Source organism: Prunus dulcis, chromosome 4, assembly GCF_902201215.1.
Source record: "Prunus dulcis chromosome 4, ALMONDv2, whole genome shotgun sequence".
Taxonomy (NCBI): domain Eukaryota; kingdom Viridiplantae; phylum Streptophyta; class Magnoliopsida; order Rosales; family Rosaceae; genus Prunus; species Prunus dulcis.
The window spans coordinates 23,151,115-23,270,343 of NC_047653.1; the positions used below are offsets into that span (position 1 = coordinate 23,151,115).

Here is a 119,229-nt window from a genome sequence, read left to right on the forward strand (position 1 = left end):
GCATATGCAATCCTCATCCTCCCAAAACAAAGAGGATTATTCAAGCATGTCAACCTCTTCAGGCGCCAACAATACAATCGAAGATGACAAATTGGAGTCGCAGGTTCTATTTCCACATTCTACTCGCCGTCCCCTTCCTTTTTCAACATCATTTGGGAGTGAGGGGGACTCCGATGATCCATTAGAGGCAATACATGCAGTCAGTGCCAAGCTGGATTATAATTCCAGACTGATCAATTCATGGCACGAGAAATGTGTTGAAGACGAGGCAATTTTGGCTGATCTTAACATTAGAGTGAACAAAGCGTTCTCCCAAAAGAACAAGTACTTGAAGCTGAGTCATAAAAGGAAGCTGAAAGCTGAGGAGTTGGATACAGTAATGAATGATGAAATGAAAGGTTGTTTGATGAACCATATGCGATGCGAAGAGCACCATAGTGAACTGGAGTTGGCATTCAACGAAGGATTCGACAAATTCCGAGCATTTGCGGCAACAACTCATACAAGTTATGATTGGAACTATGTGTCCCCTGATGCTGTGAGAGAGATACTAGACGATGGGGGTGACATGAATGAGCATAAGCACGTCAAAGCTGCTCGGAAGAAGCCGACCGATCCGAGTAAGTGATTGCAGCTACCGCTGTTCAGTTGGTTGAGGGTGACCGTGGTATTGCACATATACTCCCTTAATGTCATTATCTAATTTAAAATAACACAAATATCAGTTTCATTTGCTTCATATATAATTATTGGGACTATGTATTGCAAGTCATCATGTGTTATAATGTGTAACATTATATTTTGAAAATACGGACATATTATTCAATAAGCAGTCAATATCACAGCAAGCAGGGAATCAGTAAATGCTCCTTATCATGTCCATTTACATTAAAGAGCTGGCGTAGTAATGTGTTCAAAAAAAAACTGACACGTGAGTCATAAGTAACATAACATGTGCTATACATTGTTTAGTGAATGGTTTATGGTATATATATATATATATAATAAAATTCCAAATATTGCTGAAGATTTATTTGGTCTATATCACTAGGGATATGAGTGGCCATAAGCATGTGAGACCTGCTAAGAAGAAGCTGACGAGTACGACCGAGTGATTGTGGCTACCGTTGTTCAGTTGGTTGGGGAGATCGTGGTATTGCTAAGAGGGAGCACATAATATGTTTTGCAATCAAATGTTCTTTTCTGTGTGGAATTATGAGTATTTATGTAAGTTAGTGTACCCTTTAATATTTGTCATTCAGTATCGAAATGTAATTGGCTGCAATGTTATGTTTTTTTTGTACACGCTGCTTTCTATTTGCTCTGTTCCAACAAAGTGCTTCAAGTATCCTTCAGTTACAAAAGTGTACAAAATCGTGCCCTTATTAACCAGTTGGAAAAAGTGGCTACTGCTGGAAATGATTACTGGTAATGGAAACAACAGAGTAACTGCTGGAAATGCTGCATTAGCCTGAGGATTTGAAAAATGAATCTCTGTTAAAGCATAATTCACCCTAAACTGGCCATTTTACATGGTAAAAGTCATTGCTTCTTCACATAACTCAAAATTTCATACTTTATCAAATGTCTTTGAAAATTTATAAATAGGGAGAAGATGTAAAATTAACATGTCTCCAAATTTCATGGACGAATGAAACCAAGCAAATTTTCATTTCAATTACCAGTGGACATAGTAAGAGCTCATCGGAGGACATGAACAAAAACACAATAATATTCAAAAACTGAATCTTTAAACATCAATAACATGTCATTAATCTTCATAACAACCACATTTCGTCTAATACAAATATAAATCATTCAGTTGGTCCGTGCATCCTGTCAAAATCGTCGAATAATGGGTCACTACGATGTATTGGAGTTGATTCGTCGTTGTTCGACGGTGATGTCCTGCATAAACATCAAACACAAGCACATAAAAATTTTACCTATTCAAATTTTAGATGCTATTACAAATAGTGTTAGCATCTTACGGTGTGTTCAAGGCTGGGCATTGTCTTCTATCATGACCAATGTGTCCACACTCCCGACAGTGTCTAATCCCTCGCTTCATTGCCTTTTCCTTTGCTCCCGTTACTCCTTTCGACCTTCCTTTGCACCTCACTCTCTTATGGTCTTTCATATATTGTGTTTGAGAGCTGGACCCTCCAACTTCGTTATTACTTGGTCCATCCTTCAGCAACTTCAACTTCACCTGCAAACTTTTTTGAGTCTCTGACAGTACCTCACATCCTTCTTCACTCATTACTGCATCACAACATATCAATGCATTCCACTTACACAAAACATTGCCCAAATTGACACAAAATACGCATAGCCTAACTTCCAATTACACAAAACGCAAGCAAAATTTCATAAGTTACGTCATCTCTTGTGAAATAATCTGTTCAAAATAACATTAGAACCAATATGTTCAACTAAGAACACAAATGTAATTCAAACCACCAATTACAGAACTTCACCCAATATCCTCTCCAAATGCTTACTCCTAATGTCATTAAGCCTAAGTTTAGGTTCTTTTACCTACATTTCATAATTTTCCACCCCGACCAACAACAATGAACTAAGTATATTGAATATTCATAAGGAAATGACACATTATTGATTCCAAAAATGACGCATTATTGATGCCACAAATGACGAATTTCCCACCCTCACAAAAAAATCAACCAAACCCAATAAAATCAATTCAGCAAGTGAACTTACCTCTCAAAATCAATCGGGACCTCTTAAGTCAGTCAGCTGGAAAGAATGTGGTGGACATTAGAGAAGACTCTTTGGTATTTGAGACTCCATCTCTACCAAAATCGAGGACCAACTGCTGCTGCGGCTTCTAGCTACAAAAAGAGATATGCTACTTTGCTTTCATCTGGAATCTTGTCAGCTGAATGAAAAAGAGAAGGGGTTTTCACTTGAGCCATAGAATCAAAACAGGGCAACAGCTAGGTAAGAGACATTCTTCGTAATACCCAGGTTACCATAGATCGCAGGCCTCCCAACGAGCTAATGACAATCGAGTGACTATACGGTTTGGGAGATTTGGATCCTTCTAATTGTGGGTTTGCTTTACATTCAAAAAGAGAAGATTGTGTTCTTCAATTTTTCAGAGAGAGGGAAAGAGGGGAAGAACTGAAGTTGGGTTTCTAACGGGTTAGATTTCAACCCGATTCTACATGCACCCTCTTTTAAAAACTCACCGTTGGATGAAATCCAACGGCTCTTACATACCCCTCACAAACACCCTTTATAACTTCCCACTCACTATAGAAGCTCCCGCCAATTAAAGCCAACTACATAACTGTGAAACTCTTGTAGAGTTTGTTTCCAAATATACCAGGCTTTGCAACTCCCATATTTATCTGTAGTACTTGAGATTAACACAAATATCTCATATTAGCCCTTCGAACGATCAAACAAAATTTCGAAACAGGTCTGCTGGTGCAAAGCAAGCTGGGAGAGAAAACAAACCGTGAGTCTTGTTCCTTTTTTTTTAAATACTCGTTTTACCCTTTAGCTGGCATCTTCTACTTTCCTCCATGTTGGCCTACATCCCTTGTTTTGTACATATGCACATTCAAACAAAGTGGCGTACAGCCACTTTCTTCTTCCCTTTTTTGTTTTGTTTGTTGACTTTTCTTCCTTCTTCAACTTTTTTTAAATATTTTTTTCCTTGCCTGTTCACAAACCAACACCCATTCTTCTGTTTTGCTTGTTTGCAAACACAATTCCAAAGTAAATTCATAAGTCTGCAACGTGGCCTCCCCCCCTCCCTTCAAGCCTTCTTTCTTTCTTTTCTCTGCTGCCCATTTTTTGTTTTGTTGGCATACAAACACAGGATGAATACTTCAAGCAAAACATGGCCTGTGTGTGGCCTCTCCTCTAAACTTCCTCATTTCCAAATGGGTCTGTAGCTAATGGGTCTATTTAACTTGGGATTTCATGGCTATGCTCCTTCCTTTGTTTTGACAGTTTTACACAAACACCAAACTAGGAAGAGTGGGCTGTGCAACGGGACCTGCCCCTTCATACTTTTTTTTTTTTTTTTTTTTTTTTGGGTTATGTCTATATGGAAATAGTTGATGTTCTTTCCTTTTTTTTATTTGCATCTGCTACAGGAATAAACCGCAGCACCTTTGCTTCAATTCTTTTTTCCTTTGCTGCACTTGGTGGTAGAGAATTAACTTCTCGTTTTTCATTTGCAGCTTATTCAGGCAGAGTGAAGGAGAAATAACAAGACGAAAGTAAAGACCCATTTTGTTTGCTCATTGTCATGGATCTTTGAACCCATTTTTCTAGATTTCTTTCATCCGCAGAGATTCTGGGTTTCTCATACATATGGATTTTTTTACATCCAAATAATTTTGGGGTTACTCACCCATGGATATTTGCATCCAAGTAATTTGGGGGTTCCTCAACCATGGATTTGCATCCAAATAATTTTAGGGTTTCTCATCCATGGATTTGCATCCAAGTAATTTCGGGGTTTTTCACCCATGGATTTGTGGCATGCTATGCCTAACATAGAAAAGAAAATAGAGATGGCAATATACCTGCAGCAATTTTTTTCTCTTCTTTGCATTGCTCTAATTTCTCCGGCAACCTTTTTTAATCTGTCGCCAGCTTCCTCTTTTTCTTTTTTTTCTTTTTTCTGTTGTAGCCTTTTTATAGGCCAACTGGATAAGACTTCCTTCAAAAGTGTTCTTTGTTCAAGGGAGTGTTATCCAGTTGGCCTATATAAAGTGCTAATCAGATTCAACCTCTCTTTTAGGCCTATTATCTTTTATATCCACCAATTTGAAACATAACAGATATCCCAAAAATTTTGGCAACCTATGTTGGCTTGCATTTATCATTTAATTTTTATTTGAACAATAATGCAATTTTTTTTTGCCGATTTGTTTTATCTCAACAAGATGTTTTAAACTAAAATTGATGATTTTATTTTGGTACTCATTGGTGAAAGTTTTAATACATGTTTTCAGATTTATGAGACAATGATTAAAATTTTTCTAAGTTTTAAGGATTTTATACAATTCACAACTATTTTCTTAAGTAATGAGTATGTTTTTACATGTGAAAGATTGAAGCATGTTTTAATCAAACCATTAATATTGATATTAAGGTTTCACCTGGCCAACGTTATTTTGATAACTTTCTCGTTTTTCTACTTATCTGTAATGAGCTATTATATATATGTATTTGTATATGCACATATGTGATGGGTGGAAGATTATTCTAAAATCAATATCTTTTGCTTAAGTTTCAGCGAATTGATTAGAGTTTGAAGCTTTTGGTTTTAGGAAAGTGTGAAGAAATATTTAATTCATGTGCTTACATATGGGTTGAACTCTGTTTTCTTATATAAAGAGCTACGTGTGGCTTGATCCCTTAATAAGGGTACGTAGGCAACCTAGGCTAACCTTGGTGCAGCCGCAAGTTTATGATTATTTGTTATGTTCAGTTTTGTAAAGTTGATTTTGCTGAATGCTTGGGACTATTTGAGTTTGCTGTGCAGGTAAATTTTTTGGGTTTTGAGCCTTTTTCAAGGAAGACTCTGCCAGTTTTCAAGTAAAAGTCAAACCCTAAAGCAGTTTTTGGTTTAGGGCAAGAAGGGTATTTTGGTCATTCGTGCCTGACACTTGCCAGGTGTTGGACACGAATGGGGTTCGACATGGATTCCAAAGTGGAATTTGGGTCGAGTCCTGTCTTGTCTCCTTTTTCCTTCAACTATTACAGGAGCTGCCTTGAATTGGTTCTACTGGCTGAACCTCGGCATTGTCAATTCCTTCAACTTTCTGAAGTAAATTTTCTTTCATCATTTCATGATCCAGACTGATCGCTTATACTTGACGGACCCCTTTCGGAGTACATCACTAGCTTTAGTCATGAGTATTCTTGTTTCCCATATACAGATGATCGTGCAGCCTTTGGCGCCTTTAAAAGTGGCCTTCGTGAATCCAACTTCAGTTGCTTGGTTCACAACAACCCATGGAACACCTATGCCAACTCATGAAGCAAGGTGCCACCCATGCCAAGGCTGAATACTTCAACTCCAAATGTAGCTCTGTTGGCCATCCAAAGACTACCTTCGGCAAACAGCGGCAAGCTACGGCCCGTAAGGATCCTTTATACCCTCCTCCTCCTATGACCATTCACCCAAAATCCAGCCATTACAATTCTACCAATGATACCCACAAAGGTCAACATTTCAAAAGGAAGGATGGCTACTAGTAATCATTCAGCAATGGTAAACAATGCAAGAGCTTCCACAACTATCGTTTTGGTGGTAAACCTTAGAAGACAAATGATCGCAGCCCTCTCCTCTTTAAGCCTAAGCCACGGTTTGAGGTCTTCACCACGCTGAATACCACCTATAAGTAGGTGTTGATTAATGAAGCACCCATCATCCCTAAACCTCCTGCCCAAAGGCCCACCAACAAGCCTATGCTGAACACTGGTGTCTTTTACTGATTCCATCCGTTCAACGGCCATGATACCAAATCTTGTATTGCCTTGTGCAATAACATTGAATCCTTCATTCACGAAGGCAAGTTAGATAAGTATGTACACAATGCTCCAAATCCACTAAACCCTCACCAACGCCAGATCAATATGATCTCTACCATCAGCAGTGGTCCTACTTTGGCTGGCACATCCAATAACTCACTAAAGCACTACGTTCGGTCTTCTTATGCATATTAGGTTTTCAGTGCTGAACAAGGATGCACGCCAAAGATGACCAAGGCTGGTTGGGAGCCTATTACCTTCAACGAAAAGGAGGAGCAGGGTGTCATTTTTCTCCATTATGACCTGCTGATCATTTGCGCAGATGTCTCCAACTTTGATGTTGGCCATACCCTTGTTGACACTGGTAGGTTAGATCCCTGACAACCTGCTCAACCAAAGCATCACACCTCTGGTGAGTTTTTCTTGAGATGTTGTCCAACCCATCAGGAGCATCCACCTACCGATCGTCTTCAGTTCAGCACCCCAAATGGCTATGCTCACCACCTCATTTCTAATCGTTGACTGCCATATGGCATACAATGTTATCCTGGGACGCCTAGCCCTATACCAAATGAGTATATTTATTTCTACGCATATGCTCATGCTGAAGTTTCCTACCCTCCATGGCACGAGCACTATGCGAGTTGACCAACTTGGTGCCCAAAGTTGTTACGCTTCAGCAATCAAATCCACCTACCGACCCCCGCGACGTGAAGCTTTCGGTAGCTACGGCTCTACCTCTTCCTCCTGCCATTATCGAACGACCTGAGGATCCTCAGGAGGAATCCATTACACCTCATGCATTGCCTGTGGAAGACCATGAACTTGTGTGCCTACATGACGAATTCCTTGATCAGCAGGTGTACCTCCCTTCTCCTTGACCTCCGAAAGGACCTCATTGCCTTCCTCCGTAATAGTGGTGGTAGTTTGAGATGGGTCTGATTCATTATAGACTTCCATCCATATCTCATCTACATTGTCAAATAATAATGGTGGTAGATGGAGACAAATCTCATTTATTATGATTTTTCACCCTATCTCAACTATAAGATTACATCTTACATCAACTGTTGAATCAAATGCTCCAATCTTAATTTCATCAATAGATTTCTTATCTCTTGTACCATCGTTTTCTCTATAAATGTTAAAGGCATCAAAGCACCAACACTCATCTTATTTTCAGAACACACTCCTTCCCAATGCCTTCATTCTCAAAATTCTTTTCTTAACACCTACATGACAAATTCCGAACACGCAGTATGATAGCAACGACTCAATGACAATACAGTTGCACATATAATGGTTTTGGTTTTGTACAAACGACACCCGAGGCACAAAACAGCGAAGAAAGAAAAAGAAGTCTGCTCTGTTTCAAGGGCTCTAACAAAGTCCACATATTTGGAGCCCTCTGTGTCTAGGCTTCCTCATTTAGAGCCCAAAAATCATTCCATTGGGGAGGCTCTAACAAAATTAGTGTGTACTTCAAGGTAGACTTGTTTTCCACAACTCTTGCCTCATGTCTCAAGAAATAACGATGAGTCGATCAGATTGTTCACACAGACGCACTTGTGGAGCATATAAGCTAAAATAAATTGAATAAAATTAAAATATTCAAATCTCTTTACAACCCTCCCATATATAAAAACAGTCAGCTTAAAAACACAAACCTGAGGTCCGAAGACAAGATTATATATGAAAACATGAGATGAGATAAAATATGGCAGAAGCTCCATCTGCCACATCCTCCAACTTTCCACGACACCAACACTACCAAATTAGAAACCATCACTATATCAGCTACTAATAAAGAACGGAAAAAACCTAAACATACAAGAGATGCCCCTCTAGTACAGCAGTCAATCACTGAAATCCATGCTTCCACTGCGAGAGCTACTGGCATTGCGACTATGTAATGACAGACCCCTCACGTGGCCAGCCAAACCAGAACCGTCCATCTTGGTTTCCTGAAAGTACTTTTCCCTCTCAATGTGTTTTGCAGGTGGGGGTGGAATTGCAACAGGTGGAAGATGCCCATTTGATTCCTGCAGTGGCTCCAAACAAAGTGGTCGTATAAGTGGACGGTTAAGCCTTTCTCCTGGCTGGGATGATCCAAGCAAGCCCAAATGAGGGCGCTCAGCTGATTGCTCTTCGTCCTCAGGTCTCACACATGCTTTTCCTTTCCGTAGCCTGTCAAATTTCCAGTCAGACAAACTGATTTCAGATCAAGAAATCCTTGTACATTCAAAGACATCCCCATACAGAAGTCAATAAGATCGCCTTACAAAGCAAAGCTTGCAGTGATCATAGAATTAAAAGCATGTACACGAGGAATATCAAATGCGGATAATGGAGAAGATGTATACTTAAATTTCCATGAAAAGCTTAGGCCCGTATAGTGAACATACCTTCGGAAAAGCTGTTCAGCCTCCTCTTCCTCCTCTGCCTGATCTTGGTTAAGATGGTTCACAGTTGACGTAGGCTTACAAGAAAGAAGGGCATCATGTCTTGCAAGAACCTTCTGGAGCTGCTCATTTAATTCAATAGCTCGAGAAACTGCCTTCTCATCCCTGGGAAAATCAAACACAATGTTTAACTGGAGATGCAAACGTTATAAATGCATGCATGTTTGTCTGAAAGTATGTACAGCGTCCCCTAAACAAAATTCTCAATTTTAAAAGAATAACTACGGATCCCATCAGAACAACAAAAAATATTTAAGCTCACATTCCAACATTCCATCCTTCAAAGCTGGAAACAAAGCTATTTGGAAATTGTTATTCAATCCCGACAATCTTTTCTAGTCTTACAATTTCAATTGATAATGCCACATAAATAAGAACTTCAATTCAGATCTTCCTTTGAACTAAAACCAACCAAACTGTCAATGAGCATACTACACTACAGTCTACAGTCCAAACGTTCCCACTTCTAAGGCTTTGGAACCATCTAGATTCCAAGTTCTTGTACTCCAATGTACAACTACGAGTTTCAACAAGAAATTTGTGTCCAATTACTATCACCTAATTGTGTTGGAAAACTTGATTAAATAACCCTTCAGCTTCATATCACACACTAAAAAACCATCAAAAGGAGGTGAGACTTCTCTTGACATTTTATATTTCACTAAAAAAATTAATACCAATGCTTACATCCTAGAAGAAAATCCCACTAGAGATTCTCCATGAGGAAACTACAGCAACTCAGAAGCCAAGAAAAAAATTTCCCTATGTGGGTCCCACCAACATGCTTTTGTTGTCGCTGATTTTAATATCTGTGATATCTTGCTTTGATTGAGAGATCAACTAATAAGATATCATTGTAAATTTCATCGCATTAACAACAAAATTTAGTTTTGAGACTACAGTGGATTATACAATATGCAGCCAATATAAAAGAACAATTTATTGTACTTACAGAACAATTGAAGCCTTACCGAGAAGTCATCACTAGATGCATAACTTTTTGCTTTTGGAATGAACATTGTTCCACAAGATCAAGTGTGAACTCATCTTTTGCTGCCTAAATACACATATATCAAAGAGTCTAACATTACAGAAGATAATTTAAAAATTATTTCACTTTTAAACATCAACTTGGGAACCAACCACACACGCAATGTAATTATATCATCTCATCATCTGAAAGATCGGGTACCAATTTGAAATTGACTCCAAAGTTTGGGGGCTTTTATGTAGTTAACCATAATTAAAAATAATCCTCATGGGTATAGATTTTGGTTATAGATGGAAAAGGAAGAAGCTAATGTAGCATCTGGTTAAGTTGTACAACCTCACTGGGCATCAACAAGAAAGAATTACAGACTCAACTCTGGAATAACACTATTAGCCAAAAATGTTAACACACCTAGGGATATTCACAACACAAACAACCCATGCACCAACTCGACTCTTATGAGTAATTATGTAGACTTCTGTTTGTCAATGTCAATCCCATAAAGAAAGAAACAAACCTCATAAAAGATCTAAAATCTAAACCACTGTGGAGAATTACCATTAAAAGAAAAATGAAGAGGAAAAGAAAAATATGAAAATGAAATGGTTTTTGTATAGTAGGGCAATCACAGATACAATGCAACATTTTGATTTTTTCTGAAATTCAAACAAATCACCATCATACCTCAGGACGCTGACCATCAACAGCATCAAGCACTTCTCTCAAGACCTCCAATGCATTACTTGCCTTCTGAATAATACTAAATAGGTACAAAATAATAAATGGTCTTCTCGGACAGAGTAAGAAAACAAGAAAAATAATGATAACAATGGCAATAACATTAGTGCAATCCAACTGCACATGCAAAAAAAAAATTAAATTAAATAACTAAATAGAGCACAGGACATATGACATTGTCAACATGCTTAACCCCCTCATTCAAACAATTTATAAAGGCATCGAACAAAATAGACTTAGCAGAAACAACAATGGATACGAAAGGAACACATTATATACTAATTAGAGGAAAAATGTAATTGCCTAATTAATAATTACGAGAAGTATTAAGGCCTAAAAAATTGTTATGGGAAGGTGCGCAGGCCTAATGAATAGTATGGGCAGGGTGAGACAACAAGCTTTTCGTGTATAAAAAAAATAAAAGTATTTAAGGAAATCAAGTTCACATCAACAAGAATATAGATTCATAAGCCACACCCTGGCATATTATGTCACCAATTCAAAATAAAACAGTAAATCAGAGAAAACAACACAAAATTATGGTCCAGTATGTATTCAACTATTCCATACATAGCAAAAAACAAAACAATCATGCTTGGTACTCAAGTATTAAAGTGAGACACCACCTCCCAACTAATTAAGCAATTGGATTATTGAGACGTGGTGCTCAAGACAGGTCCAAATTTCGTGGGAAAGTATGAAGACCAACAACCACGTCATGAATCAGAAAGAGAAGGTAGAAATGATAAGACTGATGAGTCTGATTATTGAAATACAAGAATCAGTACTCTTGCTTTTGCTATAGTGGTTTGCAAGAAGTCATAATAAAACAACTCTGATGCCGAAGGGATTGGATCCATCAACGAAGCACCAAAATATTTGTTATGAGTGCACCAAAGTGAGTAATTCGCATCGGTTAATCTCATGATCACTAGGTTGGTGATGTCAAATATGGACCCAACATTGTAGATGGTGGCTGTAGAAGATTGAGAACTCATGGAATCTGAGCAGTTGGAAGAGGACAACATGGCTCAGTGATTACAGAAATAAGCTCATGGGGGAACTATATCAACATGGAGAAGAGAAAAAAGCAATGACATTGCCACTCTGTTAATGCCATACTGCAGTCCTGTTAGAGTTTTAAAATAATAAATATTGAGCTTGGAGTGCAGGATGACAAACTGGGAATGTGAATACCAGCTGCCATAAATAAAGAGGTAAACTAGAAAGGGAGAAATTTAAATCGAGTCATTAGACCCTTCGAGGATTCAATAATGTTGAGTGGTTGTATTCATTCTCAGTATCTCAGCTAAGTTATACATGCAAGTTACAGGAAAGAGCATCTCCAGCAGACTCTCTATCCTCTCATCCCTAGCTACTTTGGCTAAAAAGAAGGAAAATCCTCCTTCCAGCAGACTCCCTACTTGGCTCTCTATTTTGGAGACCCAACTTTTGGCTCTCTACATCTACCAAGGAGGAGAGAGAAACAGGAGGAGAGAGAGAGAGAGAGAGACATTTGGGAGGTTGGTCGGGTTGGGTTTCTACTTTTCTTTTTAATATATTTGATTTGCATGAGAAAGAGGGAGAAAGAGAAAGAGAAAATAATAATAAAATATTTCAGATTAGCCAAAATAAAGAACACTGCTGGAGGAAACACCTTTAAAGTGGTTTGCTACAATAGCTTTCTAGCTATTTTAGGCCCATGTAATGCGTACCCAAATCTAAAGGCCTAACTAAAAGAAAAGTCTAAAGGCCTAATTAAAGAAACAAACTAAAATACCTTCGGTAAATTAAAAAAATAAGGCTACCTAATAATCTCAAACCTTACTGAAAGAGGACTTGAGTTGGGCGTTCAGGTGACCAAAATGAAATTGAAAGAGAGAATAATCCTTAAACAAAAAGCAAAGCATTGGATTTAATAAATTAGAAACAAGCTGTCTTCCCTGGAAAACTAGGACTTCTCGGTATCTACAATTATTTAATTAACTCTTGCAGTCTTGAATGCTTACATTTTATGCGTGTGTGAGAGAGAAACAAAGAAAGAGGTAGAAAGAGGAGAGGAGAGAGAACTGAAGGGGTTAGGGGTTAGAGAATAATACAGCATTTGTAATCAAACCAACATGTTACATTATCATAACAAAGACAGTTTTCCCCTAACAATGAAAACAATGTATGAAACAAGAGACTAAAAACCTAGCATGATGAATTATCATATGTTTTCTTCTACCCCCCAACTGATGACCTATGCACAGTCCAAAAGTCATTAGGATGCCAAAGTATATTCAAAATAAATTCAAAAGGTACCTAGATTCAGGAACAATATGTGGCTCCGCTTGTGGAGCAAACCCTTCAGGTATAGATGATGCTAATTCCCTGTTAGGCAAATTACTCTTAGTTGATTGTGGTGAGGGATTCGGAGGCACCAGATGAGGCCTTTGAGGGAACTCTAGTCCAGCACTCTGAAAATATATAAACTTTGAAGTCAGAAAAACTCTATTGTGAAAGTATTAAGAATTTTAGAACACAAGATATAGTCATTTCCTTAATATCTTTTATCAAGAAAGCACATCAGGTTAAGACCACAGTGACACATAGCAAGACACATCCAAGTTTTGAGAGCAATCATCTTCACTATAAACAAGGTCAAAATACATTAACCGAAAGAATAAATGAGGAAATAATCACTTTTCCCATATGCAACATGTCTCATTACTTTTAACTTCAAACATCCCTGTCTAAACGCGCACACAAACACGTGCACACACTCTTGGGTTCGAACATTAATGTTATCCCCAGTCCCCAGAGGGCCATTCTTGTAATATTTCGATTATATAAACACAAAGTTATACCTTCTCGTCCATCAAACATCAAAACTGCTGTCACCTAACATCATGAATGCATAACAAATGAAGAAGCTTGTGGCTATTGAAAGTGGTAAATCATATAGCATATAATCAAAAAGTATAATCCAGTTATCTAACTGATTGAGATTATTTCTGTCCATCGCATATCCGGTAACCCAACCATTGTTTCTAGAATTAAATGCTAACCACTGCAAGACATGAATGCTCAATACAATGTTTAAAACTTTATACACAGAGTATTCGAAGAAGTTCCTATGACTTCCGTTTCCAAAACAAACAGTGTACTTAGATGAATAAGTACTTGCTTATGGTCTCACATGCGACATGAAGATGAGTTCATTTAGGTTCACAACTCCTGGAAATTCAATAGATACAACATGGACTACCTGAAGTTACAGTTTCATACGAGCATGCATTGTTCACTTCTGCTTCTGCTTCAGCATGTTGCTGAGCAGCACACAACAATTCAAAACCAGTGTTTTTAAACATTTAGTGTGGCCCATCAACATTACTTACCAACATAAGGGAACATGCATACTCCAAACCCACAAACAAATTAATCTTTCCTACCTACAACACAATGAGTGTCTCTTCATCAAATAGCAGAGCGTCAACTAACTTCAGCAGTTTGCCAGATTGATTGTACCCATATTGAAACAAATTGCCTTTTATTTTTTTTGTAATTTAATATTTCCAAGCATCAAATTGACATAACTTCCCCCATAGCAACTGCTAGGAATCACTAACATATGACTAATGATTATATTAATGATCATAAAACTTTCTAAAAATTTCAGAAATAAAAAAGAAACATTGTCAGGAGCAATAATACAAAATACATGTACTCACACGCAAGACCCTAAACCTTAAACTGCTTTTATTGATGGATTCTAGTTTAATTATACATACAGTCTAGATATTAAGGACAGTCAAAGAATCCCAAAATTTGAAACCAACCAAGGCCATTATCACCGACACCACCGAAACATGACCAAAAGGCATCACCATCACACCTCATTTCTACCCACCACTGCTCCCAGAACCATTCTGCTTATTCATCTGCATCAAACCATCAACCCTTGCTTTTTTTTAAATGGCCTAACTGCCACTGCCACTGCCACTACCACTGTAGAGCTGCGCAGATATCGGGTCTCTCCCAGAAACATTGATACAAATTTTAAAATTCATGCCCCAAATTCCATATACCAACAAGATTATTTATAAACATATGGTATAACAATAATGTGTCTCCATTTTAAACAAAGTGAGAAATTCTTAAGATCCTATTATGCATCTCTTCCGGCTCCTCAAACAATAATTGCAACTAAAACATTCAAATGATACAATTGATTGTGAAGAAGAAGTAAAAAAAGATCTTTATTGTCTAGAGATCTCCAAGTTCGCATCATATACGTAGTAAAAGTTATTCATTTTCCAGCTACAGCATGCCAAGAATCTGAACCAGCCACCACATGATACGATTTAAGAATTTGTCTGTTCTCATAAAATGGGAGCCCAAGTATTATATGACTTGTTTGTACCTACCACCAAATCATAATAAGCAGTATAATACTGGGGGAATTTTCCAGAAGCACCACCAAGGGATGTCTGAGTGGCATCTAGAAGTAGAAATATGCGTTCTCGCACTGGCAAGTCTGACTGCAACCACCAGAAAAATGCAAACCCGATGAATTAGTTATAAAATCAGCCAATTTTCAGCTATTGCTTACATGAGAACAAGTTAGCACCTTTTTCTTGACTATCTTGACTAGGCTAGGAAGAAGCCCAGTATCAATCACCTGCTTATGAATATGTTCTCCTATATTGTTCATCAACATCTCCAACAACTACAAAATCAAAGGATAATGGATGGTGTTATATCAAACGACATCACAACAGATCATTACAGGTATAAACCCAGGTCAGAAAGCACTTGATGTGCACTAGTCAGGGAAAAGAAAAGGGTTCGCAAGGTACAAGAAACACAACCATACACTGAGGTAATACCATGATGACTTTGCATCTTTTTCTGTTTTTCCCTCTGATAGATTTCCTCTATTCTTTGTCCTTTTTTAGCCGGACAACATAAACCAAATATCATCACAAAATCATGCAATTGCTCACCATAACTGCATAAAGTTGAGAATTTGCATGTTTACTCCCCAGTCGTTTTTTGATAGCTTTAATGACATCTCTAGCTTGCCTACATCGACCAAAGTTTCACACGTAAGCAAGTTGATAATAGGAAAAAAAAAAAAAACATTACGATAAAAGTAATTTCAGCTCAGGCAATGAGAGAGCAACCTTTCAATACTCAGATTTCAATTTTCAAATAGATAAGCTCAGGCAATGAGAGCAATTTATTAAACTTGGATATGGCTAGCAAGTAAACCACTGAGAATGGCATTTTCCAGAAACAAAACTGAACTCATATCAACATTGAAATTAAAAGTAGTCAGGTGTTCAGGAACTTCCAACACAAGGTCATAAGTCTCCTTCATCTATGATTTGGAAAGCGAGAACTGCTTATCTAACTCTTATAGTTCTTGAGGTATTAGCTGCAAATACCTAAAGAAAATTTGGTTCTATTTTTTCTCAAACTTGATCATCTCATGGTCCCAAATACAATGATGAAATATAGACAAGGACGAGCTATCATGTGCAATCCAGTTTACTAGTGCAATAACCGACATCATATTAAACATGCAACGCCTATAAAATATAGATAATTGAAAATGCAATATTCTGGTTCACATTATACTGAACCAGAAAGAGTTCAACAAATTCCCTCCTCGGACATGTGTACAAAAATATTCTTCTGAACAAATGAATAGAAAAATCCAATTATACCAGAAAGAGAGAGAGAGAGAGAGAGAGAGAGATTTGGAAGTGATTTAGCAATTATACCTATGATCACGAGCAACTAACTCACAGATTTGAATATTCTTCATCCAATCCATTTCAGAAAGTTTCTCACTTGTTGCAGAATTGACAAGCTCGGCAGCCATCTTTTGGGTAGTTCTATACTTTAAAAATTGAGCAGAAAGTAAGAATATGAACTAATATTTCAACCCAATGGTATAAGCTTCAGCACCCATCTTATGGGTACTTCAAAAATTTAGCAGAAAGTAAGAAAACGAAATACAGATGTATTAAATCATTGCTACAATTACACCCAAAAATATAGAGTCATACACAATTAACCTGAAACAGATAATTGGAACGTCAGCAGCAACTAGGCAATTGATAAAACTTCATATGCTACTCTGCAAGCAAACAAACAAACAAAAAAACAATAAATCTGATTGAAGAAATGGAGGGGCAACAGATACAAGAACTTAAAAATGACAGTAAATAAACAAACAAAGCAGCAGTATAGTGTACCAGTGAAGACGAAGAGGAAGAGGGAGACCAACAAGAGGAAGGTGGAGACGAGCTGGTAAACCCTAAACAGCTTCAGCATTTCTCAAAACACCAAAAAGCCAGAGAGATCAAATGGAGTTTTAGTACTGATTTGGTAGTAATTATATATAGTTTGTGCTCTATTTAGACTCCCTATTATTTACAACAAATATTTATTTAATATTACAAAGCTCAATAGAAAAGTGTAATTTATAAAATTACAATTAAAAAAAATGTTAGCAAATGTGAGAGTATATCAGAGGGAAAAGAAAAGATTAGCCAGAGAGGCTTGGGGAATCTTGTCCAGTGTTGTTTACTTTACTTGTTAAGCTTAAAAAAAGATTTAATAATTTAATAAATTAATAATAGAATAGAATATAATGGAAGTTGTCGAAAGAGGGGCACCGTCGTGGCTCCTCGGGCTGTCTAAAGCTAAAATCGTCTTTTTACTCAAAAAGCAGAAAATTGGGTTTCTCTAACCTCACCGCACTTTCACTCGTGGGTGCTTCACTGGCCAACCAACTTATCTATTTTACATCTTTCATGTAAATATGTTAATTTCGAGACATGGAAGGATATATTAAATAAGTTTATTTGAGTTGAGAGATATCTTTTAGAGCAACTCCACCGCTCTACACAAACCGGGCAAAAGGCTGCCTTTGCAAGCCCAACAACCTCCAGCGCGTAAGATTGAGCTCGGGCAATTAGTGGGTCCCACCAACCTGGGCAGGCCCAAGGGTAATTTTTGCCTGGGCTTCATCCCGAGGGGGGTGACGTCAGCTCTGACGTCACGTGACGTCAGTGCACGGTAATTCAAATTTTTTTTACTGTGCTTTTAGAAAATCAAGCGTGGATTTATAAAGAGTTGGGCTACTTTTTTATTGTCAATTAATTTTGAGTAGAACCTCAACTTCCTTCAGTGTCCTTATATGGATTATTATTGTTTATTTTTAAGGCTTAATTGCTACAGTGCCCCTTGAAATATTAGTCAAATCCCGTATTGCCCTCTCAAAGTTGACTCAATTTACCCCATTGACCAATGTTTGGTGTGTCACTTTCTCCTTTATTGTAAACTTCATCTCAAACTCTGCTAAAACTAATGATGTGGTAGGGTTACATTGGTAATTTCATCCTAGCTTGACAAATAAATAAATAAATAATTCTTAATTTTAAAAAATTAATTAAAAGATTAAAACAAAATTTAAAACAAAAATATATTAGAAAAAGTATTAGTGATAAGAATCTTTACTAATAAGGATTTGATAAATAGAGTATTTATGTTTGGGTTTTGGTGAATGGGTTTTAAATTTGGTTTTGGATAAACTCAATCAAGAGGCCCAGATTCGTTGCCCTGTTCAAAGTAGTAAGAAAAATTACCTTTTAGCCCCCATATGTTTAAAGTACGCAAGATTTGAGATTTACTTTCACATTCTCTCACTCGTTTTACATGTAGAAGCTCTGGTTCTGGAGCTGCAATTTGAGCTCTGTTGTTCAGCTTGTTCAATTTCTCCCGTTTTTCTTCTTTTTTATGTTCGATTTTCATCCTCTTTTGTGGTTTTTGAACTGATTTTTATGTTTTCTTCGTGCTGTTGCAATTTCATCAAGAATCAAGCTTGATTTTGTGGTGCGATATCTACTGTGCTTTGGTCTAGTGCGATCGTGTTCAATTTTTTTGGTTTTTTTTTTTTTTTTTCATTCTCTTGAGATTGTGTTTGTTATGGTGCTATTTCATCTTCTCACATGAAGCTCTATTTTTCGTCTAGTATGTATTTTCTTGATCATATTCTTATTTCAATTTTGTAGTTATGTTTTGGTTTGAGAAGTTGATTTTTGAAGTCTTTGATGTAGATTTTGTTTTCATGCCTTTTGTGATGAGATTTGAGTTTGGAGGTGCGGTTTTGTAGGGGATTTTTTCATAATTTGTTGTTGAGGTATGAGTACTTGGAATCTATTATTCGTTTATAATTTTGGTAGTATTTGTTAACTTAACTACTGCATACATAAAGAACACAAACACTTGCATACCTGGATTGCCCATAGGTACAGATGAGGATGATAAAGCCGAGATTTCGTCTGAATCAGAACGGAAGCCTTCCACTCAAAACCAACAAAACAAGGGCTTAAAGAATAATTAAAAATCAATTAAGATAAACAGCAAACTACTCCCACTAATCAAGCATATCAAGGATAGGTGACAATCCCATGCTCTTGGCATGTCCATGAAAAACTGTAGCTGGCAATGCCTTGTAAAAAGGGTTTACTATCATAGAATAGGTGTCTGTGTGTTCAACTACAATGTCTCCTGACTTAACCTTCTCTCTGACCATATAATACTTGAAGTCCAAAAGCCTATTGCCTGAAGATCTCTTGTTGATCTTAGTAAAGAAACCATTGAAGTATTGTCATTCCATATCAAAATAGGCCTTTCAATTGAATCAACCACTCTTAGACTCCTAATTAAATTTATTAGCCAAATAGCTTGTGAAGCTGGTTCATAACAAGCAATGTATTATGTTTGCATCGTACAAGTAGCAATAATAGATTGTTTGACACTTTTCCAAGAAACAGCCCCCTCCTCCAAATAGGAATACAAAACTTGAAGTGGATCTCTTTGTGTGCACACAGCCTCCTAAATCAGCATTAGCATATCTAATTAATTCCATATTTTGACTCCTTTTGTAAACTAATTTGTAATCATTTGTTCTTTGTAAGTAACTCAATACCTTCTTTCCAGCCACCCAATGTGCTTGTCCAGGGTTCAACTAGAATCCCCCCAAAACACTTATAGGAAAAGCAAAGTCTGGCTTTGTGCAGACTTGTGCATACATGAGGCTGCCCACCAAGGATGCATAAGGCTTGTCTCGCATGTCTTGCCTCTCAGTATCATTTTGAGGAGCTTGACTTTCACTCAGTTTGTCTCTCTTTGTCATAGATACACTTCCTCCTGCACAATTTGCCATCTTAAACCTCTTGAGTACTTTCTCTATGTACCCTTTCTGTGACAGTCCTAACAGACCTCTCTCCCCATCCCTTATGATCTCAATGCCTAAAACCTAAGTTCTTTCTCCCTGATTTGTCATATGAAAAGATTGTGTCAGAAATGTCATGGTGTCATGTAAAAGAGTACGGCTACTGCTTTCAATAAGAATATCATCAACATATAAAACTAAAAACATGAAATGTCTCCCACTGGTTTTAATATAAATGCACTTATCTACTAGTGTTTTAGTGAATCCATAAGATCTTACAACCTCATCAAACTTGAGATACCACTGCCTAGATGCTTGCTTTAAACCATAAATCAATTTCTTGAGTTTGCAGACAAGATTTTCTCTCTCTTCTTGAATGAATCCCTCCGGTTGCTTCATGTAAATCTCTTCAGAGAGTTCTCCATTCAAGAATGCGGTCTTGACATCCATTTGATGAAGTGATAGATCAAAGTGTACCATGATTGCCATAATAACTCGAAATGAATCTTTAGTCGATATTGGAGAAAAAGTTTCACTAAAATGTATCCCTCCTTGTTGTGTGAAGCCTTTTACAACTATCCTGGCTTTGTGCCTCTCTATACAACCTCTTGAGTCTCTCTTTGTTTTGTAAACCCATTTACAACCAATAGGTCTACATCATTGAGGCAAATTTACCAATCCCATACTCCATTCTTTCTCATAGAATCCAATTCTGCTTTCATTGCAGCAAGCCATTATTCATTTTTATCACTGTTCATTTCTTGTTCAAAGGTGCTAAGGTCTTCTTTTTGACTCATGTCATGCTCGGACTCTTGTAAATATATGACATAGTCATTTGAAATTGCAGGTCTTCTAGGTCTTTACGACCTTAGTTCTACATTTTCTTGTTCTTGCTGTGGGTCTTAAGTCTATTCTGGATTCTCAAGTTCAATTTGCATTGGTGCTGCAGTGCTAAGTGCCTCTGGCATTATTTGTTGTGGTTGAGTTTCTTGTGCCGTGCTATTCAAAAGATCAACTGGCAAGGTGAATTGATTCATAGCCTCTTCTCTTCTACATGTGTTTTCTATTAATTCTTCAAAATCAAATTCTCTTTCTTCTGTAATATCTTCATCATTCTCTAGAAAAATTGCTCTCTCAGTTTCAACAAACCTTGTGGTATGACCTAGACTATAAAATCAATACCCTTTGGTTCTATCTGGATAACCTACAAAATAACAACTATTTGTCTTGGAATCCAACTTCTTTTCCATAGGATTGTAAAGTTTCGTTTTTGATTTTTCGTTGTAGATTATGTTTGATTTGGTTCGACTTGCTGTTTGGATTTCTTTTGGTTGTTGCTTTCTATGTGCTGCATTGAAATTTCTATTTTGAGTTTCTGGTTTGATTGGTATTTCTTACTTGTTGTTGGCATATAGTTCTTAGTTTTTAGTTGTTTATTGGATTGGTTTAGGTCTTTTCTTATTTGTTGCAGTCATGTGGTTTTTGGTTTTTTGTTGTTTTGGGATGTTGCTTACTAGGTGCTGCATTGCAGTTTCTAATTTTATTTTATGATTTTATTGGTTTTGCTTATTTCTTACTAACTATTGGCATGAAACTTTGGGTTTTTAGTTGCTGATTTGATTGGTTTAGGTCTCTACTTGCTAGCTGTTATTATGTAGTTGGTTTTTAGTTGTGTTAGGATGTTTCTTACTAGGTGGTGTAGTTGGTAAAGTTGTGTTTCCTCCGATTACAAAGAGACCAGTTGGAAGACTGTCAACGAAGAGGATCAAGTCTTTTGTGAAAGGTATAAGGCCATTGAAATGCAATCAGTACGATGTTGCATGCCACAACAAGAAGACTTGCAAGGCAGTGATATGAACATCCCTTTTTAGTTTATGATTGCTTATGTAGAGATAGTTCTATAAATTTTTAGACATGTGTTGCATTGCCATTTTGTACACACTACATTGCAGTTTCCATTTAATTAGAGTTGTTGTTTATGTAATTGTAGATATTAGCATCTTGTTCTAACAAATTTGTTTTGAGATCATAACTTAACCAATATGTAGTGAGTGCTCTTCGATTTTCAGAGAGTGAATTTTCAAATAGTGAATCCATGAGGTTTGAGTTTGTGAAGTATTTTTTCTTGAAGTATGGGATGAAGGAGTTGGATGTTTGTGGGAAGATGGAGCAGTTGGGAATGTCGTCGTGGGCATGAATTTTGGTCATTGTTGTGGTGTTAGGGAGCTTTGGCATTGTTGTCATCTAATGTGGGATTTTTGGTTGCGTTGCTATCATTTTGGACGTGGGAATGTTAAATGTGGACAACTGTTATTGAGTTTAAATGAAAATGGTGATTTTATTATTGGCACCCCACAGTGGCGAATTCAAGATTGGAAAGCCAATTGGGCGGAACTTACATACTAAACTCGATGGTACGAGTGAATTTCATTAATAATCAGAAAAAGATACACCTAGTCAGGAGGGCGTAATAAGCCTTACCCTCAAATACATCTATACATAAATACAAGCGTAACAACAAAAACAAAAATCACAGGTAAATGTAATACAAAACATCACTAGTTAAATCTAAAATTTTACCCTGCGAGACTTAGAAGTCTTAAATTCCTCAATTATCGATGCATTAGTGATACTATTAGCAAACTCTCTTTCAATGTGGAGGGTCATGCAATCAGCAAGAAACTCATCAGCCATGGTGCTTCGAAGCCGATTCTTAATAATTCTCCTACATGAAAAAGCTAGTTCCGTTGTTGCTGTAGAAACGGGAAGAGTCAACACCAACCGAATCAACCTGTTGATCAAACAATAGTTCTCTACCAAACTTGTTTCCACTAATTGTTGACATAAATGAGGAAGAGTGTTAGTTTCCATAAAATAAGGAAGGTGATGTACATCATTTTGAAAATACCTTAACTCTATTTCCAAATCTTTCAACTCATTTGGAAGGAAATCAGCAGGATAAAATTTCTCAGCAAGTTTACATATATGCTCAATATTAAATGACTTGAATGAATTACGAGGATCCAATGCTGAGCTAAGAATAAGAAGTTCAACTGTTTGCTATGGAAATCTATCATTTAACTCCCTTAACATGCAATCTATAACATCATTGAATACATCAACGCGATAGTAATGCTCAAATGTAATAAAATCTTTTTGTTGACAAGAGCGATGTGTGCCCGTCATATAACAAGCACCCATATCAGGAACATCAACACCATGTAGTTCACAAAATGATACCAAACTACAGAATAAATCATCCCAGCCATGTACCCTCATATCTTGAAGCTGCATTTTTGTGTTTTCAACAAAATTTAAAGCACTTACAATGTCTTGAGTTTTGGTCTGAAATAATTGACAAAGAAAATTGGTCAATCCCATAATTTTATCCATCAAAACCAATGAAAACACAAACTCAAAAGACATCATAGCAATATAGTTACTCTCAACATCGCCACGAAATTGTTGGTTAGGTCCATGATCAATGATTTCTTGAAGAAGTAATTTAGTCTCTTTAGATAAACACAACAAACTTGTAATAGAGGCATAATGAGAGCCCCAACGAGTGGCTCGAGCTCGTTTCAAACTACGAGCTTGATTAAGTCATCTGCCTGTCTCAAGTTCTCCAGAATCCAACAACCCATTGAGTTCAACTTTTCTAATTAAGTTTAACTCACTACGGTGCTTAGCAGAAGCACTAACAAAATTCACAATGTTAGTCAACATTAAAAACAACCTCCATAAAACTTTCACATCTTTAGCTACACCATTTAATGCCAATTGCAAGCGATGAACAAAGCAATGCACATAATATGTATATGGACAATCTTGAAGAAATAATGCTTGTAAGCCATTCCATGAACCACGCATATTACTAGCACCATCATACCCTTGACCACGCATATTTTCCACTAGAATGTCGTTATTACCAAGCACTTTGCATATCTCTTTTTTAAGAGTCAAGGCATTAGTGTCTACAAGACTCACAATATCGAAGAAGCGTTCACGAATAAATCCATCACAATCAACAAATCTTATAATAATAGCCATTTGTTCCTTATCGGATTCATCAAGTGATTCATCAACTAGAATACAAAATTTGTTCTTCCCAAGTTCCTTACAAATTGCCTTCCTCACCTTGTTAGCAAAAATATGTAAGATTTGCTTTTGTATGTCATGCGCAATGTATTGAGCATTTTGAGGAGCCTTATCAAGGACAACTTTCTCAACTTCTATATTCATTCTTACAAAAGACTTTATGATTTCAATGAAATAGCCCCGATTAGATGAGTCAACGGATTCATCGTGGCCCCGAAAAGCCAATGCTTGATTTGCTAGATACCTAATGCCTCTATTGTGGTCGTAAGTGGCAACCGATTTTTCATCACTTGTTGCTTTGATTGGTTCTGTACCACTTTTTCAATATGAAGAAATGGAGTTTTTAAGCTAATCCACTTTTGCATAGCAAGATGATGTGGTGAATTTAACTTGCCTACATGATGTTGAAATGCACATTGATTCCCACCAATTCTCTTCTATTTTTTATACCCACAACAATAAAGGTTGGGTGTGACTGATTCATGTCAAAAATGAAATAAGGAAAACAAAATACCTTATTCTTAGCAACTGAATACTCAAGCCAAGTGAATTGACCAAACCATTTTTTATTAAATCGACAAAAGTCCCGCCCTTCTAAATGGATTGGATAATCTTCTAACTCGGGTTGACATGGTCCTAAAAGAATGTATGCTCTTCGCACATTATCTTGTTCATTCACTGGATATTTGCATATTAGACGACGTAATCCTAGATCACACTCAAGATAATTGATATTAAAATCATGATAATCATCTACTCTTTCAGATTCAGTTCTTTCAACTTGAGGCTTAATAATGGGAGACTCGGGAAGATTTTGTTCATCACATATTGGAATAGATAAAGAAGAGCTAGAAGGCAATGTACTAGATGATGACCCATCATTCCTTTTCTTAAAAAAAGAGAACAAGTTTTTTGTTCTCTTGGGATTCCGATTGTGATCCGACATAATCAAAGATAACCTATGAATAACATGTAAAATAAATAATTTAAATCAAACATACCAACAAAAAATCAAACAAATTCTAATAATAATAGCATCTCAACAATATCAACAAAGAACAAATCAAACATTGAAACATCTCAACAAAATTCCTAAAATCAAAGCCCTAATTAATTTCAACAAAATCACAAAATTATAATTCAATCTCTAAGTAAACCCTAGAATATTGAATTTTAAATTAAAACTATAATTAAAGATATATAAAAAATGAGAGAATTAGAAATTACTTGTTGTTGTAGAAAGAAGAGGACAAGATTTTGCCAAGTTGCCCACTGCCCAACCAATATAATAGTAAGATGCAGAAAATAAAAAGGGCAAAAGGAAGTTGTTGTTGTCATCGGGTCTGTAGAATGGAATAGAGAAAAGCTGTGCCAAAAGAAAAGAGACAAAAGCTGGGACCACTTTGAAGTTGGATGGGCGTGTGTGTACATTGAGTTAGCTTTTTAAGTTTTTAAACTTGGGCTGCCCATATAACATATATAGGTTTTTAAATAATAATAAAAACTTTGGATGGGCTGGCATCCACCCTGCCCTTTACACAGATCCGCCACTGGCACCCCATTATTTGCTCTTTACACCTCATACTAATTTTAAACATGAATAACCTATTTTACCCTTGTACATAATTACCATTGAGGACAAAAAATTTTAAATTTTAAATTAAAATTGCTCACTACACCCCACATATGTTCCTGCAACCCTAGTTTGACTTTTTTCTCAAACTATCATGTTCCTAAACCCTAACCCTAGATTTATACTTTTATATTGGTGAAAAAATATCTTTTATTTATTTATGAAGGGTGAGATTGAAGTTAGAGAGGCTTCGAATGAGGTACGAGTTTATTTTTTGGCATTTTGCAATTTAGTATTTCATAATGGTCGCTGGTTGCGTTCAGCACATCAGTACCGAACGTGATAGGTAAATTCGGTGGGACGCCACCGAAACATTGCACCTTTTTCGGTTGTGTTTGACCAGTCATGAACTTAATAATAGGTGGAACTCCACCGTAACATAGAACGTAGTTCAATGGTTCACTACCGAACTTTTACCTGCGTTTTAGTGGCATTGAACAGAAATTTATTTATTTTTTTCAATAACTTATTGCCGACCACAAATTTAATGCAAGCTATTTTGATCTTACTCCCATTGAAGGAACAAAAACAAGGTGAGCCCCTACTGAAGGCAACAATGTGTGAACATAATGTGTAATGGACTATAGTAATCAATTCACAACTTATTCGGTAATTATTTGTCTGAAATCCTTTTTAGTATCATTAACGGGGCATTAATTTTCAAATTTTATCTTTAAATAATATGATTTTTATGTGTAGATATTCAATGGTAGAGATGCATTACTTAGATGGGCTCGTGCACAAGGAAAAATGAATAATATTGTCATTGTAATTAAAAGGTCTGATTATGGAGGTGAGGGCAAGAGGAGACCTCGTGTAATACTTGCTTGTGAGAGGAACAGTAACTATAAGTCTTGCAAGTCTAGTTAGACAACTGATATAAGGTCGAATGCAAATAGTGATATGAAAAAATGTGCTTGGGACACTGGTACCAAGAAATGTGGATGCTCATTCTTGTTAAAAGGTGTCAATATTAGTGATGGGGATGATTGGAAGTTAGAGGTGGTTTGTGGAGTACACAACCACCCTATTTCAGAGTATCTTCAAGGTCATTCATCTTCAAGAGGAGCAACCGCTGCACTAGACACAGGAATGCCTAAAATAGATGATACATCATCCAATGTGATGGTCATCTCACCAAAAAGCATGTGAAAGGTGTTCGTCTCGAGATGCAACCTGTCAACAAATGTAGATCCCACAATCTTATCAGCATTCCGATAAGAACACCTAATAAGTTGTTATAATCCAGACCTCTGAATGTACCATTTGAATATACCATTATTTAAATTACCCCACCAATTCCATTCACGAAGGGTGGATGTCTTCGACATGCACCTAAGGGGCTCACGTTCCTAGTTAAAATATATATATATATATATATATTAAGGTTAATTACCATGAACTAGACTTATATTCTACCTCCTATTGTCACAGTAAAACGAATTACCTGGTTATTCCAAATTGCAGCTGCTATGTGAGTTTTAAAACTCGTAAGTAAAGATGGAACAATGGGACCTACTCGAGATGGTTCAGTAGGCTTGGCATGTACCTCAACATTACTATCATGAGTAGCAGCTACATCTTCAACCTCTATAGTATCCTCAAAGTGATCTTGGGGAGCCGCTCTCTGTGTCCTCGTTGAGGCCGTGGGACACTGTCTATTAGGTCGAGATGATGAAGCCTCAGTAGTACCTCTGCGAGTCCTCTTTATATCTAAAAACAAACAATATTAAGTGTCCACTCAAGAACGTATTCGATAGATGATCACTGAAAAACGGAAATAAATTCAATGCACTATCACCGGAAAAAACAACACATATTCGGTGGAGTACCACTGAAAAACCGAAATACATTCGGTGAGAATCTCTTGAAAAATAGAAACAAATTTTGTGGACTACCACTGAAGCAATGTAACCATTTCGATGGTAATCCATCGAAACTAAAATCCAGTTTTGTAAAACTAGGTTCAAACTATACACCCACAACGTTGAAATCAAAAATCAAAATCAGACTTTGGCTTTTCAAAAGTGAAATCAAACATAGGCTTAATCAACACTTAGAAACGTAAATATAGAAATCAAAATTGAAATCAAACCTTGGCTCTTCGAAGGATTTGTGAAAACTTGACAGAGATGGGTTCGGGTTTGCAGAGATGGGCTGTGCGATGGGGTTCGGTGGTTTACAGAGATGGGTTCGGTGGTGAGCAGAGATGGGTGTGATGGCTCTGTTTCAGAGATGGGTTCGGGTTTGCAGAGATGGGTTGTACGATGGGGTTCGGTGGTTTGCAGAGATGGGGGTTCGATGGTGAGCAAAGATGGGTTCTGCGATGGCAAAGGGATGGGGTGTGTGATGGAGGTTGTTGTAAATCTGATGGGGTGTGTCTGCAAGAGAAGGGAATTTTCGATGGGGGCTTGATATCAGATGGGGTGGGGTTTGATATCAAATGGGGTGTGTCTAAAAGAGAAGGGGGTTTTCAATGGGTGATGTATGATATGGGATGGGGTTTACACAGTGAGTTAGGGAATGGGGTTCATGATGGCAATTTAGGGAAAGAAAAAAAAAGGGGTTTAATGAGTAATTCTAAATTTTATTAAAATTCAATGGGGTGTAAAGAGCAAATAATGGGGTTCATATAGAATTACCCTAAATGAAATAGTAAAATTTGGCAATTTAATAATGGCATCTTTTGTAATTTTGAGATTTTTTCAGTGCATGATTGTAAAATTAGAGCCTTTTTTTAGGCATTGAACTTATGTAAATTAGGTGAAATTAGATTCTTATATTTCATATTAGTAAACTATATAGATTTGAAAATAACATCTACATGGATTTGAAGGAATGAAGAGAAATGTCAAAATTGACATCCCATAAATCTTCATGTCAACTGTTAAATAGCATCTTTTTTCTACCATAGGCGTCACAATTATTTACTCATGAAGTTTTATTGATCATATGTGCCCATGCAACCCGCGTATTTACCGGGACGTTGCTTGGATCATTATACATAATGCCAAGTTTTTACACTTCTGATGTTGGGTTAACGCTGCTCATTTCCATCAATGGAGTGTTAGTTGGATGTCTTTGATGTACTTCCAAGTGGTCTTGGGTTCAAGCCCCATCATACTTGTGTGTGTGTGTGTGTGTTTTCCCCTCTCCCCTAACTTTGGCCAAAAAAACAAAAAAACAAAACAAGAAAAAAAGCTGCTCATTTCTATCCCTACGCCTATGCCCTAGGTTTTGGATGCGGGGAAACTACTAACCTATATGTTACTGGTTAACCAGAGGAATTATTTTACATATATATTATATATTATTCAAATCACATGTAGAAGCGTAACCTCTTTCATACCATGTTATACGGCCAAGAGCTTTAAGTCTATAGAAGGTGAATTGAAGTGAAAAAGGAAGTAACAAACAGAGATATTGTTAGAACCAGCTGAACTCCATCCAACTCTGTCAGATAGATAGGGATTGAAGGTAGATGCAGAAATGGATTGAACAAGGCTTCATTAGTAATGCAGCTTCAGATTCTATTTGGGCTTGTACTTGAGGTGGACTTTTGGCATCAACAACAGCCGCTTGGAGAGAAAAGAACTACATTATCTCAATCACTGCTCGGCCAACAATGTTTCCCTTGTTCAAATCCTGGAACGCATTGTTCGATTCCTCGAATGTGTACTTTCTAGAAACAGCATTAGTTAAATCAAATACACCTGTTTCTGCCAACCTCACAACCTTAGGAAGATCCTGCCTTGCCCGTCCTCCATAAGATCCAATGATTTGTATCTGTTCCACAAGATCATTGCCAAATAAGTAAAATGAAACAGAGCATTCCTAGACAACTTGAGCTTAACTCAGCTCTTCCAAAAAGAAACATAAGACCAAATCTGGATTCAATGACACATGGGGATTTGAGCTAATTTTGTGGTCTTTTAGATGCAAGAGGAAGTAACTGTTTAGAACAGAAGGAAAAATTGAGGGTCAACATTACATTATTCCTTTTTGTTCTTTCATCATAAGGCAATATTTTAAGCTGTAAAACCTCATGTTCTTGAAATCTGAAATGGACCTACATAAATGCAAGACTACAAATGGAATCTGAAAGATCAAGCAAGTTACTTACTAGTTACTACATAATTTCTTGCAAGTGTTTCCCCAAGATTTCTCAATTCTCTTATCGTTCCTATAATCTTATCACAACTACACCTAATTACATTCACCTAATAAATATTGATGTGGAGCCACAAACATTATATCATATGCCAAAGATTGAAAATCAATTCAGTATAATACATCACTGATAATACTCACCTTTCTACGAACAAGACGATTTATATCTACTTCCCCAACTGAACCACTTTGTGCAAGCCCAATCATTACAGCTTTTCCTCCATCTTTCACACTTTGTACACATTGCAAAAAAGTCTGTGGCCTTCCCAGGGCTTCCACAGCGACGTCCACACCCTTTCCACCAGTTATTTCCTGTCCACAACAAGTGAACTATAACAAACTAAACAGCAAGTTATCATTACAGGGATAGAACAATGAAAGATTTTGCTTCATCTCAAAAATTAATTTCAGCAGTTTATGTTCAATTTAAATCTAATATGAGGAAACGTTTCTCAGCCATCAGAAGAGACATGGATCGCTGAGATACATTCAGATCTATTTCACCAACCAGGCATCTCAAACTCCGTATCCCATCTAATGACTAATAGACAGGTCCTTGTTTAAGGACCTTATTAGAAGATGACTCATTTATTATGGTTGGCTCCATGGAGTAGTTTAATATAGTTTGTGGGACTGCGTACTTGAAACACCACAAAGGAAGCCACAAAAACAAATTATCGACATCATAATGAGCACAAAATACCTGTGTACTTGAAGTACCATACCAATATTGTATCAAATCTCACTAAGAAGAAAGATAATTTCTTTAAGTTGTTACCATTATTTTGCCAACAGCATCTTCTTTAGCCGCATTTATTGCATGAGTAGCACCAAATATCTTGGCTTTCTGCAGTTTCTCATCTTGAACATCCACAGCAATAATATCAGAGGCACCAAACGCTCTTGCTATCTGCAAACAGCTGTAGAAAATGATATAGTTATAAAATCTTTATAATAATTTCATGGGTGGATGAAAGTAAAACGGGCATTAAGATTTAAGAAAAACCACCCAAGATAAATCAAAAGTGCCTAACCTTGTATGGATGAAATGAGAGCCAGTTAAAAATTAGAAAATAAATACATGAATAAAAGACGTACCATCAACCTCACATGGATCCCAAAAGAGAACTTTCAGAGATTAAAAGGAGATGGAAGAAGAGAATGAAAAGAGAAGAAATTGGAAGAGAAAGAGAGAGACAATGATGGATAAATTGTCCAAAATTTATGTTGCCGTGACCTGCTTGTCCACAGATTGTCATCTTCTTTTCATTAATAAATTGCGTTTCTTCTCAAAAAGAAAAGGAAAATTATAAGGCCTAGAAAGGAATTTCCATATCTTGGTGTTATAGTATCTGCCAGCAAAAGCTTTGAACCTAATATGAGGTTACACAAGGAGTAGCAATTAAGAAAGTCTGAAATGATGCCCCATAAACATCGATTATTTCCCACCTGGGCACTTATGTTTGTATACATTTTATGCCTTCCAGGTGGAACTTTCTACCACAAAATAGTACATGCTTTTATCCATTTTATTCTTATAACACACACCTCCAAAGAGACAAATTAAACCAAGTTTTATAAATACAAAAATTTGAATATACAGGTCAATAAACATACAAATTTACTTGAGTACAAAGTTTACCTTGATCCAACACCCCCAATTCCAATCACAGCAATTGAATCCCCAGGACGCACCTCAGCTGCATTAGCCATAGCACCATAAGCAGTAAATACTGCACATCCTAAAATTGCAGACTCTGTGTATGGCAATGACTTCGGCAAAATAGTCAATCCATTTGCCGGCACAACACAGTACTCAGCAAGGCCTCCCATACTATACATGTATACTGGTTTTCCTGCACAGCATATAATACCTTTTAGTTATCAAACAACGAAGGTTTGTACTCTACATGATTTAATCCAACCTTATCAAAACAGGAAAAAGAAAGCAGACCTCCAAGGAGAATGAATCTTGGAACACATAACATACATGTCAGGCATATGTGCAAACGTGACAATCAAGATGAAAGATAATTTGAATTGAAAGAACATTTCTACTTTTTTCATTCAACTTCTGCTTTCTTTCTGGGGAACAATGGCCACATTCTTTCGATTATTCTTCCCATAACGGCACAAATGAAAAATCATTATTCAAAATTTTCAACATAGAGAAAACCTGATTTTTGCTTACAGCAAACAAAATTCGGATTAAACCATTTTGGCATATTTCTTTTTTGTTTTTTGAAAAGAAAAGGAATGTAAAGCGAAAATTAATAGTAGCTAGCATATTTTTATCACAATCTTCATAGACATATACTCTTTTCTATTTTTCTTTATAGTACGTGTCCGGAATTAGCCAAAACAAAAAACTACGGATCTTGTATACTACCTATACAAAGGGCAAGGAGAAAAATGCCATCACAAGTAAAGATTCTAAGTGATAGTTTAAGGAAACTTTGCTGCTACATGTTGAAGGGGTTCAACTTAGTCAACAATAAAGTTTGGAAAAGAAAATGACACTGTTAATCATAAAGATCAGAATGAAAGACCCGTTCATTTCCAATCCCTTAAGCCCTGCATTAGAATTACAGATACTAGAAACAACCATTTATATATGGCTATTAAAAGTTCAACAGACTGACAAAAACAAAGGTAACAAAAAAAAAAGAAAAAAAGAAAAAGGAGAGAGAGAGAGAGAGAGAGAGAGAGAGAGAGAGAGAGAGAGAGAGAGAGAGAGAGAAGAGCATGCTTACCACTGCTGTGGAGGAATAGCCGAGTCTCACCATCATAAAGGGTTCCTTTTGCACGGTTATAGGCAAAGAAATCCTCACATAAATCATCATGGCCCTTTTCTCAATTCAGTGACCAAAAAAAATCAACTATTTGATACACACTTTTCTCCGAAAACAAAATGGTAACTACCACATTTGTAGAGCAGTCAATAAACTATTATTGATAACAACAGATTGGAGAGAACGATCAAAGTAGCATCTCTGAGTAGTATTACCTTTGAACAGTAGGAACAGTTACCACAAGGCATGATGAAAGCTCCAATAACACGAGATCCAATTGGTAATCTGAAAAATCAAGAAAATGAAACTAATAATCCACAAAGCCGACATCCACACACACACACATACAAGTGTAAACCTAAGATATCGGCCAGCCAAAAATGTACACAACTCCTCACATCCTCTACTGGACTTTTTCTTGTTAGTCTATAATTTCCAACCTCACAGTTGGATTAAAATTATAATATGCTCTTTCCTCATCTATTGAGCATGTCAAATGTCAAATCAATAACTATCGGTTACTTCATACTTCTTTTTCTTATCCACAAAACTTTCAGTTTTCAAAACTAATGGTGCATTTGGATGATTGAGTTTAAGTTACTATGAAATTTCAAAGTAATTTTAGAAAATGGAATTTGTAAAGTTTCTTGTTTGGTTAATCTATTAAGGATATGAGATTTAAAATTAATGGTGATACTATTGGTAGCGGTGACATCGGCGATGGTGCTACTAGTGGTGGTAGTGATGGCCATGGCAAGATGGTGATAGTGGAGTGCAGGTAGAGGTGGTGGTGGTTGTAGCCTTTGTCTCAAAACTATCATTGTCTTGTATTCTGGAAATGATACCTATTTAGGTGGAATTTAAAGTAGAGATTTACGAACCGCAAATTCTGTTTCTTTCCATGTAGAATTTATACACTCATACCAGGAATTAGTACATGTCATTTCAGAAATCTTGACTTTTGTATAAATTCCAAGTTTATGTTCCCATCCAAACACACCGCAATGTGATGGATTTACCACGACCCTTTTGACTTGTATTTGTGAAATATCAAATCTAACGGTGAGTATAACTGCAAATTAATCCCATAAAAAAGTTATAGTAGTATAAAAGTTTCAGACTGGTGTCAATTGATGTCTACACTTGTTTTTTTCATTTGTGATCTAGATATCTACATTTATGAGAGCAAATTTATAGAACACCATTAAAATTGTTGTGATCTAAATGAAGGGCACCTTGCTATTGTTTTGGTATCTGTAGCCGGTCCATGTTCGACAACCTCACCAGTTATCTCATGCCCCACGACACAAGGGCTAGCAAATGGAAGCTCACCTTTCATAACATGGAGATCAGAGTGGCAAACTCCACAGGCTACAACAAGAAAAGAAAACACTAACAATATCAGACAACATTTTGTGAAGAGTAGTGAACACATGAGAAGTGCATCCACAATTTAGTGAAAACCGAAAAGGAGCAAGAAGGGACGGAGAAGAAACCTATCATTGGCTAAAACAAAAAAAAGGTCAAGTGAGAATTTACTTGCGGAAAGATTAGAGAATTGAAATGGCAACACCCAATACATAGAAAAGGCAATCAAGCTTAATTAAGACTGCTCATACATCACATTTCAACAAATCATATTCAAAGCTCCAACGTCTATGGCGCATTATCAGCCATCCACATGTGGTTCCGATTTTCTTTTTCTTTCTTTGGCCAATCATCTTTAAAACAAAAAAAAAAAATTCTGGGTATTTTCATCAAAGACTATAAATTAATAAATAAAAAATAAGTCAAGAATCAAAACCAGCATGACAGATTCAAAATCAAATCAAAACCAGCATGACACATTCAAAATCAATCACTGAAAGGTAAACAGGGAAATGAGGAACAAATGATAATAACAATTCCAAAATCCAAAGACGAGAGAGTTTGAAGTCATATATAATATACCCTTGGTTTTGAGGAGAATTTCACCGGATTGGGGAAGAGGGATTTGAAATTCCTCGATGGTGAGAGGTTTGTTAGGTTCCCTGAAGACAGCTGCCCTCATGGAAGAAGGCAAACCCCCACCACCACCCAGTGAGGCAGAGTGAAACCACCTGCTGCTGCTACTCTTACTCGTCTTCTCAATGCCATCAAATTCAAATTCAAGCTTCTTGTTGTTGTTGTCGTCGTCGTTTAGGCATTGACCCACCAACGACGACGATGATCTGCTGCTGCTAGTCTTTTGGCACAACCAAGACCAACCAGAGGAAGAAGTAGACGAGGAGGAGGAGTTTGAGGAGACAAGTCTTTTGGCGATGGCACTGCGGATCATCATCTTTCTTTGTTTATTGGTTTCTTTCTTTGTTTCTCTCTCTCTCAATCTGAATACTCAAAAGTGTTGAACAAAACAGACAACATTAGAAATAGCAAGGCAGATGGGATGATGCTACTTGCCTGCCAGGGATAGCTCGCCAGGCGCGAAGATAGCGGCTTACTTTTTTAATCGAATTTTAGAGGAAACTACTTTATAACAACTTTTTCTTCCATATTAATTTAACCATCTCTTCTCTCTCCTACGTTGTAACTTTCATGTTTTGTTTTTAATATTATACAAGGAAATTGAAAGAATCCTAATCCGATGGGACTAACACGTGGAAGGATAATCTTTCAATGGGAAAATAAAAAATAAAAAATTAGTGTACTAATCACTGAAGTTATTTATTTTTTATGCAAGCATAAAATTGTCTAAGGAAACATGTTCTAAGAGGTATTGAATAGATACTAGTTACTCAATGTGGAAGATAATTTGGTCTTAATTATCTGTGTAGAGACACTAAAAGAGGAATTTGGGTACCTATGTATTGTGTGAGGGATGCTAAACGTGATCGTATACATGAATTCTTCGATGGAGTTTTACTTGCCTGTCAAAGAAGAATTCTTCGTTACAACTATGTAAGTGATCCTTAAATTTGAGGCTTCACATTTGTCTTGTATATATAACTTAATATGTTTTGACAGTGCAACAAGTCTTAGTTCTAACCATGAGTTATGATAATTGTACCGATTTGTATACGAAGGCAATGAATGTACAATATAGGATTTATCATCTCTAGTAAAATAGGAGAATATTTCATGAAAGGATGATTCAGAAATCTCTAGCCATAGTGTAAATAGTATTCTAATGCTATTGTATTGAATCATGTATGAAGGAGTGTTATTCATAGTATCATAATTAGGGCTTGATAGTAATTCATGCCTAAGAGTTACAATCAGAACATTGTATGATAGAAAAATTGAATTACATGGACATGGTAGTTTTAATCAGAATTATGTTCAATTCATTTATGGTTAGTCCAGATAGCCAATATATGTTGCTAGGTGTAGGGCTAACAATGGGTCGTGTCGTGTCGGGTTCGTATCGTGTCAGGATAATAAACGTGTCAAGAATGCTCAACTCGAACACTACCCATTTAAGAAACGTGTCGAGTCGGGTTCGGGTCATCTTAAACAGGTTACCTGGTTAATAACTTGTTTAATAAAAAGTGGTAGCAACTAATAAAGCAACATCAATATGTATAAAGAACCATAAACTTGGACGACCCGCGATTAAATTTCATAAATAATAATATGCATGTTACAAAACTCACAACTGAAAAAATTTAAATAAAAAAAAAACAGAGAGAGTAGAGAAAATATAAGGGGGGGAGAGAGAGAGAGAGAGAGAGAGAGAGAGAGAGAGAGAGAGAGAGAGAGAGAGAGAGAGAGAGAAGGAAAAAAAAAAGAAAAAAAGAGAGGAGAGGAGAGAAAAGAGAAGGAAAAGAAAGGAAAAAAAAGGAGGGAAGAGAGAAGGAAAAAAAAGAGAAAGAGGAGAGAAGAGAGACGGAAAAGGAAGAAAAACAAAAGAGATAGAAGAAAAAGAAACATTATAAATATCAAAAGGCGTAGCATATAATCACAAAGTTGTTTGTAGCATGGTGGATAAGAGGTTCTTTTTCAGGCTTGATTGAGAGGTTCCAAAGCATGAGGAATGCCATCGTCTTACTGATTTGCTGGGAACTTGAAAGAATAAAGGTGAGTTTTTGGTCACTTTCACAGATGTAATGAGTTTGTTGAATTGTTGCAAGGATAAGTTGAGTTTTGGGGTTAAGAAGTATATACACTAGCATGATGTTTGAAATAGGACAGAGGCTAAGAAGATTTGAAATAAGGCAAGTGCCAGAAATTCTTTGCTTGTAGAGTAGGAGCTGGAAGAATGTAAGAAAATATGCTTCTAGCACCTCTGTTTTGTTTTTTTTTTTTGTGTTTTTTCACGAGTACCTCTCTAGTGTCTGTATCTTTTTTCAGACTTGATTTAGAGGTTCCAAAGCATGAGAAGAACAAGCTAGTCGTTGAGGTCACTTCAAGTGTTCTTTTAGAGGTGCAATGAGGTTGTTTAATTGCTGTAAGGATGGATTGAAATCGGGTAGAGGCTAAGAAGGTTTAAAAAAAAAAAAGGAAAGTGGTGGAAATAGTGATGAATGAATGTATATAGCTTGGACTTGGTTAAAGATGTGAATAATGTTGAAACACAGCTCTCGGAACTGAGGCATAGCTTGGTTTAGCATGAGAAACTTTGAAGTACTTGTGCTTGACTTTTTTTTTTCAATTGGCAGGAAGCCCCCAAGTAATTTGGAACTGAATTTTTACTCTTCTTTTTTTTTTTTTTTAAATTTTATTTTATTTTATTTTATTTATACAGATTTTCTTGGCACGAAGCCCCCAAGTATTTTGGAGTTTGCATGTGTAGTTCGATTCAATGGCATGAATGATGGATTTACCTAAGCCCCTAGCCCTCGTACAAGATCTGGTTTTGCTTGAGAATGGAGATCTAAAAAACAAGCAAAAGGCACATGTCAGTCACCCTTATTATGCTTGTTATGCAAAGTAGATAGCCAACGAAAGAAAAAACAAGAAAGAGGAAATGTTCTTATCTCTTTATTTTCTCTGGTTTATTGCTTATGGGCTTCTTCTCCAGAGGCATTGGTGAAGATAACGGCTTGATCTCCAGTGAAGTCGCCAATTTATGTAGGGGGTTTTTTCTTCTGGCAGCTGTAAATGGGCTGGGCTGCCGTAAAGGGCAGATCGATGAAATTGTCCCTTTTGTCTTAATTCGAAAATCAAGCCCCAAAATGATTTGAAATGACAGTAGAGCCTTAGGAAGCATCTTGGTTACCTTCACCAACTAGAACAATAGCAACTTACAGATGATTTTTTAATGCTTACAGATAAATTTTCTAGCTTGGCACGAGGAGATCGTGGCATGGAAGCAAAATTGGCATGAGTTTAGCACTAAAGAGAAAATCACGTGTTCTTGGAAGGAAGAAAGGGTGCCCAGATAAGAGAGGAGAGGTTTGCAAGTAGATTTGGTTAAGAAACAAAAGAGAGAAAGAAAAGGGTGGCTTGAGTGTTTCTTCCGATAGTTTGACAGTGACTCTGTCAAATATTAGAGCAATCTGCCAAAAGAGGGAAAATGGGGAAGAAGGGTGAATAGTGCACGAAATTGCTGGGTGTTTGCAAGTAAGAGAGGAAGCTTGCTCTCTGGTTGTTTTAGCTAATGATGAAGTAGTGGGGTGTTGGGTAGTTTCCGGTAGCTCGACGAAAACTCTGTCAAGCTTGGGAAAAGTTTACTAAAAGGGAAAATGGGAAAAGATGGAAAGATGAGCTCAAAATTGCAGATGTTTCAGAGGTGAAAGATAAAACTTGCTCTCCAGATGTATGTTGTGATGATGGGTAGGAAATGCCTCTTTTTATAGGCGCTGGAAGCTATCATTTTTCAAGAAACCCTAATGGTTTCTATCTAATTTGGCCAAGTCTTTCCCTTCCTTTCTCCCCTCATCCCTTCAATCATCCTATTTTGGTGAAATTTCCTCTACCCATTTGCATAAAATCAGAGATTTTTGGGAGCTCAAGGCCCCTTTCCCGCAGCTGCCTCAGTGGAGAATCCCCATTTTCAGCCATCTTTCTTCTTTCTTTTCTCCCCTCTTCCAAGGCTAGGTCTAATGAGGGAAAGAAATGGGTATGTACACTGGTTTGAAGGGTGTTTTGCTCAAGTATCCCTTGGTCTTTTGGATGTTTTTGCTTGAAACTTGTTCCTTCCCATGTGTTGGAGCTTCCAGCAGCTTACACACATGAATATTTTGGCTTTCATCGTGGCTTTTGTTTTCAGCTAGGTGCTAGAGATTTTGCAGATATTTTCTTGAGTTGCTTGGGTCTTCTAGGACAATAAGTTGGTTTATCAAGTGAATGGGCTAACTTTATCAATTGTTGGGCTATTTTGGTTGAGTTAATGGACTATTTTGGTTGAAGTAATGAGCTATTTTGGTTGAAGTAATGGGCTATTTTTCTCTTTTTTTGCTCACCCACATATTTGGGCCTAAGAAATGGGCTTGAATTCTGGGGCTCCCAAGCAACCCCAGGACTTCCATTTCTCGGCCCATCGATGGGCCTCATGTCAACTTATTACCATCTATACCACAACCCACTCAAGCAAGCCCCGGGCATCTTGCGTGGCTTGGGTCCACTTAAGCTTGTAGCGTGACGTGTTGCTTATTTGCTTGGCGTGGCACGTATGCAAGTTTATATGATGAACTCTTGGATACCCAAATTGGGTTTCTTCCCAAGTTAAATGTCATACTGGGCCAGGAATTTATTCGGGCCCAACCATGAATTTTTTGGGCCTCAACAGTAGTTTTGGTGAATAAGAGGGCAATATTAGTTAATGATTAATTACTTTGGGCAATTGAGTAATTAAAAGATGTTATGTTGTTTTTTTTTTTTTTAAAAGATCAATCCTCTAATTCTAGATGAGTATTGCTTTTTTTTTTTTTTTTATTTTATTTTATATCTTTTTGTGTGTATGTGTACAAAAGAATACAAATGAGTAATAAACACTTTTAGCATGCCTATTTTAGTCTTTTAACATAGTTTAAACAGTTCCACACAAAAATTTATCAAAGTTTTTTACACTGCTTATTATCTCACAACACTTTTGCAAAATACAGTTTATCAAACGCTCAATTACTTTATTTCACAATTGATTATCCTCACAACATAAGATAATCAATTTTGTTTAAAAGCACAACAATACCAAATTCACCCTTTGGCATCAAAGAGGCAGACTTGTTGAGGAATGCCTTAAAAAACATCTCGGCAGATGAATGTGCCAGATAAAGCTTGAGGTGCAATATATAGAGTAGTAGTATATCATACAAAAGGATAACCAATTACTCCATATCTTTCTATTTACTCTTGCACTTAATTACAACAAGCTTTAACTAATTACTTCATTTTTAGCTTTGGACGTCTTTTAGTAGTAAATCCCAATTTAACACGCCCTCTTTTAGCCTTAGGCAGCTTCACTCCACCTTGCCGCCGAAACATGTGCCACCAATGCAGCTTGTTCTTCTTATTAAGGCGGCCGTGGCCAAGATGATGAGGGCCATGTCTCAAACGTCCAATCCCACCTCCTTTCGGCAACTTATTTGATTTCTTTGAATGCCTAACATGCCTAAACAGCCCTTCCGCCAGTGCATGAAAATGCCCCTGCTGCTGCTGCTGCTGCTTATTATTATGTGACATGGTTTTCAGTTTCAACAACGATTTTTTGACCCCTCCTCTTTCTCCTCCTTGATGACTGTCACTGCCCTGCTTGGATTTTTCGCCCTGCAACATCATCTTCCGTAGGTGTTTCCACGTAGAATGGCCGTGATCATCATCACTGTTAACATTTCCATGATGATGATGATGGTGGTGGTGGTGATGGTGGTGAAAGATGAGTCCCAACTTGTTCTTGAGCTTCCTTAATCGTCCAACGGGCTTGTCCCTTTGTAATCTTTTATGGCTATAGAGACCCTCTGATGGGGAGGAGGAGGAGCAACAGCTACTAATTCGTGAACTACTATCTTGTGTTGTCACTCTTATTGACCTTTGTGCACTTCTCATATGAATGTCACGAGTACGTCTTGAAGACTGACTTGGACTCCAGTAATCCTGCTTAGAATATTCATTACTACTGGCGCTGCTTTCAGTTTCAGTTTGCTCACTGGTTGACCATGTTTGGGACTTTGAGGTACTTGAGCTAGTCTCCTCTTCCAATACTTGCTTGCGTGGCATGACCTTGTTCTGTTGGCCCACATAAGACATCCTGTAGCTCCCTCTCCTCTCACTAGACTTGTGTTCATCTAACAGAACTGGCCTCATGATCATCTGACTACAATGTCTCGTTGTTTTTCTTGTCCGCTTCTGATTCAACTTCTTGCCAGGTCCAAGTCCAACTGAAGAAGCTTTGGACCCCCTGGACTGAGGTGGCATGGACGGTTTAGATCTCGCGATCTTTTTGCTCCTCATTGTTGGATTTTTCCCAAGACTGATTTGAGATATTTGATCCGTCTTCACTTCCGTGGCAGGCTTCATAGCTACCTCATCCTGAGTTGGAGTTGGGGGGACCCTTAGCCCATTAACATAACTTGCCATCTTATTATTCTGATTCACTGGTTGACTCAGAGATTCAAATCTCTCCATAATGGCCTTCAAGGATTCATGTCCCTTAGAAGCAAACTTCCCAGTTGGATTCTCATGCTTTTGAGACAGTAGTTGACTTGCCGGACAAGTCAGCAGCTCAGTTCCACCCAACAAAGACAATGATTCGCTCCTATCACTCGGCTGATCTCTTCTAGTACTAGTAGTAACTAGCTGCTCTTCTGCGTGTACCATAGGAGTAGGACTAACTGAAACATCAACATCATTATTGAAAGAATCCGCCAAGTCAGTAGAACTCAATTGCAAAGCCAAAATTCCGGACTCAATCTGTTTGATTGCATTTGTGAGTACTTTAGAGTAATCACTAGCCTCATCTGTCTTTTCCTTTATCAGACCGAGTTCTTGCTTGCCATCCCTTGTTGGAGAGACTGAGGAACAAGCAGCCAAACTATCACTGCTTGGATTACCAAGAGTTTTACCAATGCCATTCGATTTTTGTAGTCTTTTAGCATGCTCATCAATATGATTCAGATGACTAAGCCAATCGTGTCGCTGATCTTGACTCTGACTGTTTTTGCCAGGTACCTTGGCTCTCTCATTTGAGATTTTTGACTCCTTGGCTGAGTACTGTTTGTTCAGATTGTTTTCTAAGCAGATCCGGCACCGTTTCCTTTTGTATTCAGGTAGGTCTGTTGAGGTGCTTATTTTAGACTCTGGACTTGCTCCCTCGGGCTTCTTAGGTGACTGCTCATCCGTTTTTGAAGTGATGTTGCAGCTTTTAGAATCCCTTCCATAGTTCAGGACAGTATTAAGAGGTGATTTTACTGCTGCTGGCAAAACAGAATTTAGGTTAGGCACCGCCTTGGGTTGCTCTGCTTGAGAAGAGCAGGGTGTGCTATCAAAACCAGATCGAGCTGCTGTGATCTGCAAAACCAACACCATTAGAAACCTAAAATCAGGGTGAATATACCTACGCCTTACAAACCCAAAGTCACAGCATTTTTAAAATTCAGAAAGAGAAATAGGAATCACTACAAAAAGAAAAGGGCCAAAGGTGACACTTGAAACTTGAAAGTTTTTAAAGAGCATCAGCACATATACATACATTATTTTACGGTTTATAAAGACCATCAACGAATAAAATGTATTTATACATATTTTAATGGTTTTGACGCCAAAGGTGGGCAAAGCTTTTGCAGAATTTTTACACAGGTGAGGTGATACCTCTGAATGAGTATTCAAAATCTTGTCAGTAGCATCATCCAGAAGATCTTTTAATAGTTGTTGCGCTCTCACATCCAAAGCTTTGCCCACCTTCATGAACATAATATTAGGCACCAAAAGAGCACAAAAAGTCATCTGAGTTGTGAATTAATTAATAAAATCAATACAAAGTAATCTCTCTGCGACTAGGTAACAAAAAAAATAAAAGAAATAGATAGATAGCCACACGCGATATTGGGGGAGGGGGCTTTTCGAACCTGAGACTTTTGGTCTACAAGTTAAGGCCATTTCAACTCGGTTGGACCCAGTTGGCGGAGCCATAAAATCAATGATAAGGTTTAAAAATATATAAATTATTTACACTGGTAATGGATGTGTTAAGAGTAAATCAGTGGATAAGGAGTAGGAGGCAAAATTGATTGGATATTAGCAGACACCTAGTCCTCTGTAATTTCTATCTATTTCCCAATAGTGATAAAAAAAAAAAAAAAATTAAATTAAACATACTGAAAACGAGAGATCTGTTCTGTTCCAACAACACATGTTTCTGCTGAAAAGAAAACCTGACCAGATGATTCTGAGAGTCCTTACATTGTTTGAATTTATATGTTCGAAGCCATCTTCCCCATTTTGAAGGAGTCCATATAACTGTCTCAGTGCATAAAGATTAGACAAAAGTTCCACAGGATTCATAAGTTCTGATTCGAACCTGTCGAGGGTACCAATTCGCAGGACGTTAGCGACCTCGATCGATGTATTCAACGAACCGCATTTGTTAGGGAGAACAAGTACTGGGAGAGAGCAAGAGATGTGGAAACAGGGAGAGAGAAAGAGAGAGCGCGCGCGTAATGGAGAGAGAGAGAGCGATGAAAGGAAGCTTTGAAATTGGGTCAGAAGAAGTGAAGCAAAGAGGAGGAAGGCATTGGGTCGTTAAATTTAATAAAGAACCGCACCTGTTGGAAGTTAAGGGCACGGGTCTTTCAAGGACCCTTTCAACTTCCAACTAATCTTACCATTAAATAAAATAAACTCCCAATAATTAAAGTTTTTTCAATTTTAAACTAGATAAAAAAAATATATAATTATTTTAGTTTTATAAACTAAACACGGTCTTGACCCCAAAAAAAAAAAAAAAAAAAATTAAACACGGTACCCAAAAGGCAAATTTCTATTAACTAATGCCCAACAGATAGAAGGTATGTTCAGGCTTCCTCTTCTTTCTTTCTCTTTTCTTGTTTCTCATTGAGTTGTTCAAGAACGAGTTTTTTTTAAAGATCACGTATTTGTTCATGTCTCTTATGTTTGGGTTTTGCATAGTGTGGAAGCAAAATATCTATGGATTCTATGTCAAATAATTAAGCCAATCAATTTAAGAATTATTTGACCTAATTGGGAGTTATTTTATTTAATTGGCAATTATTCGATTCTTACCCTAATTAATCAAATCCCTAATTATGTCAATCTCTCCAAATTGGGGAAAAATAATTCATTTCCACATGTGGAACTGTTCTTCTGAAACTCTAGCCTCCAAGGCTCCTATAAATACATGGCTACACCAAGGGTTGAGGTACGTCTAAACTTCTATCTGAAACTTTGCAGAAATTCTCTCTCACAAACCTTAGCTGTCATACTCTTTCTCTGTGTTTCACACAAGGCTCCAACCACCACACATGGCTCCGGCGATCCGATTCTCACCCTATAGAAATCTCTATCCTTTTGTTAGCTATTGTTTTTCTACAAACACTCAATCTAACTTAGGTATCGGATGGCCTTTGGGCAACACCCCCTGGGTGTGGTCTTTTCACTCCACATTGTTTTGCAGGGAGAAAGAGAAGCGAAGAGGAAGACAAAATCTTCAGAAGAATATTCTTTGGGGACGAAAATCACTTCTACAAATTGGTGCTTTTATTTATAGCACGAAATAATACTCAAAGCGTGCTCTAAATCTATTTTTCACACTTTGTTTCAAACAAACATGGTTGATACAAGAAGTACGAAGAGTAACACCACCACGACGGGCCCGTCTCATGGCTTTGTGGTGGAAACCTCGTTGCAATCGCACGGAACAATGGCTGCCAACACTTTGCAGCCGCCTCCTAGCGCTTTTCAGTCACCTCCAGTTGCTGGAATTGAAGAACAGCCGCCACATGGTCCCGTGACCTCCCCAGCCTTGCAGCCACAAGCGCCAGCTGCAGGAGCAGCTCTGCCATGCCATCCTGCTGTCGGAACACAGCAGCGGCGGCACCACGTAGCTGTCGGATTTGTTGCACAGCCCCACGACTACTTCGAAGCCGACCTAGTCTTGGAGCAAATCCATTATCTCCCTCCTTTACAACCATACTTGATGAATGCACCTGTGTATGCGTCTAATGGAGCCCTAGTCCATATGCCATTGGGTCCGATGCACACCTCTCCACCTGGCTCACGCAGTCAGGTCAAGACTCACGGATTTATCAACTCACACAGAGTGTCGATGATCAAAACAATCTAATTGGCCAGTTACTTAGGCAGATCAACCTCCTTGGATCCCATGACGAGGAGAGGAGAACGTATGAGCATACATGCGAGTAGTTCAAGAGGTCTCATGCTGGTTAGACAGAGACAAACAGGCAGGGGAGAGAACGAGATCGTGCTGACAAGACGCAGACATCTACAAGCCGTACTCTGAGCCGATGGACGATCCGTTCGAGGTTAGGTCCAAGGACCAAAGTGCACAAGAAGCTGGGCCCGCAGTACTGTGTCCACTCTCGCTTGGGCCCACAAGAAAGTATCCGTTCTAGGCAAGGCCCATAAGGAGCTAGAGTGTGTGAACAATTGCGTGACGAACGCAACGTCCGACGTTCACCAACCCACTCAAGAACCAACACACTGCAACAAGCCATAGAGGAATCATCACAAGCTTAATATCCTAATCTGCCCCACGGATAGAACAACCAAGGGGATCGGCCCTTGGAAGCTGAGGAGGAAGTTAACCAACGGCGCTCGAGGCACCGACGACACCAACCTGAGCCACCAGCCCTGCGGGCAGAAGATGTCGAAAGGCTAGTAAATGACCGACTCTAAGGTCTCCAACTTAAAAGAAGCACGGAGGAGGCCCTGCACAAGGAAATTGATCGAATCGACTACTCGTCCTTTACCGATGAGGTGGAACAAGCAACACTTCCGAAGCAGTTCACGACGTTATCCATCACACTGTTCAAAGGGGACTTTGACCCCAAGAGCCATTTGAGGCACTTTAAGAACATCATGATCTTGTACAAGGCAGACAACGCCCTTATGTGCAAGGTGTTCGCGATGACTCTACAAGGGGCAGCTCAAGACTGGTTCCACACTCTACTGTCCGTATCGATAGACAACTTCAGGGAGTTCGCCCTCATTTTCACAAAGGAGTACACCTCCTACTGGACGGTCAGTAAGCAAGCAGACCACATGTTCAACATGAGCAAGAAGCCAAACAAGTCTCTTCGAGACTACCTCAGAAAATTAAGGCTGAGAAGGCAAACATCACAGGCTGCAATGACCTAGTTGCATCCTCAGCTTTCAAGAAGGGCTTGTCAACTAAACACAAGCTACACTGTGAGCTGACCATAACTCCAAGCCAAACCTTGGCAAAAGTCTTTGCAACGGCAAAGTGCTATGCACTCTGGGACGATGACCGTATTGCTGCAAAGAAAGCTAGCAAGCAAGCTGACCACTCGATAAGGCTGGCAAGCCAAAAGAGCAATAGGTTTGAACACAAAAACCGAGACAAGTGCAGATCGCGGCCCCAAGAGGAAGTCCTGGAAACAGAAACCTTCACCGAGTTTACTATCCCAATCCACCAGATCCTGGCACAAGTGAAAGACAAGCCGTGAGTGAAGAGATTGCCGCATCTGATGGGAGACCTTGCTAAGAGGGATACCAGTAAACATTCCGCATTATATGGGAAGCATGGTCATTACAACAACAACTGCAATGCCTGAAAAAGGCACCTCGAGGAGCTGGTCAAAGATGGCAATTGCACGAAATTCATCACAAATAAGGTCATCCAGCAGATCGAGGACCGTGATGTAGCTACCAAGAAACCTCCATAAAAAATCATACAGATCAACATCATCCTAGCCGACTCCCAGGAGTCCTTGTTGACCACTAACGAGCGCAATAGAAAGATCGCCCAGGCGACTTATGTCTCCCAAGTCACAACTAGCGAACCCGTCATCGGCTTTCAGAAGGACTTGATCAGGCATGATCTGCCACATAATGACGTCCTAGCCATCTGCACCCAAATTGAACAAGTTGTAATCGAGTGAGTTTACGTGGATGAGGGCAGCACAGCCAACATTCTGCAACTATCTGTTATCCAACAAATGGGATTGGAGCCCAAGATCAACAAACTTGCCAGATCGCTCACCGGCTTCAATGGGGCCACGTCAATCACTATGGGAATGATTGACCTTGACATCCACTCACCCGTGATGGTCTACTCGCAGACCTTCATGGTAATCAATTAGGTCTTCCCTTACAACGGAATCTTGGGCTGACCATGGATCAGCAAGAAGATCATAAATCAAGCCTTGGAAGTATACATGGCAAAGCACCTAAGGATGATCTTGTACCTTGACAAAGTTCAAGAATTGTTGAAGGCATTTCTTACCTTCACCATCCAACAAGTGCCCTGAGCAGAGAACGCTCATGCAGATGCATTGGCAAGCATAGGATCAGCGCTGGATACTCAATTCAGATGCTTCATCCCGATCGAACACCTTGACCAACCAAACATAGAAGAGGCCGAGCAGCCAGACTTGATGCAGATCGACGAGGATCCTAGCTGGCAAGACCCCATCATTGACTACCTAGTGAACGAAAACTTGCCCATGGACAACTCTGAGGCTAGGAAAATCAAATAGAAGGCTGCGAGATACTACATGAAAGGCGACATGCTTGTTCGCATATCATACTCCGGCCTTCATCTTACTTGCATCAAGTATCCGTAAACGCTCGAGGTTCTCTGCAAAATACACAACGGAGAATGTGGGAATCACTTTGGGGGCATATCGCTTCCCTAGAAAAATCTCAACATAGGCTATTTCTGGCCTACCATGCACCAAGACTCCACAGAGTATTCTCGAAGATGTTATCGATGCCAACGCTATAAGCCAATCCCTGGCCTGCCAGCCGAGAAATACTATTCGCAGAATAGTCCATGACCATTCATGTAGTGGGCCATTGACTTGGTAGAATCTATGCCGACGGCACTGCCAAGAAAAAGATTATGATTGTCACCACTGATTACTTCACTAAATGGATAGAGGCCGACGCTTTATCCTCTACCAAGGAAGCTGACGTCGAAAGGTTTATATGGAAGAACATCATCTGCTGGTTCGGTTGCCCGCAGTCGATAGCCACTGACAATGATACACAGATCGTGGGCAAGCAGATCACCGCATTCTTTGCAAATTATGGCATCAAAAAATAAGTGGCCCCCACCTCAAAATTCGTAATCACATCCCCTCAAAACTAGGTATCAGATCAACCAGGGGGTAGTCGATATTAGGGGTGGGCATTTGAACCGCAAAACCGCAAAACCGAACCAAACCAATCCGGAAAAAACCGAAAAAAACCGTGTTGACCAAAAAAGTCAAAAATCGAGAAAAATCCAAACCGAACCGGTTCAGACCGGTTCCGGTTCCGGTTTTCCATCCTAAGGAACCGGTCCAATCCGAACCGGTCCAATAGAATTAATTTATATATTTTTTAAATATTATATATATTTATATTTGAAATTATATATATTTTCATACCTGTCAAATTTTGATTGGGTGTGTATGCTGATACCATAGGTAGCGCACACACAGGATTACACCAAATTCAGATTGGGTTTTTTCATTCTTCGTTCTTTCCTCTCCTTCCCATTTAGTTTCATACTCACTCAGCCAGCCGCCAGCCAGCCACCAGCCACCGATTCCAAACCTCTCTCTCAACCAGCACGTCACCTTCACCTCCTACTTCACGAGTTTCCCTTTCCAGAAACCCATTCTATCTTTTCTTCCTCCTTCAAACTTCTTTCTACCACAACTTTCATTCTACAACTCCAATTCTTGCGCCGTTTCTGCCATTTGGATCGTAGGAACGATATCTACAAGAAAGGTAAACCATTCTTGGAGTTGGTTAAGTTTCGAAAATCTCCTCTTTTTGAGTTAGTGACTGATTAGGCTTTAATATCTTGTTTCCAAGTGTGGTTTGGGAGAATGGTGGTCGCTGGACAGCTCATTGAAGGTTGAGGATTACTTTGGAGCTGTTAAGGTAAGATTTGTTTACCACACTTGCTGCTGGAATTCTAAAGTACATTGATTTAAGTGAGATTGTATAAGTGATTTTAGATGTTATTTGATGATATGCAAGTACACTAGGTGAAGAATCTACCTTGGGCTGAACCTACAGAGAACTCAGAGTAATTTTTGGGTTGAAGTGGAAGTTGGGTAAGTTTCTACTTTCAAGTTTGTGGCCTTGGTAGTTGGGTGTGTTGGTTAATTCTGAGTTTTATGAGGATAATAGCCATTTTTTATCTTGAATTTGGGACTGTTCTGGTGTTCAAAGCTGCTTAGAACTGAATGTCAAAGAATGAGATGGATGTTGACAGAATCTGCATTTATGCAGAAATCTGAGTATGTGTTCTGTTCTGGACAGAATGACCTAGTTCACACTTACGTTTTAAACTGGGTTTTTTATGTGTGAAAAATAGACATTTCGATGAGTATTTCAAAACTGATTTCATTCAAATTGGAGTTAAATTGGATTTTTGGCAAATTTTCGAAGTTGGCATTATTCTGCAGAAAATAGAAAACTCTGCAGCCTAGTCTATTTTGGATTTAGTCTTTGACTGGCTTCCTTAACTCGGAATTCGATGAACTTTTGATATGTTGAAGTTTTATATGTCTACGTGTGATCTGGAAATGTTCACACCATTTTGAATCAAAATGGATTTTTAATGATTTCCCAAAGGCAAAGTGTTCCTGCCTAAATTGTTTAACATGTGATTGCAGTTTCTGTTTTTAATGGAAGTCTTTGATTTTTTTTATTAGTCCAGAGCAGAATCATGATCAGAGGCTTTCCTAAGAGATAGAATTGTCCTAAGAAATGGATATATTGGTTTAACAAACCCAACAAGTGGAAGTGGGTTGTAAATCAAAGTGTTAATGTGAGTATGTTGATCCTTGTTGTTTATAGGGATTTCTGACTGTCTTGGAGCTCTACTGGGAAAGAACAAGTTGCAGAGAAAGAAGGAGTTTATAGGGATTTATGTAGATATTATGAGTTCATCCACACCTAGCACCATAGCTCCAACTACTTTTCAATGTTAGGAGGAATTTAATTTGGGTTGTAATGTATATTTGGTTGAATTTGGGTTGTATTTGGCTAGTAATTTATTTTGGAACTTATTTTGTTGAAGTTTGATTTAATTTGGGTTGTAATTTATATGTTGAAGTTGGATTGAATTTGGATTGTATTTTTGTTGAAGTTGGATTCATTTTGATGATGTTGAAGTTGGATTGAATTTGGATTGAATTTTTGTTGAAGTTGGATTCATTTGAATTTGGATTGTATTTTTGTTGAAGTTGGATTGAATTTTTGTTTAAGTTGGATTCATTTGAATTTGGATTGTATTTTTGTTGAAGTTGGATTCATTTTGATGTGTTGAAAGCTTGATGGAACCTCAAATTTGGGGTATGTTAGTATATAAATACATTTTGGGCAAATTTGTTAAAATTTAAATTATAAAAAAAAAAAAAAAAAAAAAACCGGAACCGCAGGAACCGAACCGGAACCGGACAGGTCCGGGTTGGTTCGGATTTCTGTATGGATGTTGAGCAGAACCGGTCCAAACCGAACCGGTCTGCACTATCGGATCAGGTTCCATTTTTTCCCTGAAACCGGTCCAAACAGAACCGTGCCCAGCCCTAGATACGATTCTCATTCATATTTTCCCTTAATAACTTCCAAAAATACCCTTACCACTTTACCATAATTCCAAAACACCCCAAACCCTAAATAAATAAAAAAACACTCACGCCAAGAAGTTTAAAGACGCTCCAACCTCTTTTTCACGTTAGCGTTGCAGACATAGCCTCCCAGAAGCAGCAGCAATGCCTTGTGCTATGTAAGTCATTCTATCTATCTATCTATCTATCTATCTATCTATCTATTTTCTTCTTCTATCTTCTGTCTTCACATTCATCGCAAAACAAAGTACAGTCATGGATAAAGAAATTGATGATATTGTCATAGTTGACCATGTTGGTAGTATATGAATGAAGTTTGATAGTAGAATATCACGATGGTGTGAATGGCAGAATTTATTTCCATTGGATTTGGAAAATCCTGTAGTTGGTGCGGAAAATAAACTGAATTACTGTTCCTTGTATTTCTAATTCATATTTTTCCCATGTTCCTTGTATTTCTAATTCATATAGTGCTGATTTGTGTTGAGAAAACAAACATAGTTTGCCTACCCTATCTATCGATTTTATTAATCTTTATTTGTACCATACATAGTTTGTAACTGAAAGCCTGTTTTTCAGTTTGGCACTTTATCTTTCACAAAGGCTTGTAGTGTGTCTGCTTTTGATAATTTGAGTGAATCATATATGCAAGATCAGAAGGTTTGATTGGTGGCATATACAGAACACCTGGAGGCTTCTTATGTGCTTTAAGGTCTTTTCTGAAGAAAGAAAGTTACACAAAACGATATGGAAATGGCCTCCTTGCATTTGAATGAATGAATTCATTTTGACCAACAGCATAATGCAAAAATAAATAAATAAATCTGAGTCCAGCAGCAGCATAAGAATTTTTTCACATATGTGAAACTATTTTTCATATCACATGTATATAGTTGTGCATGTCTACAACAAAAAAAAGGACAATACTCTTCTATTGTAATACGCAGACTTTACCTCAAATGAAATTAAACTTTACATGTATTATTGTATATTTAATTTTACAATTTTAGTTCTTTGCAGGTGTCAATAAAAGTGACTGTGAGTATATGATATATCTTGCCGAGCACGAAAGCAACGTTTAGCAAATCAATATCATATCCCAAATTAGGTAAGGTTCTTGAAATTCAACTTTCTCATATAATGAGGTATTGACATCTTGAATAATATATATTATTTAATGTCATGTAGACAAATGGCTCGATTAAGTTTGTCCACAAAGAGGAAACTACGTGTTACTATGACATTGCTTGCTTTTCGTTCATTCTTTTTTTTAGAGCAGGAAACTCGAAAATTTCAATATAATTACATGTTATTCATCACTTATGTAGTAGATTGATTGTTTTTCATGTTATGTTTTTCTATTTAGATCGGTGCACTAGATACTAAGTTATATCAGGTTTTGATAAGAGTTTAAATTAAGTTGTACCTTGAGGTCCAAAACCTTGTGGAATAAGAAAAAGTTTTGAAGCCTATTAATGGGTCCTATTTATTTCCTTTTTTAAGTGAACCGTTTTGGTGGGCTTGGAAGATTAGTCAAGTTGGCCTTCGGTGATGAGTAGAGACGACTTGACCTAACCCTATATAAGCTTAAGGCCATGCTATCATCAGACACGTTCTCTAACCATATTCTCATAAAAAAAAAAAAAAGAGAGCTGAAATAGATTATGAGAGAGAGTAGAAGTCTTGAGCCGTTCCTGTTCTTGCTGGGATATTGCTGCTGCAGTTGAATGAGTTCAGAGGTCGTGTACTCAAGGAAGTTGGCTCCATATATGTATTTACGTATTTCAGATTGTGTGAAGGATCTTGAACAAGCATATTATAGAAATCTAACATTTCATGCCTTTGACATTGACAGCGTCTGTTACATGACATTGCTTGCTTTTCATTCCTTTTGATTCAAAAAAAATGTGTCTTTTTGTTGTTATTTATTTTATGTAGTAGATCATTTATCGTCATGAGTTCTATTTCTACTTCAAGTGGAAAAGTAAAGGGTGGAAGGGGACAAAATAAGCGCTATTAGACAACTAAGGAGGATAACACATTGATGGAATGCTTGATGGAACTCCATCAGAATACCAATTGGCGAGGTGACTCAAGTTTTTAAAATGGATACTTGAATAAATTAGAAACTATGCTAAAAGTCAAACTTCTGAATCTTGGGTTGAAGGCATCACCCCATACTGAATCAAGGGTGAAGACTTTGAAGGGAAAATATGGTGCTTTAGCTGATGCATTATCTCAAAGTGGTTTTGGGTGGAATGAAGAGGAGATGATGTTGGTATGTGAGAAAAGTGTATTTCATTCGTGGGCGAAGGTAAATCTAAGCATATCCTATTCTATGCATATCAAATTAAAAAATAGATATATTATGCTATGTCTTTAATAATTTATTTAATAATACTAATACCATATATAAGGTCTTAAATATCGATAGTTTTGGAAATATCGGTGGTTTAAAAACAAGGAAATATCGATGGAAATATCGATATCGATAAAAATTGGATAAAAACCACGGAAATTATGATAAATACATGGAAATTTTTAATAGAACTTTAGAAGAAGTTTATTTAGTCAATCATCTATTATTTTACACAAAAAATTGGAAGGAAATGCATTGCATAGTGGGTTTGTGTGATTTAAGTTGATCATATTGCGACCTACCAAACTCTGTGACTTAGAAAATCTGAAATAATTAATGAAAGAGAATTAAACACCCCTTAGGTACAGATATTGATACAATTCCTCTAGTTATTTATTCTTTGTAATACTTCAGTAAATTTCGCTTAATTTATCATATTTTAGTTTAGTTTTAATTTTTTTTTATGAAATTTCATTAAAAAAAAAAAAATAAGGAGTCTTTATATCGCGTTACAGAGGACCTCGTTTCAAAAAAAATCCTTCGTTTGGGGGCTTTACCGGGGCTAACTAGTAAAAAGCCTAGAGCCGGAAGCGATCTTAGAAACCAATCGTGCTTTAGTACAATATTTTACACTTTATAAATTGCATGATAAAATACATGAGTAACCTTATTTCACGTTATTCACTGGACATGGTACACGTTGTTATATCTATTAACTTATCAAAATTTGAAAAATAATTAAAGATGTAAACCAACTTGATTTGTCATGAAAATTAGGCACTTTACCATGCTTAAAAAATAATAGTGAAGATTGAAAATTAACTAAGAACATAAATAAATTTATCCAATGAAGAATTAAATAGGAAATAAAGAAAATGATTATAGAAATTTAAGTAATTAAGCAACAATTTATTTCACGTTATTCATTGGACATGGTACACGTTCTTATATTTATTATTTATCAAAAATTGAAAAATAATTAAAGATGTAAACCAATTTGATTTTTCATGAAAATTAGGCACTTTACCATGCTTAAAAAATAATAGTGAAGATTGAAAATTAACTAAGAACATAAATAAATTTATCCAAGGAAGAATTAAATAGCAAATAATGAAAATGATTATAGAGATTTAAGTAATTAAGCAACAATTTGAAGGAGAATTTAGTAATGTAAGTACTTATAATGAATAATAAAATAATCAATAATATTAAATGGATTAAATAGAAAAGAAATAAATTATATTAAGTAATTAAGTCACATTTCCCACTTCCCAAGTACTTTCACGTTTCCTTGCCTCTCTCTCCCACTTCCCAAGGGTTTTTTTTTCCTTTTTTTTTGTCTAAACTTCCCAAGGTTGCAGATACACGCAACCTGCCTTCTCTCTCTCTCTCTCTTTTGGGCATTCACCCATCTCTCCCTTTTTATTTTATTTATTTATTCCTCTTCTTTCTCTTCCATTTCACACACACACACACACACTCTCTCTCTCCCTTTCTTCTTCTATCTCTCTGTCTCTCTCCATCTCTTTCTCTTCCCTCTTTTCTCTCCTCCATCACAATCCAAAACAGTAAAACATAAAGACCCACTCAATACCTTTTTTCCCTATTCTTCCCTTCTCTCTCTCACTCTCCTCTATCTGCTTTTTTTTTTTTTCTTTCTTCTTCTATCTCTCCGTCTCTTTCCCTGCTTCCTATTCCCTCTTCTCTTTCACTTCATCACAATCCAAAACAGCAAAACATAAAAACCCACTCCATAATTTTATTTTATTTTACTCTTCTTCCCTTTTCTCTCGCTCTCCTCTTTCTGTTTTTTTTTTAATTTTTTTTTTCCTAAGTTGAGTTAAGATTGAGTTGAGAGACAGAGAAAGGTTGAGTTTCGGAGGCTGAGGGATTCATCTGAAGGCTGAGTTTAATTTTGTAAGTTCTTATCGCGATATTATCGATAGTATCGCGATATATTAAGTTGCAACTTGAACGAAAATATCGTTACTGAAATATCGGTGAAATTATCGATAAATTGACAATATATATATGGAAATGTGCTAAAATATCGCTGCCCCAAAAAAACGATAATTTGTTTTATGTATTTATATATATATATATATATATGGCAAGTGGTTTGTATGACAAGTCATTTCCACATTACTATGCACTTGGAGAGATATATAAAAAAGATCATGCTATTGGAACAAATGCTAGAAATGCAAATGAGAATGAAGAAGACGTTAGGTGAGATTATGCAAGTGTTCATCAGAATAGAAGTGTAGGTGATGACTTTATTGAGGAGATGTTTTCACATCCTGATGGTGGGTCACAATATGGGGGATTAGAATATGGAGATCTCGATTTGAGGATGTTGAGGATTTGGAAGATGATGAGAGAACCTTTACACAACCAAATCCCCAACCCTCAAGTGCCCAACAATGTGCCCAACAACGTGCCCAACAGAAGAGACCCGCATAAGATGTAGCAAGTGATCCATATCATCCTCGTAGGAACGTAAATGCTTTGGATGACATGTCTAACAAATTTGGACTTATGGCTGAACCTATAGTAGGAATGTCACCTCAACTTGCAGGCTTGATTAATGTTCTTTCAACAGAGAAGGATCTTGCTGATATGCAAGCTAAACTATGTGGTGAACTGAGGAAAATAGAATTCCTCCTTTGCAAGTATTTCGTATCACCAACGTTTAGCCAAAGAGCACGATTTGCTGAGGGTCGTCTTTACCATGACTGATGAAGAAAACAAAAGATTATGTATTTAATGTTATGGAGCATGGCTTACAGTGATTGTGATTGATGAGTAATGGGTGAATGACTTTTGTGGAGATTATATATCTCTTTTTTTTGATAGTATGAAAAGTATGTATTTAATCATATGAAGATTATGCATGTTATTATTATTTGATTGTTTACCACTTACGTATGTGAAAGATATATATATATATATTTATTGGAGTTTATTTTTTTTCATTTGAAATTGGCTCTGGATAAAGATGTTATTAACATTATCATTGAATTGGGCTCTTGCTGTTAATCAGGATTAGTTTGGTCTCCTTAGCCAACCATTATTAATATATAAACATTAAAGTTATAAAAATTAAATTTTTTTAAGAACATGAAAATAAGAATTTTTATATTCACATAAACCCTCCCTATAGACACTAAAATACAAAATCCAATGGCCTATAATTTCTACCCAATGTTTCTTAGATCTAGCAACGACCAAGATACAATAGTAACAATTAATCAAAGCTCCCTAATAATTACCATTAATTAGCAATTAATCAGGAATGAATGACGGCGGTGAAATCGCGCATCCATGGGCGAGGAGAATGGCGCTACCTCCATTTGACAGTCAAGAGAGAAGACAAAGCAGAGCTGACGATGACGATGGAAAAAGCAAGTTTGGTCCTTTTCACGTTCACAGTCTCATGGACCTACTTACTTCTACGACTACGACAATTTCCCCCTACTTTGAACAATATGTGTGAAAGAAAGCTCTCCGTCAATCCCCAAATATATTCCGAAATGCCGCATATCTTTGCCTGCAGGTTGTTTCTCCAACTTACCATTCAGCTCATTTTTTTACCACTTGAATCCCTATTTTAGTTAGATTAGAAATCCTTCCTTGTAATCTCAATTCTCATGGCCTGTCTGTCCTGGCTCAGTCTTTGTATGCATGGAGTCAATAGGTCTCTTATCTGATTGATTGAATTCATTCTTTCAGTTCAGGGGGTGTTTTCTCCAAATTTATTATTTAGTCTTCATGGGTCTCTCAATTTTCATATATTTTGAAATGGGTATCAGCAATTTCTTACTTTTGTGTGATAATTTGAAGTGGGTCTTCGCTATTTCTTCGTTTGGCTAGATATTGTGAAATGGGTACCTATCTATTTCACACCCACGGTGGTCCCTCTCTCTCTCTCTCTCTCTCTCTCTCTCTCTCTCTCTCTCTCTCATGTAAACTAGTATGGCGTAAAATTGAGGACTTGGGTAGGTGCTCAGCAAGCTATGTGTTCTAGTTGTGCGTTTGAAGTTATTTACCAAGAAACATTAGTCTTCAAAATAGGGTCTCAACGATTCTCCATTCTAATGATACATTTGGAAACTATTCAGTTTTATATTATTACCTTTCTTTTTTTAATACAGAGTCTTTGGTTTGTTGGTTGAGATTAGATCGGACTAGAAGTGAGTTCTAAGCAAAGCTGAGATTCAATTACCAGATATTGGTCCGGCAGTTTAGCTTCGTCTTTATGGCTTACTTTGGATTTTCTTTTGCATGGTTTAGAAGCTCAGAATTTCCCATACAAACCAAAGATACAACTGGGTTTTAAATTATGATTGATTTGAACCTTTCCCAGATTTGGACACTCAGATATCACTTAAGTTTCAAGCACAAGGGTCTCAAGGTGGTGTGGTGCTCTGTAATGATGCATTGATGATTTCTACTGAGATGCTGCGTTGCTGAAATTCAAGATGGACAGGCGGAGTCGGCTATGGCGAAGGAAGTCATCAGAGAAGAGTCCCGGCGAGACTGAGAGTTCAGGATCGATGTCTTCTCATTCTGAAAGATTTTCTGATGATCAGGTAGATGGTGTTGACATTGTTCTGATAAAATTCAATATTTTTCCTTTTGATAATTGGATTAACCAGTTCTATGATATTTTGAAAATTCTGTAATTGTGATTAGTTGGTGGATACTTAATCATCATTGCTGCTTTCCATTGCATAAAACCATGTCCGCACACACACACGCACACACACACACACACACACACACACACACACACATATATATATAGTGCTGGTTTCGTCGCTTTGATTATACAATTACATGTACAATTTCAATAGAAAGAATACTCTTTATCTTAGTAAATTCTGCTATTTTGCATGTAGCTACTTCTCATTACAAAACATCCCACCTTTGTGTTCTGCCATTTTTAGATGATCCACTACATGACAAAAACAATGACAAGTTACGTTCTTAGTTAACGTGTTTGGAATACTGGTATTCCTTGTCAATCTATGAGGATACGTAATAGCCCTCTTGCTCTTTTATTATGTCACATTCCGAAGGAATTCTCCATATATAACCTATATACATTGAGCTTTCTAATTTTAATTTGAGAAACATGGAAACCGTCTGATACCTATTTATGTCCATGTTTTATGATGGCTAAAAAGAAGGCTATTTTTCTTAAATTTAGCGGTAAACTGCCTTTATCAGACTCTCTAAACCAAAGTGAAAAGAGCAAGGGAATGATCAACAATTAAAAACTTTCATATGTTTTTGAGTGCCACCTGAATATTTGTTTTTCAGGTGTATGCATATTTGTCTGTTTAAGTGATGTGGTTGACTAAATTCTAATTTTTCTTTCTTTTATGTCTAAGGCAAATCCAACTCATACAACTCTATTGCCAGAAGTCACTTCCAAAGCTCCACGCAATGAAGAAGAAGATAATGAAAGTGTCGAGACTTTGACAGAGAAATTATCAGCCGCCCTTCTTAATAGTAGTGCCAAAGATGACTTGGTAAAGCAGCATGCTAAAGTTGCAGAAGAAGCTGTCTCAGGTTCGAAATTTTCTGGCTTTCATTTTGTTCCCTCGCATTTAACTTTACTTTGAAAAAGGAAACTAAGGATGGAAATTCCAACATAGATATCCTAAATAAGAGAAAACATGTAGACAAAATAAATAGATGCAAAACTGTTTATCAACTGCAAGTTCTTCCTCTTTTTGGGCACATTTTATTATGAATGGTATCTTTTTTGTCTAAACCCTTTCATGAATGGTATTTAAAGACGTTATATCCCTTTTATATTATACTCATGATTAATCTGCCATGAGTTGATTATGATGAAACAATTTTCATTTTCGAAGACCAAGAGTTTCATGAAAGTCATTCTTAATGTTTCAAGGGGAGGTTCACTCATCTTATCTTTCTTCAAGTATTTCTAGAATGGGTGCCCTGAGTTTATAGAAATGGAAAATATTGGGTGTTGCTGAGCTGTTCCGTTTTAGGTTCAATGGTATGTCATAATTATTTTTACCTTTTATTACATTTCCTTATTCTGAAAGGGAATTAGTTGTTTCTCTTTGCCATTCAAATGTTAGGCTGGGAGAAGGCTGAAAATGAAGTGTTGGGTTTAAAACAGCAACTTGAGGCTGCAAATCAGAAAAACTCAGCTCTTGAAGACCGAGTTGGTCATCTTGATGGAGCACTAAAGGAATGCGTGAGGCAGATTCGACAGGCGAGAGAAGAGCAAGACCAGAATACCCGAGAAGTTGTTGCCATAAAAACTCGTGAATGGGAATCCTCAAAGTCCGTGCTTCAGAGTCAACTTGTTGATCTCCAAGCACAACTTCAGACTGCTAATACTGAAGCTGCTGCCTCAATTGATTTTGATTTGAGCTCAAAGCTTGAGGCTACTGAAAAAGAGAACTCTGCTCTTCAACTTAAGCTTCTTTCTCGAGTGAAGGAGCTAGAAGTCAGGACTATTGAGAGGGATTTAAGCGCACAAGCTGCAGAAACAGCCAGTAAGCAATATTTAGAGAGCATAAAGAGGGTGTCCAAGCTTGAAGCTGAGTGCCGTAGGCTAAAAGTCTTGACTCGTAAAACATTGCCTGCTAATGATCACAAACCGTTTTCTACATCCTCAGTATACATGGAATCTTTTACAGATAGCCCGTCAGAGAGTGGGGAGAGGGTACTGGCAATTGATCCAGATCCACATAAAGTGAGTGGCTTGTATCCAATTCAATATGATCCAAGCCAGTCAGATTCACGGGCATCTGCTCAAATCACAGAACATGGTCAGTTTAAGAATGAGAAGGATTTTGGAAAAAACCTTATGGTCCCTTCAGTAGAAATCAATCTCATGGATGATTTTCTTGAAATGGAACGGCTTGCTGCATTGTCAGATACAGAAAATGACAGCTGTCATCTTGAGTCGGGAATTGTATATCAACCTCACACTGAAGAAAACCCTTTAAAAACTGAATTTGAAACCATGATTCAAAGGGCCACAGAACTTGAGAGGAAGTTAGAGAACATGGCAGCAGAAAAAGTGGAACTTGAGATGACTCTGACTGAGTGTCAAAAGCAGCTTGAGGCATCACAAAGTCAACTAGTGGAGGCTGATATGAAGTTGGAAGACCTTAAAAGGGAGTTAGCTCTTGCAAATGACTCAGTGTATGCTGCAGATGAGGAAGTAAAGACTTATCAAACAATGAGAGTAGTGGCAGAGTCGCAACTAAGAGCTGTTCAAACTGAATTCAACTCCTTGCTTTTAAAAGTTGGTTCACTAGAAGAAGAGGTTTGGAAGGAGCGAAATTTGTCAGCAGAAAATGTGGCCAAATGCCTGAAACTGGAGAATGAACTATTTAGTATGAAACATGAAGCTGAGCGCCAGCGTGCGGTTGAGCTCCAGCGGTTGGCCAGTACTAATGGTGAATTGAAGATAAAGCAGGTTAGTTTGCTTGGACACGCTAAAACTTGGTGACTATCTTATTTTAGATATGCTAAAGAAACTAATATCTAGTACAAAAACCAATTTTCAGTTAATAGTAACTATAAATGTTGGAGTTGAAGGAAAAATCAAAACAATGTAGCAAAAATGAGAATGCTAGATCGATGGTAGGATTGGGTAGAAAAGAAATCTGGAAGTCTATATATTGGATATACAATGGGACGTGCTAGGGATAGTATAAGAAGAGTTAGGCTTTAGTGGGATTTGGATAATATACAAATGTATACCATTAGAAGTACTTTAATCAAACTAAGACTGGTAGTACAGGGCCATGAATAACATGGGAAGAAGTAATATGAAACGATCTGAAAAAAATAGATCTGATTGGAGAGTCTCATATAATTGAAAAGAATGAAAGATGAGAGTTCAAATAGTTTGACACAGTATGATGGGGATTATGGAAAGGATGATGATGAAATGAACCCAAAGGTTCATGGTGCTAAACACCATATAAATCTGCTCCTTCCTCATCATTATCCTCTGACAACATGTTTGCATACAAAATTACTGTGGGTTACGTCATCACAGTATGCCCAGATGGAGTAACTCTTCTTGTGGCCCGAATAAGTACAGGATGGTTGAAAGATCTCGAGTTGGATATGGCACAAACCCATGACTGGACAAAGCCAGTCAAGGCAAGTGTCCTCTAAGGTTGCAGACAAGCAGCTGAAGCACAACCTATGTTGGGATCTTTTGGTAGAGACACCACTCTCAATGACATATGTGTTGTGATTAAATGGATTGGTCCCAAAGTTTAGCTGCTTGGAACAGGTTGGACGACACATGACAAGGGTACCTCCAACTGATCCTAATACCTGCACAGGACTCATTAAGGCCAATGAAGACACCTAGGTCACTTCTGTTTACCCTTTGTGGGACATAAAAAGTTGAGAGTATTTAGGATCCCTGACACAGCCATCTTTTTCCCCGTGACGGCATATGATGATCAAATCAATTCCATGTAAGGAAATAATGCCCAGTAGAGTGAAATGAGCTGTGATATTAGCATGATTAGATACGTATTCCCTCATTTTCTTTGCAAGAGGCAAAAGTCATACTGGACCCAAGATTTGATTACTGCTAAAATATGACCTCTGTTTAAGCGGAAAAAAACCCAGGAGATTGGAGTGAGCCACAATATTAACATTACCAGATACTTATCCCCTCAAGGACTTTTGGTCATCAGGAGGCAAGGATCACAGTGGATCCAGGTTTTGTTTATGACAAAAATATGTCCTATCATCTTGGGTTGCTTCTTAAACCCCAGATATAGAGTCGAACCCGTACATGCAAGGAAACCAAATATATGTAAAGCCTTTTTTGCAATTAACTATGAATCTTGTGGGCACGGTCATCTAAGTATGACCATACTTGCAAGCCTCTGGATATTCACTTTAAATTAATATATTCCCAAAATAGTCCATATTACGCTTTATCTTAATTTATGCAATAAGCAAACTGATGTTTATGGTGAAACAAATTCTCTTTGCCCTCCTGTAAGTTAGTTGGTTTGAGTTGAGACTTCAAACTTTGTCACAAAGGTGAAAAAGAAGGAAAGGGCTTTTAATCTTAGTAATTCTTAGATACTTTCTTGATTAAAGTTCAAGCTGAACATGAAAATGTACTTCTACTACCTAACTTTTAATTAAACAAGGTATTTTTCAAATCATACTTGTGTACAGATTTTGCAAGTATAGAAGCCAATTCTTTTTTTGTGAATTATGTAAGTAATGTGAGGTCCATAACAAGTCTTTGGTTGACTTGCATCTAATGACACGACAAGCTATGTGCAATTCTGAAATAAGAAATGAAAGATTATGATGTTACATCTATCTATTATTCTTCATGTATGCGGATTTTGACGTGTCTTGTCTGTGGCAGGAGAAAGAACTAGCATTGGCTGCGAATAGATTTGCGGAGTGCCAGAAAACAATTGCATCTCTTGGCCAACAGTTGAAGTCACTTTCGACTCTGGAGGACATCCTGGTGGACTCTGAGAGCCCACCAGAGCTCATTGAAGAAGGAATGCAGTGCCACGTAAATAGTGCGGAACCACATAATTTACACCCAAACCTGAATACTGCAAGGGTAGTATAAATTTTGAAAGCAGCAGATAATTGACGAAATCCTTAAAGTTTGGTGATGGCGGATTGTCCTCTGTTACTGTTATCAGCAAAAAGGGCTTTAATGGATTTGGATAACTTTTTGCCAGAGGTAAGAGCGGGACACAATATGAAAAATAATTAAAGAATTATAATAAGAAAATTTGGAAGGGAAAAAAAAATATAGTTTCAAGTTTTCATTGTAGAGCTAGAGCAGGTATATTTTTTTTTGGTGCTGTAGATTCAATGCCCGTGAATCAACAGTTTGTATTTACATACGTGGACGTAGTGGCAATGTTGAAAGAAGGTATGGTAATATACATAAGATTTAAAGTACTTTCAACCACTTCATTGCTTTGAGTCTCTTTCTACACAAGCAGAACATTATAAGAAGAAAAGCAATTCTTTATGAAAGTAAAATCACCCTCCAAGGATCAACGCTAATCCAAATGTATCTCTTCTAGCCTCGGCTTACTGCAAATTTCATACTGCATGGAAGTATACTCACAAGCAGCAACAAAAGCATAATTGCACGACTTTGCGAAACTTTCGGAATGCGTAGCTGTTGTTAAACGAATTCTAAAATTAACTGAGTACATTCTATGATCTAAGTACATCTTAATATATAAATCAAAATGTAAAATTAACTAAGTATACCCTATTTGACTACCAAAAATATCCATGATATACCCTAATACACTCTATCACACAACACCAAATCCATTCGAGAGTTGGCTGTTGAACACTATCAGTCCACCAAACTCACCTTGCTGCCAAACTTACTGCTTAACCCACAAAGCCGCCGTCCAAACTTCAAAGTATGTAATTGATTTTTGATTCTCTCTTAAGTGTTGTCAAATATTAGACTCAATTTTACCTTGATTGTTTTTAATTATTAAACAAAGAAAAGAAAACTATGATTCTTATTTATAGCCCAATCATAAAGCGAAAAGTATATTTCTCTTGCATCTACAGCATTTCAGTTTGTTTTCTCATTTTCTGGAAAGATTTGAGATGTCCTGCTTGCTTCTGGTCATTGATGGAAATCAGTTGGGTAACATCTTTGCACATGTGCTTGTCTGTAATGCATTTGTTCATTTGTAGTTTTAAAACTGTTCTTATGTGTATGCAACATACACGTGCTGAGGAAATGGTTTTGTCTCTGATCTAATTTAGTTGAGCAAACTTGTTGCCTCCAAGAAATGATATTAAATGGATACGGAGAGGATGAAATCATGCTTCATCTTGCCTAGCTGCTTGATTATAATGAAGATGGTAGTTTATTCTCATTCTCATGCATGAGTTTTACTGAGATTCATGGTTTCCGATCCAACTGTGTCCTACTTAATATATGACTCTTAAGTGAGGCCCGTTATTAGCAATTGTGAGATGAATCAATAATTGCTATGTAGGAAATCATGTTCACCTGTCAAAATGGATAATGACAGTAGTGATTGCCAAGAGGGCAATGAGGCTAAGAACATGCGTTCAGCCCGCTGTTTTCACAAAACACGGAATCTGTTTTTCGAAAACAGATTCATATCCATGTACAAATATTGAAAACGATACATCGACGTTTTCAGCGCATTCTGAAAACACAAAAAATGCGGCTATTCTTGATTTTTTCTTTGAACTTTAAGTTGTAACTTCTCTCTCTGCGCCTTACACATATCTTGGACGTTGGCTCTCAGTCTCCTCACAACAAGACTGTTCATTTCTCTTGCAACAACTACTATTGAAGGATAACCCACAGAGACCATGAAGAGAGAGCAGCTATTCTAAGTCTTGCTTCTATTGTAATCTCCATAACATATATGTCCTTTAAGATCTGTGATTTTCTTAGAAGAGTTGAGAGAGAGAGAGAGAGAGAGAGAGAGAGAGAGAGAGAGAGAGAGAACCAGAACGAACCAGAGCGTTGAGAGGTGGGGGATGAGATATTTTTAACAATAGAATTTTATTATATTTTTTATATGGATGAGATATTTTTTGTCAATTGTTTTTCCTTTTTCGTTGCACTTCATTACTCTATTTACTTAGACCATGATATATTTTTTAATTGTATATATTTTTTAAACTAAAGGTTATAAGAGTAATACATAAGAATATTTTCTTTTATTTTGCTAAGATGTTTTTTAGTTTTTTTATATATTAGAATTTTATTCTATTTTTTAAATTGTATTACTTTTTTTTTTTTCCTAGATGAGAACATTAACAAAAATGTGTTAGAAAAATAGTTCACATATTTATTACAAGATACAATATTCTTTATTTCTCTTCAAATTGTACTACAAGAAACGTTTTTAGTTTTTTAGTTTTCTAAATTTGTTTTTTAATTCAGCTACCATACTCATTCTCGGATCTTGAAAGTGCAAATTTATTTTCTCATTTTCATTTTCAAAAAATATCCATTGAAAATATTATCCGAAAATGTTACCAAAAGGGAAGTAAGTTTTGACAAAGTAGTACGTCCCTTTCATAAATTTCATAGTGATATTTGAGGTCCATCTCCAGTTGTATCCATTGAGGATTATTGATATTTTGTAATGTTTGTTGATGACTGTATACCAAATTTATCTGGATGTTTCCTCTTATCAATAAATCAGACTTTTACTCTACTTTTGTTAAGTTTCATGCCTTCATATCTACCCAATTTTCTGCTTCTACTAAGATATTGCAAACTGATGGGGGAGGAGCATATCAAAGTCATTTGTTTAAACAAGTTTTGACATCTAAAGGGATATTGCATCAGGTGTCTTGTCATTACACTCCCCAACAAAATGGGTTAGTGGAACGAAAAAATAGGCATAAATTGAGACTTCTGTGACCTTGATGACTACATCAGCTTTACCTCTTAAGTATTGGTCACATGCCTGTCTACATGCTAGTTTTTTGATCAATTGAATGCCTTCTAGGACTTTGGGATTTCGTTCACCTTATCAAAAATTGTTTCAAAAACCACTTGAGTTACAGTCCCTACAGGTTTTTGGGTCTACTGTGTTTCCATATCTTAGACCTTATAATGATAACAAATTGCAGCCTAGGACTTGTCAATGCATCTTTCTTGGATATGCTAATGGTTATAAAGGAGTTATATGCTATAACAGAGATTCATGGAGATTATTTTTGTCTAGGCATGTTGTTCATGATGAGATTGTGTTTCCTTTTAAGCTGATGCACTCAACCCATACCTCAGGTTCTTCTCCAGTGCCTAGTTCTCCTTTGCTTCTTCCAGTAGTTTTACCTATAGGCCCTGCCCTAACCACAGATTCTACTAATATCCCACCTTAGTCATCTCTACCACCATTCTTACTTACATCTCTATAGGATTCTACTTCATCTACTACTCCTCCTTGCCGTTCCATTATGTTGCCTGTCCTTACAGATGCACAATTACAAGTGATACTCCCTATGAGCTCTTCTTCTCCTCCTGATAACGGTCATCTACATCAAGCTTCTCGCTCTACTTCTGTAACCTGTCAATCATATTTGGTTCAGAGTGTTCATCCTATGACAACTAGACTCAAGGATGGTATAGTATCCAAAAAATATTACTCTAATGTTGCTCATTACACAAAGTCCATCGATCACTTCTTCTTTGGTGTTACTTGTATCGCTCGTATTACATATACCAGTGAGCCTTCTCATTTTAGATTGGCTGCTTCTCAACCTCACTAGCAACAAGCTATGAAAGAGGAATTTGATGCTCTTACAAGTCAAGGCACTTGGGTTTTAGTGCCTCCTCCACCAAACAGAAATATCATTGGTAGTAAGTGGATTTACAAAGTCATGAAAAATCCATATGGGTCTCTGTCTAGATATAAAGTACGGTTGGTTGCTCAGGGTTTACAAAGTCATGAAAAATCCAGATGGGTCTATGTCCAGTTAATATTATATTAAATCAATAGAGAAAATCAATAAAGAAATCCAGAACCTTTTAGTTTCTTCTTCATTTCCTCTCTTCTTCATTTCCTCTGTTCTTACTTGCCTGGTTATCAGGGTGTACTAAGTTAATTTTAAGGTTCATTTAGTAACACTCTTTTTTTCCGAGCCAGTTATGTAATTTGTGGCCTTTTTACAAGAAGCTATTTATTAGGCCTCTCATTCCGGTCTTAACTCAATTCTTCCAATCATGCAATTAGTGACCAATTAATTGAAAGCATTAAGAATGGTAACAAGCACTCAACATGCATAGATAAATAGAACTAACAATATGAAATAATTTAAGTATTCATAGCTAGGCTACATCGAAGCCCTAGTAAAAATAAATTAGTAATGAAAGACTTATGGAGAAACATGATGATTGATGAAGACATGAAAGGCGCCGAATGCTCCAAGTAGAAGGCCAAGGTTGCACTAGCTCTCCTCTTCTTCTCCTTAGGATGTGTCGGCTATGGGTAAGAGTGTCGAGGAATTGGATGATGTTAGGATTGAGAGATCTTAGGGTGGGCTTATAACTAAACATTACTTTAAAAAGGTCCCGAAAAACTCTCCTAAAACAAAACAAAATCCTAAACAATTAAGGAAACAAACTAAGACAAAATCCTTCTTTGACTGAGAAACACGTCATCCAACTTGGACACACATTATGGGTTTCTTCCACTTCTGAAAAAAAGAAAAGAAAAAAGAAGAAGGGAATTATAGCTTTATCTCTTAGCTTTCCAGGTATATATCGCACACCACTAGGAAAAATCGAGAAAGTCTTCAACTCTTCAATCTTCCACAGTAGTGTAGTTTTGATGGGATTTCAACTTAGGCTGACTTGCAATTCTGGAGCATTGGCCTATTAGAAAATTATGAAATTTGACACAATGATCTTCAATGTCTTAACTTTCTTCTCCAATTGTCCTTGCGCTAAAATTATTCTAAAAAGTTGATGTTCCATCAAAAACCTTCTACGAGAGCAAAAAAGTTGATTGGCAAAAAATCTCAGCTCCTCTTCTTGTGCTTTTCGGCATCTTTTCAATTAATCTCCAATCTTCATTTTCTTGTTTTTTTGAGCTCAATTTCTCATATTTTCACAAATCCTTCACAATTCTAACAAAATATAATAAAACAAACAATTTAATCTAAGAATAACAACTAGTAAATAGGTAAAAGATGCACAAAATGTATATAAAATATAAGCTTATCAATGACACTTGATCAATTCATCAAAATACAATCTATCCACCCACGACAAAAAATAAATCTAATGTATTTGCTGAACAAGACTCTATGTTCTCTTGATAGAACTCAAATGTAAAACCATAAATGGAGAGCATAAAACTTTGTTGAGCAAAACATGAGTTTTTAGGACAAAAAAGAGTTATATTTTGATAAAAATATACATTTAAAGTTTGTCATGTGATGACACGTTACCAAATCTAACAAAAGTTATGTTGGAATGCGACATCATATACCAAAATTATGCATTGACCAAAATATAAAGGACCACACTAATTGATTAGCCGTCTCATTCTGCTTCATGTGCCTTTATTTTGGTGTAACCCCATTATGTCAATTGGTTCTAAAAAAAACATTTAATTTGGCTGAAGAAATTTTTTTTATTTGGCACATGCTAGGAGAAGAAGAGAGGAAACTCACACACATGGGTACCATGAGGACTTGAACCCAGGACCTCTTAGGAGCACATCAAAGGCCAACTAACACACCATTGGTCCACGTGAACTAAACATGATAAATAACTTTAATATTTTTGAAATGTTACAATATTAATAACTGAATTGAAATAATTTAATTTAATTTTTTAAATATGTATTGCTTACATGTAACCAACAAATTGGGCATCCATTCGTGCTATGTCAACCAAATTAACAGATATTTAATTGAGTTGATGGAATAGAGTAACGCGAAACAAGGAAAAACGACGTGGGGCAAATTGAGTCACTTGAGATTGTAAAAGGGAAAGTGAAATTTGAGTGAAAGTACAAAGGGCAAACATTAATTAAGCCTTGTTAGTTAGGTAATGGTTTCTTAAGGCCTCATTTGGTAGCATCATTTAACATTTTAGTTTTGCATTATTTTTAAGAAACAAATTAATAACTCTTTTAGTTTACAAATGAAATAAGGAAAAATAAAAACTGAAAATTGTTTGGTGTCTGTTTCTCATTTCATTTCATTTTATTTTACCTTTTGCTTTTCCATTATAAGCAAATATAATAAAATTATCTTTTAAATGATATATTCAAATTAGAAATTACTTGCAAAGTGACCTTGAAAAAAAATGATATTATCTCATGTTGAACCGAATCTCAAGAGGCACATCAACAAAGTTAGGAGGATGAACAATTTGCATTTCAAGCAAAGAAACTTCGTTTAAAACATGATTAATGTGACCCTAAATTAACTTGACTAATAGATTAACTTAAATTAAACTAAACTCACAAGACTACAAATACATAAGAAAGTTATTGCTTAAATTATCCACAATACCTTAATTAGTTAAAGCAGATTTTATACTTGAAAATAATTTTAAAAAAACATAAATTTATAAAATGAAAATTTAGATGCCCGCTCAAGTTGCGTTTGCTGATCAATGGCATTAGCAACAAGATGCGTTGTTAGGACCACAACCACAAAAAAAAAAAAAAAAAAAAAAAAAAAAAAGGTTAGGGACCACATACATTTAAGTGTTTGAATCATACGAGGAGTATCAAGATTCTGGTTTGAGTTTGGGAATTTGAGGTTGGAGTTCTAAATTCTCAAATTGATTTTTTTTATTTTTATATATAAGCAATAACCTAACTAAATTAATTTAATCTAAGGGCTAGTTTGGCATTGCTGTGCTGTGAAAATAATCGCTGTCAAATTTGCTATGAGAGAAATCAGCTGTAATAGAAAGCAGTTTGGCGTTTGGTAAATTTTTTGTTAAAAGTGTTGTTGGTACTAATTCGCACATAATCAGAAAATAATTGCAGTATAATCATTAAACCTAGCGCCTTTTTGAAACTGATTCCTGCATAATCAGAAAATGAAAGCACTTCATTAGCTGCTTTTCCTTATAGCTTTCTCTCACGGCAATTTTTAACAATAAGTGATTTTCTCATAGTTTTACCAAACGGGCTGTGCTTCCCAAATTTTTTAAAAAATCACTTATCACCCCAAATAAGCAATACCAAACTGGCACTTAGTGCGCTGTGGGAAGGGGGAGGAGGCTGCCTTGGCCAATTAGCCTAACCCACATGATCTGCCTCAAATTCAATTTTAAGATAAAGTTTTGAATTTAAAAATCAATGTTAAAGTTTTAATATTTGAAGTTTAGAAATATTGAATTGTGGATTTGCACCCATTAATCAGGTGATGAAATTTGGTAGGAATGTAGAATAGAAACAATATAAAAGACAGTTGAGTGACAGAAGATGAAATTTGCATTATTGAATGAAATGTCATAATCTTTACCAGCTCTCCATCCAACTGTGCACGCATTATTAATAATTATATGATAGAGTGGGCGTACGTGGTTGACAAGAATCCATAACAATAAGCAAAATAATAGAGGCTGGTTGAGAAAATGTGCTTTTCCCGGGAAAAGAAAAAAAGTTTCATCTTCCATTGTTGTGTGGAGTTTTAAATTCCAAAACCTTCTGAAAGCAACTCTTTCATTTCTCCCTCCCTAAACCCTCCAACCAATATATATATATATATATATATATATATATATATATATAACTTTTACTCTCACTCACTGTTATTATCCGTGAATAAAGGGTAGTTGAATGTTAGGATCTTTCTTAGCTCTTCCCCCCTCCTCCCTCTCTATAATATATAGAATATAGAATACATAGATTATAATTTACAGGCCTTGCCTTCTCCGCCATCCCTCTTTTTCTTCTCCCTCTCTCCCTCCCTCCCTCCCTATAAAGATATGAAATAATTAGGTTTACATTGTCCAAAACCAGAGGAGTTTAATTTTGAGAATGGGGTTGTTGTTCAAGAATGAAGCGCATGTGGTTTTCAAGCCTGCAAAGGATGTTGATCTAACTCCTGCCAGCTCTGAACTCTATTTGCGAGCCAATGTCAAAGGCACGTACTTACTTTTTCATATCAATTCAAAGTCCTGTCTTTCTGAGATTGTTGATTAGTAATCAGTTTTTGCTTTTTGGTAAACACTAGCTTAATCAGTAACTTTTCTGCTGAATGAATTGCTAATTACAGATACTATAATAAGCAATGAAATTATAAAAGCTAATCAGTAACTCTTAGATCAATATTGTTTTTGCTTTTCTTTTCTTTTCTGCTGTCTTTCGCCTATACGGATCACAGGTCTTGCCCAACCAATCACGGTTGTTAGATACATGAAGTAAGAAGTCCATAGGAATTTTTAAGCTTGTATTGTCAGGTTGAGTTTCCCCTTTTATCCATTTTTCTTTTTATCACTCGAATTTTATTATAAAATATCAACACATTCGCTGAGTATGGAACTGATCATTGACATAAATTGTTTTAATTGATCATGTTTAGACAGGTCTTCACCGGTTGTTCAGAAAGACTAGTACATGGAATAACTCACAATTTGATTTTGGTTTTTTTTAAAAAAATAAAAATAAAGAAAAGCTGGATTTGCTTGTTCCATGTGTGTTTTCTGTGGCTGATTTTCTTCAATCTGTTGTATTGAAGCATGTACTTTAATCAAATTTATAACTGTTTGATTTCTTCAAATTATAACTAAATGTCATTTGTTCTGCAGCTCCTCGTATGGCTGGATTCCTGGTCAAAGTGTTTGCCTGGTTTTTGGAGTCACGGATCTTTGGGACCTTGCTATTGTTTATACTGAAACGGGATAACTTAATTCATAAGGTACACACATGCTTTTTATTTGTGTCTCATTTCAAGTTATGAGGTTTCTGCGGTAATGCATCTAAGCAGTACGTTAGGTCCATTCACAGGACTTTATGATATAACCTTTTGCAGTAATTTTTTATTGCAGTAATAAGGTACACCCTGTAGAATGCCAACTCTATGATAATTCACCCTGTAGAATCCACCATTACTTACATCAACATAAAAATTGCACAACACCGGTGCCACGTACTTTTGCCATAAAAACTTCGGTGCAAATAGAATTTAGCTGAAATTTCACTGACCTCCTTGTTGTTCTTGGTATTGAAAGGAATGTTGTTCCTATTCTTTCCAATTAACAACTATGAGGAATGAGAACCAAACAAAAATACTCGAAGTCTAGTAATTGGAAATATTTTTGCAGGGCCTGGAATATTAAGTCACTTATGCACAATTAGTTCTGCAATTCAATGAAATAATCAAGGAAATAGCTTCTAAATTGCCAACAATGTCTTTGAACTTTGCAGCTGGTCACAAACGCTGAGCTGGAGGAGCCACCCGTCTATGTTCCCCTACATCCTTTTGATGGTATGTATTCTTGACCTTGTCTTTACCCCTAAATCTTGCTGAAAGTAACTGGTTTATCACTTTGTATCAGAATATCAATAAGCCATCAATTAAATGTACATTTGTTATGCTAAGGTACCAATTACAAATGAAAATTTATCAGCTGCTACAAAAGCTGAAGCTTATTCAAAATGGAGGTTATTCACCTGACACCTTGATGGAATCTGATTTGATTGTGTAAACTGGCACTTACATTTCAAATTTAATCATCTGTTGTCTTACAAATAGGTTTTACGCACCTGATAAATTTTAGCTCTCACTCTGGAATTTGAAATGAGAATATACATTTTCTTTTAATTTTAACTTAAGCTTGTGAATGCAGATAAAGAAGAACAAGATGTCAAACAAGTAGGGTCTGATTTGTCTCCACCCGAACTAGTTCAACAGGCAATTGAATGTCTGCCTGTGTCCTTAGAAAAAACATTAAATGGTTCAAAATTTTCTTTTCGTCATTGGACAATATCGGATTATTCAAGAGCCTATACCTCTGGAGAAATAACTCCTCGAACGGTATGTCATATTTTTGACACCTTTTTTTATAACTGTTATTTGCGCACTCTGTACATATCAGTAAATTGTTTTCAGAGCGATTTGAGTTGATCTTAGCCAAATCCCAAAGAGACATATAAGAGGTTATTTACCCAATTTTATGTTTTTGTTCGGACTCTTACCTTTACTTATCTAGTGACAAGTTCCTAACAAAAATTGAAAAGAAACTGTATTCTATACTTTCATACCCTCCTGTGGCTTTTTGTTTTTTGCTTTTTTTTCTGTTACTTCTACAGGTTGCAGAGCACCTTATAGCTGCCATCCATGAATCTTCCACTCCACCATTACAGATGTCATTCTTTATCAACTACAAAGCTGATGATATTCTAAAGCAAGCAACTGAATCAACTCTTCGGTATGAACAAGGTACTTGTAAAGACTAAATTGTATTCTTAAACACATTAATAGTACACCTGCATTTGAGATCAAATTAGGAATGCTTGACTACTGTACTTCCTATGGTAATAGTAAGCAGAAGCTAGAACAGCTCCCTTGTCATGAAATGCTTTCTACAATGGTTGTGGAGTTCAACATAACTTGGGAAGTTTCAATTGCAAGTATTTGAACTCAGTATCTCTTGTTTTTGAAAGCATGTCAAAGAATATGAGCTAACTGTTACTTTGTAACCTAATAAATAACATATTTTGTACTTCTACAGTGGATCTCCATTATCTATGTTAATGTTGGTATTTCATTTACAAAATGTTGGATCAAGCCCTGCTATACATTCTTATACCGTCCGCATTCTGGTTCCTCTCCAGGAGTTCCTATTTCAGCTCTTGATGGGGTCCCAATTGCAATCAAGGATGAAATAGATTGCTTACCATACCCAACTACAGGTACCTTACATTTCAGGTTTTCCAGTGACAGTATTATTTATACATGTCAACCCAATATTCGTATCGTATGCATTATAACAATGAGTTTTTTAGTTCATATATGAGTAATAGTTTTGCAATCTAAAAACTGACTTTACTAGGAGGTACAAAGTGGCTGCACAACCTAAGACCCTGTACAGATGATGCATGCTGCGTTAAGTGCCTCAGACTATGTGGTGCTGTACTTGTTGGGAAAACCAATATGCATGAACTTGGAGCTGGAACAAGCGGGATAAATCCCCATTATGGGTAAGAAAACCCCACATTGTTTTCCAGAAACTGAATAATGCTTTATCCTATATTGAGGTCAGCCATTCATATCAATATTCTGTTCTGCTCTGAGTCCATATCAACTGATGACATGATTTACCAGGCTACGTGCCCTTTTTGTAGCAAAATTTTCCCTATCATTTTCTTTGCTCAATTAATTCCGAGATCTCAACCACTATAATAAGCATGTTAATGTTTTATATGCTGTCCTGTAGGGCAACTAGAAATCCATACAGCCGCAGCAAGATCTCTGGAGGTTCCTCTAGCGGATCTGCTGCAGTTGTTGCCTCCGGATTGTGCCCTGTTGCTCTTGGTGTTGATGGAGGAGGTAACTTCTCCCATAAAAGAAATTCATGTTTTAATCTAACAGTAGTCGTTTTACCTGATTTTTCAGAGACTTGGGGTTCAACATCATTATATTTACTCATCCTTTTAATGTGCAATCTTCACATATGGCTGATTGCCTCTTCTCTATGATTGCTGTAGGAAATTTAGCAAACTCGTGCTCAAACATGCATGTGTGTGAGTGTTAGATATGAATATCGCGAAGTAACTGACAGGTGTATTTCATGTCTAATGTATGATTAGGATCGGTACGGATGCCTGCAGCTCTTTGTGGTGTTGTTGGCTTGAAACCAACATTCGGACGAGTGCCTCATTCTGGGTAAATTAGTCTTTCAATATTTTTCTAGTAGTCGTTTGAAGGTTTATTACCATCTTTACAGTCTTACAGACTGATTTGGTTTTTTCTTTAGTGTTCTTCCTCTGAATTGGACAGTTGGAATGGTTGGAATACTAGCAGGCACTGTTGAGGATGCATTTATAGTGTCAGTATTCTTTTTCATATGCTTTTCTTAAATGCCTTGTATAAGCTTGATGTTAAAGCTTTTACCTATCTGCAGCTATGCAGCTATTAGTTGCCAACTTCCACCACGTCTACTTTCTGCATCGGTAAGAATGTTGTTCTGCAAATTTATTATAACTATTTGTTACCAAACAGAAAATCTCTCTGTTTTAAGTATTAATTAATTAGATTACAAACTTATTTGTTTTTCATAGTAGACTTAACGGTCCCCTTTCTTCACCTTAAATGTCTATCTCTGTTCCAGCCCAAAGTAAATTTTCCTCTGCTGAACTCAACTAAACCGATATCTGGTATCAAATTGGCGAAGTATGGCGAGGTTAGTGACCTGTTCTCAACCTGGTCACATGTATGATCAAAGTTACATTTCTATGGTCAATGATAAATCATTGCTATATATTAAATGTGAGTTCCTTCTAATATTCAGTGATTTGCTTGTGAAACCACTAATTGGATCAATTAGTGGTTTAATGATTGCAGTGATGATATCAGAGAATGCTGTTCAAATGCTCTGGAAAGGCTTCAGAAGCAATATGGTTGGAAGGTACCGGCAGTCCATTGCTTGCTTTGGAAGCAATATAAGAAATTATACGCTTTTCATGATATAATATAATCGATAAAGACTGTATAGACTACGTCCTAACGTTTTGATTTTCTTCTTCATCTGTAAGACTGTAGAGGTGACCATACCAGAGATAGAGATGATGCGCCTAGCACATTATGTAACGATCGGATCGGAGTGTAGCACTTCGCTTAGTTCGTTTCTGGAAAAGCTGTATGTTGTTGACCACCCCGATTTTCTCCCAACTATCCTCTTCTAACAGGCAATAAATCCAAATGCTGACATTACAAACTCATCAAAATAGGGATTTCAAAGAGTTAGGATGGGATGCAAGGGTAGCACTTGCTGTGTATGGTGCTTTCAGCAGTAAAGACTATATAAAGGCTCAGAAAATTAGGTATGTGCTTCTTAATTAGCAATACCAAAAAGTACCATTCTTTGGAAAATATACTGACTGCTAGAAGTTTCAAATACGACTGTTCTTGAAAAGGGACACTGATCCTTTATTTATACAGATAAAAATAATAATAATAACACTGCGTCTATAAACCTAAACCCTATCACATCCTAGCTGCCATAGCTGTATGTTTTCTTTTGCCACAAATTCAATGCCTCACGGGCCTTTTCAGCACCCTTGTCCCTCATTTAAGTTCTTGCAACTTCAGATGCTGGCATGCTGTCCTCTTTAATTATCTACCAATTGCAAACTAAAAGTCGAACTGTGATTGCTTTTCCATCATCTTTTACGAGTGATACAACCACCTCTTTTGCTACTCTTATTTTTGGAACTTGACCACTGTCTGAATATGACATAGATTTGAAAACACTACCTAAACTTTCTCAAATTTTCACTTTTGTTTTTGTTTACACTTTGAAATTATAATAACATGTATTTTTCTAATCGACGTTTGTTTCATTGTAAAGTTCTCTTTTTGTTGAAATTCATCCTAAAGATTTTTGTTATTGTAGAAGGATCATTCTTTTGTTTTGTTTTGTTTTGTTTTTTTTTGACAATTCAAATGCTTTTATTTTTATTTTAATATATTTATTGTTGTATAGAAAAACATGTAATCGACACACCCTAACAATTCTAGGCAATCAAACAATAGGTTATGAACACATAAGGACTGGAATCTGTGAGAATGTGAAGAATGTCTCACATTGGAAAGTTGAGAAACTTAGTAAGGACTTATAAGGTGTTGGGCTACACTCTCCATCACCAATTGATTTTGGGGTGGAACCTCAACTTCCTTCATAGTATCAGAGCGGGTTGCCCACGTGTGAAAGTCCAACGGTCACACGTGCTCCACGTCACCTAATATGTATTGTCCACATATTAGGCTTAAAAATTCATCATATGTGCAGGGGCGTATGAGTTTGTCATGGGTATGACAATACCATCCCTATCCTCGATAAGAACTCTGTAGCATATTAAAAGCCACAAGTAGAAAAGATGAAAAAACAAACCCCCCAAAAAAAAAAAAAAAAAAAAAGCTTAAAATTGTAGCACTGTAGCTTCATCAAATAATATGGGGGAAGGTTTATAAAAATTATAATGACTAAAATAGCTTCATCAAATAATACTTGCCCTTTATTTTGTAGTTGGAGGTTTAGTACTGCTATATTGGGTAACTTTTTGCTTCATATTATATATTTATTAAGTAAAATAAATATATCACTTATCAGGCCGGGTTCGAAGATAGGGATAACAATATCATCCATAGCTCGTCCTCAAACAGGAAATTTTAAAATTAAGGGATCCCTGTACCTACCCCCTAAAAATCTTCCCCCGCTAGGGCCAAAGACCCAACCCAACAGAGATTTTTGCCATCCCTAAATCCACCAAACATTTGAAAAAGCCTCAAAGGTTATTGATAAAGAAAATAGGGATAACAACTCTAATCACTTAGCTAAAGTTGAAATAAATACTACCTCCAACCCTAGGATCACTTGGACTCCTAATTAAAGTATAAAACCAAAAGTAACACAGATCCAAAAACGACCTCAAAACTTTAAATGTTGAGCCCCATAAATCATGGTGAAGTAGTGAGTTTGACTCATCTGGCCATTCTCTTCAAAATAGCGGATAATAGGCCAAATTAGAGCTCATGGCCCATGTTGTTTGTTGTTCTGGCGTGCGTGTCATTCCAATTACTCCTCAATCTCCTCCATAATATGTTCTACATCAGTCATGTTTTTATATAGTTTTAAAATATATATATATATATATATATATATATAAATGTAAGCAGAAAAAAAAAATGTACATAAAAAGGAGCAATCAACATGTTGTTCCTTACTCTAATGGTCTAGAATTTAGAAGGGTGGTGTGGCTGTTGCTTATCGGAGATGAAGAAAAAAAAAAAGAAAAAAAAAAAAGGAAAGTGGAAATGAGATTATGAAAAGAGATACACAATGTTGATGAGAAATGAATAACAATACATACATAGGGTGAATAAAAGACATTGTAAAAAATTCCTAGCCGCACTATCTCCGTCTCTCTGATTCCCAAATAAAAAACTCAATAGATATGGGAGGAGGAAGAACCATCACTACCCCTCCTTCCTTCTCCTCTCCTCTTCTCTCCTGTCCTCTCATCTTCCATTTTATTTTGGGTAAGTGAATAAGTTGTTAGATTTCTTTAATATGCATGTTCATGATCTTTCACGCAATTTGAAATACGCATACTTGGCTCCATCTTTCTTGAGTACACACGACCTTTGAACTCATTCATCCGCAACAGCAACAATCCAAGCAAGAACAGGAATAGCTCAAGTCTTCTGCTCTATCTTAGAATTTGTTTAAGCTCTCTCTTTATAATGATATTAGGGTTAGAGAACATGTCTGATGAGAGCAGGGCCTTAAGCTTATATAGAGCTAGGTCAAGTCGTCTCTACTCATCACCGAGGGCCGACTTGACTAATCTTCCAAGCCCACCAAAACGGTTCACGCAAAAAAGGAAATAAATAGGAGCCTTTAATAGGCTTCAAAACATTTCCTTATTCCACAAGGTTTTGGCCTCAAGGTATAACTTAATTTAAACTCTTATCAAAACCTGATATAACTTAGTATCTAGTGCTCCGATCTAAATAGGAAACATAACATTCTCCCACTAGATCAAGCACTAGAGCACTAAGCTTCTGTGTTCCAAAAGGTTTGATACTCTTTATTGGCCATGAGTTTAAAACAGTTAAGTCATTCCCTTCAAGCTATAGTGAAAAGCAATTAGACAAAACGAACTATAGACAAGCACTGCTCTCTTTATTAAAAATAGGTCATCCACAATCATATAATGTACCTACCAACGCGAACCTTAATATGTACTGATCCGTATTGTGAATCTTTATACTTTTCAGTACATGTACCCCTTTACGATTTAACAAGAGTCAATCTGCAATGTTATTAAAACAATAGTAGCTCGGTCTCTCTGAATTTCAATGCCTAACACAAAAGCGGCTTCTCTCAAATCCTTCATCTCAAAATTTTTTGAAAGTAGCTCCTTAATGTCTTTCAGTAAATTGTGGTCATTTGTAGCCAAAAGTATATCGTCGACATACATCACTAGAAAAATAAATCGGCTTCCACACTTCTTCATATAAATGCATTGATCGGCTATGTTCTCTTCAAAACTATAAGATGAAATAGTTTGATGGAATTTGAAATACCACCTCCTCCTTGCTTGCTGCAGTCCATAAATTGCCTTGTCAAGTTTGCAAACCATATGCTCTTTTCCCTAATTTGCAAACCCTTTAGGTTGTCTCATAAAATTTTCTCATTCAGGAAAGCAGTTTTCACATCTATTTGATGTAAAAGTAGGTCATAATACGCTACTAAAGCCATAATGATGCGGAAAGAATCTTTGGTGGAAACTGAAGAAAACATCTCAGTGTAGTCAATTTCTCCCCTTTGGGTGAATCCTTTTGCTACTAATCTAGCCTTAAATCTTTCGATTCTTCCATCCTTCTCCTTTTTTGTTTTAAATACCCATTTCGAGCCTACCAATTTCTGGCTCTTATGAGGTTCAACCAATTCCCATACTTGATTATTCTTCATGCTTTCGAGTTCATTCAACATTACTTCTCTCCATTTGTCTGCATTCCGACTCTCCATAGCTTCTTTAAAACTTGTTGGATCACCCTCATTTCCAATATCAAAATTTGCTTCCTGTAAGTACACATAATCCGAAATTGCTGTAGATCTTCTTGTTCTATCAGATCTCCTTAACGACATTGGTTTGGATGAATTTTCTTGTTGTGGGTTTTCTACAGTTTGTTCTTCTTGTTGGTCAAGTGGTTCTTCTAACTGTGGAGGCTCCAATTGATCATTCTGTGGGGCTGGTGCGATATTACTCATGGGAATCAATGTTGTAGAATCTAGTTCAGCATTCTCAATCACAGCCATATCTCTTTCTTCTTCAAAAGTAAAATCTTCATTCCCAGTACCATTCTCTTCATACTCTATAAACTTTACACAACCAGTCTCAACAATTCGGGTACCATAATTTGGACAGTAAAATTTGAAACCCTTTGACCTTGTGGGATAACCTATAAAATGACAGCTAATCGTTTTAGGGTTGAGCTGCTTTTCTTGAGGGTTATAGATTCTAGCTTCAGCCTTGCAACCCCATACATGAAGATGTCGCAGGCTGGGCTTTCTGGTAGTTCAAATTTCGAAAGGTGTCGTAGGTACGGAGTTACTAGGCACTCTATAGTATATTGTTTTGATCGCCTCTCTCAAAAAGCGTAGGCAAATCAGTTTTGGAAATCTTGCTAAGAACCATATCCTTCAAAGTTCGGTTTCTTCTCACAGTCACACCATTCTGTTCCAGAATTCATGGCGTTGTGTACTGAGGAGCTATTCCATTTTCTTGTAGATACCTAGTAAAAAGGTCTATCACGTCTTCCTCCTTCATCAAACATCCATAATATTCACCCCTATGTCTGACCTCACAATTTTTATTTTTTTCTCAAGTTATCTTTCTACTTCAGTTTGAAATTTTTTGAACATTTCAAAAAGTTGAGAATTTTCTGCTATGAGATATAGATAACCAAAACGGGAATGGTCATCTATGAAGGTGACGAAATAATAATTTCCATCAATTGTTTGATGAGGAATGGTCCACAAATGTCTGTACGGATGATTTCTAAAAGATCACTACTGCTAGTTGCACCTTTCATTTTAGGCTTAGTGAGTTTTCCTTTAACACATTCAACACAAATTTCGTCATCACCGAAAGTGAGTGATGGTAAGATTTGTTCCTTAACAAGAATTTTCGTTCTTTCTTTTGAAATGTGCCCTAAAAGTCTATGCCATAACCTAGTGGATGTTCCTTAACAATGTTCCTGAGACTTCTGAAACTGTCCTTCGTAACCGTGTATATCAATATGGGTCCTTCATAAGGTCAACGACGTCGCTGCGCCTTAACCTTTTTTGCTCCAATTCATCTTCGTTCCGCTCCTTAATTAGCTCCGCTATATTCTTTACTAGAATGTCATTCCTGACAAGTTGACACAAGTGACACCTATTAAAAACCAAATGCTTCTCCGTTTTCCCAAACGTTTGGAGTCGTTCTATAGGATACATAAATGAACAAAGAATATAAGTGAGATCATAATTGATCTCATTCATTTTGCGAATATCTTTAAAATCAAATGTCCATATTTTGAAGTTTGATCTAGTGAATCTTTCAATTCGTAAGAAATTGATTGAGAGAGTATTCAAAGCTATAAGGATTTGCAAAAGAAAGCATAAGTACTTTCCAAGAAACCGATTCTCAATTTTTTACTAGAAAACAGTTTTTTCTGTTTAACTTTATTCACAAAACTAACAAATAACATATGCAAGCTTCCTTAATTAAGTATCACACTTTTGTGGCAAGAGATTACTTATAGCTTACACAAATTACGTGTTATTATGTGCTATCATAAACAAATTACAAGATAGATTCTATTTGTTGAAGAAACTTATCGAGCAATTTAGGTATGATGCAATTTTGGTTATTTCTTTAGGGTTGGAGTATTTAGGTTTGGTTTTGTTGTGAAAAATTTGTTGAGTCTCAGTACAAAGACAAGTACCTATCTAGCTCAGAAAATAGCCAAACAAACACAATTCAAGAGAGAAAATCCTAAATTGCAGTGAATAGTAACTTCTATCGTGAACAGTGTTTTAGGGGTCTGTTTTTGACGCAGCATACATTTCGGAATATGGAATGACCTAATTAACAGAACTCACTGCTTTGTTGTGACATATGGGTATTTTTAGGATTTTAAGGTCATTTAGTAGGTCAAAAAACGTGTTTAAAGTTTTGAAGATATGAAAAATCAAATTAAACATGCTTTTCCATATTCTTTAATATTCTTGATATTTTAGAAAACATGTTTAATCCATCTTCAAATTTTAAACATAACCAAAAACTCATCATGGCATAAACAGATAAGAAATCGTATTAGGCATGCTTGAAAAACAATTTCAGTGTGTGCAAATAACCATGTGCTCTAATACCAACTATATATTTCTTTAATATACGTGTTCACGATCTTTCACACAATCTGAAATACATAAAGACATACCTGGCACCAACTTTCTTGAGTACACAACCTCTAAACTCATTCAACCGTAGTAGCAACAATTCCAACAAGAAAATGAACGGCTCAAGACTTCTGCTCTCTTTCATAATCTGTTTCAGCTCTCTCTTTATGACAAGATGAGGGTTAGAGAACCTGTCTGATGAGAGCAGGGCCTTAAGCTTATATAGGGCTAGGTGAAGTCGTCTCTACTCATCATCGAGGGCCGACTTGACTAATCTTCCAAGCCCACCAAAATGGTTCACGTAAAAAAGGAAATAAATAGGACACTTTAATAGGCTTCAAAACCTTTCCTTATTCCACAAGGTTTTGGGCCTCAAGTTATAACTTAATTTAAACTCTTGTCAAAACCTGATAGAACTTAGTATCTAGTGCACCGATCTAAATAGGAAAAATAACATAAGTCCCTTGGGCATTTTGAATATGCTCAAATCAAAGTTCCCCATCACCTCTTTTGGGCCATGTCCTCAATCAAATTCTTCTTCCAAAACCCTATCTCTAACACTTCTCATCGTGTCTAAATTTATTTCTACCTCATATTTGATAGAGTTTGATGTAACCTACCCAATTATTATTTTTGCCATGATTGTTGGATTGGCATTTATGTTTCTTATTATGCACAATTAGATTGTTGCAAACTATGTTTTACTCAATTCTATCACATGTTTTACTTTCCCTTAAAGACTATTGGGTGGGGATATGACTAGGATGACACTTCGTTAGGTGGTCATGATAGTGTTCACGTAGGCTACTCGGTTGCTTTAGCGTTTCAGTTATGTTGGATTTGTGGGCTTTGATTGAGATTATGCTTAATTATAGGGCTAGTATTTGTTGGTGCGGCTTTTGTAGACTTTAGTTTTGTTTCTTAGCATGTTAGTTTTGTTGCCCTCTTGGTGCTTTGGATGTCTTGTTGGTGCCTTAGTTTGTATTTTTGAAGATTATCTAATAAAGTTGTTCTTTTATTGAAGAAAAATATACATGCATTGATATAAAAAGAAAAAAAAACATTTAAAAAAAAAAACTAAACATAGTAATTTTATGGGAAAATTTATTTATGCTCTCGAGACGTTAGTGTTTGTTTTAAAAGTTTAAAATCTTATGGAATGTTTGATAACCATTTTGTTTATAGTTTATAGTTTTCCTTTTTATACTAGAGTCAAAGGGAAATTAATATAGGGACATGATGAATGAAAAATGATAGAGGAATGGTGGTAGTAGAAAAGAGGGAGAAACGAAGGAGAATGCATGAACCAAAATTGAAAAAAAGAACTACTGAAAATTGTTTTCAATTTTTACTTTTCATTTTGTTTACCATTCTGTAATTGCTTGAGTTGAAATTAGATTTTTTGTGAGTAGATTATACACATATTTTCTCATTATACTAAAATTTTCTAGTTTTGTGATAGCACTATTGTGCAACATATAAGGGATAAACGACACATTAGGAGGGAAATTTTCATCTAAGAGTTACATCTTGAGCAATTAAAAAGATGATAGTTCAAATCCATATGGTCACCACTACTATAATTCAAAGTATGGATGATTGACAAATTATGGTTATCATCATAATTATTATGAATTCAATAATAATAATAGTCGTATGGCTAAAAGCTAAAATTCGTATATGATAAAAATAATTATTTGAATAGCCCAAATAACCAGTATTGCTACAAGCGAAGTTATGTCTATTAATATGATTTTGATTATATAATGGTTTGTACTAACTCAAGCTATTATTTTTATAATTAGGAGCCAGAATATGGTAATGATAAGCTAAAAAGTGACTTTGATTGTTGTCTCAACACTCAATATCATTCTAATGGCTACAAAGAGCCAAATTATGGTCCTTGTGATTAAAATTATGGCAAAAAGTCAACCTATGGCTATATCCAAACGGTCGGGGGCAATACAATAATTCATACAATGAATGTGTTAGGCCAAAATATGTCCTAATGCAATTGCAGTCTACTTAATGCTGCTAAAAATATTCTCAAAACTTATAAAGAAGTGTCCAAAATATTTGAAGAATTAAACCATTTATAATATGAGCATTTGGTTCGTTGCAAACGTCTCTAAAGGGAAGAAAGTTTGAAATCAAAATTATAATGCATGTCAATCTACCACAGCATGAAATATTTTTCATTTGGTTCCAAGTGGTCCATCAATTCCCTCAATTGTTGAAAAAAAAACAATAGAAAATCAAGTTGATGGGTTTATGCTTATTACTGAAAATGATAGACAAGTAGAGATTTTGAAAGAGATGTTGGGTATCCTCGAAAATTGTTGAAATGTTAATTGGTTAGAGTTGCAATTAAGTTTGTTTATGTTCTTTATGTGCATGTAAATGGTATAAAATATGGGTTAAACATAAACTCTATAAAAATAAATGGATATAATTTCTCAATGTTTGTTTGATATCATTTACTTTGTCCGATTTATTATTAGGAGGAATAAATTTTTTAAAAAAGGTATTGTGAAGAGAATTACGTCAAAACTTTAAGCTCATAATGCATCCTTTCTGGATATCCTATTGATGGTAACGTTAACTGATACTACTTGGTGGATTTGTTTAATATTTATTTTTGACATAAACTAAACTTATTTACAGGAACCGACAGATGCAGTTCCACATGAATTTGTTTACTCAGGCAGATGTCATTGTTTCCCCGACAATAGGGTATTGTTTCCTCCTTAATAAAGTGTAATTCTAAGATAATGTCATAAACTAAGTTTTTAGTAGATGACATATGAAACATTAGATAACATCTAGATACCAACATCATACTAAGGTTTTGAGAGATACAGAGTGCATGATAAGATTTTCTAGGTTTCTCTCCACTTAAACGAAGCTCGATGTCATGCATAACAGGGTTACTGCATACACAATTTTGGATGATGCTCTGAACACTGGTGAGCTTGACTACATAAATGGAGGTATGAAATAACATAAGCCCACATATTTCTTCTTCAGTTTTGTTGAACCTAGATGTAAACAATCTCAATCTTTTCATGTTTTGATAATACTAAATGAAAGAACAATTGATTGACTCTAACCAATTTTTTTTTTTTTTAGCTGCACTTGTTAGATATTCAATAGCTGGAAACTTTTTGGGATTACCTGCGGTGACTGTTCCTGTATGATTTTATCATTACTTGTCAGTGTCGAACTTTCATATGAGTAGAATAAGAAACTAATTTGCACTAATTTTCCTTGGTAGGTTGGATATGATAAATCAGGTTTGCCAATTGGTCTTCAACTAATTGGGAAACCGTGGTCTGAAGCAACGCTTATTCACATAGCCTTCGCAATGCAGGTAGGCTATCATTATCTGCTTTAATTCTTTGGTTCTCTTTTTTTAAGTACCTTTTTTTCTTAGTCTTGCTCCTAAAGTCCATATTTAAAAATGTGATAAAATTCATATTAAGAATCAACACATAACTATACACAAACCTTGATATTGTGAAGAGAACAATTGTTATCAAGTATGTCAAGAATAATCAATAATATGTCATCATTCTCATTCATTTTGATAATTTCCATCCTAGTTTGGTTAAGAGTTCAAAATTGGCTATCAATAACCACCTAGAAGCTTTATTTTCTACATGTGGATGCTAATATGATGCATGCTTTATGTTCATGCCTATATTTGGTTCAACAACTTACCTTTTCAAGATCGAGGTCTGGTAATCCTTCCAAACCAACTTGGCATGACCAAGCATGTCATCCAGTAGAACAAGTTCTAGTGCTTAGGGATTGCTACTTGGAATAAAAATTAACTGACAATATGTAATCAAGTGATACGAAAGATTTGTGCGGTTCATCAATAATCAAGCTACATCCACAGGGTATTGAGTATTTTACTATTGAAGAAAGACATACAAAAGTACAAAGTGTTTGATCCTCAAAACTCATATTCCAATTACAGCCATAACACTCATTATTATGATGAACAAGATAAAATATCGATATCGTAGGGTTGAGTTCTCGCGGGAGGATCCCCTCTCAGGTTGGAGAGTTATCTTTATATAATAGCTTGGAGATGACCAATTCCTTGTTGAAATAGGCTTCCTAGTTAGCCTTAAAGTATAAGTCAATCTCTGAATTAAATTCCATTTCTTATGAAGCTCGACCTTAAGGTGATTTTACCAACAAACACTTCCAATGTAAGCTGGTCTTAGACAATGACTCTGGAGCAACGGTGTTTATGTAAGAAATGTGATATGAGTGTAAAGACACCTATATCCCTTTGTTTAAATCATGCCACATGTATGGCTACAGAGATTCATGGTTCACACGTTTGTTTATTTCAACCTCTATAGTTTTAATTGGTGTCAAAAACTATTTATTGATCAACTATGAAGAAGCTTGAAGTTGCCAAAAATAGGTGAATGTGAGATATGTAGTGTAACAATGGTTGTTCCTTGCAGTGCCAATCAAGTCAGTATAAGGCTTAAGGTTTCACATTGTCCTTGTATTCCTACTCTTTTAATAATGGTCACAGCATCACCCTATGTTAGTTAGACTTCAATAATCATTTTTAAGTTGCACACTTGTTTAAATGAATTTGTGATGGGGCATGCATGTGTGAAGTGAGATAGAATTTACTAATAGTATTTGTTGATGGAAGAAGATGAGTGTGTAGGTTTAACATTTTAAATGTATAGGTATTAAGGGGTATCATGAGTAACATATATTTTATTCTTTTTATAGTTTTTCATTCTTCTTTTCATAGAAAAATTTGCCCTTAATTTACATAAGGTTAAAACTAGAATAACATAACTCCTGAAAAATGTGATATAATGAGCAAATAAGGGTGTCTAACTAGATGTACGCTTTCTTTCAAGTCTATGGTATTCAAATTAATTCATGTGGTTGAGTTTCATTTTAAATTGATCCTTGTATTCCTACTCTTTTAAAAATGGAACATCACCACATATTTAGTTAGACTTGATCAATCAATTTAAGTTACACATTTCTTTTACATGAATGTGTGATGGAGCATGCATGTTTAAAGTAAGATGAAGTCTATAAATGGTGTTTGTTGGTGGAAGAAGATAAGTGTCTAGAGTTAACCGTTTAACAGTATAGGGATTAAGAGGTATCATGAGTAACATAAATTTTCATTCTTATTTTTCTTAGAAAATTTGACCTTAATTGTTGCATAAGGTTAAAATTAGAATAACAAAACTCCTAAAAATGTGGTATAAGGCGTAAATAAAGGTGCTTGACTAGAGGTACCCTTTTTACCAAGTTTATGCGATTTCTTCTAGTTCAAATTGATTCATGTACTTGAGTTTTATTTTATTTTGACGACTTCAATTAATATAAATTTTTTTTTTTAATGTTCTAGGACCTCTATGTCTCTGAGTACAGAAAGCCTGAGGTTTACTATGATCTACTCAATAAAAATTCAGTTTTCTAAGAAAGTCAGCAGCAAAGTGTAATGGTGCATACAAGACAACAAAATGTTAACACACAAATGTTTATTTAGTAATACAGTAAGACCAAGTTATGATGTTTATTATCCATTAATAATGAGAATTTAAGTGTAATGTTTTTTTTCTTTGGTTTATGAGAATTCAAATTTCTAAGAAAAAGATTAAAGTAATTTTTTATTGAAGTGATGATAGGTATTATATGTCATTTAAGCTCATTGTCTAATATTTATATATTGAATAAAATATTTTATTTGTTTAAAATCTTTGCAAATGATAGGTGCAATTGTATCAATTTTAATACATAACGTTTTTATTATTGTGTTCATATTTTGTATCATAGGTAATTTTGGTTCATTAAATTAACCACTCAGAAGAGTTCATGATCATATTTTCCTTCTAAACTCAAATATCATTTCATGTCATAATGGGACTAGACAAGTTATTTGATTCAAAAGCACAAAAATCGTACTCTATGTTGAATGACTGGACTCAATCATCAAGTGGTCGACCTCACAAGTTCTAGTGCTTAGGGATTGCTACTTGGAATAAAAATTAAATGACAACATGTAATCAAGTGATACGAAAAATTTATGCGGTTCATCAATAATCAAGCTACATCCACAGGGTATCGAGTATTTTACTATTGAAGAAAGACATACAAAAGTACAAAGTGTTTGATCCTCAAAACTCATATTCCAATTACAGCCATAACACTCATTATTATGATGAACAAGATAAAATATCGATATCGTAGGGTTGAGTTCTCGCGGGAGGATCCCCTCTCAGGTTGGAGAGTTATCTTTATATAATAGCTTGGAGATGACCAATTCCTTGTTGAAATAGGCTTCCTAGTTAGCCTTAAAGTATAAGTCAATCTCTGAATTAAATTCCATTTCTTATGAAGCTCGACCTTAAGGTGATTTTACCAACAAACACTTCCAATGTAAGCTGGTCTTAGACAATGACTCTGGAGCAACGGTGTTTATGTAAGAAATGTGATATGAGTGTAAAGACACCTATATCCCTTTGTTTAAATCATGCCACATGTATGGCTACAGAGATTCATGGTTCACACGTTTGTTTATTTCAACCTCTATAGTTTTAATTGGTGTCAAAAACTATTTATTGATCAACTATGAAGAAGCTTGAAGTTGCCAAAAATAGGTGAATGTGAGATATGTAGTGTAACAATGGTTGTTCCTTGCAGTGCCAATCAAGTCAGTATAAGGCTTAAGGTTTCACATTGTCCTTGTATTCCTACTCTTTTAATAATGGTCACAGCATCACCCTATGTTAGTTAGACTTCAATAATCATTTTTAAGTTGCACACTTGTTTAAATGAATTTGTGATGGGGCATGCATATGTGAAGTGAGATATAATTTACTGATGGTATTTGTTGATGGAAGAAGATGAGTGTGTAGGTTTAACATTTTAAATGTATAGGTATTAAGGGGTATCATGAGTAACATATATTTTATTCTTTTTATAGTTTTTCATTCTTCTTTTCATAGAAAAATTTGCCCTTAATTTACATAAGGTTAAAACTAGAATAACATAACTCCTGAAAAATGTGATATAATGAGCAAATAAGGGTGTCTAACTAGATGTACGCTTTCTTTCAAGTCTATGGTATTCAAATTAATTCATGTGGTTGAGTTTCATTTTAAATTGATCCTTGTATTCCTACTCTTTTAAAAATGGAACATCACCACATATTTAGTTAGACTTGATCAATCAATTTAAGTTACACATTTCTTTTACATGAATGTGTGATGGAGCATGCATGTTTAAAGTAAGATGAAGTCTATAAATGGTGTTTGTTGGTGGAAGAAGATAAGTGTCTAGAGTTAACCGTTTAACAGTATAGGGATTAAGAGGTATCATGAGTAACATAAATTTTCATTCTTATTTTTCTTAGAAAATTTGACCTTAATTGTTGCATAAGGTTAAAATTAGAATAACAAAACTCCTAAAAATGTGGTATAAGGCGTAAATAAAGGTGCTTGACTAGAGGTACCCTTTTTACCAAGTTTATGCGATTTCTTCTAGTTCAAATTGATTCATGTACTTGAGTTTTATTTTATTTTGACGACTTCAATTAATATAAATTTTTTTTTTTAATGTTCTAGGACCTCTATGTCTCTGAGTACAGAAAGCCTGAGGTTTACTATGATCTACTCAATAAAAATTCAGTTTTCTAAGAAAGTCAGCAGCAAAGTGTAATGGTGCATACAAGACAACAAAATGTTAACACACAAATGTTTATTTAGTAATACAGTAAGACCAAGTTATGATGTTTATTATCCATTAATAATGAGAATTTAAGTGTAATGTTTTTTTTCTTTGGTTTATGAGAATTCAAATTTCTAAGAAAAAGATTAAAGTAATTTTTTATTGAAGTGATGATAGGTATTATATGTCATTTAAGCTCATTGTCTAATATTTATATATTGAATAAAATATTTTATTTGTTTAAAATCTTTGCAAATGATAGGTGCAATTGTATCAATTTTAATACATAACGTTTTTATTATTGTGTTCATATTTTGTAACATAGGTAATTTTGGTTCATTGAATTAACCACTCAGAAGAGTTCATGATCATATTTTCCTTCTAAACTCAAATATCATTTCATGTCATAATGGGACTAGACAAGTTATTTGATTCAAAAGCACAAAAATCATACTCTATGTTGAATGACTGGACTCAATCATCAAGTGGTCGACCTCACAATTAGGTTTTATTTGTACATAATGAACCTCCTTACCAAATCAATGTAAGATCTTTCGTGCTCGAGTCATTAGCATATGGACCTGTTGTATATTGTTCAAGGTAGACCAATGATGTATTAATAGGAAAGATAAGAGTGGGCACGTCAGTTTATAGTAAGGTTGATCATATGTTCTATTATGATATTAATTTCTAACTTATTTTGACTTGCACTGTCATCCACTTGTATTAGGATAATTATTCATTTTTCTTAATTTGGGTGGGAACCTTAACTTAACACAAATTGTTTTAATATCCATATTCTAACCGTGTAAATACTAAAAAGTGAGGAAGATCCTACCATTGGTGCTTATTATTGCTATAACATCTTCTCATGTTAGTACCGTTGTAACATCTCGTCCCAAAAATCATTGTTCAATTGATTATTTATTGTGAAATTACATTTTTGCCCTTGGGCGTAGGGGCACTTTAGTCACTTTTTGTTCGGGAAGGATTTTAGGGAATTGAGTGGCACCGTTGTATAAAGCTCGACGATACGAGTTTGTTGACATACTGCACGTCCAATTCCGAGTTGTAACAAAGGAGAAAAGGTCTAGAAACGAAAAAGACGTAATGAGAATTTTCAAATTTGTTACTGCTACAATACGTGCTACAATAACCCTAAAACCCCTGACCAAAAGTTGTTCCCCTTGTTAGTCAGAACACATTGGTATAGGTTTTGGCCAATGGTTCGGAGATTTTTGGTCGCTGAAAAATCCCTCAAGGCACCCATCACTGCTAGCGGCAGGTGGCGACGCTTGGGCCACTGTGTGGTGGTCCATTGTCTTCTAAATTGTTTCCTTTGTTGTCCTGACCACGACGGTATGCTCGGATTTAGATTTGGTTATCGTTTAACAATCGAATGAATATTGCACCTATTATGCAATATCCGGGTTCGATAGGTTCGGACCATTCGATCCGTCCCAATTTCAAATATGTTGTTCTCTGTAACTCAAGGATCATGTAGGAACTTGTTGATCGAGAATCGGAGTCCCAGATACTCCGAGTCAATGATTCTAAGTTTAGGCAAAGCAATTGCCGTCCGATCATGCGATTAGCTTATATCCGACCGCTCGATCGATATCAAACTTTTGGGAATTCTATAGTAAACCTTATTGGACCTATAGGAACTTTCGGAGTTGAAATCAGAGGTTGTGAGCCCCACAGGCCTAATTGACCTAGATGTTGGGCCTCGTTGACCCGATCGAGACTCTTTTGGTTGGGAGGTGTTTGTGGTTTGGTTGTTTGATTTTAAAACAATAATTGTTTTCCTTTGAGAGTTTTATTAACTATTTGTGAATTAATTTTTTATTGCTTTTGCTTTTTTAGCATGATATATTCGTGTTTATATACATATATATGTTAAATGGATTAATAATTGGATTGTGTTGCCTTCGAAAATATGGTTGCCTTAAGAGATATTGATGTCTTCAGACATCCTGGTTGCCTTTGGAAATATTGATGTCTACAGATATCCTGGTTGTCTTTCGAAATATTGTTGCCTTTGGAAATATTGATGTCTTCGGACATACAGTTGCCTTCGGACATATGGTTGTTTTCATATTTGTCAACGCTCGTATAACAATGTGCCCATGAGTTGCGAGGAAGCCTAAACCATGTGGTGCGAGGAATGCAGTCTCAGGCTGACCATGTGTCCCCTATGTTCTACGAGGAATGCGATCTCAAGCTAACTATGTGTCCCTTGAGTTCGACGAGGATTGCATCTTGGGTCGACCTCGTGTCTCCTGAGTTCTGCTAGGATGTATTACACATGTGGCCACATGTATGGTCCGAGAGGAATTGACGGTATATTATTGGAATTGATGGATTATGTTTGAGGTATATTTATGTGGAGAATAGTGCAATACCAACGTGTGGTCAAGTTTACCGAATACTCTTCACCACCCTGCTCATATTATCTACACAGGGTTTGGCTAGGATCCCTAGCCACATGCTCGACTTGTCTACATAGATGGTTGGCTAGTTTCCCTTTCCCCTGTTGCCTTCAAATTGATGGTTTCCCATATACCAATTGGTAAATGATTACAGGATATATGTACTACGCGGATGATTGTAGGTATGGCTTTTAGGTAAAAGGTTTGGTTATGTAAGTATTTGGATGTACAATGATATACTAATTAAACAATTAAGTACATAATTTCATGGCATGATATTAAATTATATAACTTGTTGAAATCAAGGTAAAGAATGATTCTATAATTTCATCATTGGTTTGATTTTGATTATTATCAGTTAACATTCTAATTATGATTTGTGATTTAACCATTAAGTCATATCCTTAGTCTAAATATCTTGACTTGGTCAAACATGTTGACATTGACTTTGATCGTTGACTTTCAACATCTCATCTTCTTCATTTATTTCTCAAGTTTCTCGGTCTTCATTTGTCCCTCTAACTACATTTTTGTGTGCGATTCGTAGATTCCTTTTAGTGAGGTAGTGGGTTGTCTTAACTCCTTTGAGTTGATTGTGAATTAAATCTCACTATTTAATTCTTCCTATTAGCGAAGACCAAGTATAATTGTACCTTACAAGACTTCCACAACCCATGGTTAACGCCTAGCAGCATGTCATGGCTATCCACGCTAATTAGAAAAGGTGAAGAACCTATTCAAATTGGAATTGTCGTGCAATTGTGTGCTTCTCTATTAAAGTGCTCCTAATTCATATTGTTAGGGTATGGATACTTCTCTCAAAACAATAATATGAATTTTCCACTTATATGATTATATTAGTAATGTTTAGAAACTTCTTTTCTAATCATATACAATACTTTGCGAAGATTCCAATCATATCTTTGGAGCATTCTCTCTCCTCACTGAGAGCAAAGATCCATTGTTGTACATTCATTTGCCTCTGTGAGCTTGTTAAGAATCCTGAAAATAACCTTCGAATCATTTTTCTTTCAATGGTTGTATAATGATATCAAAGACAAACTACAAGTCCACAAGGCAACTATGATATCTTAGATGTGAGGACTAGTTTGTACTATTGCAACTATGAGTTCTAGTTTGGCATGTGAGTAAGACTTCCATCCTAGAACTCGTGGTCCGATCGTGTTCAATGTACTTGTCCCTATAAGCAGCTACACACTTATCTTGGTGTCTCTACACGCAATGACTTGGGACTATTCATTCTCCCAATTGAGTAGATATAGTATTAACCGGAACGTTTAGGAAATGATGTAGAAGTATGAGAGGTCTTCTTATATCCAATCTCATTACATAACTCTCATACTATTTCATATTCCAAGGACTTGTTTTATTTTTATGATAATAGACCAAATATCATGGTTGAAAACAATGATCTTGCCCATTAACGATGGTGAAATATCCAGAAAGCAACATCACATGTTTGTCTTTAGGGAATATTTCTAACAATAAATATTTGTGCATTTCCTTAACAAGTTTATGAGACAACCCTCAAGCTTAGTGCAACCAAAACGGTAACATCTAATCTAATTTTTACCGAGTTGGTTGGCCTACAAGTTGAAATTGAGAAGAAAATGACGGATGCTCCTATAATGCAATGGGTGGCTGGTTCAATATGAAATTTAATAAATATTGGGGGCAGTTTTAAATGTCCTCTAATACACAAGCTTCAGCTTATGTTTTCATTAATTTGAATAATTATTCTATTTTTTTTGTGGTGTCCTCTAATACACAAGCTTCTACCACAACTACAACTCTTCTACCACCTCGTTTTTGTAGAATATGCCTACTCATGTGACAAGAAGAAGCTTCTTTAATTGTTTTTTGCATGTACTATTATGCTTCTTCAATTTTTTAATTTGAATTTCTAGTTTGATAAAATTTATTTTACTGCTGGATTGTATTTAATTAGAATTTTTGAAGTTTGGCTTGTTTAACTTTCATTTCTTAGTTTAGGTGGAGTTTGTATTTAATCTTGAACTGCCCATATTTTTTTATTATTTGTTTGTGTTGTAATTTTGAACTTTGAATTGTTTCAAAGTACTTTAATTTGTTAATTAGGTTATTTATAAGTTGTTTAGGAACTGCCCATATTTAAATTCATTGGATAATGTTTGTTTTAAGTTGATATACTTTTGAATGGAATTGCTTAGAACAAGCCCAACCTGATTCATAAAAACTAGGCCTACTTAAAAAGTGCTTAAAATTAGGACCCATAACCATGTTTGCAACGTACAGATTAGGGTCGAACCGTTTCGATCAAAAGTCTCGGTCAAATCAAATCTCGGCAACCGAGAACTTGGCCCTAATATCTGTCTCTGAATAGACGATCTGCTTCTATCTGATTCGGTAGTCAGCTTTCCTTGCTCGGGTTGGTTTCCGAACCAAATTCACCCTAGTATTATAGTTGGGCTCGAATTGTGAGTTTTGGGAGGGAGAGGAGTGAGTTGGGTAGAAAATGAAAACGATAATTTGGAGTTTTCAATTTTTGTACTTGAGTTTGAATTTGTTTTCAGAAAATGAATTTTAGCGATTTGGAAAATGACATACTGAACGTGTTTTGGGTAAAAAAATGAAAACAAGGGTGTGAAAATGTAATCGAATGACCCCTTAATAAGTAATGCTACTCTTACCATATTTTTATACTACAATTATATACCACATGATGTGGCACCTTACTTGGACATGCCACCACATCACTTAATTTCAATTTTAAGTGTTCTTATTTTTCATCTACTCAAATTTTATAATTTAATTCATTAATCATTTGAAACACCATTATCCACCATTGAATATTGCCCTAACACCATGATCCACCGCTGCCATACCACCACCACACAGCTACTGTCATCATAGCCTCTTCTTCAACATGATTTCTTTCATGGAAAGATATATATATATACACATAGTTCTGAGTTCATTATGCAGATCTTCAATACAAGAAAGAGATTGATGAGATTACAATACCACTCACAACCGATGACATTATGGACTTCGATTTGAAATCAAAAGCATTGCTTCTTGGATTGATATGTCATGTGCACTGGCGGACCTAGGAATTTTTTAGCGGAGGTGCAATATTGACTAAGTATGAAAAATAGTTTTTCGAAAAAATCATTTTCTCAAGATAATTTTTGGCGGCTTTTCTTTACACATCAAATAAGAAAATTTGATTTTATGGGATTTTAGTATGAAGTATATATTGACTTAATGAGCCATCATTTTTAGCCTAAATCGTATTTTGCACTAAAACGGATTTTTCATATTTTGATTTGGTGGGAATTTGATTTTCTAGTATTTTTATTTGAATCCAAATGTGGGGTATTTCCTTATTTAAATTGTAAACTTAAGATTACTTAAATGTTGAAAATGAAAATAAAGTAATCTGTATACCGGTTGAGTAAAGAGCCAACTTGAAGCACATACAATAATTTTTCTGGCGAGAGAAGGTGCAACACCTCCTTGAGCCTTAATAGGTCCGCCACTAGTCATGTGCCATATTATATAGTATTAAAATTGATGATATAATCAATGACATGATGTAAGAACCCAAAACAAAATATCTAAAAAGAAAGAAAATATATAAAAAAGTAAAGAAAATATCTTTTAGCGAAAAGACAATTTTGCCCTTGCATTATTTAATAGGGGAAAAGTTGACTTTTTGATCGGGAAAGAATTTGGTAATTTCGATTACATCGTTGCGTAGAGCACGGCGAAACGAGTCCGTAGACACGGAGTAGACCCGAATCGGAGTTGTAACGAAGGAGTTATGGTCAAAAGAGTCTCAGTGGCAGAACCGTAAATATTTCGAAGTTCAGTTTTTATAAACCCAGCTGCACTCTCTCGAACCATCTCGACCAGCCGACTTTAGACAGCGATTTCTCCCAACTCAGGCCACCGTTTCAGGCGATACCGGTTCCAAACGAACCACCTCACTTCCCTCTATCAGCCCTGCCCCTCCTCAGCCTCCATCCGCCACTGTAGTAGCCGGGAACTGCCACGAAACAGGCCGGGTCCGACAGTTTTTTCGAAAAATTTGTGGGAGCTCGTTCTCCTTCGTTTCTCAACCAAATCGATCGAGTAAGGTATGGTTTCTCAGCTATTTTTCGTGTTCTAGCTGATGGGTATATGAGCTTCGATCGATTTTAGCGTTAAAAGGTTAAATTTTCGACTTGAAGTTTGGCCGAAACTTCGGCCCTTCGAAACTACCATTTCCGGTCACTTTTTGGGGGTAGTCCAAGAACAAAAGTGACTCCAAATGAGGTGTTTTACCTAGGGTAGGGGTTTGGAGTCTCGGTTCCACGATTTTTTCGGCACACCCGAATCGCTTTGGACACCCGATCTGCCCCGCGCGTGTGGCAGCGCGTGGGTCAGGGTGGTGGCATGGTTCTGGCCAGTTTTGAGGTCCTCGTGTCGTCACGAGTACGTGGGATTTCGCGGATCTCAATTCGGAGTCCGTTTGAGCCCCGAACGGATTTTTCATATCGCGCAATCCGTGGGTGCAGTGTCGTGTGATCGTTGGATTGCTCTGAATTTTGGATAGGTCGGTCTACGTGACTTCAGGATCGCGTAGGATTCGACGGATTGCGAATCGGAGTCCCGGATACTCCGGAATCGCGAACCCTGGGGCTAGGGTTAGGGTTTTAAGCGATAACGCGATTTTGTCCAATCCGACCGTCTGTTTCGGGCCAAATTCGCAGAACATGGTTCCCGTCCTATGAGAAATCTTCAGGGAAGTCCAGATTGGCCATCGGAGATCGTGGACCCCACGGGTCCCGGGTCGGCCGATCTGACAGTTATCCCTTAGCTGAGTATCGGACCTCCCAAAAACTAGTCCAAATGTCCGAAAAGGCTAATGTGGGCATAGAAATATTTTGAATTGAAAAGCACGTATTTCTAGGAGCCCGGGGCAGGGTGTTTAGTTGAAATTCGTTTTATTTCAGCAGTTTATTAATTTAATCTTTCGGGGTAATCAGGCACCAGGAGCTCGGTAGAAGTGCAAAAGAGATCTTCGAGGGGTCGAAGTAGCTCGGACCATCTGTGAGTGGACCTTCTTTCCTAAATCAGATTTCATAAATGTTTTGATGTGTTTATATATAAATAAGTTCTATAAATGAGTTTATATTGATTTTATATAAATAAGTTTTCAGAATGAATTTATTTGAATAAGTTTCTTTATTTAGTCTTTGAGTAAGTTTTATTACGATTTTGAAAATGATCAGTACAGTAACAGTTCTATAAGTCGGTGCTGCTTATTTACCAGTTAGAGAAACAGAGTTTGAAATTCGAATCAGTTGAGACCGCAGCACGACTTAAGTTTTACAGTTATTCTTCAGATAGTCCTTTTTTAAAGGAATTTATTTTAAAACCACCTCGTACCCATTTTCTTTATGGTGATTACCCAGAGTCGGACCGATGTCTACGGACATCTAGTCTGATTATAGTTCAGTCAGTGCACTTGACTTGCCTTACGAGTTTCGGGGACGCTCGGACCGTGAGTGCCAGGATTTGCGGCTCGGCAGACTTGGTGTCCCGAGACCTGCCAGGATTGCGGCTCGGCCGACTTTATGTCCCCGAGACCTGCCAGGATTGCGGATCAGGCTGACTACGGTCCCCTGCATCCTGCCAGAGCGACTCGAGTTGACTTGGTGTCATCGAGGAATCTGCCGGCTGGACAGGCCGATCATAGTCCCCTGATTTCGCCAGTTTGCGGCTCGGGTAGCCTGTGTGACGCCCGAGACCTGCCAGGGAATTGACGGAAGTGACAGGGGGACATACTGGTGGTATTTTCAAAGGATTCTGAGTTTCTTTATTAAATGTTGATTTTCAGCTATTATAAATCAGTTTTTCTGATTTTTTTTGGACATAGATCCCTTTATATTTATTCAGTTATGAAAGGTCTAAGTACAGAGTTTTTATACGCGTTTGACTTCAGTACTTTTATGAAAGCTTTGAATTCAGTGGTTTTTGTATGAAACTTTCAAGCTTGAATATGACTGATATAGAATGCCTTGAATTGACGGTAAAGTTTTGCAGAAAATCCTTGCAACCTTGAAAACCCTAGAAAATGCTCTGATATCATGTTGAACATAAGGAACTGAGGTTGGAATCTGTTTGTTGACTTAGTCTGGCTGTTGGTAGGGTTTCTGAGATTGTTTGACATGTGAAAATTTTGGGATAAGTCAAAAATACAGGGGAGACTCTGCCGAATTTTCGGCAGAAGTCTAAGGCAATTTTAAGAAAAAGTCGAAGTAAGAAGGGTAAAAAGGACAATTGTGCCCGACATTCGCCAGGTGTCGGACACGCACAGGACTTGGCTCGAATTTCAAAGTGGAAATTGGGTTGGGTCCTGTCACATGAATTGACATGTTATATGCCACATTATATAGTATTAAATTGTGGTACCAAAATATAGCAAGAGTAGGCGTGAAACTTGAATCGTACCTTAGAGATTCAAGTTATGGGGAGTAGGGCGTGAAACTCAAAGGGAAGAGGCGGGTAATTTTAAGTAGAAAACAAAACAAAACCAAGGACCTTTCCGTAAGTTGGGGGACCCACCCACACACGCGCATTTACTACGGCCTACGGCAAAGGCAAGGGTAGGCCGTGTTCGTTGCGTAGGCAAAAATGAAAATCCCGCCCTTTTCTTTCTCTCTCTCCTCCTCCTTTTCGTCTTCCTTTGCTCGTAACATGTCTTGTCTGAATGAAACTAAAATTATTATTTTCTAAATCATATTATTTTTAATTATTAATTATTTTCCCTTTCTCACATTATTTTGGATTTTCGACCAAAATTTCCGCAAGCTCGAAAGTCCTCTCTCGTTCTTTCGCTCGTTCGCTGGCTCGCACGTTCACTTTCTCAATTCCTAGGGTTTCTGTTCATCCTCTTGAGGTATTTTCATTTTGCAGATCTAGTTTGGATTTATTTAAATTGCATCCTCCAGCTCTAGATCGCACTCTTTCTCTATGGAATTTGTTGACATTTGATCGTTTCATGTTTTCATTATGCTGAAAGGTTTGATTTTTTGTTTGAATTTATTGATGTAGCACATTGAAGACTTTTTATTATTATTATTATCTGTTGTCATTGTTATGGCAAAATTAAAACACATGAAATTTGAACATTCGTCATGGAGAATTTGAACATTCGTCAGGGAGAATTTGAACATTCTTCATTTAATCCATGCTATAGCTAAAACTAAAACACATGAATTTGAACAGATGAAATTCCTGTGGTTCAGATATTGTACAAGGATGTTAGGCAACTCAAAAGATAGATAGATAGATTTATTAGTGCTCTTGTTGTAAGCTTATTTGAGAAGTAACGTTGATCATTAGTTTGTCCTCTTTGTTTTGCTTTTGATCCTGAGCAACAAGCTTAGCTTGAGCCTCGAAATTGTTGTCATGTTATCGTTTTATATTATCTTATTCGTTTATAATTTTATACTTCTAGAATGCCTTACAATGATTTCCCTCGCTCGCATGCCCACCTTCTCCCATTCTGTTAGACTCTTAGTCAGGTCAAATTTAATTATTGCCTTGTTTAATTGGTCTGTTCTGTGCATGCTAATCATTTCCTTTCTCTTACATGAATTCATTTCACAATCAGGTTTCATATACATAATCTTTATGTTGCCCAGAAATTTCAAGTTTTTAATCCTGGAAAAGGAACGGTATTGTAATCTGGGACAAGAAACGATACTGGAAGTGAAAAACTAGGTCATGATGGTTGATTTGGGCATTTCACTTGCAAGGGTAGCGACTAGCTTGGATGGATATGGTCCATTTCTTTTGGGATGGCTGGTCACTGGGTCATTTGGGCTTCTAGCCATCATCTTTGCATTTCTTAAATGGCAGAAAAGGACATCTCTAAATTGGGTTAAAGCTGCAGCTAGAGCAAAGAAAGAAGTCTGGAAGAAGCTAAAAGTTCCTTTATCACATCATACGTGGATCGAAGATATGACTAATGGTGAACAGCCATCCACTTGTTGTGTTTGCTTGACTTCCTTGGTGTTTCTTCATAACCTAGGAACAAAAGCCTCTTATCGCACTCCTGTTCATCGTTGCTCTGTTTGTGGTGTAGCAGCTCATTTCTATTGTTCTCAGTATGCAGTAAGGGATTGCAAGTGCGTGGCACAAGCTGGTTTTACCCATGTCCGACACCACTGGTCCGAAAGATGGGTTAATGTGCATGATAATCCGGAGATCTCGGCCTTCTGTTTTTATTGTGAGGAGCCATGTGGTGTTCCTCTCCTTGATGCTTCTCCTACATGGCATTGCCTATGGTGTCAGCGCCTCATACATGTCAGATGTCACAACAAAATGGCAAAAGAATGTGGTGATGCTTGCGATTTTGGTACTCTTAGCAGAATTATTATTTCTCCTTTGTGTGTGAAAGAAGTTGGCCACTATAATGGAGGTGGAATGCTAAGTTCANTACACAGATGAAATGCTAACCTCATCTGTTCGTCCCCAGAATAGAAGAAAGCGCCGCCATTGTAAGCATGGTAATGGTCAGTCAGCTAATGGTAACTTAGCCACTGATGCACCTGTGGAGTATGTGTTCAATGGATTTACTGGTATAAAGAAATCCCGTAGTGAGAAGAGTTTTGACTACTTGAAGAAGGATGATAAGGAACTGATTGTTAAGAGCAACCATAATGGGTTTATGCAAAGAAAGGTTGGAACTGTCACCTATGGGCAAATTAAGAAATATAAACTGGTTGATTTGCCACATGATGCAAGACCTCTTTTGGTCTTTATTAATGCAAAGAGTGGAGGTCAACATGGGGCTTCTCTAAGGAGAAGGCTGAACATGCTATTGAATCCTGTGCAGGTAATGTTTGTGCCTTTTCAGCCTCAGTCACTATGATGAATTATTACTGTACATTGTTTTAGGTTGGAAACAAAAGGTGATCATTGATGTTTAATGTTATCCTGCTGTGTTACAGCTCGTAATTTGAGCTGTAGTTTATATGCTTGTTTTTTCAAGTTAGTTATTTCTAAATGAATGGATAAGTTTCAGGAGGAACTTAACCCTTCTTCATGCTAATCACAGTAATCCTAATCCCACTTGCGTACCTCCTGTTTTTTCTGCACAAATTGAAGCATATAGATACAAGATGGCGTAAGTGCGTAAACAATTAGATACATGAACATCAAACGATAAAAATAGCTGTATTAGTACAAAATTAAATTTCCATATATTAATCCAGAGATGTGATTTGCAGCACTGTTCCCAGTAGTAGGATATCTGGCAACTTTATGTGGGAGGAGAGGGAAAAAAGATATTCATTGGATGAATTTTGGGGGTGGGGGAGTGGGGAGTGGTGGGACCTTACGTGTATTTTATTTTGGCATCTTATTCATTCCTCATTCTTGAAACATTAAAGCTTACATGCTCTCATCCTAGGCTGAATGGACCTATTATACCCCGCCTTCGTTCTTCCTTTTCCTTTGATTTCCCACAAACAGAAAAGCATAGAAGAAAACATAAATAGCTTGATGTGAGGATTAAAATAGTCATAAGGGAGGAAAGTGCAAATGATAAAATTTCCCTCCTTGCTAGGAGTACAAGTTAGATTCAAAATTTTGTAGTTTTCCCCACCTTGGGTGCAGGTAATTTATTTCCATGGTTATTTAGCAGTTCAAATCTTCTGCATTCCTTATTAAAGAGCATAATGTTAGTAGTAGATATTCCCTCAGTAAATCACCAATATTTGAATTCAGTGATTGAGATGGATCCTGGGTGTGCTAGAAATGGTTTTGCACTCAGGATATTATGGTTTATAGATAATTAGCTGAGCTCTATTTTGAAATTGCAGGTTTTTGAACTGAGTTCTTCCCAAGGGCCTGAGGTGGGTTTGGAATTGTTCAATCATGTGCGTTATTTTAGAGTTTTGGTATGTGGAGGAGATGGCACTGTTGCATGGGTCCTTGATGCGATTGAGAGGCATAAATTTGAATCAACCCCACCTGTTGCCATTCTCCCCCTTGGCACAGGAAATGATTTGTCAAGGGTATTGCAATGGGGAAGAGGCTTCTCGACGGTTGATGGACAAGGTGGCTTAACCACGCTGTTGCATGAAATTAACCATGCTGCAGTTACAATGTTAGATCGCTGGAAGGTAAACATCAAATCAGAAGCTGATCCGAATAAAGTGCAGTCTAAGTTCATGATGAACTATTTAGGTATTTATCTGAATGTGCTACTATCTAGTTATGGTTTGTGGGATGTGTTTGACCTTTTTCTCATTGTCTTTGAAAGGTATTGGATGTGATGCAAAGGTTGCATATGAATTTCATGTGACTCGGGAAATAAATCCTGAGAAGTTCAGTAGTCAGGTACCTGTATTCCTCTCTTTGGGTTTTGTGTAATTGTTTAATGATGGGTTTTGTGACACTATCCCTTTTACAGTTTTTTGATCTCACATGTGTATAGCCTTTTTAATTTTGCGATTTTTCAATTAATAATTACAGAAGGCTACAAGTTGAGTTATCAAGGGCTCACATAATGATATGTTTCTTTTTTCGTTTTTTTGCTTTAACTAAAGATAGAGAAAAAATGAGATAAACATGAGAAGAGAGATGATGGATGTCAATGAGAGAGTAAAAAATAAAAATGCGAATGGTTTATAATATAAAAACTGTATAAAAATAGTTGTTGTAAGTTTTAGTTCTCTGTGCACTCTCTCATATCTTTCTTATCTCTCTCAATGCTCATTTTCATCCCTCGTTTCTGCCCCTCTTTTTTTTTATTTTTTTATCTTTGATTAGAAAGAGAGGAAAACTGAAATTAAACACAATGATCCCAAATTTGTTGGACTAGGAATCCAAGTTTTTTTGTGCCTTTAACTAATAATTGGCTGGAATTTAAATATTATTATAAAACTTTTGGCTGAACTCAGTTATCATTCTCTTGACTACAACCATGAGTATTCAAACAAGAAGGGCAATATGAATAATTTTTTTTTCTTTCTTTCAAGTTATTATTGTTTGCTACTCAGTTCTGAGTTTCAGATGTGGAATTGCTCTAGGTTAAACGGCACATTTTCTAATTTGTGAGAGTTATAACCTAATATTTAAGAGAAAGACTGTTATATTTTATTTGCTCTCTGTGATTTTGGCTTCACTGATGATTGCTCTATGAACAGTTTGTGAATAAATTACGATACGCTAAAGAAGGTGCCAGAGATATAATGGACCGAACTTGTGCTGACCTTCCTTGGCAAGTTTGGCTTGAAGTTGATGGGAAAGACATAGATATTCCAAAGGTGCACTGATTTTCCCACTCCCTTTTTATCTACTTACACTCCATTTTTTTAAAATTGTATGTTCTCACTCCTCTTTTGTTCACTTACACTCCCTTTTATCTTATAGTAAAAAGTATTAAAAAATAAAAGGGAGTGTAGCTGGATAAAGGGGAGTGGGAAAATCACCACCCTAATCATAATTGTGTTTTTCTGTTTTAAGCTGTTTTCTTTCATGTTTGAAGTGATGCCCTTTAGTCATATTTTTTCTTCTTCTGCTTCCAGGATTCAGAGGGTCTAATCGTGCTCAACATTGGCAGCTACATGGGTGGAGTAAATCTTTGGCAAAACGATATTGAGCATGATGATGACTTCAGTCTTCAGTCCATGCATGATAAAATGCTTGAAGTTGTATGCGTATGTGGAGCTTGGCACCTTGGCAAACTTCAGGTTTGTGAAATTTGTATATTTTCTATTTTTATGTTCGAGTGTTTTCTGCCATGGAAGCTTTACCAAAAAATGAAACACGAAAAGAAAGTCTTTCACATGCATTCTCGTGGAATAGTTTGTTTTTCCCATTTATTTTCTTTTTCCTTATGTGTTAAGCTAGACTAGAAGCTTTTCCCCGTAGTAAAATACAAAAAACTTGGTATCAATATCCAGTTGTTAACAATAAAATCCTATCAAGAGAGCCCCAAAGATGAATTCAAGTTTCAGGTCTAGTATTATCTACTACTTTATTTCGATGCAACCCTAATGTGGTAGTTTGAATGGATTTGATTTGAATCTAAAACTGGGTCTTGCCTTGTTTATTGTTTTTATCCTTTTATTTTCTGAAATAAGTCCCACCTTTTCTTATTTTTCAACATGATTTCCTTAATAAAGAAACACTACAAAACAGAGAAGTTGTCTACTTGACAAGCTACACTACTCAACTACAACAGCGGCACAGTTAAAGCATCCTAACGTTCCATGACTGAATCTAAATTACAGCAGCACTCCAATCATCAAATGAAGCCTGAAAAGAACTATCCCCAATCTCTGAAGATACGCCCAAAATGAATTCTATTCCACAACAGGTCCACTTCCTCATACCTTACACCCACAAAGATCCTTCTATTTCTCTCCATCCACACCACCCAAAAGATTGCTTCACAGAACATCTCCCTAGCAATATACCCTCTCTTTTTTTTTCTTTTTTTCTTTTTTTCCACCATAGAAATTACACCTTTCACCCAATAACGTAGCACAAGAAGCTGGAGTACCAATTCAATTGGGTGTTCCTAAACAATCTTCTCCACAAGGACAACGCAATGAGGCAATGGAGCAGCGGGTGATCTGAAGTTTCAGCAGCATTTTTCCATATCACACTGACCAAATCACGAGTATTCATCCTCCCATGAGATATAATTCACCCATACCTTAAGAAGTTTTTTCCCTTCCAAATTGCACTAGAGGGGCCGAAAAGAAAAAGTGAAGAGTTGTCAAACAAATTTTGTCCTTCCATGCCGAGTCTGATGTTGATTTTTCTGGGGACATTCTCTTTGTCGCTCATCTAAAATTTGTCCAATTTGTCCTTTCTGTTTTTTTAGTAATTCTTGGACTTTATATCAGCTTGATATAAAGATTTCCCTCCTTCATGGTGACTTTCAGAGGTGTACATTGTCCAGCCTTCCTTCAGCTTGATAATATGGGGAATGCAGTTTTTGGCCTTATGGCCTGTATCTCGAATTACTGTGTAGTGTGCATCATTAACATAGCATGATTAGTCGTGTACTGAAACAACCGTATTGCAGAGTGAAGCACCATATTATGCATCGTTTAAAGCCATTATAAATATATTTAGCCTCTTAATACTAAGTGATAATTATTATTATTTTTTTTTTGGGTGAAATATTGTTGAGATTCACATATGTATCCTTTTTCTGTTTTTCCTTTTTGTTTTTTTGGTTCCAATCTTAAACGTCTGCTTACTATTTTGTTCTTGTTTTGCTGTACAGGTTGGACTTTCACATGCTAGGAGACTAGCCCAAGGGAAAGTCATAAGAATACATGCCTCCAGTCCTTTCCCGGTCCAAATAGATGGAGAGCCATTTATACAACAACCTGGCTCCTTAGAGATCACACATCATGGGCAGGTATGATTTGAAGACCCCTTCGATAATGTATTTTGAGGCACATAAATATGCTTGATCATCTAGGATTTGTTAGAGATGCATAACTTGTTCATTGTTTAGTATGTTTGATACAGTTTTTTGGCTTTTTCTTTCCTAGTGTGTTAAATGATTATGTTTAGGGTTGAGAGTTGAGGGTTTAGGTTTTAAGTTTCAGGCATTAAACCCTAATCGCTACATACACCCTAAAGTAATCGGGAAACTCTAAATTTAAAAGATAAAAAAAAAAGAAGGGGAAAATGCTGCTAAGAAAATTGAATGGCTGCTTGAGCGGTCGTGATGTCAACCCTTGTGTGTGTGTGTGTGTGTGTGTGTGTGTGTGTGTGCGCACCTATGGATATATAAATATATATGGTATTATTCACGTTCAGTATAATCTGTTGGGAGGGCTGGGCTCTCATGGTTTGAACGGATTCCATATTCTTGCGCAACAGTCTAATTTATTTTAATTGCAAGATGTATACAGTATGCATGCATGTGGTAGGTTTCACACTATCTGCATATGTTTTCATGCATGCTGGTAGGAGATGTAAGCATGGATACTTCTATTTTACTCCATTAATTGCTCAGTCTGGCTTCATGTTGGGAAAAATTTAAAACCAAAAATGAAATTGGTAGATAATGAATCTTGAATATTTTTCTTTTCTTCTTGTTATTGCATTTTCAGATGTTCATGTTGAGGAGAGCTTCAGAAGAGCCGAGAGGGCATGCGGCTGCAATCATGGCGGAGGTTTTATTAGATGCCGAATGCAAAGGCATCATCAATGCATCCCAGAAGAAAACACTTCTCCAGCAGATGGCCCTCCAGCTCAATTGATGTCATTCTGCTTCTCTTACCCCCGTCATCGAATTTTTAACAATCCTTTTGTCCTCCTTTTCCTTACCCTTATTTTGGGTTGGTTCAGTAGCCCTTGCCCACGCATTTTTGGAATTGCTTCTTTGTAGAAGCAGTTTTTGTAAACCACATATATATAGAGAGAGATAGAGAGAGAGAGCTACCAAAATATAGGAGAGAGAGAGAGAGAGAGAGAGAGAGAGAGAGAGAGAGAGAGATTGTATATAAGAATTACTACATCGGGTTGAAATCCCATTTTTCCTGCAGTTGTGTATGCCTTTTTTATTTTTTTTTATTTTTTTATTTTTAAAACTCTGTTATAAAACGTTTAAATTACGCATGCACCCCTTGAGAATTAGTGTTTTCCTTCTTTTTCGTTTCCGACAGTGAATTTTCTACATTTATTAATACACTAGGCACATGCGTATGCCTTCTTTTCTTTTACTCTGTTATAAAACGTTTAAATTACGCATACACCCCTTGAGAATTAGCGTTTTCCTTCTTTTTCGTTTCCGACAGTGAATTTTCTACATTTATTAATACACTAGGCACATGCTATGTGCCAATTGGTTTTATTTTTTCTTGTTTATTTTATTTTTAGAATTAAGAAAAGATAATAGGATAGTTATGTTCTATAAAAGTAAGACTTATTATCTAATTTTGTTTTTATAATTTTTTAAATATGAAAAAATGTCAATTTACCATATTATTTTCATTTAATTAATAATTTTAATTCTTAATGTTTGAATTAACCTATGATATTTTCTGACATTTTGAATATTTCATCATTCTCTGTCTTTTACCCTCTTGTTTTCAATGCTCTGATTTTTGTTTGTCCTTTACTTTATTTATTTATTTTTATCAAAGTTTGTCCTTTACTTTGGACTGGCGTTGTACCACTGATCCTTTTTGTTAACTCTGCTAATTTTTCGTTAAAATCTGAGGGCAAATGAGTAATTCACCTCACATCTTAGAAAAGTATAGATTAAAAACAAAAATACCTATATTTGAAATTATCAAAACTGCCTAGCTTAGCTTGGATAAATGTCAGGAGCTTCTCAGAGGCTGACATGACAAGCTTCTCTTCAAAATCCTCCTAGAGCAGAGAATATTCATGCCAATGCATGGACAAACTTGGGTATGCTGTGAACTAGTAGATACATAGGAAAATTCCCATAGAACATGTGGTAGCATTAAGGACGATCCAGAACCGAAAGCAATGGAGATTAACCAGCTGGTCGGATCATATTATCGACTACTTGGCTAGACGAAAACCTGCAAAGCCAATGACACATTCACATGCTTTTTAACTGTTCTACGTAGCAATGTGCTGCCCTGCCCTTTCCAAAAGTCAAGCTAAAGATATTCTAGAATCTAGTAGTAGATATTGTTGGAGTTGGCTTACCTTAAGGATGCGAAGGAAGAGGAAGAGGAAGAGGGAGGCTCGACTAGAAACTGATCGATCACCGAACTTGGAGAGATAATCGCTTTTGTCCAGTGACCTTCGGTGTGTGCGACGTGAAGAAGTGATCGATCGTTAGGGTCCAACGATTAATCGCATCAGTAATTCCAATCCAGCGTGTTTTGGTCCAAACGCAGGTTTCAGGCGAGTTTCTTGGTCTAGTTTGACTAGGAGTTAATTTCTTATTCCTTATAACATTGTACTAAAGTCCTATGGTCTATAAATGGTCATTTTAGTGATATGGCTTTCTCTAAGAATTTAAAAACGAGTTCAAGAGAGAAAACAAGGGCATCAAATTGAGTTTGAGCCAGGGTGAGAGAAAAGGGAGCTAAGGTTTGTGAGAGATCAAAAGGGTTCTTCATTGTAACTAAAGGGGTTGTGTCATACTAGTGAATTTCTTGGGGATCACCAAGGAGATGTAGGCACAACTCGAAACCTCTATAAATTCTTGTGTTCTTTGTGTGTGTATTTACTTTCAGTTGGTGTGTGAGCTTTATATTTGCCTGGGTTGTGTGTGGCAGTTGCATAGTCCATCAACGACAAGGTCTTGAAGTGTTTTCGCACAACAAATATATATAATTCTCACTTGTTTTCTTTTTCCCTTGTATTTCCCAAATATATATATTCATATTGTCGTCACGCTTTCATTTCACTTGAAGGAAGTATTTGAATTTAATTTACGGGAAAAAAATTCAAAAAAAAACACACAATTTAGAATAAGAAACTACTGGAGATTGATGAAAACCCGAGGATAAAATGATCAAATTAAGAACACAAGGTAACATTACTTTGAATTGATGTACTTAATTAATTATTGGTATCCCTGATGATCTGGCCCGCAAATGAACGAAACAAATGTTCTCTCTTTCTTTGTTTCTTTGTTTTTCTACCCCTTCCTTTCTTTGTTTCTTCGTTTCTACCCTTCCTTCCGTCCTTCCTTCCCAAACCCAAACCAATAGCACTAGCCTACAGCTTGAGAGGAACAAAACCTAGCAAGTCCCAGGCCTGATATATTGGAGTTAATAAGGATTAATTTACCAGCTCTAGAAAGGAGCCAAGCAGAAAAGCTGAAGTGTTGGATCATTACATCAACCTCTAATCATTCTCTAACTTGGACAAAGACAAGACAATCAACCATAAAGATAAATTAAACAAATCCCACTGTTACCAACAACAGTTCTCCATCATCCTATCCGATCAAAACACATTTTAAACTCCCAAAACTTTCAAAATACCAAACCACAACCCAAACTAGGGCATCATTTTAAGTGCTCTTTTCCCCTCACTTCATATTGTGTTGTTAATCAGAAGCAACCAGCGGCGCTATGCTTTTTCTCGTTCAGGGAAGGGTTAATGCAAGGATCTTGCTTCAGAGCAATCCCTGCAGTTTTTCCTTATCCAAGCGGGTCTTGCAAGAAAATAGGAGTTCATATTGAGCTCCAAATATACGTTGGCGCTTTAGCCAAAAGAACTTCTTCTGCAATTCATGCGGTTGTGTTTTTATGACGAGATATTGTTTCTTGACTTCCATTTTGAACTGCTCTCTGGACTTTTTATCAATATGAGGTGATCGCAACACGGTATATAAGACTCGTGACTCAGGCAATGCAATCCTCCGTGTGGAAGGTGGAAGGCCCCACAAAAGGTTTGGGTGATGAAAAGATCGAATCGCTACGCATATCTTGGTCGTCATTACTTTCGATGCTCTTTCTTTTTGGCTGACTCCTTTAACAATCTTTAAACAAATCCTAGTCAGAGGAATGATAGCAGTCTAAACTAAAAAATGATATAAATAAAACAGAAAACAATCCAATTCAACAATCTTCTGTTGGAAATATTAATTAACTATACTCATAAAACACAAAATAAAATGAATAATAAAATACTATCCAAATTCATAAATATCACACAATTATAAATATACCAAATGAATAGAAAATAGAGTTAGGATAGTCTAGCCTGTGATGATAGTCTAACCAAACAGTTAGTTTCTGCAACTAGAGAAAAAGCATGTCTCTTCACTGTAACACCGTTTCTCCTATTTCTTTTTTTATTTATTTATAAATTTTGGTGTTAGCCATCAAAGTTCAAGAAACAATTATAACATGTTATGAAGGCAAGCAATAACAAATAAATGCAAAACTACTTTCTTATCACTGCAACACATTCATAAGAGTATATGTAGGAAGAGAAATCTGACATGCACTAACTATAACTACCACAGAATAAAACTTCCAAATATCACTTCTTATCGTCACAAAATATGATTTTAGAAAAAGTAGTTGAGCAATGTTCAACAGAGACATGATTCTAGTACCATTACAAACTACATGAAACTGAACAGAAAAAGTAGAGCACACAACACGGACAATAACCGCGCAAATTTTACAACATTAGGTTCAGAGTCTAAGAAGGATGATTATAATGCTAAATAAGTTTTCAGTATTGCAGTAGTTCAAATCGCACGCTTCGCATAAAAGTAAATTGAATAAACAGATTGTGGTTGACAAATTACTGAATGTAGACAAATAAGTATTCAGCAAATTATACCACTAAGACAGATTCTGGTGGGATAAATCTTGGGTTTTGTATTTGAACCGTTTATAATTTTCATAATAAAAGTTCCAATAGAACACAGTGACACATATGACCTCAAAACAGAAGCAAACAAACGAAGCAAGTAATCACACGAAGTTTTGTCCTCATAGAACATACATTTCACATCAGATTTAGAGATTATGTACAAAAAGTAACAAATCCTCAGACTTGAGTACCAAAAAAGTAAAATTAAAGAATCACAAGTATATAAAGAAAATGAAAAACAAACCAAAGTCGTTCAATCTCATGAAAAAGGGGAAAACCCCAAACTTATGAAAAAAAAATGCCAAAGAAGAAAGGTAGGTGAACAACTTGTGAGGAACAAACCCAAAATTATAGATTAAACAAAAGAAACGAGATGTAAGACTTACTTGAATGAGAGCACAAAAATGGCGAAATCTGGTGGCGACGGGAGCAGCTGGTATTGACTCGGGGAGAGAAGAGGCAGAGCACACTACACTAGCCTCTCCTTTTTATCGCGAGACTTCTAAGGAAACGCCGCACCATGACCCATTTAGCATCTTGGGTTATCTTAAAAACTTGACCCGTTCCCTCCGTCTTAATTAGGGGTTGGCATTTTAACCGGTGAATCGATGAACCGAGTTGAATAAAAACCAGAATAAAATTGTGTTAACTAAAAGTCAATTTAGACTCAAAAATCGGGACGGGTACTGATCCAAAATGGTTTGGTTCGAGTAACTCCAAATAATATCTAAATATTTTAGTCCAATTAATACCCAAATGTCTTAGTTCTAATTGACACCTAATTTGAGGGCTCCAATTAAGACTCTCTCAATCAACAAACCCTCGTGTATCATTTCTTCATTCATTTGGGCCTAATCTCCTGAAGTTTGGCCCATTTTTAACTTCATTTGATTCTTTTTTGTTTGAGTACTTAATATTCAAATAACATTAGTAACTCCAAGTAATATTTAGATATTTTAGCCCAATTAATACCTAATTCTGGGGGGTTCAAATTAAGACTCTTAATCTCAACCGTCAAACCCCTTGTGGATCTCTTCTTGCATTCCTCATTTGGGTCTAATCTCTTGTAGTTTGGCCCATTTTTCACTTCATTCGATCCTTTTTCGTTGAGTAAATTGCTGAAAAATCCCCCAAATTAGATCCCAATCGAACTTAACCTTCCAAACTAACAAATCTGTCAATTTAATACTTGAATTTATCAAAACAGCCGATGTAGCCCTTGATGTTAACTTTTTTGACTTTCATCCAATTTTTCATTAAGTAATAAGGGTGAATTTGTAATTTCAAGTAAAATAAAGTTAAATTCATAAAACCAAAATAATAAAAAATAAAATAAGGTATTTAAAAATAATTTATCTCACTCAGTAGTACAGTCACGTGGTATAACTTGTACATATATTATAATATTATAATATAAGTGGATATTTATTGATATTATTCCCTAAAATGAGGAATATGAATCATGTCATCCACTCATATTATAACATATGTACAAGATATATCATGTGGCCATCCTCTAGTACCATTTTATAATTTCTCCTAAACATGGACTATAAATAAAAAGCTGTTTTATTTTCCTACCACGTGGGCTTCACTCGACTTTTTTTTACGTTAAACGCTTCACTCAACTTAATATATATTAATTTTTTATGTTGTAGTTGTCGGAAAATGATTATATGTTGTTTCTTCTTTAAAAGTTTTAAGATACATTTACAATGTTTTTTTAGGCTCTCTCACATATGGGTTGATAATAATTTTTTTTCACTAGAAAGCAATAAAATTATTTTCATTTTTTGTTGTTGTTGTCAAAATCTGATTTCATTAAAAGCCAAAAAGGCAAGCTATCACCTCTCAAGCCAATAGCACAATAGAACAGTTACAAAACCAAGAAGGATCCCTAATGTTGCAAATTCAAGGAAGGAAGCCTAATGTTTCAAATTATTAAAAACAAAAAACCTAAAAGAGAAAACCCCAAATATGAGATTGTTAATGCAAAATTAAGAAGGAACCGTAATGTTGCAAATTCAAGGAAGGAAACCTAATGTTGCAAATTATTAAAAACAAAAAACCATAAAAGAGAAAACCCTAATACGAGATAGTTAATAAGGAATGGAATTCCACAGACTTCTAGAATTATAACTGGGCTTTTCCATTCCCTCTTGTTAACCTTCTCACAGACCAACATCATTGATTGATTGATCGGAATCTAATTGCAGACCAATTTATTAGTCGTTATCAAGGGGTCATAAATAAATTGAGATATATACAAATAATATTGGGGAAGGGGGAATTGAATGCAGTGTTGTGCTCGGAAGTGTCAAAGCATCAGATATGAGATCAATACAACAACCAGACAAAATATGATAGATATGCAAATAAATAAACCAAACAACACACAAAGTTGTATATGCCAAAAATACATATGAACCCTAATCCTATTTTTAACTTTTCTTCAAGCAATGAACAATAACCGCAATGACCATAAGATCCGATAAGAGCTTCACTTGATTAAATCAATGTGGGAACACATATTTTCTGTAACCATTCAGAAGGTGACACGTGGAAGATGGAATATTCTTTAGGTAAAATAATTGTGCTAATTAAAATCCCATTTAATGAGCCAATTATCCTGATTTAAGATAGAAATATCTCCCTAAATCAAATCCTTGATTTCCACCAAATCTGCTTGATTTCTCATATCATCTTATTTGTGGGAATTATTCTACACATAAGGTAATTCCAAAACCCTAGCAAAAATACATAAGCCTCTCACGCCACCTCTCTCTCTCTCTCTCTCTCTCTCTCTCTCTCTCTCTCTCTCATGGCTCATTGAATATTCTCCTAAGAGGATCAGAGTTTAGTACCAAGTGGATCACTTAATGATATCAAAATCCCCATAAGTAGGGTTTTTATCCCACATAACCTTTTAAAGCTTTCATTTTAGTCCTCAAAATTTTCAAAAAAAAATTAAGGTAGGTTCCTTAATCGTTTGGTTCACACAGCAATTTGGTCATTGTCATTGCATTTTATAAAAAAAATTGTTTAAAATGGTCACATTTCATCACATGGCAATCTTTAAAGGGATATTTTTCATCAAAATATAGCTCATTCCTCCAATAGAAATAATTAAACTTACTTCATTTTCTCAATAAAGTTATTTGCCCTATATTTACGATTTCACATTTGGGTTCCATTAAGGAGAGCGAAAAGACTTGTTCAGTAAAATATGTGAACTTCATTTTGTCTTATGAGAATAGGTTGTATTTTGACAAACAATTTCAGTCGATTGACTTCACCAATTTTTATTTTATTTTAATTTTTTTATGGAATGCGATAACATGATCAAATTAATTATTTAAGGACAACATTGAAGGATTTGAAAGATTGAGGATTGAAATAAGAACTTTTAACAAGTTAAGGGGTCATTCATGATTAAAAAAACCCATAATTTCATAAGGTTTTTAAACTCAAATAGTCCCCATACTTATACACGATTTGCATTTTAATCCATTAACTAAATTATTCGTTCAAATGGTCCACATACTCTTTATTATTTGGCCATTTGGTCCTACAGTTACATTATGTCAATATTGCCGTCAAATGTAAGGTAAAAAAGGCCATCCTCATTGTTGGGGCCTTTTTGTTCCAGCAGCCTGACGAATGGGCTTGGGCTGCCGTAAGAAGAGAAGTAAGCAAAATTCCCCAAGTGCCTGGGTTCGAAACCAAGCGCCTGGAAGAGTGTTTTTTCACAGAGTCTGATGAAACTGTTACGAAAACACTCTCAGGCTTCCTTCACTAATAGCCCAAACAAACTTAACCAATTTTACAGAAGAGCTTGGCTTGGAGAGCATGTGGCATGGGAGCTAGGCTTTCACAGGTTTAGCAATTTTGAGAGAGAGAGAGAGATGAATTTTCCTATGGAGGATGGAGGTTTAGAGCAAGCAAAGGAAGATTTGGCTGGTTTCCTTCCTAATGGAGGAAGAAAACGAATGGAGGAGGAGATGGGGTGGCTTGAGTAGATTTTCCAGCTGCTTGACAATGCTTGGTCGAGCTCTGGAAAAATGGGTTGGTCCTTCTGGGTAGCAGAAGTCCTCCTCTTATAGCCACTCAGGGTTCTAATTTCGTCATAGTTCCCTCCCTCTTTCCATTGTTTTCCCCTACTTCGTCTTCTTTGATGAATCCTATCCGCCCAAGACATATGGGTAAGGAACCCATTTGTGGTTCCAAGGTCTCGGTTTTGCTGGCCCTTCTTCATAGAGGTGAAGAGCCGCTTGCTTTTCTCTCAACCTTTCCTATGCAAGCTGCCAGGACAATGGGAGGGAAAGGAGCTACGTTTTACCCAACGAGTAAACCTCTTACTCGTGTGGATTTCCTCTGGTTTTTAAGATGGTTGCTGTTGACTCTTGGATAGGGACAAGACGTGCTTGGCCAGATATTTTGCAGAGAGTTTGGGCTGGGCTTTTCTTTCCTAGGCTTTGAATTGGTGATATGTCATTCTGGTCAATCTACTGGGCTTTTCGTCAAGCTGCCGGAAACAGCTTGCCAATTGCACTTTAACAGCATGTTTAGGCCTTCTAATTGTCTTAGCCTTTTCTAACAGGCTTTGCATCTTTTTTTCTAAGGTATTGGGTTATGCTCTCTCTTCTCTCATGCTAACCCATGCATTTCGGGCCGAAGAAATAGGCTTGAGTTTTGGGCCCCCCAAGTGACCCGAAACTACCACTCCCTTGGCTCGTCAATGCGTTTTATGAAAGCCCGTTGCCATCCATACCACAACCCGTTCAAGCAAGCCCCGGGTGATTTTGGTGGCTTGGGCCCACCTAAGCTTGTAACACATCTTGGTGTTGGCATGGCGGTTCCGACACCTATGCTTGTGCTTGGATTTTTATCCTATCATCATAAGCCATAGCCGAGTTCAATAGGAGTGAGCATGTTTTTGTAAAGTTAGCATGTTTTGGGTCTCCCCGCACGTGCTTGTTTGACGTAGCATGTGGCCCGTAGCTCGTATTAATTTGTTCCCTAAATTTTCTTGTGTTCATTTGGTCCCTATTGGGCCAATAATCACCTTGGGCTTAGCCCCTTGGATTTTTGGGCCTCAACATTAGCCCCCTTGATTATTGGGGCCATGAGCAAACGGTGAGATGGGCCAAATAATCAAACCTAGCCCAAAAGGATCAAACCTCTGCCACTGACGTGCCCTTCTCGTTTCCCGCGTACGTGCTGCCATGATTATTTTCCAGCAGTCTCGCCTATTCCCCAGGTACGCTTCCATCACATCTGTTTTTTTTTTTTTTTTTCATATATTTTTTTTTCTCTTTTCCCTTCGACTTCCTTCTTTTTGCAGGTGTGACACCTGCATCCCTCGTCTTCTTCTCTTCATTATCGCTGGCCTTCATTCACGCACGGGTCTAGAGGGTTTCGAAAGAAAATTGCAGAGGGGTGCCATCCATAACCGCCGATCGGTTACGCCTGGAGAAACCGCTCATACCCACCGGGAGAAGCCACCGATTCGCTTTAAAATCCCCCATTCTTCTCTGATTTCCTCTTCAATTTGACAGAAAAGAAAAAACAGGTTTGGCAGAATCACTTTGCAGGACGCGGAGCCACTCCGAGAGCAAGAATCGCCAGACAGCCCTTCTTCGTTTCGATTTCGGCTAGCCGCTGGAAAAATTGCCAAAGACAGTGGTAAGCATTACTCCTCTTTTCTTTTCGTGTTTCTCTGTTCTGTTGCTGCATACACTTTCGCATATCTCCCATACACAGACATCAGGGAGTGAAAATCCCTTCCTTTTGTTTTTTGTTTTCTCTCTTTTTCTTTTGGAGAACAGTACCCCCTTCACAGCCCCTCTTTTGCTGCGTGTTCGTCCCTTTTCTTACATTTCGAAACCAGGCTACCGATTGGGGATTTTAAACTTTTAATCGGTAACAACCATCCTTATGCACATTCAAAGTCTTTAAGTTGTATCTGACCAAAGTGGAGAAGCCATAAGCACTTATCTTGGCCCCGCAGTTTCCTTTCCAAGTAATTGTTCTCTTGTGGCTTGGTTTAATCTTGCATCGAATAGCCCCTCCGCATGATGATATTGTATTAGTTCTGCTGTTAGCGTATTCTTGGCATGAAATCCTGTAGATGTATGTATGCCCAACGGTCGTGAAGGTGCTGGAACCTACATGTTGTTACGACTATTTCCTTATTCCTCTTTTTTTTTTTTTTGCAGGTATCTGTAACCTTATTAGCTTTGACATGGCAGCCATCCTCCCACCAATTATGCTGGACCACCTCTACTCTGTGGACGATGGTCTCAAACCAGGAGGTCCCCTTCTGTTGCTCGAAGATGCCCGTGAAACTGCTGTTGTTGGTAATGAACCAGCACCTGACTCCGCCCCTGTGATCGAGCCTGCCTCCATTTCTAGGTGCTGCATCGAGAAGGGCCTGTTTCCAGCAGTTCCGCTATTTTTCCAATTTCCTTGTAGCATCAGCAAGGGATGGTCCGAATGGGTTGACCGCGAGCTGCGGGATCCCTCCACATGCGACATTTTGCGCAGAGCACAGGTCTTGGATGCTATCTTTCTCTCCAAGCTGTGGGACATTCATATCGAAGCAAAGATGCTTCGCCACGTGGTGCGGAGATGGAGTGCTGCAACCCATACCTTCATATGTCCATGGGGAGAATTTACTCCTACCTTAGAAGATGTAGCAAATATTTCCCGTCTTCCGATTTGCGGCGACCAAAACCCCTTCAACATTGCCCTTACTCCGGAAGAAGTAAACAAGCTCGCAGTTTTACAGAGAGGTGCCCCCACTTCTCCCAGCACCTCATTACGGTTCAGTAACTGGATACAACATTTTGGTGATGCAAACGGACAAGGCTCTCATCGATTGGCTGCATTCATAGCATTATGGCTTGGGCGGTTCGTACTTTGTGATTTTTCTCAAGATTGCCTGCATGAGCGTGTGTTTCCCTTGGCTTTGGCTATAGCTCGGGGTGATACAATCCCTTTAGCCCCCATGTTCTTGGGTCATCTATACCGACTGCTTGATCAGACTCAGCTCTTAGAGAAGAACGCGTCCGGAACCATGGGTGTGGAGACCCTTTTGAATTCTGATTTTCTGCAGGTATTTCTATGGGAGCATCTCAAAGGGCTGGACGTATATTCACTCCCGCACTCACATGCCCTGAAATTGGCTGACTGGGGCAATGGTTCCTTTATGCCCGACAATCTGCCCTTGGTTTGCAGATGGTTCAAAAGGATGCAGCGGAAAGGCCAAGACTTCTTATCACTGATGGACAATATCGAGAACTTCGTTTTTCGCCCTTACGGCACCTCAGCAGAGACCTTCACCTTCGTGCCTTTTTATGCTGATGTCAATGATACCATTGAAGTTCCAGCAGCAGTATCGTATGGTGGCCAATTCAGAAAGTATGCCTTGTTGAACATTGCCCCCATCCCATTACCTACTCTTGGAGACAGCCGCTCAGAAATTTCGGTATCCTATTCGCCGCATCGAGTTAGGCGACAGTTTGGACTCGATCAAGGAGTACCGGGTAATCCTAATTATGATGATCCTTTCGCGCTGCACAGCATTTTCTGGAGCAATGGCCACATACCAAACAGTTGCAGGCCTCTTGTTCTAGCCAGCAAGGGGAGAATTGGTGGCTTCTCACGAGGTTACCAATCCTACTGGAACCGCTGCCTCGCTTCTTTCTTTGAGTTCCAATCCTTTCCTGGGGATAGACTGCCCCCCACAACCGCGCGCCTCGCAGGCTTAATCACGGAGGAGAAAGCCATCCCTCTGAGCCAAAAACGCAACCTCCCTTTTACTTCTAAGAGTGGTGACATCGTTGGGGGATTCTCCAAAGTGAAGCCAAAATCGGGAACACCAAGTCCTCGCAGTTCCGGGAAAGTCGCAGCACCAACATCCAGCGAAGGGAAACAGGTGGAAAAACAAAGTGCAGGGAAGAAGCAGGCTGCTGGCAAGCCTAGAAAGTTTATCCCGAAAGTTGCACCGAGTGGTCCTCCCCGAACCAGAGAGGCTACTCCTCCAGAACATTCGCGCCCTGCGAGGCTCACTGCCTCTGAGAGCCGGAGTCGTACTGACAGGGTGCTGGAAACGCCCCCTCTTCGCAGTGAGTGCCACTTCCTTCCCTTGTTTTGTTTTATTTATTTATTATTTTCCTTCAACTACATATATTTACGTATACATATATACACATATATATATATTTCAGGGAAGATGGGTACTACACCAAAGAGGAAGAGAAGTAGCACACCCCCCGCGTCTCCACAAGCAGCTTCGAAACGTCGCAGCATGCGTGTTTTGCAGGCAAGATTTTTCGGAGCTCGCGCAAGCAGCAGTGGGGCTTCCGGGACCAGGACGGTGGTGATGATTGATGATGACAGCGATACTGCTGAGTCGGAGGCTAGTATTCCAGAGCAAGAGAATATTGACGCCGCGAGTGACATGCGTGAGGATTCTGACAGGGAAGGCTACAATGATCGGGACGACGGTGGGTCCGCGTATTTTGATGACTGTCAAGGGGAACGAGGTGGCCTGGTTCCTCTTACCGGCCCTGCTGGTAGCAGCATGCACCCTGTCAGTGTTGAGCAGGTACTTGGTCTATCCTAAAACTGGTTCTCCTTTGTTCTGCTGCTGCGTTTAATTTGTCAACTATCTCATGTTGATTCTGACGTATGCATACATTCTTTTTCATTCTTTTTTTTTTTTAGTTGCAGGCTAGGGACGTTATTCAGGAGATGGCAATTGTGCCTGTGGTGCCTTCTTCCTCCGATACATTTGACACACTGATTGAGGCAGCTCTTGCTGAGTCGCCTTTGCCGACAAGTCCACGAGACGAGACTCCTGTACTTCGAGTCACCAGCCCCTTGCCTTCCATCTTCCAACACTTCCTTCGAAGAGACCTCGAGCCTACAATTCCTCCAGCCTTTCCAGCAGCTCTCCGGAGCAACACTTTTGCCTTCCATGGGGCGTTGCCTACTCCATCCCACATTCAGCCAATCCTTCGAGCACCAGAGCCTTGCCCCTTAGCACTCCTTCCAGCACCTTCACCTAACGACACAGGTGTTACCGGAGGTGTCCAGGCCAGCATTACTGTCGCTAAGCATGCTTCCTTTAGCGCGTCTTGGTCGGAATGGGAGAATTCCTTCACCACATTCATGGCCTTTTTCGATGGGGGTGCCCAGATTCTTCGCTCTGCAGATGAGCTCCTGCCACTTTGCCATCAATTTAACGGCTATGCACCCTTTCGGGGGGCTTTTGTTTATCCTGAAACAGTGGCGGTTTTAAGAAG

At 36.9% G+C, this 119,229-nt stretch overlaps 7 protein-coding genes and 1 long non-coding RNA gene across 14 annotated transcripts; 4 read left to right on the forward strand and 4 right to left on the reverse strand.

The window, feature by feature from the left end:
- Nucleotides 1-8,094: 8,094 nt before the first annotated feature.
- On the reverse strand, nt 8,095-17,299 carry LOC117624448 (TOM1-like protein 5). 4 transcript variants are annotated; one of them, XM_034355694.1, is made up of 11 exons: nt 16,965-17,299; nt 16,785-16,846; nt 16,488-16,606; nt 15,705-15,783; nt 15,329-15,427; nt 15,126-15,239; nt 13,021-13,175; nt 10,663-10,738; nt 9,959-10,044; nt 8,931-9,092; nt 8,095-8,712 (listed from the first exon to the last, which is right to left on the reverse strand). In XM_034355694.1, the coding sequence occupies exons 3-11, from the start codon at nt 16,586-16,588 to the stop codon at nt 8,382-8,384; spliced, it is 1,203 nt and encodes a 400-aa protein (XP_034211585.1). In that variant the 5' UTR covers nt 16,589-16,606; nt 16,785-16,846; nt 16,965-17,299; the 3' UTR covers nt 8,095-8,381. The 4 variants fall into 4 exon arrangements, with proteins under 4 accessions (XP_034211585.1, XP_034211586.1, XP_034211584.1 ...); XM_034355695.1 differs by having other exon boundaries at nt 16,776-16,846; XM_034355693.1 differs by having other exon boundaries at nt 16,488-16,601; nt 16,965-17,298.
- Nucleotides 17,300-22,408: 5,109 nt separating this feature from the next.
- On the reverse strand, nt 22,409-24,193 carry LOC117625635 (zinc finger MYM-type protein 1-like). The gene is made up of 6 exons (XM_034357165.1): nt 23,563-24,193; nt 23,351-23,463; nt 23,149-23,239; nt 22,860-23,004; nt 22,532-22,742; nt 22,409-22,444 (listed from the first exon to the last, which is right to left on the reverse strand). The coding sequence occupies exons 1-6, from the start codon at nt 24,191-24,193 to the stop codon at nt 22,409-22,411; spliced, it is 1,227 nt and encodes a 408-aa protein (XP_034213056.1).
- A 4,756-nt stretch (nt 24,194-28,949) lies between these two features.
- On the reverse strand, nt 28,950-35,167 carry LOC117624335 (alcohol dehydrogenase). Its single transcript, XM_034355508.1, has 8 exons — nt 34,595-35,167; nt 33,880-34,015; nt 32,860-32,929; nt 32,606-32,699; nt 31,495-31,708; nt 30,631-30,772; nt 29,994-30,164; nt 28,950-29,468 (listed from the first exon to the last, which is right to left on the reverse strand). Exons 1-8 carry the CDS (start codon nt 34,962-34,964, stop codon nt 29,277-29,279), a joined length of 1,389 nt encoding a protein of 462 aa, XP_034211399.1. The 5' UTR covers nt 34,965-35,167; the 3' UTR covers nt 28,950-29,276.
- A 4,599-nt stretch (nt 35,168-39,766) lies between these two features.
- LOC117624336 (serine-rich adhesin for platelets) lies at nt 39,767-43,243 on the reverse strand. Of its 2 annotated transcripts, XM_034355509.1 has the most exons (3): nt 42,962-43,243; nt 42,371-42,460; nt 39,767-42,070 (listed from the first exon to the last, which is right to left on the reverse strand). In XM_034355509.1, the coding sequence occupies exons 1-3, from the start codon at nt 43,061-43,063 to the stop codon at nt 39,947-39,949; spliced, it is 2,316 nt and encodes a 771-aa protein (XP_034211400.1). In that variant the 5' UTR covers nt 43,064-43,243; the 3' UTR covers nt 39,767-39,946. The 2 variants fall into 2 exon arrangements, with proteins under 2 accessions (XP_034211400.1, XP_034211401.1); XM_034355510.1 differs by lacking the exon at nt 42,371-42,460.
- A 5,241-nt stretch (nt 43,244-48,484) lies between these two features.
- On the forward strand, nt 48,485-49,845 carry LOC117626203. 2 transcript variants are annotated; one of them, XR_004585513.1, is made up of 4 exons: nt 48,485-48,496; nt 48,584-48,652; nt 48,760-48,828; nt 49,577-49,845. It is a non-coding gene; the product is annotated as an uncharacterized LOC117626203 (long non-coding RNA). The 2 variants fall into 2 exon arrangements; XR_004585512.1 differs by lacking the exon at nt 48,485-48,496 and having other exon boundaries at nt 48,507-48,652.
- Nucleotides 49,846-55,941: 6,096 nt separating this feature from the next.
- On the forward strand, nt 55,942-62,704 carry LOC117626232 (filament-like plant protein). 2 transcript variants are annotated; one of them, XM_034357893.1, is made up of 5 exons: nt 55,942-56,264; nt 57,075-57,300; nt 58,105-58,285; nt 58,828-60,182; nt 62,124-62,704. In XM_034357893.1, exons 2-5 carry the CDS (start codon nt 57,190-57,192, stop codon nt 62,337-62,339), a joined length of 1,863 nt encoding a protein of 620 aa, XP_034213784.1. In that variant the 5' UTR covers nt 55,942-56,264; nt 57,075-57,189; the 3' UTR covers nt 62,340-62,704. The 2 variants fall into 2 exon arrangements, with proteins under 2 accessions (XP_034213784.1, XP_034213785.1); XM_034357894.1 differs by lacking the exon at nt 55,942-56,264 and adding an exon at nt 56,274-56,405.
- A 7,308-nt stretch (nt 62,705-70,012) lies between these two features.
- LOC117626586 (fatty acid amide hydrolase-like) lies at nt 70,013-87,016 on the forward strand. The gene is made up of 20 exons (XM_034358332.1): nt 70,013-70,366; nt 71,031-71,140; nt 71,650-71,710; nt 72,072-72,259; nt 72,535-72,664; nt 73,060-73,137; nt 73,278-73,425; nt 73,662-73,774; nt 74,035-74,110; nt 74,202-74,273; nt 74,349-74,397; nt 74,556-74,627; nt 74,772-74,852; nt 74,980-75,083; nt 75,175-75,267; nt 84,063-84,131; nt 84,324-84,388; nt 84,528-84,589; nt 84,673-84,768; nt 86,806-87,016. Exons 1-20 carry the CDS (start codon nt 70,261-70,263, stop codon nt 86,875-86,877), a joined length of 1,845 nt encoding a protein of 614 aa, XP_034214223.1. The 5' UTR covers nt 70,013-70,260; the 3' UTR covers nt 86,878-87,016.
- An 11,207-nt stretch (nt 87,017-98,223) lies between these two features.
- On the forward strand, nt 98,224-106,139 carry LOC117625113 (diacylglycerol kinase 2). Its single transcript, XM_034356706.1, is given in 9 exon segments — nt 98,224-98,507; nt 99,225-100,051; nt 100,053-100,451; nt 101,440-101,806; nt 101,883-101,959; nt 102,769-102,888; nt 103,150-103,314; nt 104,865-105,002; nt 105,706-106,139. Coding segments are annotated over 8 exon segments (2,130 nt in total). The 5' UTR covers nt 98,224-98,507; nt 99,225-99,337; the 3' UTR covers nt 105,856-106,139.
- Nucleotides 106,140-119,229: the final 13,090 nt, after the last annotated feature.

Bases quoted from the DNA above. Each gene is read 5' to 3' on its own strand.
- LOC117626232 (XM_034357893.1), top strand. From the start codon at position 57,190: ATGGACAGGCGGAGTCGGCTATGGCGAAGGAAGTCATCAGAGAAGAGT. The intron at 57,301-58,104 runs GTAGATGGTGTT...TTTATGTCTAAG, and splicing joins AAAGATTTTCTGATGATCAG to GCAAATCCAACTCATACAAC. The intron at 58,286-58,827 runs GTTCGAAATTTT...TTCAAATGTTAG, and splicing joins TGCAGAAGAAGCTGTCTCAG to GCTGGGAGAAGGCTGAAAAT.
- LOC117625635 (XM_034357165.1), bottom strand. From the start codon at position 24,193: ATGAATATAGAAGTTGAGAAAGTTGTCCTTGATAAGGCTCCTCAAAAT. The intron at 23,240-23,350 runs GTTTTGATGGAT...ACAAAAATGCAG, and splicing joins TTGAGTTTGTGTTTTCATTG to CTTCAAGATATGAGGGTACA. The intron at 22,743-22,859 runs GTATTTTCAAAA...TTTGATCAACAG, and splicing joins GATTTGGAAATAGAGTTAAG to GTTGATTCGGTTGGTGTTGA.
- LOC117624448 (XM_034355694.1), bottom strand. From the start codon at position 16,588: ATGGCTGCCGAGCTTGTCAATTCTGCAACAAGTGAGAAACTTTCTGAA. The intron at 15,428-15,704 runs GTGAGCAATTGC...TTGATTTTGTAG, and splicing joins CTCAACTTTATGCAGTTATG to TTGTTGGAGATGTTGATGAA. The intron at 10,739-13,020 runs GTACCTTTTGAA...GTACCTATTTAG, and splicing joins CATATTGTTCCTGAATCTAG to TATTATTCAGAAGGCAAGTA.
- LOC117626586 (XM_034358332.1), top strand. From the start codon at position 70,261: ATGGGGTTGTTGTTCAAGAATGAAGCGCATGTGGTTTTCAAGCCTGCA. The intron at 74,111-74,201 runs GTAAATTAGTCT...TTTTTTCTTTAG, and splicing joins GGACGAGTGCCTCATTCTGG to TGTTCTTCCTCTGAATTGGA. The intron at 74,274-74,348 runs GTCAGTATTCTT...ACCTATCTGCAG, and splicing joins GTTGAGGATGCATTTATAGT to CTATGCAGCTATTAGTTGCC.
- LOC117624335 (XM_034355508.1), bottom strand. From the start codon at position 34,964: ATGATGATCCGCAGTGCCATCGCCAAAAGACTTGTCTCCTCAAACTCC. The intron at 31,709-32,605 runs GTAAGCATGCTC...TATGCTGTGCAG, and splicing joins GCTATTCCTCCACAGCAGTG to GAAAACCAGTATACATGTAT. The intron at 30,165-30,630 runs GTAACAACTTAA...TGTTGTGGACAG, and splicing joins ATGCTGTTGGCAAAATAATG to GAAATAACTGGTGGAAAGGG.
- LOC117624336 (XM_034355509.1), bottom strand. From the start codon at position 43,063: ATGAATCCTGTGGAACTTTTGTCTAATCTTTATGCACTGAGACAGTTA. The intron at 42,461-42,961 runs GTAAGGACTCTC...ATGTTCATGAAG, and splicing joins AACATATAAATTCAAACAAT to GTGGGCAAAGCTTTGGATGT. The intron at 42,071-42,370 runs GTATCACCTCAC...TTGGTTTTGCAG, and splicing joins TTTTGAATACTCATTCAGAG to ATCACAGCAGCTCGATCTGG.